This window comes from Panthera onca, chromosome D1 (assembly GCF_046562875.1).
Source record: "Panthera onca isolate mPanOnc1 chromosome D1, mPanOnc1 haplotype 2, whole genome shotgun sequence".
Taxonomy (NCBI): domain Eukaryota; kingdom Metazoa; phylum Chordata; class Mammalia; order Carnivora; family Felidae; genus Panthera; species Panthera onca.
In genome coordinates, this window is record NC_138348.1 from 88,925,049 (window position 1) to 89,069,227 (window position 144,179).

General features: G+C 43.0%; 1 protein-coding gene across 1 annotated transcript; it reads right to left on the bottom strand.

The window, feature by feature from the left end:
* Positions 1–34,616: 34,616 nt before the first annotated feature.
* BARX2 (BARX homeobox 2) lies at positions 34,617–110,989 on the bottom strand. The gene is made up of 4 exons (XM_060605232.3): positions 110,388–110,989; positions 49,748–50,048; positions 45,070–45,154; positions 34,617–35,641 (listed from the first exon to the last, which is right to left on the bottom strand). Exons 1-4 carry the CDS (start codon positions 110,572–110,574, stop codon positions 35,375–35,377), a joined length of 840 nt encoding a protein of 279 aa, XP_060461215.1. The 5' UTR covers positions 110,575–110,989; the 3' UTR covers positions 34,617–35,374.
* Between the last annotated feature and the right edge of the window lie 33,190 nt (positions 110,990–144,179).

Below are 144,179 nucleotides of genomic sequence, written 5' to 3' on the forward strand. Positions count from 1 at the left end.
TTGACAACACTTGTTAGCTCTTGTCTTTTTGATGACAGCCATTCTAACAGGTGTGAGGTGATATCTCATTGTGGTTTTGATTTGCATTTCCCTGATGTTTAGTGATATCAAGCACCTTTTTGTATAGCTGTTGGCCATCTGTATATCTTTGAGAAAATGTCTGTTCAGATCCTCTGCCTGTTTTTAACGGATTGTTTGCTTGCTATTGAGTTGTAGGAGTTCTTTATATATTTTAGATGCTAACCCCCTATCAGATATATGATTTGCAAATATCTTCTCCCATTTAGTAAGTTGCCTATTCATTTTGTTGATGTTGACTTACTACTAATATCGTACTTCATAGTGAAATGTTGAACACTTTGCCCTTAAGATCAAACAAGGGGAGGATGTCCACTTTCATCACTTCTATTTGACATTGTACTGGAAAGCCTAACCAAGGTAGTAATAAGAGAAAAAATAAGCATAAGATTAGAAAATAAGAAATAGAATCATCTCTATTTGCAAATCATAATTGTTTACATAGAAAATTCGAACAAATCTAGCAAAAAAAAAAAAAACCCTACTAGAAACAGTAAGTGAATTTCCTAAAATTGCAGGATACAAGAAAAACATACAAAAAGCGGTTGTGTTTTTATATATTACTAGCAAAAACTAGAGCAATTAATTTTTTAAAATACCATTTATAATAACGTAAAAATCATAAATATTTAAGAATAGATTTAAACAAAGGGTATTCAAAACCAATTAATGAAAATTATATAGTGCTGATGAGAGAAATGTTAAAAGGCCCATATAAATGGAGAGATATACCATGTTTACAAACTGGAAGACTCAGTATTGTTGAAATAACAATTCTCGGGGTGCCTGAGTGGCTCAGTTGGTTGAGCACCCGACTTCTGCTCAGGTCATGATCTCACCGTTCATGGGTTCAAGCCTGCGTCAGGCTCTGTGCTGACAGATCAGAGCCTGGAGTCTGCTTCAGACTCTGTGTCTCCCTCTCTCTCTGCTCCTCCCCTGCTCACAGTCTGTCTCTCTCCCTCTCTCTCTCAAAAATAAAATAAACATTAAAAAATTTAAAAAAAGAAATATCAGTTCTCTCTAGATTAATCTGTAGTTTCAATGCAATCTCAGCCAAAATTGATGCAGACTTGTGTATAAACTGAAAAGCCACTTCTAAAATTAATGTGATAATGCAGTAGACCAAGAATATCCAAAAGAATCCTATAAAAGGATGACCCTAGAAAAACAAAAATGTGCTCACACCATAACCTTTACTGTTCTAGCTGCTATATTTATAATTTTCCCCAAATGTTTGTTCTTTAATGAATGAATGGATAAACAAACTGCAATGTATCTGTAAGATGGAATATTGCTTGACAAATAAAAGGAATGTTATTGATACATGCAACAACTTGGTTGAATTTCAAAGGCATTTTACTGAGTGAAAAGAGCCAGTCTCAAACATGTACACATACTGTATGATTCCATTTATATGATATTTTCTAAAAGACAAAGCTATAATGACAAAGAACAGATTAGTGATCGCCAGGGTTTAGGAGCAGGGAAATGGTGCCAGGGTTCTGTATTCTGAGTGTGATGATGGTTACATAAATTTATTTATGTGTTCAAATTAATGGAACTATACAGTTTCAAAAATTGGCTTTTACTATGTGTTCATGTTAAAATCAAATTTTATTTGTTTTTGTTGTTGTTTATTTATTTTTGAGGGAGCACAAGCTAGGGAGGAGTGGAGAGAAAGGGGTACAGAGGATCTGAGGCCGGCTTCGTAGCCCGATGTGGAGCTAGAACTCACAAACCACAAGATCATGACCTGAGCCAAAGTCTGATATTCAACCGACTTGAGACACCTGCCCCTAAAAATAAAATTTAAAAAGACGAACAAAGTTAAAAGACAAAATATCTGACTTCAGAACATATGATAAGTTATAGTAATCAAGATAATGTGCTACTGGCATGAGGATAAACAAATAGCTCGATAAACTTATATCGAGAATGCTGCTGGAACCCGTATTTATATGGCAATTTGATTCTCAAAAAGATGCTAAATCAAGCCAGTGAGAAAGGAAAGTCTTTTCAATAAATGATACTCAAACAGCTGCTTATCCATATGGGAAATAATGAACTCCTGCTGTATTTCATACACAGTGATTAATTCAAAATGAATTAGAGTTCCAAACATAAAAAGCTCAAACTATAGGGGCACTTGGGTGGCTCAGTCGGTTGAGGGTCCGACTTCAGCACAGGTCATGATCTTGTGGTTCATGGGTTTGAGTCCTGTATCGGGATCTGTGCTGACAGCTCAGAGCCTGGAACCTACTTCAGATTCTGTGTCTCCCTCTCTCTCTGCCCCTCCCCCACTTACACGCTCTCTCAAAGTAAATAAACACTTTTTTTTTAAAGCTCCAACTATAAAGCTACTAGAAGAAAACTTAAGAGAATATTTTTATGAACCAAAGGTAGGCGAGGATTTTTTCAGCAAGGTTCACAAAGAATAACCATCAAAGAAATACTTGATAAATTAGACTTCACCAAAATTTAAAAATTCCCTCAACAAATGACACCATAGTAGAAAATGAATAATCAAGCCACAGGATAGGAGAAGATGTTAGTAAAGCACATGTATCTAAAAAATTATACCCACAGGGGTGCCTGTGGGTTATTCAATGGGTTATTCGTCTGATTCTCCATCTTAGCTCAGGTCTTGACCTCAGGGTTGTGAGTGCAAGCCCTGCATTGGGCATGGAGCCTACTTTAAACAAACAAACAAACAAACAAATAAATAAATAAATAAAATTAGCAAGACATTAGTAGGATAATAAAAAATGTTGGCTCCCAGGATAATCTTCTCTACACCCATCAAACAGATGAGTTAAATGTTAAATGGGGGACATGGATAGGAATCACTCCACCTGCATCTTCTAAGTCTTTAAAGTTACACAAATCCCTGTAATTTCCTTGGGCTTGTAGAATTGCTTGTAGGATTTTGAACTGTGAGGACTGGGAATTTAGTGAGCACCCATGATGCTCTGTTGTAGTTACTAGAGACACATCTCCGTTCACCAGACCTAGGATTTTTTTTTTCTCTTTTCTAGAGTTCAAATAAAACACTAATGGACTGACCATCTATTTCAGTCCTTGAGCACCTATGAGCAGTTAGTAATGCTAATGATCAGTCTAGTTACCACTTTAGCCCTGCTAAATCACGATAGTTATTACAGTGGCCATCCATTTCACCCTCATCCTTGCACGACAGAGGCAGGAAAACTGAAAGTCACCTTTCTTGGACCTTTGCAGCTATGACTCTGGATGTGAGTTAGGCTCCACCAACCTGATGTTTTTCCATAAGATCTGGAAGGTAGAAATCATGTTTTTGCTGCTTCTGTTGATTCGCCCAGTAAGCGTAGTTATGGCTGTATTGAGTTTTTCTTTGTCAGGTTGGCTGGATTCCCAGTATCCAATCCTTACATTTATGGTCGTTACAAGGCAGGATTGGGGGAGCATTTATGTTTTGCTAGTATGAATCTAGCAGGCATCGTCTGACTTTTTTTTTTATGTTTATTTATGTATTTTAAGAAAGAGAGCATGCACACACAAGCAGGGGAGGGGGAGAGAGAGAGGGAGACAGAAAGAATCCCAGGCAGTCTCTGCACCATCAGCACAGAGCCCAATGCGGGGCTCAAATCCAGGAACCATGAGATCATGACCTGAGTCGAAACCAAGAGTCAGACGTTTAACTGACTGAGCCACCCAGGGGCCCCTGCTTCATAGATTTTAAAGCCATGTTATTAGGTGCATGAACCTTGAGGATTGTCACAACCTCTGATAAAATGACTCCTTTATCACTATGAACATACTTTCTTTTTATTCTTTTTTTCTGACATCTGCTTTGTCTGATATTAAAATACCCACTGTAGCTTTTTTTAAACTAGTGTTAGAATGGTATATTTTTATCCACCTTTTTACTTTTAACCAGTTGTGTCTTTGTATTTGAAGTGGGTTTCTTGAAGTCAGCATCTAGTTGGATCTTGCTATTTTATCCAGTCTCACAATCTCTGCTTTCTTTTGTTTGTTTTATTATTTTTTTTCTTTAAATCCAAGTTAGTTAACATATAGTGTAATCACGGCTTCAGGAGTAGAATTTAGTGATTCATCACGTACATACAATACCCAGCGCTCATCCCAACAAGTGACCTTCTTAATGCTCATCACCCATTTGGCCCATTCTCCTGCCGGCCATCCAGGAACTCTCAGTTTGTTCTCTATATTTAAGAGTCTCTTATGGTTTGCCTATCTCTGTTTTTATCTTATTTTTCCTTCCCTGCTCTTATGTTCATCTGTTTTATTTCTTAAATTCTACATATGAGTGAAATCAGGTTATTTATCTTTCTCTGATTGACTTATTCCACTGAGCTTAATACATTCTAGTTCCATTCATGTTGTGGCAAATGGCAAGATTTCATTCTTTTTGATTGTCAAGTAATATTCCGATATATATATATATATATATATATATATATATATATATACACCACATCTTTATCCATTCATCAGTGGATGGACATTTGGGCTCTTTCCATACTTTGGCTATTGTTGATAGTACTGCTAGAAACATTGGGGTGCATGTGCCCCTTTGAAATAGCACTCCTGTATCCTTTGGATAAATACCTAGTAGTGTAATTGCTGAGTCATAGGGTAGTTCTATTTTTAATTTTTTGAGGAACCTCCATACTGTTTTTCAGAGTGGCTGCACCAGTTTGCATTCCCACCAGCAGTGCAAAAGAGTTCCCCTTTCTCTGCATCATCACCAACATCTGTTGTTGTCTGAGTTGTTAATTTTAGCCATTTTGACAGGTGTGAGGCGGTAGCTCATTGTGGTTTTGATTTGTCTTCCCCTGATGATGAATGATGTTGAACTTTTCATGTGTCTGTTAGCCATTTGGATGTCTTCTTTAGAAAAGTGTCTGTTCATGTCTTTTGCCCATTTCTTCACTGGATTATTTGTTCTTTGGGTGTTGAGTTTGATAAGTTCTTTATAGATTTTGGATACTAACCCTTTATTAGATATGACATTTGCAAATATCTTCTCCCATTCTGTCGTTTGCCTTATAGTTTTGTTGATTGTTTCCTTCACCATGTAGAAGCTTTTTATCTTGATGAGATGCCAATAGTTCATTTTTGCTTTTGTTTCCCTTGCCTTAGGAGACATGTCTAGTAAGAAATTGCTGTGGCCGAGGTCAAAGAGGTTGTTGCCTATTTTCTCCTCTAGGATTTTGATAGTTTCCTATTTTACATTTAAGTCTTTCATCCATTTTGAATTTATTTTTGTGTATAGTGTAAGAAAGTGGTCCAGATTCTTTTGCACGTCGCTGTCCAATTTCCCCAACACCATTTGCTGAAGAGACTGTCTTTTTTCCATTAGATATTCTTTCCTGCTTTGTCAAAGATGAGTTGGGTCCATATATGGGTCCATTTCTGGGTTCTCTTTTCTGTTCCATTGATCTATGTGTCTGTTCTTGTGCCAGTACCATACTCTCTTGATGATTACAGCTTTGTAACACAGCTTGAAGTCCGGAATTGTGATGCCTCCAGCTTTGGTTCTCTTTTTCAACATTACTTTGGCTACTTGGGGTCTTTTCTGGTTCCATACAAATTTTAGAATTGTTTGTTCTAGCTTTGTGAAGAATGCTGGTGTTATTTTGATAGGGATTGCATTGAATATGTAGATTTCTTTGGGTAGTATCAACATTTTAACAATATTTTTTCTTCCAATTCATGAGTATGAAATATTTTTCCATTTCTTTGTATCTTCTTCAATTTCATTCATAAGCTTTCTATAGTTTTCAGTGTACACATCTTTTACTTCTTTGGTTAGTTTTATTCCTAGGTATTTTATGGTTTTTGGTGCAATTGTAAGTGGCATCAATTCCTTGATTTCTCTTTCTGTTGTTCATTATTGGTGTATAGAAATGCAACTGATTTTATACATTGATTTTATATCCTGCAATTTTTGCTAAATTCATGTGTCAGTTCTGACAGTATTTTGGTGGAGTCTTTCAGGTTTTCCACATATCATGTTGTCTATGAAGAGTGAAAGTTTGACTTCTTCCTTGCCAACAATCTCTGCTTTCTTAAAAAAAATTTTTTTAACATTTATTCATTTTTGAGAGAGAGAGAGACAGAGCACGAGAAGGGGAGGGGCAGAGAGAGAGGGAGATGAGACAAAGAATCTGAAGCAGCGTCCAGGCTCTGAGCTGTCAGCACAGAGCCTGACATGGGGCTCGAACCCACGAACTGCCAGATCATGACCTGAGCCAAAGTCAGATGCTTAACTGACTGAGCCACCCAGGCGCCCCAATCTCTGCTTTCTAATTGGAATGCTGAGACCATTTACATTTAATTGAGTCTTTTATCCTCCTATATGTTTTCTATTTGTTCCACTTGTTCTTTGGTTCATTTTTCCTCTTTTGATGCCAATTTTAGATTCAGTATCTTTATAATTTCATTTGAGAGTCATCTCATAGTGATAAAAATGTCAGTTCATCAGAGGACATGACAATCCCATATGTTCACGTACCTAGTAACATAGCTGGTCTCTCTCTCTCCCTCAATCTCTCTCTCTCTCTCTATCTATATTTATATCTATCTATCTATAGATATATATATGTAATTCTTTAATGTACACAACATGTAGATAGATATAGATATCTAGATAGATATATGTGTGTGTGTATATATATAACTCATATATGTACATATAAAACAATTGTTATGTACAACAATTTATTAACATTTTAAAGGTTGCTTTAAGGCTTATAGTATACATCTTTAAGTTATCACAATCTATCTTCAAATAATATTACAGTACTTTACGTGAAGTATAGCAGCCTTACTATAATATACTTCTTTTTCTTTCCTCTTGGCCTTTGTACTATTGTTGTCATATACTTTCCCTCTACATATGTTGTAAATTCCACAATGCACTGTTATTATTTTTGTTTAATCGGTTACTTTTAAAAAGGTTTTTACAAAGAGAAATCAGGTCTTTTATATTTACCCACCTAGTTACCATTTTCAGTCCTCTTTAATCATTTGTATAGATTCAGTTTTTCACCCATATTTTTATTTATACACATATTTTAAGCTCCATAGTACACTGTTATTCATTTTGTGTGCACTGTCAATGATCTTTTCAGGAGGTTTAAATAATAGACAAAAATATTTGTTATTGATCCGTATAGTTGCCATTTCCGGTGTCCTTCATTCTTTTGTGTAGGTCCTAATTTCCAACAAGTTTCATGTTCCTTTTGCCTATAGGAGTTTCTTTAACATTTATTGCAAGATAGGTCTCCTGGTGATAAATTCTTTCAGCTTTTGAATGTCTGAAAAAGTCTCTTTCACTTTCATTTGTGGAAAACTGCTGACTATGGATTTCTAGGTTGAATTTTTCCCCCTTTCGGTATTTCAATGATGTTACTCCACTGTCTTTGGCTTGTGTTGTTTACAACAAGAAATTTGCAGGCATTGTTATTTTTGTTCTTCGGTACATGATTTTTTTTTTCTGGTTACTTTTAAGACTTTCCCTTTATCACATATTTTAAGCAAGTGATTATGATATGCCTTGGTGTAGTTTCCTTCATGTATTTTGTGTTTAAGATTTATTGAACTTGTGGGATCTGTGAACGTAAAGTTTTCATCAAATTTGGAGAATGTTCAGTCATTATTTCTTCAAATATTTTTTCTGCCACCCACTCCTTCTTTCCTTCTGGGGCTCTAATTACATGTATATTGCACTGCTTGAAATTTCTCTACAGCTCACTGATGCTCAATGGGTTTGTTTAATCTTTTTCTTCCAAATGTTTCATTTTGGAAATGAAATTTTGTTTCTAGTCTAAGAATTCACTAATATTTTCTTCTGTAATATCTAATCTGCTGTTAATCTGGTCCAGCAAATTTTTCATCTCAGACATCATAACTGTTAGGACAACTGTTTTGATAACTTTGTTTCCTAATTCCATCATCTGTGTCATTTCTGAGTCAGTTTCATTTCATTAGTTTTGCTTCCCTCATTACAAGTTATATTTTCCTGCTTCTCTGCATGTTTGATAAGTTTTGATTGGATGCTAGCCACTGTATATTTTACTATGTTTGGTTGCTAAATATTTTATAGTTCTTTTTTTTTTTAAAGTAAGTTCCATGCCCAACATGGAGTACAACGTGGGGTTTGAACTCATGACCCTGAGATCAAGACCTGAGCTGAGAGTGAGAGTCAGATATTTAACCAACTGAGTCATGCAGGTACCCCTGAAAATTTTATATTTCTATTAAGTAGTTGGTAGCTTTGTTTTTCAATCCAGTTCAATCGCTTGGAAATACTCTGATCCTCTCACATCTTGTGTTTATGTTTAGTGTGTTGGTGTTAGAACAGCATTAAGGACTAATACTTTCCCACTACTCAAGACTCTATCTGATGCTTCATGAATTATGAAGTTTTGTACTCTTGACAGGTGAGAACAGGAACTATTCTCAGCCCTGTGTGAATTCTAAACATTCTTCATCCTAATTCTTTAATGTGGTTCTTTCCTGGCCTTGGGGAGTTTCCTCACATGCGTTCGTTAATCTTTACTCATATTTAGACTCAAGAGGGATCTTCTGCAGCTCTGCAGAGCTCTCTCTCTATTCAAGTGTTTCCTCTTGGTCCTTCGCTCTGCAAATGCTAATCATTTTTGTTCTTTCTACACTCCCAGATTTGTCTCCTCAATTCAGGGACAGTACCAAATTCTGCCTGGGTCTCCTTCCCTGTGCACCAAAGGAGAGTTATCAAGAAACTGTCTCCAGAATGTAAATTGATGCTATCATAGGAGTTCTTTTATTGGTTTCTCACTTCTCAGAAATAATTTCCCTTATCTGATTTTTAATTTTTTAAACCATTGTTTTTTATATTTTCTGTCTCTCTCTCTCTCTTTTTTTTTTTTTTTTTTTTTTTATATTTCACGTGGAAGGGAAAATCTGGTTCTGGCTCTTTTATCTGGGCCAGCAACCAAAGTCCTTGTCATCTACCATTGAACCTTGACTAATACATACATCAACCTTGCCTTGCCTCTCATTGGATAAATCCTGCTACCTCTGCTACCTTACTACCCCATAATCCTCATTCAAAGAGATGATTTCAACAGAAACATCTTCCATATGTATCCCCAGCCTGCAGAAAACAGTATCTACAATACACCAATCCATTGGTGCTCTCTTCACTAATGTTATATTTCAGGGTCTTAGAGAATGAATTGTCTTCTGGGAACTTTCAAGGACATAGTTGAGTGTTAGTGAGTGGGTCACATGATAAATCCACTCTAACATTCTTTTTCTTTCTGAAGTCTTGGGATTTCTTTCTTCCTATATTTCCCCTAATGATGTCTAGCATCTCAAGTTTTATTTGGCATCGATCCTCACTGAGACTAAATTTTAACCAGCCAGATGAGAAACCATTAAAATTACTCTCAATTATTTGAGCTAACATATTCAGTTCAAAATCTCCACTAAGTGAACCCATATTAATCAGCTTGGCCTTATCTAAAATTATATTTCTACTCCTATCCCACGCAGCCTCTTATCATTTATTACCAAGTATATTTCCCAGTTTTTAACCATATAAATTAGCAAAATCTTGTCATTATTTTTGTCACTTCCACGGATTGAGTTTGTAATTGCCTCCCTGCCATACCCAAGGATTTGACTTTAATTACAGATCTGAAGACAATACAAGGCGGTTAGTATAGCCCATGAAGACAAAATGTTACCTCTAAGGTAACATCATGCAGGAACAGACTCAATGAAGAAGGGAAAAAGTCCCTCCTGCTGCTGAAACTTTGGGAATTGAGATGCTCTCAAATGTCCCCATACCAATTCATGCCTCACTCTTTCCCAGTCAGTGTCCTAACTTCCACATAAGAATCCACTTAAAGCAATGAATTCAACCTATTTTAGAATTCGGTGTTCCATTGTGAATTTTATTTTCAGCTACTTCAACGCTGTGGCTGCAAGAGATAGCATAGAAACTGATTACAGGATAGTCTCATATGCTAAAACTTTTCACTTTTGACTTAACACTTTCTTTGTTTAAAACATCCAACAGAGTTAGAAGCATCAGGCTCAGTCCACAGTACTTACATTTCTCAGGCCCTCCAACATGAAGGCCACCAAAGCCTTGGGTTGGTAGGTTATGGGACAGTTTACATAATTGTTTCATCACTGTTCCTCCTAGGCTACCAGAATCCCCTCCTCTAACACCAACTAAACAATCATTGCCTTGCATTCAAATCCAACCACTTCAGATAACCAACCGTCAAGTCCCCATTTCCTTGAACGTTTATTGCTGGTAACCATTCCAAGTACCAATCAGTGCATCTGTCAGGGTCTTTATTTTTTTTTATTTTTTATTTTTTCAATATATGAAGTTTATTGTCAAATTGGTTTCCATACAACACCCAGTGCTCATCCCAAAAGGTGCCCTCCTCAATACCCATCACCCACCCTCCCCTCCCTCCCACCCCCCATCAACCCTCAGTTTGTTCTCAGTTTTTAAGAGTCTCTTATGCTTTGGCTCTCTTCCACTCTAACCTCTTTTTTTTTTTCCTTCCCCTCCCCCATGGGTTTCTGTTAAGTTTCTCAGGATCCACATAAGAGTGAAACCATATGGTATCTGTCTTTGTATGGCTTATTTCACCTAGCATAACACTCTCCAGTTCCATCTGTGTTGCTACAAACGGCCATATTTCATTCTTTCTCATTGCCATGTAGTACTCCATTGTGTATAGAAACCACAATTTCTTTATCCATTCATCAGTTGATGGACATTTAGGCTCTTTCCATAATTTGGCTATTGTTGAGAGTGCTGCTATAAACGTTGGGGTATAAGTGCCCCTATGCATCAGTATTCCTGTATCCCTTGGGTAAATTCCTAGCAGTGCTATTGCTGGGTCATAGGGTAGGTCTATTTTTAATTTTCTGAGGAAACTCCACACTGTTTTCCAGAGTGGCTGCACCAATTTGCATTCCCACCAACAGTGCAAGAGGGTTCCCGTTTCTCCACATCCTCTCCAGCATCTATAGTCTCCTGATTTGTTCGTTTGGCCACTCTGACTGGCGTGAGGTGATATCTGAGTGTGGTTTTGATTTGTAGTTCCCTGATGAGGAGCGACGCTGAGCATCTTTTCATGTGCCTGTTGGCCATCCGGGTGTCTTCTTTAGAGAAGTGTCTATTCATGTTTTCTGCCCATTTCTTCACTGGGTTGTTTTTCGGGTGTGGAGTTCGGTGAGCTCTTTATACATTTTGGATACTAGCCCTTTCTGTCAGCGTCTTTAAATGCAAACAGTAGAAGTAATTCTGGAACTTTAAGCTAAAAAAAAGAAAGTTTTAAGAATACCAGGTAGCTCATCAAATCTCCTGGAGGTCAAGAGATCTAGATCCTGAAGGTAAGCAGCCAAAACAATGTTCATCTGCTTAGTCTCCCAACAGTTTACAGCCAGAAATTCCACGATTGCCACTCTGAAGATCTGGAGACTTCTGCTATCATGCCTGCTTGAGGATTGATCACTCATGTATAGCTCTCTCCTCATATTTGTTACTTCTGAATCAAAGTCTCATGAGGGTGTGTCTGATTGCCAGAATCTAGACCATATGATTGCACCATAGCTGGGTGAGGTCTGCAGTTGTGAATTTTCTAGCTTCTACCTTGGGGAGAGAGGATTCAGAATACAGTAAGTTACCAAAATGTAAGAAGCAATTGAGAGTTATAGGATGACCACAAATAATTAATGTTCACTACACAAGATTGTAATTCATAGCCATTTATATCCAGAGTGCACAATTATGAGTTAATGCACACAGATACACAATTTCAGTTGCCCAGAGATCTCTGAGATTTAGGGATCAGTAAAAACCTCAATCTAGATCTTGTATCCATATAGGACTTTCTGCCACTAAAATGGAAGTTCGCGTGATCTAGAAAGAAGCCAAATTAGCCCACAATGCAATCTTGCCTAAGACAAGAAGGCTAGATCTAGTGCCAAGAATGCCCCTCCCTCCTGGAAATTCCAACGCTCTATCACCGTGCAACATGCTTCAGTGACCCTTGCTGCAATCTTGCATACTGGTCCCTCTATTTATAAAGTAGAATTTCTGGGTAGAAGAGCCTTGGCGAATGTCAGGTTCCCTCTGTGCCAGGATAGGATTAGGGTTCTCTGCATCTTGGTCACACCAATCACTCCCAGAAGAGACATAGGCAGGCTGTGGCTAAAATTAAGTGTTCAGCCCCACCTGACCCCCAGTAGACAGCCCATCATGCCCACTTTTGGAATAGCTAATGTTCCCTGCCTCTTCTGGGGATCAGGTGGCTGAGGACTGCAGCCAAGGTTCTTCTGTATGGTGATGTGGACTCCACAGTTCGCAGCGGAAGCGATATCACCTGGGATTAAAGGATTGCCGCCTCTTTAAATCTGATCTCTCTCAGAATTATTAGTAGGCTGTTCTCTGGCCCCATTTCTCTGTCGTCGTTCATTCAGGACAATAATTTGATCCAGAGGAATAGATGTCTGGGTTCAGGGGGATCTTTCCAAGCCAGGAGAGCTATGTGGGAAGATCATCATTAAGTAGACACATTCATCAAAAACCTGATTACCAGCTGCTCTGCCTGGATTCTGCCGAAAAAGGGGGCACATCCCCTGCTTCGAGGGCATATAACTCAGCACAGACATGGGGGCTCAGATGGGTCTGTAAAGGACAGACACATGGCAAAAAGAGCAAGGAGCAGCTGACTCACAGCCAGACCACAAAATATGGTGCTGACATCAAACCCACTGCTGTCTACCTCCATGCAGGTCCTCATTACCTCACCCTGGAGCTATGTGAGCAGCCTCCTCCCTGCTCTCTCTGCCTTCCAAGGCTCCCTTCCTCCACCCACTCTGAGCACCTGTAACTCTTCTCAAAAACCTCCAGGGGCTCCCCTTGTTCCCATAAGCCCTTCTCAATCTTTTTGTAAAAAAAAAAAAAATTTACAGCTTTCTACAACATGGAAGTCATACTGTGCAATCTGCTTAAAATAGCCAAAAGCTACTTATGTAATAGTCAGGAAATCTTGTGTATTAAGTTATATTTGAGTAATCCAAACAGCATCCACATCGATTCAAAATAAAGGTGAGACATTATTTTTTCTGCCCAAAGACAATGATTACTGCATATTAGGATTTCAGTAATTCTCCTTGTCCTGCTCCGTGCTTCCTTGAAAGTTCTACTGTTTTCAGTAGAAGGTTCAAGTTTGTCACAATGTAGCCACCACCTATCTTTCTGAGCAGAAAACCCATTACTCCATTTTATGGCCCATTTATCCCATTTCATCCACCTGTCATTCCAAACACTTGCTTCTCTACTTCCACACCGTTGCTCACACTTTTCTTGCCCTGAAGGCCGTTTCCTATCCCTCTCCTTCCATCATCATCTGCCCAAACCCTCTCAATTGTTTGAGGTATAATTTAAATGCCACCTACTATCAGAATAACCTGCAGGTCTTTTTTTCAAAAAACATGGATTCCCTGGGGCATCTGGATGGGTAAGTTGGTTAAGTATCTGACTTCAGCTCAGGTCACCATCTCACGATTCATGAGTCTGAGCCCCACATCGAGCTCACTGCTGTCAGCACAGAGCCCCTTCGGATCCTCTGTCCCCCTTTCTCTCTGCCCCTCACCTGCTCACACTCTCTTAAAAGTAAATAAAACATTTAAAAAATAATTTTAAAAAATGAAAACATGGATTCCCCAGGCCCTCATTTTCTAGTTCCTCAGTTCTGGGACAAAGCCCAGGAATCTATTTTTTATTGTCCCAAATGATCCTTACATCCCACAGATTTAGGGAACCACCCACTAGGGCTATGGATCCTAAACTCTTAGATTTCACAGACCAACAAGATTTGCACATGCATGTGTGCACGCACACACAAACGCAACAAAGGACTCAGACTAGGCTGCCAACTTTATATTTTGTTTAATAAGATATTATAAAACATCGGGAGAAAAGCACATCGCTTTTCATGTCTCCTGAATAAAGCCGTCAGCCCATAAGCATTACCTGGTGGGACCTGAGCATGGGCTCAGCCCTTGCCCAGGTACTTGGGGGTGTGGGAAATTATAGGATGGTCCCTACCTGAGGGGCCTATAGCCTGGGAGGGTTGCGGGGGGAGGAAGAGGGTAAGAGTCATCAAACTGAAGAACAATTTAAGTCCATTTCCATCAGTGCTAGAGAAGGTCGGAGCTGGAGCTGGCTCCGTGAAGCCAGGGCCACAGGGGAGGACTTCACAGCAAGGGTGGAACGCAGCCGAAGGAACCGAAGGGAGGAAGGAGAAGGATGTGATGGTGAGGCGGCAGCCTGCATGAGAACCTCCAGCCCAGAAGAATTTTGTCTCCTCAAGAGAGAACTTCACTAGCCTTGCCCCCCATCCAAATAAACCAATTAGAAGGGAAATGAAGGCAAACATCAGTGTGATTAGCTGAGCTTTAAAAAACTGGGCTCGATAACTCTGCTGCATCTATAATTTAGTAACCCATGTATAGTCTGCATAAGTGTAGCAGAGCAGAAAGAGCAGGGGCCTGGATTCACCTCCCAACTCTTCTTGCACAGATGACATGACTACACGGAGCCTCAGTTTTTTCATCTGAATGATGGGAATAACATCTGCCTGCCTGGGTGTTGTTCTAATTAGGTAGGATGAGTGATTCAGCTCCACCATTATCCTTTCTATGAAACTTCTCCGTTCTCAGTCTCCTGATCCCATAGTTGGAAACAATCGCTTCATGTTTTATGCCCTATTGTGCTTTATAGAGATTTACAACACATTTTTCCCAAGCTTATATCCCTCTACCAGACTAAGAGCTCCTTGAGAAAAGAACTATATCTTACTCATGTTAAGTTCCAGTGCCTACTGCACTCTCAGCACAGCTAAAAACTCAATATATTTCTGAGAGAGTGAGAGAGCGTGCATGAGAGGGGGAGGGGCAGAGAGAGAGGGGGACAGAGGATCCCAAGTGGGCTCTTCACTGACAGCAGACAGCCTGATGCAGGGCTCGAACTCAGGAGCCATGAGATCATGACCTGAGCTGAAGTCGGACACTTAACCAACTGAGCCACCCCTGTGAACATATTAATTAATAATTATTAATTATGTGAATTAATTAATTAATTAATTTGTTGCTGTGGTTATTAGTTGACTCTTAGTCTTCTCTGACCACAACGCTGGTAGAGACCTCCCAGAGAATCTAGTCCAACTTGTTCCCAACACGTAATTATCTCTGCTCTCAGATAGATGGTTATCTGCCACGGAGAAATGTCGGCGACAGCGTGCTCTCATTTCCAAATCGTTGTAATAATTATGAAAATTGTTCTTGATTTGGCAGATTCTAGCTAGATGTGCAGAAAACCCATTTCTTCCTCTTCCTGGGAACACAGCAAGACTATATATCCTGGGTTTCTTTCAATGCGATGAAGAACGTGACTAAGTTCTAGCCACTCTTGGCAGAAGCTTATATCCGACTTCTGGGTCTGGGCCACTGAAACCTCTATTCTGTTCTCTGCCCCTCTTCTGCCAGCTGGATGTAGAGGATGGAGAGAAGCATTAAGAGATGGGAGAGCCCTAGGAGACATGAGCATACACTTCTTCAAAGAAGACATCCAGAGGGCCAACAGACAGCTGGAAAGATGCTCAACATCACTCATCATCAGGGAGATACAAATCAAAACTATAGTCAGATAGCACCTCACACCTGTCAAAATAGCTAAAATCAACAACACAAGAAACAACAGGTGTTGGCCAGGATGTGGAGAAAAAGAAACCCTCATGCACTATTGGTGCGAATGCAAACTCGTGTAGCCACTACAGAAAATGGTTATGGAAGATTCTCAAAAAGTTAAAAATAGAAGTACCCCTAGGATTCAGTAATTGCACTACTGGGTATTTACCACCAAAATATAAAAACACTAATTCAAAAGAATACATGGGGCGCCTGGGTGGCTCAGTCGGTTAAGCGTCCGACTTCGGCTCAGGTCATGATCTCACGGTTTGTGGGTTCGAGCCCCGCGTCGGGCTCTGTGCTGGCAGAGCCTGGAGCCTGTTTCAGATTCTGTGTCTCCCTCTCTCTCTGCCCCTCCCCAACTTGCACTCTGTCTCTCTCTGTCTCAAAAATAAATAAACATTAAAAAAAGAACTTAAAAAAAAGAATACATGCACCACTATGTTTATTGCAACATTATTTACAATAGCTAAATTATAGAAGCAGCCCAAGTGTCCACTGATAGATGAATGGATAAAAAAGATGTGGTACATATACATAATGGAATATTACTCAGCCATAAAAAGAATGAAATCTTGCCACTTGCAACAACATGGATAGAGGTAGGGAGTATAATGCTAAGTGAAATAAGTCAGTCAATAAATAAGTCAGAGAAAGACAAATGCCATGATTTCACTCGTGTGGAATTTAAGAAACATAACAAAAGGGCAAAGGAAAAATAGAAACAAATCAAGAAATAGACTTGGAAGTATAGACAACAAACTGATGGTTACCAGAGCGGGGAGGGATGGGGGGATGGGTGAAATAGGTGATGGGGACTAAAGAGTATGCTTATCATGATGAAAAGAAAATTTTTAAAAATCTATTTGGGGGCACCTGGGTGGCTCAGTCAGTTAAGCTTTTGATTTCAGCTCAGGTCATGATCTCGCGGTCCATGAGTTCGAGCCCTGTGTCAGGCTCTGTGCTGACAGCTCAGAGCCTGGAGCTTATTTCAGATTCTCTGTCTCCCTCTCTCTCTGAACCTCCCCCGTTCAGCTCTGTCTCTCTCTGTCTCAAAAATAAACGTTAAAAAAAAATAAAAAAAAGATTTAAAAAAATCTGTTTGAATAAGACAATAAAACCAAGCAAAAATTTTTTAAAAAGAGGGGGAGAAATGGCAGAGCCCCTAAAATGAGGTCCCTGATGCTCAGTTTGGAGGAAAGCTTCCCAGGAGAAACACCTGACTAGGAATATGCACATTGGACCACTGTCAGAGCAAGAAGTGAATTTCACTGTGCTATGGAATAGAAATTTGGGGACTGCCTTGTAGAGCAACTAGCATAACTTAACTTGCATAAAACTTTGTACCTTGAAATAGAGTGCTGCCATTTCTTCCCCCCAAAAACCACTATGATATGTGACATTGGCTTAGCAGTGAGGTGACCAGAGAACTAGTAATAAAGGCTGGGAAAGGTATTTACAATGGCAAAATATTTGGTATAAACTGGCCTGTGCTAACTCAGAAAGCAGGCCTGTAGGTTCTAAGGGCACAGCTCCAGGGGTGATGGCCCAAAACAATCCATGCAAGCGTTAGTCTGCATTGGCTACTATGGGCTGCCTTCAATAAATATTGTAAGAAAGAGATAAGTTCAGGAAAGAAATGGACCTTTAGTAAAGGCGAGATTGAGGGCCATGGGGCTTCTCACCCAAGCCTATTAGCACAGCTAGCTTCAAAGAAACAAATAAACTTGGTGAGGATGTAAAGTAACTAATCAAGGTTGAGCATTAAGCTTGGGGAAGAAATTTAGGTACAGTTACTGGCACATAGCACTGACTAGAAGCAAATAGAAAGGAATCCCAATAACGTTTTAAGGCTATTGTATTACCAAAGAGGCCACAAAACATACTAAAAAATCTTTGACTGTATTCTGACTCAAAACAGTCCTTGAGCCTCAAAACTTACACAAGAATGAATGTACATGAAGGCTGTACAGCCCCAAGGAAGCATCCTCCAAAATATCCACTTCAGATGTACTTAAGCAGACACAGAAGAACCTTACCGGGGGTGGATTCAGAGGCTATAGAAAACAATGGACAAAAGAGACCCTCTCAAAGTAGATCAAGTCTAACCTAAGGAACATTTCTCCCTCTCCAAATCCCCTGCCTTAGTAGGGGGACTTCATAATGGCTCCCCAGCGTGCTTTTACCATTCTTGTAGATCGGTGATTATTGTGTCTCCTACTCTCCCTTCTGTAAATAGGGTAACTTACTGAGACTACCCAGTCACCATTCCATCATAGTCTGTTAGGGATACATGGATGCTTGGAGACTGAGGGCAGGCAGACAACTCATCTATTTAGTTCATAGATGTCCACACCACAAGAAACCTCAACTGGATCTGCCAGAGAGATCTATGCAATATTTGGGAACAGTGGATTGGAGCAGAATGCAATAGCTGAGTTAGATTTGCGGTTGTTTTCTTTGAGGAGATAGGAGAAAATCTGTATATGGGAAGAAGAATGAAAGAGTATTTGGTGACTATAAGGGCAGTCCATGGCAGAGATGGGGTCAATAATGAACAAACATATTTCCTCTTATTACTGAAATAGACTGTATTCTGCCATCTTCCTTACAATCAGTTTTGGCCTTATGGTTAAGTTCTAGCCCATAAAATGTGGTTAGAACTGATACATGCCATTTTCAAGGCTGGTCCATTAAACTTGCAATCTCCCGCAGCCGTCCCTCTTCCTGGTTTTGCTGCCCAAGCACGGGGCGTGCAGGAGAGGGCTGTGGAGCCCTAAGGGATGCAGTCCACTTAGGAGCCTGGGTCCCTGCACCACCACTGGACGAGAGCTACAATGGTGGTCCAACCAGGAACACCCCATTGAATTGTTGCCATACCAAGAAATCACAGTTTTTATTTACAATTAAGCTATCAAAATTTAGGAGTTTGTTATATAAGTTGACCTACTTCTTTTTTTTTTTTTTAAGTTTATTTATTCTGACAGAGAGAGAGAGAGAGGAGAGAGAGAGCATGGGCAGGAGAGATGCAGAGAGGGGGGCAGAGAGAGAATCCCAGGCAAGCTCTGAACTGCCCCACGGAGCCCAATGTGGGGCTTGAACTCACAACTGCGAGAGCATGACCTGAGCTGAAACCAAGAGTCGGACGCTTAACTGACCAAGCCATCCAGGTGCCCCTTGATTAACTCACTCCTGTCATACTAGCATCCCTTTTCCTTCCATGCACCAAGCCTTACTGAGTTACACAGAAAACAATAAATCTTCCAAGCTGGCAACTCACAGAAGACAACTGTCATAGCCCCACCCATTGACTTTCCTTTTCCAGGTTTAATATAAAATATTCTTTCATCTTTTTTTTTTTTTCATTCTTCGTGTTTTAAATATTCCTTCCCCTATGAATTTGAGAACAGATTATTTGGGTCCGGCTAAAATGTTTTTAAATGGCTCCATGAAATTTCGGTTACATAAAACCTCCTCTCAAAAGATCATTTTATGATTTTACCCTCTTTATTTCCATTTGGAAAAATACCTGTAGGTTAATTGCCATCCTCCTAGTCAAATTGAAACAAAAACTGAGACACTGTTTGGACAAAACAGCATACAAGCTTTGGACGAATAATATAATTATGTTAGCTCTCGAAGATGCCCTGAAGAAGCTTGGGTTGATTCTTTTGCAAGTACATCACATCCCCCAACCAACAGATATGATTCTTAAGTTATTCAGTGCTCTGAGTAGTCAAGAAACTGTAGTATACACAGGTAAAGAGCAAAGCGGTTGGTAGCAGGAATATCAGAGGGTTAGCTGTCTTCCAAAATCTCTTTTCCACTTATACCATAATTTAATACACTTTTAGTTGAGCACAAAGCTTATCAGACAGTGGCCACAGTTCCCAGCCTCCCTTACAGCTAGGAATGGCCATATGGCTACATTCCCACCAGTGAAAAATGCAAGTGAAGTGATGTCACCACTTCTATGTCACTTGAATAAAAGGAATTATTTGTCTTCTACTTATTTCCTTCCCTTTCCCCCTTTCCCGGGAATATATAAAATTTGAGTTCTGGGGCCCCTGAGTGGCTCAGTCAGTTAAGCGTCCAGCTCTTGATTTTGGTTCAGGTCAGGATCTGGCTGTTCATAACATCAAGCCCTGTGTCAGGCTCTGCCCTGAGAGTGCAGAGCCTCTTTGGATTCTCTCTCTCTTTCTTTCTCTGCCTCTACCCCATTTGCATGTGCTCTCTCTCTCTCTCTCTCAAAATAAATAAACATTTTTCAAAAATAAATAAGTAAATAAAATTTGAGTTCTGTACAGTAGTTCCCCCTTTCCTGCAGGAGATATATTTCAAAACTTCTGGTGGCTTCCTGAAACCCCAAATAGAACCAAATCCGTTATACACTATGTTTTTTCTTATGTGTAATACCTATGGTAAATTTTAACTTACGAATTAGGCACAGAAAGAGATTAACAATAAGTAATAAAAATAATTCTAATATACTGAAATAAAAGTTATGTAATGGGTTTTCTTTCTTTCCCTCAAAATATCTTATTGTACTGTTGTTATATTATTTTCAAGCCACATCAAATCAAACACTCTCATGAGAGATAGCAAAATTAACCCCCTCAGTAATGGGTGAGTACAATTAGCTAATAAGAAATGGTGCTTGCCACAAAGTGATAGGATAGAGGTAATATATGAAATAAGAAGCATGAGGGGCACCTGGGTGGCTCAGTCGGTTGAGCATCCGACTTCGGCTCAGGTCATGATCTCGCGGTCCGTGAGTTCGAGCCCCGCGTCGGGCTCTGTGCTGACAGCTCAGAGCCTGGAGCCTGTTTCAGATTCTGTGTCTCCCTCTCTCTGACCCTCCCCCGTTCATGCTCTGTCTCTCTCTGTCTCAAAAATAAATAAACGTTAAAAAAAAATTTTTTTTTAATTAAAAAAAAAAAAAAAAGAAATAAGAAGCATGAGGGGTAGAAAGGCTCCAGAATGCTCTCTGGGTTTCTGACCTGTATGACTGGTGGATGATAACGCCACTCACAGAGACACAGCATAATCTACTCTTTACTGTTTTTTTTGTTTGTTTGTTTGTTTGTTTGTTTGTTTTGGTTTTGGTTTTTCAAGAAGAAGGGAAGACCAAGTTTGGGAGAATCCCATGAGTTTAATTTTAATATGTTGAGTTTACGATGCATTTTGCAGCAACTAAGTGTAGATGTTAAGTAGACAACTGAATTATATTTGAAGTTGTGGATTTTTATGAGATGGACTTTAGCCAGGACACAGGTTGCCAGAGCACCTGGAGAGGGTGTCCCAGACAAGTTCCAGGGCTCACCACTGACAAAATCCAAAGGCAGAGAGAGGAGTGGTGGGGAAACAAGAAAGGAAGTTATGTCAGCGAGGCCAATACTGGGAAGACATCAGACAGGTGTCTCAAAGACTGCCTCCAAAGTGCTGAGAATACTTCCAGGTTTATATAAGGAAAATGTGGGGCAAAGGTGGGTGGGCACGTGCATGTGGGCAGGAAAGGTCAGGTCGACCATTGTCTTGGGGTCAGTCACAGGAGGTCTTGCCATGTCAGGACAGTTGTCAGAGGAGGCGATTTTGGTTCCCATCAGGGGATGTTGTGCCCTCAGGATCTTCCACCTGAGCCAAGAGATCCCCTGGAAAGAAGAACCCAACTAGAAAGCTTAAGGTCAAAATGGAAGCAGCCAGAGTCTTCTCTTTAAGGATCAAGGAGGCAATACAGATTACAGAGAAAATAGGGGGTCTATGTAGAACCTAAAGATGCAAGAATGTAATGGCTTTGATAGATGAGGATGAGTCTAAAAGGAACTCATGAAAGGCATGTCAAAAGAGGGAGAGTGGGAGAGCATGGTGTCATCAAATTCAGAGAGAGAGGATCCAAGAATGAGGGAATGGTCAAATATGTGGAAAGGCCAAGTAAGATGAATGCTTAGAATTGTCCACTGGCTTTAGAAACATAAAGGTCTTAGCTATTCTTTTTTTTATGTTTATTTATTTATTTGGGGGGGGGCAGAGAGGGAGAGAGAGAATTCCAAGCAGTCAGCTCAGAGCCTGATGCAGGGCTCGAACTCACGAACCAACATTGAAGCTTAGCCAACTGAGCCACCAGGCACCCCAAGTCTTAGCTATTCTTAATTAAAAAACTGTTTGGGGGCACCCAGATGGTTCAGTAGATAGAGTGTGCGGTTCTTGATCTCTGGGCTGTGAGTTCGAGCCTCAAGTTGGGCATAGAGATTACTTAAATAAACTTAAAAAACAAACAAACAAACCCAAAAATGTCTTCAGTGTAGTGAGAGAACAGAAGCCGGATTGGAGTCAACTGAGTAGTGGGGGGCGGGGAGAGTAAGCACAGGAACTGTGGCTGGAAGAGGAAAAAGGTCAGGAGCTGGAGACAATGGTATATTGAAAAATGGAAACAACCCAATTCAAACGGGCAAAACGTTTACACAGACATTCCACAAAAGGAGATACACAGATCACAGATAAGCTCAGGAAAAGATGCACAGCATCATTAGTCATTAGTGAAATGAATATGAAAACCACCGTGAAAAACCACAACACATCTATCAGAGTCACTAAAAGTAGGGGGCACCTGGGTGGCTCAGTGGGTTAAGCATCCAACTCTTGATCTCGGCTCAGGTCTTGATCTCCTCAGGATCTTGAGTTCAAGCTCCACATTATGTGTGAAGTCTATTCAAAAAAGAAAAAAAAAAAAAAGAGAATCACTAGAATTAACAAGAATGAACAATTAAGAAAGAATTCTTGAGATGTCTTCAGTGCAAAAAGAGTGACTTTTTAAAGCACAGGGACAAGACTTGTGGGCAGCAAGAGCTGCATTGGGGTTACGAGGAGCGGTGGATTATATACTTTCAAAGCCGGGGGGGGGGGGGGGCGGTAGGGATAGTGTAAGTCTCTAAAGAATTTGGAGGCAAGGTTTCCAGGACCTTGAGGGGCTAGCTGTTGTTGGGGAAAGGTCATCCACCACCGTCTGGTAAAACCTTAGTCACAAGATCCTTCAGATGTATATCAGTGATCCATACGCTTGGAGGATGATTGCTAACATGTATCTTGCCAAGGTAGAGATAAAGGAAGTTTCCAAAGGGATTTTTATGGGATCTTGGACGTCAGGCTAATGTCAAGCTAAGGTTGCCTTTTGCCTCTAACATAGTATTAACATGGGGGCAGTTGAGCTCCTTGGAAGAAGGTCACCCTGCCTGTCCCAAGTCCTTGCCAATGGGCTAACTTATAAGGAAGTTTAATTTTTTTTTCTTTTGACTTTGTTCTCCACATCAGTGACCATCCTAAGTGTTGGTGAGGATGTGGAGGAATTGGAACTCTCACTCGTTGCTGGTGGGAATGTAAAATGGTACAACCACTTTGGAAAACAGTCTGACAGTTTCTTAAAAAATTAAACATAAGCCTTCCTTACGATCGAGCCTTTCCTAGGTACTTACTCATGAGAAAAGGGAGCAGACATCCACACAAAGACTTGTACATTAATGTTCTTTTCAGCTGTATTTATAACGGCCGAAACCTCAAAACAACCCAAATGTCTAGCAATTAGTGAACGGATAAACAAATTTTGGTTTTGAATCACATTGGAATACTGCTCGGCAATTAAAAAGAATGAATTATTTATATACGACATGAATGAATCGCAAAATAAGTATGCAGAATGAAAGCCAGACAAAAGCATCTGAGTATTTGTTGGTTGATACCATCTATATAAATCTTTAGAAAACACAGACTAATCTCAAGTGACACAAGGCAGATCAGTGGTTGCCTGGGGAAGTGGGGCAGGAGCAGAGGATTAGCAAGGGGCGTGTGGAAATCTTTTGGGTGGTGGATATGGTTACTATCTTGATTGTGCTAATGGTTTTACATGTATATGCATATGTCAAACTTGTCAAATTATACACTTTATGCGAAACTTATTATTTGTCAATTGTGCCTCAGTAAAACTATTTAATAATAGATGCACAGTTGGAAGAGCTGAGAATGAGAAGGTATAAGCCACAGGAAAAGTTTCCAGAAGTGTGAGGTGGGCATCCGAAACACAGGTCAAAGAAGTAATTGTGCATAAGGGTAGGGACACTTCTTCAGTAACAAGAGGAAGAAAGGAGAGGCTGGGGACAGAGACAGAGGTTTGTGCCTTTGGGAGCAGGGTGTTGAGGGAGTCCCATCTAATAGCCTTTTTAAAAAATTTTTTTACTGTTTATTTATTTTTGAGTGAGAGAGAGACAGAGAGAGAGAGAGAGAGAGAGAGAGAGGAGGAGGGGCAGAGAGAGAGGGAGACCCAGAATCCGTAGCAGGCTCAAGGCTCTGAGCTGTCAGCATAGAGCCTGACATGGGGCTCGAACCCATGAACAGTGACATCATGACCTGAGATGAAGTCAGAGGCTTAACCGACTGAGCCACCCAGGCATCCCTAAATGGTTTCTTTTTTTAGTGGAAAGTTGCATCATTGCAGATGCAACACAGTGTGTCTAATAAAAAGGAGAATGGATTCTGGAAAGTGTTGAGAGCACTGCCGAGGTTGCTCAGCACAAGTGAATAGTAGCACCCCTCTCCCCTTCCACAGGATTTCTTCCTACAGCATCTGAGGTTCTCATGCAGACATCAGGGAAGTAGAGAGAGCTTAGTCACACGGGGTTGCAGATTTTGCTAAACAGTGATGATAAAAAGATAAGGGGGTTCAGGATATTCAGGAAATGCAGCACGAAACTTATGGTGAATAAGGAGTAAAAGGAGGAAAGAAGAAAGCTAATAGTTTGTGAGAAAATAAGCCTACAGAATGGAAGTCTGCTGGCATCTGAGAATAGTTGTAGGGGAAACAGTCGAAACAAGAATGGGAAGCATGGAAAGTCGTGACCAGAAAGTGCAGAGTAAAATGTTTGAATTAGTTACTTTCAAGGTAGGTAAGCTTGGGATGGTGACAAGGTTCATGATGTGACTGGAGTTTTTTTTTTAAGTTTTATTTATTTATTTTGAGAGACAGAAAAAAAGAGAGAGAGCAAGCATGGGAGCACAAACAGGAGATGGGCAGAAAGAGAGGGAGAGAGAGAATCCCAAGAAGGCTCCTCACAGAGCCAGAGGTGGGGCTTGAACTCATGAACTGTGAGATCCTGATGTGAGCCGAAATCAGGAGTCGAATGCTTAACCTACTGAGCCCCCGGGTGCCCCACAATGTGACTGCTGAGGTAGGACAGTGAGGATGCTTGGTGGGGGGAGTTAAGAAAGTCCATTTGGATGTGTTATTGGGGAAATTTTCTGGATTTTGCTGATTGCCTTACTGGAGCATCATTTCTCTGTCCCTTGATTTCCTATAAATTAATGTTTTGAAGTAGGAGCTCGATCGGGTTCAGATTCGATTTTTTTTTTTTTTTTTGTCTTTTGCAAGATTCCCTCGTAGATAGTGGCTTTTATCAGGATACACATAATATCTGCTTGTGTCTCATTCTGCAATACTAGCATACTTTGGTGAACTTCACCCAGATTCATTCATTCCAGGGGGTTCTGAATATGGTGAGTATGGTGACATTCAAAATCAGTCATTCCTTGTTTACTTACTATTTTCTCTAAAGAGAAACTTCCCTCACCAATTATTTCATTACCTAGAGGCACAGTTCATATAGGGTAAATGCTCGATGCTTTCCCTTTATTTACCAGTTTTCTTTTTTAAAAAAAATTTTTTTTAATTTTTTTTTTTTTAATTTTTTTTTGAGACAGAGAGAGACAGAGCATGAGTGGGGGTGGGGCAGAGAGAGAGGGAGACACAGAATCCGAAGCAGGCTCCAGGCTCTGAGCTGTCAGCACAGAGCCCGACGTGGGGCTCGAACTCACGAACCGTGAGATCATGACCTGAGCCTAAGTCGGACGCTTAACCGACTGAGCCACCCAGGCGCCCCTATTTACCAGTTTTCAAAAGCATGAGTTGGTTTCCTGGCAGCCCTTCAAAGGTGATGAAGTGGTTTTATTTTTTAACTTCTGAACACATGGATTTATACATATCTGATGTACTTCAATCCCTTGCAGTTATTATTCTTACTGACACTCGCATGGCCCCACTTGGAGTCAGTGGAAGTCTCAAGTTAGCCCCCATATCCTTTTTCCTTTTTAATGTTTATTTATTTATTTAGAGAGAGAGCACGAGTACAAGTGGGAGAGGGGCAGAGAGAGAGGGAGAGAGAATCCCAAGCAGGCTCCGCACTGTCAGCACAGATCCCGACGTGGGGCTGGATCTCAGGAACCCTGAGATCATGACCTGAGCCATGATCAAGAGTTGGACGCTGAATCAACTGTGTCACCCAGGCGCCCCGCCCCCTAGATCCTTTTGACATGACCCAGTGATGTTTGAAAGCTTCACTGCCTTCTAGTACAAGACATTCTAAACCAACCTTATGTCATTTCTGCCCCAGACCTAGAATGAGTCATTTCCAGGGATTCCTAGTTCCTTTTAGTGGAAAATAAAATTTTGAGATCATCATTTGGTGCCAGGAGTTTCCACTGCTACTGAGCTAAACCATTGTTCTCGGTCTTTCCCCAAAAGCAGCTAGGAAACACTTCTTTTTTTTAAGTTAATATACATCATGAGTTCACTCTGATGTCAATACATTCCTAGCAACAATATATCCAATTTGCAAATAAATTGCAGGTGAGGGAAAAAGAAATGGAAGAGAAATCTACAGACCAAAAAAGAGCTTAAGGGACACACCAGCTCTTAAACTCAGACCCCTATTTATATGCTAAAAAGGTTAAAAGCTGGGCATTTCTCTTCATATACTCCTATTCCCCAAAAGAGAGTCAGATTCTTTTAGCTCCAAGAATATGGCCCCAAATAACTTTAAACTAGTACTTTTTTTTCCAGCATACGTAAAATAATATGTAAAAATTTTAAAGACCCTTTTTGAGCACATATTTATAAATTTCAAAAGATGCAAAATACAAGGTAAATTGAACACTGGAGACTCATGTGAGTTAAACTCACAAAAATTCTCTTATGCTATTTCTGTAAATACTGTAAATGTTTATGAGAGAGAGAGAGAGAGAGAGAGAGAGAGAGAGAGAGAGAATGAGTGGGGGAAGGGTAGAGATAGAGGGAGACACAAAATCTGAAGTAGGCTCTAGGCTCTGAGCTGTCAGCACAGAGCCCAACACGGGGCTCGAACCGACAAAACACAAGATCAACCTGAACTGAAGTTGGATGCCCACTCAACAGAGTGACCCAGGCGCCCTATGTATCAGCCTGTGTTTTGAATAATTACAACTTACTGGTGTAAAACCAGCTGGATTCTGGAAAGGAAATCTTGTACAGCACCTTCAGTATGCAGAAGCCTTTTTTAGAAATATACACTCACTGAATTCTTTGACGGTCATGACCACACACACGTGTTCCAGGGTGCAAATAGGCAGAGCAGCCTTGATAATAAAAGGAAATGTTTGCCATCCTTAGAAAGGGATACAAAACAACCAGCTCCAACACATCTCAAGCTTTTGTATGTGTAAATGAACACAGCCTCTTCATGTTTGCATGCTGAACATCTGCTTTGATTGTACATTGTATCTGTGTAACTATGTGGAGGGTCATAGTGACTTTCTCATACGGAACTGATTTACATTGAACACAAACTTCAAATTAAAAAACAATAATTGGCTGAAAGAGAAAGCAAGAAGAAGAAGAAGAGGAGGAGGGTGGCAGGAAACAGGAAAAGGAAGACTGGTTCTAGGGTCTCGGAGGGGCAGGAGCGTGATGATCTGGGTCCATGGCCGAGGCTCCAAGGCTGGCTTTGACCTCAGAGGTCACTCCAAGAGCTGCTGAGAAAGAGCGGCAGCCGCATTCAGAGCTAGAACAGAGGACTCAGTCTTCTAAGCAGCTTCTACCAAGCATCTTCAAGCTTCTACTCGTAAGGCTCCCATTCTGGGTTGGAAGCCAATGTCAGCTAGCACTCCTTGGCATTCCAGAGTGAGGATGCTGCCCGGTTATTGTGCCTCAGACGTGACCCCTTCCTCCGAGCCTCCTCCTGGTGCCAGCGTCCCTTTCCCAGGTCACTGCAAATGACAACGTAGTACAACGACTATTCCCAAGCCTGTGGATACGTAACAGAAAAGGTGGGAGGGGGGCTGGACTTATTGCTGGTGTGAGTGGGTAGATGGAGGGCTTGACCATTCACAGTTAAGATCTGTTGTCTGCACCCCAAACGCGAGGCCATGCTGTGAAAGATACCCCAGGTTACAGCAGGATGAGAACAGGGCCAAGGCACCTGTAGGGGAAGCTGGGAGACAAAGGAGTCTGCCTACCTCCCTGCTTTGCCCTGAGATCAGGCTCAGGCAACTCAGCCTTGGTCTAAGTAAGGCAGGCCCGGTTCAGGGCTGAGAAGTACACTCCCAGGGGTGTCAGGCAGCTGCCTGAAGAGTTCCCCACGTTGTCTCGGCTTTCCCATCTCTGAAGTGGAGCTGGTAATAGTGCCGGCTTCACGGGGCTACTGAGATGATCCAATGTGATGATGCAAATGTCCTGGTGACAGGGCCTGGCGAATAGTCAGGGTGCATAAAGACGCCAGGCCAGAGCCTCGCTACGTTCAGCAAAGCTACGCGTGTTTCAGGAGCCAGGTGCTAGGGAAGAAACCCTGGCAGAACCAGGAGGGCTTGGATCAAGGACATTGTCGAAGAATCCCCAAACGGCAGGGACTCAGCCCAACATGCCTGGAGGTTCCTGGCAACCATTTTGAGCAGGTGCACAGCCACCATGCAGCCGCCCCAAGCGGTCTGCTCCTGGGCAGCGAGGACAAAGAATGAACTCTAGACCCCTGAGTCCCGCAGGAGAGACGACACACATCTTGACGGACGGGGTGAACTCAAGGCAACTCTGAGGGCCCTTGTTACATTCTTGAGCTCCAGGAGAGGCCGCGGCTTGGGTTTCGGTTGTTCTTGGCCTCCTCACTGACCTGGGGCACTATTTCCTCCTCCTCTCCTCGGCCCCATTCCTCCCCACCTTCTTTTAAAAAAAGGTTTAAAGGGTTTTGTCAGTGAATGATCTTATTCATAAAGCAGGCGTGATGACAGTTTGCAGAGCTAAATGGGCACTTAACTGCGTGTCTAATAAATCTGCAACAAAAATAAACAGAAGGGAAGCGGGTTTGGGAAAGAAAGGAGGTCAGGTATGAAAGGAGCCTGTCACAGTGATTTACCACCACCCCCTCAGCAGTCAGTGGTGGCCTCGTCCCCACCCAGCCACTGTGGACTTGGAGATATGAGAGGCTGACTGGGAGCCCTGGGTAGAGTCCAGTCCAGGGCACGGCCGGGTGGGCACAGCCAGGTGGGTGGGAGAAGACACAGGAAAGGCCCCTGGCATCCACTGCCCACTGGGGAGGCAAGTGTGGAAGGCAAGGAGACAAAGGCAGGCTGGAGTCAAGCGCCTTCTTTTCAGCATCTGCGCCCGGATTACAGATGGAATGACCAGCCCCAAACCACCCAGGATTTGGGTGACAATCCGGGATTAGAGGCACATTCAGGTGAATCTAGCAAACACCTGTTGTTCCAGTGTTAATCACACTTCCAGGTGAACAAGGGGCCTACTTAAAATATTAACACCCCCCCACCCCCCATCACCCTTAGTGGAACTAGCCTGGTGAGGACACTAAATCACCTTTCTTGTCCTGGAAGAATGCCATCTCGCAGGGAAGGGCAGGTGTAAATACCTCAAAACCCTTTTTGGAATCCCTGCTGCTTTTCCAAACCCAGTAAAGTAGGAGTTTCTCCAACAGGATTTTAACTTACTTGAGGGCAGGGCCCTGTTCCTTTGTACCCTGTCCCCCACTCCCCCACCCCCCCACCCCCCCGCCGACCCCACATTAGCACGGTATTAGGCACAGAATAGATGCTGAGCAAGCATCTGAACTGTGGCTAGTGCTACTTAAGGAGACAGAAGCCCAGAGCACTCTGCTTCCAGAGGGCGGAGGACCCCAGCACTGGCCTCCCACCCGGCTGGCTCGGGGCCCTCTCTCAAGTGACTGCTTGACTCAGTTTCTCCCTCTGTGGGCAGAAAGGATGTCTCTGGCTACTGCCCATCCCAAAGTTTTAGATTTGGCTGCAGTCCTCAAAGCTGAGCCCCTGGGTACACTGCAACCTTCCCACCATAGCCCTCCCAGGCGTACTTTAGGATGCACTCACCTCCCTTTAGCCATTTCTCCATATTACCTTGTGAATGAATCATCAGGTCGACTTCACCAACCCACCACCAGCTACCAGATTTGATTTTGGTATAGACAGGATTTTAATTTTTGTTTTAGACCAATGTCTCAGTAGGCATTCTCTTCCTCTCAGACTGCCCCCTGCAACACTGCCTGTGATCTCCTTGAGGAAAATTCTTCTGAGGGTATTTTCCTCAGAGCCCTGTCAATACTTCTTCTAAAAGAACTAGCAAAATGGGGGAGGGGGGGATAGATTGACCTTTGACCATGAGCCAAGTATGGGCTCCTGATCATTCTTTGCCCTCTTTGGTCCTGGGGAAATGGGCCAAGCATTGCTTCCCTTGGGTGATGGGAATGTTTCCGTGGACACCAAAGATCTTTTCCTCTGCCTTCTCTCTTGTGTCGGAAAAGTGCTGGCATCCCTCAGCCCTAAAGCCAATGAGTGTGGCTCTAAAAATGGCCAATGACCAGGAGAGTTGCTTCATGATTTGGGACCACAATGTGACAGCAAGTTGTGCCCACCAGACCACTAAAAACCCAAAGCCTCTGGACATCCAAGGAAGATGTCGACAGGATACCAGGAGCCTCCAGATCCTCTCATTACGTACCCATGGGCCTTGGGACCCTCAGCACAGGAAAAGGAACTCAGAACAAGGAATTTAGGCTAATCCATGTCCTCTTTGGAAATATGGCAGGACTATGGTGTTGATGACAACAGGTGCATGAAGAGGAAGAGGTGGAAAGGAATGAACAGGTTAGACTGGAGAAGAGGTGAGGTAAATAAGGAGCAAGAAGACATGACTGAGAAGGGTAAGGGAGAGGGGAGCCAAGGCAGGTCAGAGAGAGGATGTTGTCTCCTGGGCACAGAGCAGCTTGGGTACAGTCCCTCAGAGTGGGACTGAAAGAGAGAGAGAGGAGGGTGGCCTCTCTCTGGAAGATGCAACGGAGAGAGAGGAGTGAAGGGGTACCTACCCAAAGAGCCACAGCAGCCCCTCAGGGCTTTAGGCAAACATAAGAGCAATTCAGTGCACAGAAATCCTGAGAAACAAGTTTGCCTTTTTTTTTTTTTTTTTTTTTTTTTGGTGCAAGGCAAATTTCAGCCCTCTAACCCAATAGCTCCTGCCCTTCAAAGATGGGCATGACATGATAGGGGTTAAGAGTTAGGCGGCATCTACAGAAATTGGTGGGAAGATCAGGCAGTCACCTAACCTAAGTGGCTGGCCCAGGCAGGAGAGAGATGGGGGAGGACCCCTTTGGACAGTCTTTACTCTGGTCCTGCAAAGTCCCTGTTCATTTTCTGCTGAGTGGACAGCATGTGACCCGGCTGACAAAGCACAACCTGTTGAGGAAAGAACTTCATACCCTGTAAGTCCAGCCCAGCCCAGCCCAGCCCAGGGCGTGGGGCAAGGCCGGGTGGAACCAAGTTGAAAGGTCATGAAAGGGACAGGGAACTTGAACCACCTGAGGAAGGGAAGAGGAGGTCACAGAGGTCCCCAGACCCCATCTCTAAGACAGCTCTAGACCGGACTAGTCTCTGAGGAAAACTTAAAACCAGCCTAGTGAGGGCTGGTTTCTGATATATCTCTTTGGACTAATTTAAGGACTACAGGCTCACAGCATGGAACCCATTTGGTTACTGTTTGAGTCAGGCCAGGTCTGAGCCTTATGTCTCAGCCAGCCTTTGTAGACTACATAGAAGCGAATCAGAGGGTACGGTGACCCAGAACCCCAACCCATTGTTAGGTACACACACTTGGGACACTTACTGAGAGTCTAGAACCTGCTCCAGGAATCCTTGCTCTCTAACATAAAAGATGCAAGGGTTTGGGAGCAGAGGCGGTGGCTTCTGGCAGCCTCACCTTAGGTAGCCAGGAAAGCCCCCAGCCCCTCCCTGCCTAGGACGAGGCTGACTTGTGGGGCACACTGCTGCTGAACCCCCCCCCACCCCCTCCCCCCTGACAGCCCCTTGTGGCCTTGGGAGGGAGTGCTAACCTCTAAGGTCCCAGCAGGGAATCTGGCCCCTGGGCTGGTTCTCAGCATGGCTCTTGACCAGCTCTGTGACCCAGGGACAGAGATACAAGGTAACCTCTCTCTGGTTAATAGGCTTCCTATAAAACTGGAAGAAATAGCCCATTTCACAGCCTGAGGGGGCGGCATCAGCTACAAGTGCTTGTGAAAGCATTCTCCGATGCTCAGAGACACTGAGAAGTAAGAGCCAAGGTCTCTGTGGTCTGCTTCCTTGTGTGGGCAGTTGGCCTCGGCTCTCTCCCTTCCTCTGGAAACTCTCAAAAAGCATCAGGTGGCCAGACCCTAGAATAAGACCCTGAACCCTCATGGTGTCACCATCCTGCACACCAGACAAGGGAGAGAATGCTTTCGTTTAGCAAAGGCCACACGGCCTCCTAGTCACCACACCTCAGACAACTTACGGAGTTGGTTTCTGGGTACCATCACATATCTTGGGAAGTAGAGGTAATATGGAAAAGACTAGAAGGAAAAGGGAAAGATGGAGGGAGAGCAGGGCTTGGTGTGGAATCAATGCCCACTCTTCTCAAGGCCCAGCCCTGACCCATCTTGGAGTCACAGGGCAAGAGTACACAGAGCTGAGGCCAGAGGACGAACCCAGGGCTCCCAAGTGGAGGTGACACTGGGCTCAAGGCTTCCAAAATACCAGGAAGATCATCAGAGGTCTTAAGCCCTCCACTGAAATACCTCCAACCCCTAGAAACAATACAGATGACAGGCCAAGGACTAAGGGCCTCAAGTCAGAAACAGTGCCTGTGTGGGGCATCTGGGTGGCTCGGTTAAGCTTCCAACCTCGATTCAGGTCATGATCTCGTGGTTCATGAGTTCAAGCCCCATGTCAGGAGCGCTGTGCTGACAGCTCAGAGCCTGGAGCCTGCTTTAGAGTCTGTGTCTCCCTCTCTCTCTGACCCTCCCCGCTCGTGCTCTGTCTCTCTCTCTCAAAAATAAACATTAACAAGAAAAAAAAATTAAAGAAACAGTGCCTCTGTGTGTGTGTGTGTGTGTACACACATATCTGGTGTGATGACAGTCACTACCAGACACCTCAGAAAAGGACAATATGAGGGGCACCTGGGTGGCTCAGTCGGTTGAGCTTCCGACTTCGGCTTGGGTCACGATCTCATGGTCCGCGAGTTCGAGCCCTGCGTCCGGCTCTGTGCTGACAGCTCGGAGCCTGGAGCCTGGAGCCTGCTTCGGACTCTGTGTCTCCCTCTCTCTCTGACCCTCCCCCATTCATGCTCTGTCTCTGTCTCAAAAATAAATAAACATTAAAAAAAAGAAAAAAAAAGAAAAGGACAGTATGAGAGCCCTGGACAAGAGCCCGAAAACAACCACAGGAAAACAGCATCCAAATGAAAAGTTTTCCGGGATGGGGCTGAACAGGACAGTGCAGTTCCTTAGGAGTGAGACCAGACTGGCACAGGCCCACCCGCTTACTGTGTCCACGTGTATCCTCCAGCTCTCTGGGTCACCGCACGGTAGGCAGATCATAAAGCTGTACCTCGGGGTGGACTAGAGGTGCAGGAGGCAGCTTTCTGCATGCACAGGGCGAGCAACCTCACACACGGCTGGGTGTGGTCTGCACAAACTGGTTCTCGGAGGCCAAATCCTTACCTCCTTTGTTCACAAGACGTAAGAAAAAGACTGCTTTCTTTTTGCTGATCTCAATAGCGAAGGGGATGAAGGCATTGCCTCGCCAAATCAAAGTCGCAGTCTCTCTCGTTGTCGGTGTTAATGGAGGGAAGCAGGCAGCCGGATTAGCGAAAACAAGCAGATCGTTCCCACGTACCTTTGAAAAGAATTACGTGATTTGTTTCACAGAACAAGCAACATGTTTTGCTCCCTAGTGGAGGCCATGACTAGAAGCTGGTTTACGTTTCCCGAGCCCAGAGTAACTGTGGGATGGTGAGCTGCCAGCGTGCAGGGTGGGCGCTCTGCCCAGCAGGACATCAGCAGGGAGCGTGCAGGGAAATGCAGATCAAGGGGACCCCTGTGAGGTCAGGCCTCTGGGCCAGCAGGCACGACAAAGAGATGGTCACAGTTCTTCAGCGAGTCTGGAGTCCCCTCTTTCCTGGTCTTACTGAAAGCTGGGGAATCATTTTAAATTTCGAATCGCAGAGCACATCTAGCAAGGAGCTCTCAAATCTCCTTTTGTGGCGGAGCCCATCATCCAAATGATCCAATTTTAAACATCCATGTTTAAAGAAAGATAAACAAGAAACCAATAAAAATGGTTACCTATGCAGGGTGGAGGTGGGGAGCAAGTCTTTTTGGATTTTTGAAACAAATACATTTATCATCTCTTCAAAAAAGTAAAGGAATGTTTACAGTTGGAAGGCTACAGTGTAAAGTGGCTGATGGCAGAGCGACTCTGGCAGAAGGCGGTGGGAGGGGTGGTGGGCAGAGCCCAATCTTTTATTTGACAGCGGGGGAAATTAAAGCCCAGGGAGCCGGGCTAGCTCTCTGGGTCTTTCTTTCCAGAAGACATATTCAGAAAGGGCTAAATATACTCCCCCGAAGAAACCAAACACCCAATCCTTTTGAAAGATTTATTTTTCATTAAAAAATAAAAGTTTTCTTAACATATCTGCGTTGCAGCTTCAGGGATGGCAACTCAAAAAAGCAAGAAAAACAAGGCGTATCCGTTCTCAGGTCACCTGACCATCTTGTAATGGGTACAAAGGCACACGAGTCTTCAAACAAACTTTATTCAGAAACAAGTCTAATAATTCAGAACTCCCTTCCCCCAACTTTTCTTTGTCCGCCCTCACCGGCCCCACCCACCCCCCCCAAAAAAACAACCAAAACCATTAAATTCTCTTTCAAAACTACAGAAGTTAAGTGCTGAGTCAGCAAGGAAGCCAGGCGTGCTGCCCAAGCTTCTCCATCTCTCTCTGCTTGGACGCCGGGCTGCCCAGAGGCTGGCAGGGAGAGAGCCAGAGCAGTCCTCCACCACGCCAGGGTGGGGCTCGCAACATGGGCAGGCCTCTTGCACCCAGCCCCGAAGCCACCACCCCAGTGGGGGCAGGCAGTTCCAAGGCACTGTTTCCCTTCGTCAAGGGCATCCCATGGCTAAAGCAGCCTTTCAGGAACAGAAAGGCCTAAGGCAAGCCAAGTCTTCATCAAATGCTTGTGATGAAAACCACTGAGACCCATGGGGGAGAGGGGGACGAGGATCTCTTGTCCCCCTCCCCCCCACCGAGTTTACCAGGCTTTGGGAAGCGGTTCCCTATTCTCCCTGCCTTCTCTTTCCATTCCTCCCCATCTCCCCCTTCCCCCCAAAGAGTTTTATTTTAGCTTGATGGTGGGGGTTCCGAAGAGGCTACTGGCAACTCTTGGGGCTGGCCTGGGGGCTCTGGCATCTCTAAGGGGACATCGCATGCTTTTGCTTCCTGTGTGTCACAGAGCTCCTCCTGTCTCTGGGAGGGTGCAAGGCGCTCCTGGCTCTGGGCCTGGCTGTTCATCTTCTCTTCAGCTTCAATCTCTTCTGAGGTGGGGATGGAGTTCTTCTTGGGACGACCTTTGGGTTTTGTGGGTGCTTCCTGTCCACCTTTAAGAACCTATATGGGAAAAAAGGATGGTCATTAAATCTAATAAAGAACTTCCTCCCTCCTCTTTCCCAGTCAAGAGCATCTATACCATCCATTCCCAGCAGTGATGGCCTGGCAAAAAGGATTTTCAACTCATCACTTCTAGGGTATAAAGACATTTTCATTCGTTAAATGTTCATTACTCATTTTCCGTCAATATTACATATTTTGGCATTAAATAAAATGATCACAAACACATTTAAAAAATCCAACTTCAACGGTAAGGAAAGAAATAAAAAAATTAAAATATTACTGTGATTTCTATCAAGTTGACAAGTTAAAAGAAAAAGACAGTATTTATAGCAAGCAGGAAGAGAAATACTCATACTCCAGTATGGAAGTGTAAAGGGTGCAACCATCTCAAAAGGCAATCTGAGAATTCAAATCAAAAGTCTTAAAATGTGTACACTCTGACATAGAAATTCCACTTCTAGTAATTAAGCCTAAGGAAGTCATCAAAGACTGATGTAAAGATTGATCTACAAAAAATGTTCATCAAAGAATTGGTTTTAACAGCAAAAACTGGGGGAGATATACTCTAAATTTCTGCAATATGATTGGGTAGATAAATACAGTATATCCCAAACAGAGAATACTTGATAACCATTACAGTTATTATGTAGGAGAATGTTTAGTGATACAGGAAATATTATTAATATACTTTTGTGGAAAACAGGTTATACCAGCATAATCCAAACTAGAGGACAGACAACTATATACCACCTTGGTTGCAGTATGAAGATCATCAATAATTTTTAAATTTTTTTTGTATTTTCTAATTTTTTTAAACAATGATCATATATTTCTGCAATCAGAAAAAAATGTAAGAAATATAGAATTGTATCTATAAAGAACTTACCAAACTCAACACCCAAAAGACATAATCCAGTGAAGAAATGGGCAAAAGACATGAACAGACACTTTTCCAAAGAAGATATCCAGATGGCTAACAGACACATGAAAACGTGCTCAGCATCACTCATCATCAGGCAAATCCATATCAAAACCACAATGAGATACTACCTCACATCTGTCAGAATGGATAAAATGAGTAAATCAGGCAACAACAGGTGTTGGCGAGGATGCGAACAAAGAGGAACCCTTTTGCACTGCTGGTGGGAATGCAAACTGGTGTGGCCGCTCTGGAAGACAGTATGGAGGTTCCCCGAAAACTTAAAAATAGAGCTACCCTACGGCCCAGCAATTGCACTAGGTATTTATCCAAAGGATACAGGTGCGCTGTTTCAAAGGGGCACATGCACCCCAATGTTTATAGCAGCACTATCGACAATAGCCAAAGTGTGGAAAGACAACAAATGTCCATCGACTAATGAACAGATAAAGAAGATGTGGTATATATATACAATGGAATATCACTCAGTGATCAAAAAGAATGAGATCTTGCCATTTGCAACAAATGGATGGAACTAGAATGTATTATGCTAAGCAAAGTCAGCCAGAGAAAGACAAATATCATATGATTTCATTCATATGTGGAATTTAAGATACAAAACAGATGAACATAAGGGAAGGGAAGCAAAAATAATATAAAAACAGAGAGGGAGACAAACCATAAGAGACTCTTTAAAAAAATTTTAATATTTATTCATTTTTGAGAGAGAAAGACAGAGTGTGAGTGGGGGAGGGGCAGAGAGGGAGACACAGAATCCAAAGCAGGCTCCAGGCTCTGAGATGTCAGCACAGAGCCCAATGCAGGGCTCAAACCCATGAGCAGCAAGATCATGACCTGAGCCAAAGTTGGACGCTTAAGACTGAGCCACCCAGGTGCCCCATGAGATTCTTAAATACAGAGAACAAATTGAGGGTTGCTGGAAGGGTGTTGGGTGGGGGGATGGGCTAAATGGGCAATGGGCTTTAAGGAGGGCACTTGTTGGGATGAGCACTGGGTGTTATATGTAAATGATGAATCACTAAATTCTATTCCTGAATCATTATCACCCTATTATATATGTTAACTAACTTGGATGTAAATTTCAAAAAACATGTTTAAAAACTGAAAAAAAAAAAAAAGAAATATAGAATTATAGTGTTCAAGGATGTAGTAGAGAATAGAAAGTTCTAGCTAGCTTTGAAAGCAGAATAACTAGATTAAATGTTAACTCTGTTACTTTTCTGTTTTGTCCTTGGGAGAGTTCAGAGTTCTTTAAAGACTCTGAGCCTCAGTTTCCTTATCTGCAAAACAGAGATAATAATACCTTATCTCACAGGGTGACCAACAGATAGTGTACTGGAAAGAGCAAGAACTTTTTCTGAATGGCAGATTTCCTCGGTCCAGAATGGGCCTCCCACCCTCCTCATCTGGTTAACTCAGGTTAGGTAGTGTTTCTCCTGGGAGCCTTCTGTGATCTCCCAAGTGGAAGTCCAACACCCTCCACCATGTGCCCTATGAGCTCTTATACTCCCTCCATGCGAGCACTTTTCATAAACCACTGTCACTGCATGTTTACTTGCCTGTCCCACCCACTCAGCCCTTGCACATAGCAGGCATTCAATAACTGGTATTGAACAACAAGCCTTTTCCTAGAGGTGAAGAAAGATATAAAGCAAGCAAAATAACAGTATCCCAAATGGCCTTTGCTGGTCTCATACATTATTATCCCAGTGTGTGATGTTCACAAGGGTACCATGACTTACAAAGGGGTAACTCTAAAAATATTTATGTGTTACTTTAGAACATAACAGATAGTCCTTCCACTGGCTCTGTACTCTGGTGTGGTTTAGTTGTTGATTTTCTCAGCAGCTAGTGAGAAGGGCTTCAGGAGTACCTGGATTAGCACAGATAATTAGGAGCGAACTATATTTTTGCTGCTTACATAACTAGCTTAATCTTATCTTCCGTAGTTGAACAGAGGCTCCTTGAAGGTGAGTCCTACATCTATCCCTTGCGTCAGGCTCTAGGCAAGCAACTTCTAACTATATCTCTGCAGTCACTAAATACTTACTCTTTCCTTTGAGAGGAGCACAGGATCTCCAGTGCCAAATTGTAAGAATGAATGAATTCAATAAACCATAGGTTCTTTTTTGAAAACAGCTTTACTGAGATATAATTCACATACCATACACTTCATCCATTCATATCGACAATTCTGTGATTTTTAGTACAGTCAGAATTGTACAACTATCACCAGAATCCAATTTTAGAACATTTTCATTGCCCCCCAAAAGAAACCCCACACTCGTTAACAGTCATTCTGTATTTCTCCCCAGCCCCTGCTCCCCAACCCTAGGCAACTGCTGATCTTGATTCTGTTTCCACAAATTTGCCTACTCTGGACATTTCGTATGAATTAGGTTATACAATATGTCATCCTTTGTGACTGGCTTCTTTTCAGTCAGTATAATGTTTTCAAGGGTCATCCATGTTGTAGCATATATCGATATTTCAATTCCGTTTTATGGCCAACTAACATAGACTGTATGGATATGCCACATTCCATCTGCCCATGTGTCAGTTGATGGGCACCTGGGTTGCTTCTACCTTTTGGCTGCTGTGAACAGTGCTGCCATGAAGATGGGTATAGAAGTATCTGTTCAGTTCTTTTGGGTACCTACCTACAAATGGAATTGCTGGTCATAGGGTCACTACATTTTTTTGACGAGCTTCCAGACCTGTTTTCTAAAGCAGTGGCACCATGCCAATCAGCAGTATATGAAGGTTCCAGTTCTCCATATGCTCACCTATACTTGATATTCTATCTTTGTGGTTATAGCCATGCCGGTGGGTAGGAAGTGGTCTCCCGTGTAAGTTGCACTTCCCTGATGACTAACGAAGTTTGACATCTTTTCCTGTGCTTATGGGCCAGCTCTGTGTCTTCTTTAGAAGAAGAATCCTTTGCCCATTTGAAAATCTGGTTGTCTTTTTATTACCGAGTTGTAATAGCTTTTTATACATTCTGGATATAGGTCCATTATCAGATACAAGATTTGCAAATGCATTCTCCCATTCTGTGTATTGTCTTTTTGCTTCCTTGAGGATGTCCTTTACAGCACAAAGGTTTTTAATGTTGATGAAGCCCAGTTTATTTTCTCTTTTGTTGCTTGTGCTTTTAGTGTGCTAAGCAGGTTTTGCCAAGTCCAGGGCTGTGCATACTTACTCTTAAATTTTCTTCTAAGAGTTTTACAGTTTTAGCTTTTACATTTAGGTCTGGGGTTCACTTTATTTTTTGTATATGGCACGAGGAAACCCATTAGCTCTCAGTAAACACCTCCTTCTAGCCAGGAATCTGCTTGGCCACTGTACTTTCCATGCAAACAGCAAACACAGAGATATGAAGGGGACCTCTAACAAGGGATACATGCTGACAGAATCCACCTCTGGGGAGAAGGCGTCCCTATATATTCCTTTTCACATAAGTCAGCATCTGATTTTTAATTCAGTCTGAGTGCAGGCTGTTGAAAGCACCCAGATGTGCCAAGATGGAACTGACATGTTGAAAGCAGCTCCACTTGGTATAAAAGAGGTTATACAAAATTAAGTTGCCCCATATAGTAATCAAGTTATAAAAGGGCAGGTCTAAGGAAGCCACCTAATTGGCAAAAGAAAGTCCAGCCCAGCAATTAGAGAACACCACCCACACAGCTTGGATAGACCCCACCTGGCTGTTTTCCTACCGCATGAAAAAAAATAATAATAAAAACAACCAGACCATTTTCTAAATGGAATAAAACATTCCAGCACAAGCAGTAATTAGGAGATAACTACCCTCTTGGCTGCTTCCCGCATTCAACCTCTGGCCCCCTGCCTCCCAGCACACCTGAGATGTGCCATTATCTCACAACCGCCCCACTCCAGGAGCTGCACATTCTCATGCACCCTGTGGCCCTCCTCCCCAGATCCCTCCTTCCCAATGACTCCTAAAGCCAGTTTAGTTCCCTCGGTTGGGAGAGTCAGACAACCCACTGCTCTCGAGGTCACATGCCTCTTGGAAAAACAGCTTGCACACCATCTACGTCTATTAGCTGTGCCTGCTGCCAGTCTGCCTCAGAACTCTAAAACTAGAGTTTTACAACTGTTTTTCAAATGTTCTGTTGCTGAAGATGTCAGGACAGGCCTCTCTTTCCTTCCTGAGGCGCTTGGGTCAGGGACAGGCAGTTTGACAGCACAGCTGTAATGTCAATGCAGGGAGGAACCCTCTACCTCCTCCATTACTCAGACAGGAAACCGAGCAGGCAGAAGTGGTTTGTCGTGGTCAAAGAGCAAGCCGAGGGCAGGGCTGGGATTTGAACACAAAACCCTGCCCATTTGAATCTAACGCTCATTGTGCATAATGTACAAAGGATACCTAAAATGTGCCGCTGTTATTTCTTTTCTTTCCTTTTTTTTTTTTTTTAAGGTTTATTTATTTTTGAGAGAGAGCAAGAGCACAAGCAGGGGAGGGGCAGAGAGAGAGAAGACTGGACCGAAGGGGGCTTTGCACTGACAGCAGCGAACCAACGCGGGGCTTGACCTCACGAATTGCAGGATCACAACCTGAGCCAAAGTCGGACGCCCAACCAACTGAGCCAACCACTGAGCAGCCCTGTGCTCCTGTTATTTCTAATATTTATCTGCAGTTATGCAGTCTCCCAGCAGACCCTCGGCCACGGACTCATTAACCGGGGTGCTTTTTGCTCCTTTTTCTCTGTCTTCATTTGCAGCTCTCTGGAGCAGTGAGAGTCTGCTAAACTGATGAGTGTTCCCAAGCAGTGAGAGGCAAGTTCAGATTCTCCAGCATGAATCTCTTCCCAGCACCCTGTTCAGCAGCCTTTCTGTCCTAAAGGCCCAGTGGTGCCTCAAGCAGGGCCCCAAACACGAAGACACTGACTGGGAGACAACCCAGCAAGTGCTCAGTGAGAAAGAACAAATAGCCAGGATCGCTCTCATCCAAAAGAAACATTCAGAGCCCCTGGAAATTTCAGCTTGTGTCTCCTGGCCTCAGAAAGCATGGATAGGTAAATGAGGAGGAGGAGGAGGAGGAGGAGGAGGAGAAGGAGGGTGGCAGCTAAATTTCTCAGCTGCATACTATGCAGCAGGCATGGTGGTAAGAGCTTTACAGGGATTAGCTCAGTCAACACCACAACCCTATAAGGTACATGTATATTAGGCATTGTACTAACGAGGAAACAGGCGCACAGAGGTTAAGTAACCTGCTCAAGATTACATAGACAGTAACTGGTAGCATTGTGTGGAATTGTTGCCTATTCTGGAGACTTGCTGATGATGGTACATGGTCTGTGGCCCACCCAATTCTGTGACCGGGGCAGGAAGGTGGTGAATACATTTGGATCCTCTCACAGAACAGAACTGCGTGTTAGAGCTGAAAGAGATCACTGAATAATGAGGCACTTTCAGCCTGTTGCAAAACATTCTGGGTCCTCCTGGAACTAAAGCCAAAGAGAAATGGAGTGGAGGGTGAGCGTCCCATCTAATGTGCAAGATTAAATTTACCCAACCTGCTATAGCTTACAAATGCTGACCGGTAAAAACTAGTCAGAGATGCTATCTGGCCTCTGGCAGCACTATCGTTGGCCGCCGTGTGAATAACTCAGAATCAAGTGCTAATCTTTTTCCAGTTCCAATTAGGTTACTAGCCTTGAGACATCTTTATTACCCAATTAGCTTTTTCTTTCTCTCCCAGTACTTGAAGAGATAGCCTTGAAAGAGTTTTACCAGGAAAACATGAGGCAATCAGGCTCAGGCCCCCAACAATGGCTCGCTGTTCTGGGAGAGTCGGAACTCAGACCCACAAACTGAGCAACGACCCTCTCTCTCCTTTTAGCTCTGGCCATTCTGAAGTAGTTCAAGTGCTCCAAGGATTTCTGCCCATGACGCTCTTCCCACCTTCGCCTGGCCCACTTCTATTCACCCACTAAAACCAACGTGAAGCCCTCCCTTCTCTATCCTGATTCTGAACCCAGTAAATCCCCCTGTTGCCCTGATCACTCTGAATGATTACTAGTTTTACAGGTCGGTCTCCTCCTCCTTGACTGAGTATCTAGCTCTAATTTTATTTTGGAACGGACGGGTTCATGACCTACCTTTGCATCTCCATTGCCTGGTGCTCCAATATATGCTCAATAAATAACTGGTGAATGGAGAGCCTGGCGCTCTTGCTTCCTAAAGGGACCTGAATGTGGTTGGCCTGTGGCACGCTGAGGTTCAATCTGCTCACTTACTTCCATCTTGCCTTATATGACATGGATAACCAGCTCACACTGTGCCTGTAGCACCGTGGCGGGTGACCAGCAAGTGACGTCGGAGGCAAAGGCACATGCTCGTCCCACGGGCATCGGGCAGTGCTGGCAGGGATGGCGAGCTGTCAATTCATTAATCGTCTGACTCACGAAGAGATTGCTGATAACCGATTTCAACAATGCCTCTGCCGCTCAGGAGACATTGATGTCGATGATGATGATTGACGGAGGAAGGAGGTGGGTGGCAGACTTGCCCAAAATCAGTCAGGGAGGGACAGGCATGGGAACTTGGCCCAGGGTTTCTAACTCCCAGATCTGGTTCTTTCTGAGATCAGTCCCCCAGGAGGTTTCCGCCATCGTTTTCACGTGTGTGTTAGCGTTCTCGAGGTGTTGCGATGAACACTATTTAACTGAATCCCATTTATCCGGCACCTTCTCCCGGCACCCTTCTCACATACCTGTCCTCTGAACTCTTGTGGGCTTATACACCGCCCAGTAATTATAACTCATCATCATGTGCTCCCTGGCTGCTTCCTGGACCTCGATTCCCCAGCTAGATCACAAATGCCATGAAGGCAGGCTTACATCTTATTTCGTTACTTCCCATAATGCCTAGGACAAGGCATGGCTCACAAGAGAGGCTAACACACGCGCTGATTCACCCAGCGTATGTGTGTTTTGTACACGCAAGTGACATCTAGGCCTCGCCTCGCAAGCACTCCGCGAGCCACACGGCCTCCACCTTCATGAACCTCCCTTCCGCTCAGGCTCAGGCCTTCCCAGAGGAAATGATGAGATTTGCCTAGGAATTTCCTTCCGGGAAGATAAATGCTGCCTTGTTGGCTTTTTTTTTTTTTAATGTTTCCCATTAATATTAATTTACAATGTATTTATTTTTTTCATTGTTAGCAGTCAACAGCAAGAACTAAAGTTTTCAGAAAAAATTACTGGACAAAAACACAAAAAATGAGACAATGTCTCACTATCTATTAGCTATTAAAAATATCTATTAGCTTACTTGTTTTCCTGAAAACCAGGGGATGGATAATTACCTTAGCTATTCTCCAATAGCTAAGGTAATATTCTCCAGTGATTGTATAAAAAAAAAAAATCAGATTCTAGCCTTTGAAATGCCAGAGAAGATGGCGCATGACCAGATGGGTTAGCAAATTAGAATGTCAACCAAGCAGGCCTGGACCCCCTGGTCCATGCGAGACGAGAAAGGACCAGTAGGATTCAGTGAGGACTGACAAAGGACCGGGTCCCAGGTTTCTGAGGATTACAATTCTGAGGTTTCTGAGTATTCCTGGTCCCTAAAGAAAATAGGCTGCTTCCCAGCCTCTTTTCCCAGCTCACCTCTGTTCTCTGGGCTTTGACCTTTTCCCCTTGCAGTTTACAAAACTGGAAATGAAATACTCAACTACTTGGGAAGTTTGGGTTTAACACATCTTTCAAACTGTTTGTTTTTTTTTTTTTTTAAAGGAAGTTGAGTTCCTCAAAATATAAGAGATGTAGATTTGTTTTTTTTGGGGGGGGGGTTTGTTTAGAGAGATGTTTCTGTTCATCGGTCCACTGAAAAACCAAAGATGGAATGAGGCATTAGCTAGGTGGTAGAGTAGTATTAGGGACCCCGTAGTCCTTATATCAAGTGCATCAGAGGAAGCTGGGAGCTTGTTAGCACATGCATTCCCAGCCCTGTCACAGATCTCTGCAGTCAGGGTGTTGGGAGGCTCCTGGAGTTCTACGTTTTTGCCTGCAACCCAGGTTACTCTGATACCCACTAAAGTTTGAGAATCACTGCATTACAGGACACAGAGCTACAGGAACAACAGATGGGTCCTATATGTCATTATAAACAAAGAGTACTGACTTCTATTCTAAGCTACTGGTGGGAGGGGGAAGGAAGTTCTTTGAAAAGGCTAGCAGGTGGGGTTAAAACTAGCAACTGAGAAGCTTGTGGGCTTTCTTTTATTTCTAAGGAAACTGTGAAAAAGAATATCCTTCTGGTCAGGAAATCCAGGTCAGGAGGAATGACTTATCTGACTGTTCAAACTGCCTCCCCCCACAGCCAGCATCATGATAGGAATCACACTCTCTGGAACCCAAACCACCAAATGGTCCTTCCTGCCTCCTTACCAGCCCTGTAGTAAGACTTTTTCCCATCATGATGGGCACATGGTGAGACTCACTCTCTTCTTTCTTACCATTTTCTTCCACTTCATCCTGCGGTTCTGATACCAAGTCTTCACCTGCAGTTGAGTGAGTCCCAGAGACTGGGCCAAGTCCAACCTAGAAGGCATGAGATACAGAGGAAGGATGAGGAAGGAGGGGAAGGGCAGTAGAGATGGGGTCCTTTGACCAACTCTGGCACTGCTATCAATGCGTGAACGTCCTCCATTAAACCAGTTCTTCCCCCCAAAACTATACTTTCCAAGAATCTCATGGATGAAACTCTGGGAACCTAGGAAACAGTTGCCCACACCCACAGATACCTAGGGCAATCATCCTGGAAACATTCAGTGTCTACACTGGACCCAAAGAGGATTTCTCAGCCTTGACTGCAAAGTCCTCTTTCTGACCTGACAGAGTCTTTACTGGGATCCTACACAAAATAAGGGCTCTGACCCCCAAATCCATACTGGAAAGGAAAAGTTAAGACCTATCATCCTTGTCAAAATCCTGCTCATCATCCCAGATCTGGCTCAAGCCACTCCCCCCCCCCCCCACCAGGTGAGCCTCCCCACACCCATGACACCTCCCATGGATTATCTGCTCTGTACCTTCCCAACTGTCAGCCCTCACCGAGGTGGCTCCACATTCTCAAGTGTTCTCTAACTGTTTCACATGAATAATTTGTGTCTCCCTGACTCAACTGCAAGGGCAGAGTCCACAAATGTGCCTATCACATTCTAAAGCCAGACCAAGGACTCAAAAATACCTTCTGATGGATTGATTCATTCCTTGTAGCTGCCCTAAACTGTTATAATGGTAGACTCCAAATGAAATTAAATCAGTAGCCCCTCCTGTTTCCCATTCTGCTTTTAACCACGGTTCTGCATTTCTCTGTAGCCTTCTGAAAAGTCCTGAATGTCAAAGCCATTCCTGGGAGGTGTGAGGTTGGAGTTACTTCTGACAACAGAGCAACTATTTCTTGAGTACCCAGGCCCCCGTGCTAAGCCCCTGACATACGCTGTCTTATTTCTTCCATTCACAGTGCTGTGAAGTAGGTATAATTATTCCCCATCTTATGGATGAGAGATTTGAAGCTTGGAGAGACTAGAATCTCTTGTTAACCATGGCTAAATCCTGTCTGCTACCTGCTTTCGTAAATAAAGTTTTGTTACGTACTGTCCGTGGCGACTTTCATGCTACAGCCTGAGAGTTGAATGGTGGAGACAAAGACTATATGGCCCACAAAACTGAAAATATTTTCTCGCTGACCCTGTACAAGAAAAACTTTGCTGACCCTTGGTAGATGATCCTAGAGTGAGAAGTGGAGCCAGAATTCAAACTTGCTTACGTCTGTCTTATAGTCCTCCTCCTGTATAGGGGCTCCCCTCCACCCACCATATTTTTGTACAAGTTAGATCTGTCAAAGGGAAGTCCTTGCTCAAGCTTTTGTGGAGAAGAATGCAGGGGTGGGTGCCACATCATAAGGTGTAGCAAACAACCCAATTGGAGCATATTAAAGGTGAAAAAGAACCAGGCTTCCAAACCCAGTCCTCAAGATTACAACTACTTTGTTGACCTACTTTGTTCAGAACCCCAGGTCTACCTGAGCATCAACTGGTTGGACCACCTCCTTGAGCCAACCCTAGCTGTCTCCCTGTGGCTCCAACCTGGGTCACTGCAGAAGTATGGACAGCTAGAGCAGTAATTTGGGATGAGCACCCTTGATATAATGAGCAGGGGTCACCACTTTCAAGGGTCCCAGGATCCTAAGGATTACAATTCTGAGGTTTCTAAGGATCATAATTTGTGGATCTAAGGTCCCTTATCTCACACAAACCTTCAGAGCCAAGAACCTGAGCCTCAGGGACTCCCAGGTGTGAGTTCTCAGCTCCAACTATCTTCCCCGTGAGAGTGAGAAGCAACATATCACCATCAGGAAGGCCAATGGGTATCGGCAATGAAGGTTCCAGGTGCTAATTCCTGGTACTGCCGGGTGCACTGCCCAGCCCCCCTGCTCCGACTAGAGTGCGCAATTTAAACCTCCAATACTAAACACAGTCTTTCTCCGAGGAACTTCAGAGCCTGTCTTAAATCTGCATTCATGTATGTCTGGCCGTCCCAGGAAAAGGGCTACTGGAAGCTAACAGTTTTATTGAAAGTGATTAACAGACTGAAGCTAATAAAGCCCCGCTGCCAATAGCACTTAGGTCTCCCCCGCTAACAGAGAGCTGTTTCCCAGGCAGTCATTCATGAAGAACCAAGGACCCAGGGGGCCATGCCACAGGCTTCTGGTCTCCCAGGCTCCCACCGCGCCTTCCAGCCCGGTTCACCTGAGGCCATCAGGTGCATTAGTCAATGGAAGGCTCAGTTCGCAGCTCTGTGCGTTGTGTTAGCACATGGCGTTAGCTCACTTGGGAAAAATGCACCCCTGACTCACTCTGGCTACAGAAACAGCTTCACTGTCATCAGCTTTCTCTCATTACCTGCCACCGTTACAAATTCTCACTTCCCTGCATATTCACTTAAATGGGGTCACCTAGGAAACTGGAGAAACAAACAAAGGGGAAGAGGGAGAAAGCTGTGGGAGGAGGGAGTGCTCATGGCCCTGGTCACGTACATAGGGAGGTGAGGAACACGGGAGAGGGCGGGTTAAGGCGGCAGCTTCCATGCCAACCAGATGGTGTCCTTCTCCCCAGGCAAGTGAATCAATCCTACGTAGGTCACCTGAGAGGTGCCTGGGCAGGTATCCGGAAGTCCCAGGAGCTTTATTAGGAACTAACATTTCTGTTAAAGAATCCTCTGGCTTCTAGAAAATAAGCCTTAAGTTTTACCCTGTTGAAGCCCTTCTGGTAAACCACCACACAAGTGGTAAATAATGTGCTCACCTCACCTGGTTGCCCACATCCCCGAGGCTCTCCATCACATGCGGGGGGTACCGAAATTGCTGCTGATGCCTAGAGATCCCTTCTGTTAATCCCCAGTTCACAGCCACGTCTCCACTGTCCACCCAAAGGCTCCTCAGATGCTCAAGTTCAAACAGAACTCACTCTTTCCCCACCAAACCCAGTCTGTCCTCTGCCTTGCACACCTGCAGTTACGGTGGCCCGATCCTGGAAGTGCAGAATTCCCACTCTCTCTCCTCTCTTCTTCACACCAGTGTCAGTTCTGTCCATTCCACCTTCAAAACTGTTCTCCAATCTCTTCTCCCCTCTGTGTTCCCACTGTCACCACCTTAAGTCAGGTGTTCAGTGACTATCCCTGGACTCCCTCCCATTCTCCTGCTCCATTGCTTCCCTCTCAAATCAGTCACTTATGGTGCCACCAAAGTGAGGAGTCTAAAATGTCAACCTGGCCATGTCATTTGCAGTGCTTGGTGGCTGCTGATGGACAGCTTAGACAAAGTGTGCATTCTTGGGCCAGGCCCACGAGCCTTCCCATCCCCACGGCCTCATCTCTGGCCACGCCCACACATGCACCTTCATCTGGAGATGTCCCTACCACTTGCATTTCCCTCAGCAGGGAGACGTGCCTCTCTGCCTCTGAGTGCCATTCCCTCTGGAATCAAAGCTCTTCGTAAATGCTGCCTCCTCTGAGAAACCTTCCCGATCCCCACCGACACACTCAGCAATATCTCTGTGCTCCTCCAGCCCTTGGTAACACACCGGCACCAGTACCCACGCACTGTGTTGTAGTCATTTGTCATTTCCTTCCCCTTGATCCGGACTTTCTAGACTCATAACCCCTGCCACAGTGCCCGGCATACGGCAAACCCCTGATGTGTGCCCTTTGGTTAGTGGTTTATAGACTCCTCTCTCACTTAAATTTGTATCAAACAGCTACTAATAGCTTAAGAGATGCATTGGGGTTTCCTTCCCTTTCTCTTTGCTAGGACTAAGGGCCAAACCTAGCACGGACCAGGAAGTGAGCAGAAAGGACCTGGAAAATCCTCCCCCAAAATAGATCGCTCATTAGCTCAGCCACTTCCACATCTCCAGAGTGAGTTTGAAGAAACAAGACATACATTCTTGCACAGTCTGCAGTTTAGATACTAAATTAAAGAAATAAGGTGAGAATCTGAGTAAAGCAGATTCTCTGAGTAAAGTCATAGCTCAATGATCTGGATCTCAAAAGGGTTTAAAGAAGGGCCTCCCATCCAAGTCCTCCTCCTCTCAGCCACGTGGTTCTGACTTAGTATCTCTCACATGTATCAGGACATCTAACAGCTCCTCAACTGAATTAATCCAGGCCTTTCCATGCAAGAGCCAGGCCAGCACACTGAGCCAGCTGGGAGTCACGGGGTAGGGAGAAGCCCCAGAAGGTCCCGGGTCCCAATCCCACATCTAGCCCCACTGCACCTGAGCCTGTGTGCAAAGTGGCTTTTCAAAACCAAACCGTTTTCCAGCTCAGAACCTGGGCAACCATTTCCTAAACATGACCTTGCTTATTATACTTGAGCAGTTAAGCTAAATACAGCAAGGAGCATAAATTCAGCAACACGCAGGCTTCCGGGGCTTAAGTGTGAGGAGTGCACGTGGGCTGGGTTCTGTTGAACGAGCAGGAACTACAGAAGCCAAGGACGAGACTCCTGCCGTGGTGTGGAACCTCTCTAAAACAGTCTTTGTGGCCATCCATCCCACACACACAGCCAAAGGGGTCTTCTTCCCTGCCCAAGGGCCTTCCCTGTGGACAGTCCTCTCCCTGGTTTCTCACCTGTCTGGGGTGGACAAGTACTTCTGCTTCTGGAATTTCTTCTCCAGGCCCATGAGCTGCAGCTCAGTGAAGATAGTGCGACTCCGACGGGGCTTCTTCTGCCGGGGCGTGGGCTGCTCCGTCTCTGACTCGCTGCTGCCTAGAGCCTCGCCCCCCGGGACCTCAGCAGAGGTGGCCTCAGAGGCCGGGTGGCAGGACAATGCCTGGGCAGCTCCCGGGGTGGCAGGGACCAGGTGGGAGATGACCGCGGGCTGTCGGGTGATCACTGAGAGGAGAGGGTATGCCCGGAGGGAAGCAGGGCCTGGAAGACAAACAGGGAAGCAGGTCACAAGAGGAGCCAGCGGGGGAAGGAAGCCAGAGGCCCCCGGAGGACCGCTTGCAGAGACCTGACTGGTGGGGCCTCTGGATCAGGAGGAGGTATAATGGAAGAAGGGGAAGCAGCAGCAACTCATGACCTAGAACTGCTGGGTGGGCGGGTGAGCTGTGCTCGGCCTGAGGTATGAGAGGTCCCCACGGCCAGGAAGAGGGTCCTGCAATTCCTCTGGTGTTAAGTGGACGTTTCCCCTCTCTCTTTTTTCTTTTTAAAGTTTATTTATTTATTTTAAGGGGGAGGAGAAGAGAGAGAAGGAGAGAACCCCAAGCAGGCTCTGCACTGTCAGCACAGTGCCCGACACAGGACTTGATCCCATGAACTGTGAGATCGTGACCTGAGCCCAAATCTAGAGTCAGATACGTAACTGACTAAGCCACCCAGGAGCACCCACCATCTTTTTTAAACCTCTAAATTCTGGTTTCAGAACTATGGGTCAATAATCTGAGCAGATGAAAAGCAGTTGTCAGAAAAAGCTAGAAACACACACTTGAGAATACAAATAGGTTTGTAATATACAAACTGCCTGAGAATCACCTCTGGTCTTTGTAAAAATACATAGTTCAAACTGTGCATTCCTCCTGAGAGGTCTTTAGACCTTGAATCATAACATTTTTCAGAGCTGGAAGGATGCTTAAAGATTATTTCATCCAGGGGCTCCTGGGTGGCTTAGTCGGCTCAACGTCAACTCTTGGTTTTCGGCTCAGGTCATGATCTCACAGTTTCGTGGATCTGAGCCCCGCTTAGGGCTCTGTGTGTTGCCACTGCAGAGCCTGTTTGGGATTCTCTCTCTCCTCTCTCTCTCTGCCCCTCCCCCACTGTCTCTCTCAAAATAAACAAATAAACTTTAAAAAGAAAACGAGTATTTCATTCAACTTCTTCATTTCAGAGACAAGGCTGAGTGAAAGGCTAAGTGACGTGCCTAACATCACAGAGATTAGAGCTTTGAGCAAGAAGGCCCAGGAGTCAAACCAAGTTCTTCTGGCTTGAAGTCCACTCTTATCACATCATGAACCACATGCATACATCATTTAGGGAAGGAGGAAAACAGAAAGATTTTAATTCACATGGAAACTCGGATCCATTACGGCCGGCTGCCTACAGCACTGTGCTGAGGACGACTGCCAGGCTGGGTCAGAGCTTGGCTGAGAAAAGAGAGCTGACGTTGAGTGATGATGTCTGCCGAAATGCCGTGGGCATCTGCGGGGGCGTAAGGTGGTATATATGCTAGCCATGTGCCACTCCTGCCTTAGGAATTTCAAGGCAGAAGTACTTTTCTGTCCAAGAATCTTACGTCTTTAAAGTTCAAGTAAAAGAGCTCTTCCTTTTCATTATTCAATAGGATTATGTTTCAAATGTCATGATCATTACCTATATGTCATTTTATCTTTCCGGGCCTCAGTCTTGCCATCCACATAGTGAGTAAAAGATAATTTCAAAGAATTCTTCAAATTCTAACTTACTGATGCCAGTAAAATACTTCTCATCCCAAGCCCATTTTGATATCTGATGAATACAGAGGAGACACAGGGACTGCCCTTGGGGACTCGGCCCAGCCCTGACAACTCATTACGAAGGCAAAGGCAGGCATGTGAGCCAGCCAACATTCACACTAGTTCTGGGTTAAAACGAACCAATGTCAAAGAGACATTCAGGGGCTGCTTGTGTTCTGTCTCCCTCCTCTGGGTTGGCTTTTCTCTTCTTATTCATTCCCATGCTTCTGTTTTAGACTCCAGTCACAGTTATTAAAGCAGATAACTTCTCTTGTTCTTCTAGAAAGGCCCAGTACAAACCACAAAGTTGTTAAATAATAAATCACCAACGGCTATGACTTCCATGAACTCTCCAGCCAATGCTAACACTTGAGGTTTTGTGTTGTGGATTCTTTTTGAGGAAAAAAAAAAAAAAATCTGGGAATGAATTATAGCAAGAAAATAAGGACACCTGGGCCTCTGGTTTTGGATCTCCCAGTATACATTACGAAATGTCACTTCTTGAAAAAAAAATTATCTGAAAGCTTCTTTACTGGCATGAGGTATTTCTCATCTCAAATCACTTTATTCCTTTAATTCGGACATTTCTTTTAAAAGGAACAGGCTTTATTAAACAGGCTAACTTATACTCTAGACACTCTGGAGCTTACCAGCATGGCAACTGCCTAGTTACCTACCTGTCAGTAATGCTTTTATCACCTGAGTTTCCGCTTTCTCTTGTGAAGAGAGTTAAACTTTTTTCCCTAACATTAAAAAATATTTTGGAAGTGTGGTAATATCTAGTGTTGGCAAGGATATGGGGAAATGGGCACCCATATATTGTTGGTGATATACCAGTATAGTCTTTTAGAAGGCCAAACTGGGGTGCCTGGGTGGCTCAGTTGGTTAAGTGTCTGACTCTTGATTTCGGCTCAGGTCATGATCCCAGGGTTATAGAATCGAGTCCTATGTCGGGCTCCACAATGGGCATGGAACCTGCCCAAGATTCTCTCCCTCTCTCCTTCTTTCCCTCTCCCCTGCTCTCTCTCTCTCTAAAAAAATTTTTTAATAAAAGGACAAACTAAGCAGTGCCTATCAAGTTACTGACCAGGCAATTCTATAATGAGGCCAATTTGCCCATATGCATAAAGATTTACGTACAAGCGTATTCACTGCAGCCTTGTTTATAAGAGTGAAAAAGGGAAACAACTCACGTATCAACAGGAAAATGATTAGTGGTACATCTACAGTATGGACTACGATGTAACCACTAAACAGAGCTATATAAACAAATAGACAGATAGATACATTGATTGATAGGTTACATGGAAAGATGGATAAAGTAAAGTGAAAAAATTGTAAAATATATTATTGAGAGAAAATAAAGGTATGGAACAATCTGCATTCTATTAAAAAATCCAGATGGGTATCTGTATTTATAAATGCATTTTTTTAAGCCTAGGAAGTTAGTCGTCAAGTTATTAACAGTAATTACCTCTACAGAAGGAGTGGGAGTAGAACATAGTGCACAGTGGTCTCTACGTATTAATCTAATCCTGGATTCAATCCTGCCATAAATGGTTACTGAGCAACTGCTATGGGCTGTACTCTGTTCTAGAGGTTGGGGACATAAAGTCCCACCTTTAGGAAGCTTACATTTCAGTCAGGGAGGTAGACAGAAAACAAATATATAATGCTAAAGGAACACCTGGGTGGCATTAGTCTCTTGGTTTCAGCTCAGGTCATGATCTCACAGTTCGTGGGTTCGAGCCCCACATCGGGCTCTGTGCTGATGGTGCAAAGCCTGCTTGGGATCCTCTCCCTTTGTCTCTGCCCCTCCCCTGCTCTGTCTCTCTCAAATTAAATAAGTAAAAAAATTTTTTTAATTAAAAAAATATATATATCCACTATATATATACATACATACAGATATGCATACATATAATGCTAAGTAGTGATAAATTCTGTGAAGAAAAACACAGCACATTATGAAGATGGGGCAGGTGAGGAGGAGGCAGGTACTTCCGAGAGGGGAGGCAAGGCAAGGAAGAGGTGACAGTTTTGGCAGACAGGTGACTCAGGGGAGAGGAGAACCTTGAGAAGAGCACCTGGGCACAGAACCAGCTTGAGCAAAGCCCTAAAGTGGGAATGGTCTGTGTTCAAAGTCAAGCAAAAAAGGCAGAGTGAGTAAAGTGTGTGTGTGGGGGGGGGGGGGGGGAGTCACAGGAGATAAAAATTTGGAGAAATATGCTGCAGTCAGATCACATAAGGTCTTCAAGCCCAGGCCAAACAGTTAGGATTTTCTTCAGAATGAGATAAAAATATTGGTGAGATCTGAGCTGGAGAAGGATATGATGTGATCTGTGTCCTGAAGATCCCTATGGCTGCCATGTCGGGGACTGAATGTAGGGGCGGAGGGGAAGCAAAGGAGTAAGCCAGGAGGCCAGGCCACATTCCAGACTAGAGACCACAGTGGCATGGGCCAGAGAGGTAGCAACTGTGGTTGTGAGAGGTGGTCAATTCTGCGTGTGCCTTACAGTTAGGGGCGAAAGAGCCTGTGGAAGGGCGGATGTCATGTCTGAGCTACAGAGAGTTGCCATGACACATCTGGGTATCTGGCCTTAGCACCCAGAGGAACAATGGTGCCATTTACTAAGAAAGGAAAGACTGGGTGAGGAGTAGAATTAGGTGGGGAAACGAAGATTTCAGTTTCAGACAAGATGCCATTATACATGGTAGATGTGCTGAAAAGGCAACTACATACACCAGTCGTGAGTTCAGAGAAGAGGTTAGGTTGGAGATACAACCCTGACTCATGGCAATATATGCGGCACTTAGAACCACAGGATTAAATGCCATCACCGAGAGAGTGAGTGGAATAAAGAAGTAAAGAGACCCAAGGATTGAGCCCTGGGGTATGCCAACATCTGAGGTCATAAAAAGGATGAGAAGCCTGCCAAAGGAGCAAGGAAAGGAAACAGAAATGGGAAACCACTGACCCCATAGTTGAAAATCTGTGTACAATATTATGACTCCGCCCAAATGTAATAGCCTACCGTTGATCAGAAGCCTTACTGATAAACAGCTGATTAATACATATCTTGTACATTACATTACACACACACACACACACACACACACACACACACACACCCATGCTTATAATAAAGTAAACTAGGGAAACACGTTAATAAAATAATAAGAAAAAGAAGATACATTTACCATACTGTACTGCATTTGTTGAAAAAAATCTGCATAGAAGTGTACCCATGCGGTTCAAACCTGTACTATTCAAGGGTCAACTGTATTTACATTCTACTATAAGCATGTATTACTTCTGTAATTTAAAAACAAAACTTTCAGTTTTGTTCTCATTGGAAAGTTTTAATATATGTTCAATTTGTCAAAAAAAAGAATTTTCATGTATTGGTGCTCATACCCATAAATCATTAAAACTTCTCAAGAGCTAGGCAAACAATAACCAACTAGAAACTCCAGCAATAGAGTATAAAGTCTTTCTGGTTTTATGACACTGATAGTAAAGCAAATATTGTGGTATTCTGAGCAAAGGGGACTCTCTCTTAGCCACCTCTGAGCCAAAGGGTCTATGGAATTTTCTCTCTTCATGATAGAAGATGTTTGAGTTCTCATGCTAGATAGAATCATATTCTTTCCTTTAAAATAAAAACTATTTAGTGTGGAGAAGTGATAGTCTTTAACAAGTGGTCCTGGGACAATTAGATATCTATATGCCAAAAAAAATGTTAACCTAGAACTCATACCTTATTTAAAAAATCAACTGAAAATGGATTATAGATCCAAAAGTTAACACTATCTTATAAAACTTTTAAAAGAAAACATAGGAGAAAAATCTTTGTGACTTTGGGTTGGGCAAGGGAATTCTTAGCTATGGCACCCAAAGCATGACACATTAAAGAAAAAGGCAAAAAATTGATTTCCATCAAAATTAACAACTTTTATTTGGCAAAAGATAATATTAAGAAAATGGAAATATAAGCTATGGACTGGGAGAAAAATACTTGCAAATCACCTGACAGGGTGTATCCAGAATATATATTTAAAAAAACTCTCAAAGTTCAACAACTTAAAAAAAATCACCCAATAAAAAAAATGAACAAAGGTTTTGGACCCTTCACCAAAGTGGATACACAGACAGTATGTTAAGTACATGAAAAGATGCTTAGCATGATTAGTCATTAAGGAAATGCATATTAAAACAATAAGATACTACTACATATCTGTTAGGATGGTCTAAATATTTTTATAAACTGACAATATCAAGTGCTGACAAGGATGTGGAGCAACTGGAACTCTCTCTCATACATTGCTGATGAGATGCAGAATGGTACAGCATCTTTGAAAAGCGTTTTGGCATCTTCTTATACAGTTAAACTTATAGTTACCATATAACCCAGTAATCCCACCTCTTTTAGGTACTGACCCAAGTGAAAATATAAAAACCTGTATGCAAACGTTTATAGTGGCATTATTAGTAATTACTTACCAAAAATTGGAAATAATCCAAATATCCCTCAACTGGAATGGATAAACAAACTGTGATACATACATAAAGTGGAATAATGGAATACTATTCAGGAATAAAAAGTGAACAACAAATTATTTGATACAGGCAGCACCGTGGATGAATCTCAAATGCATTATCCTAAGTGAAAGAAGCCAGACTCAAAAGCTGTGGAATTTGCTTTACATGACATTCTGGAGAATGCAAAACTAGAGATGGAGAAGACATCTAGAAATCGCTGGTTTTCAGAGATTAAGGGTGAGGGAAGAATTTGACTACAAAGGGGTAACACAAAATAATTGGGGGTGAAGGGATGAAGTGACAGGGCTGGGTTTATTATTATTATTATTACTGAAGTGTAGTTGACATACAGTTGTTTCAGGTATACAACACAGTGCTTGGACCACTCTATACCTTACACTACACTTTACTTCTGGTGATGGGACTGTTTTGTATCTTGATTGCCGCATTTGTCAAAACTCATAACCATACACTAAAATAGTGAATTTTTGCTGAATATAAATTAAAAATAAAATTTAAAGCCCCCAAAACAGTCAATAAATATTTTAGGTACTGTTTTGTTTTTTTAGGGTTAAAAATTTTTTTTTTTTATTTCAGTATAGTTGACACACAATGTTACATTAGTTTCAGGTGTACGACATAGTGATTGGACAAGTTTATACATTGTGCTGTGCTCATCACAAGTGTAGCTATTATCTGTCACCACACATACTACAATTCCACTGACTACATTCCTTCTACTGTGCCTTTTATTCCCATGACTTATTTATTCTGTAACTGGAAGCCTGTATCTCCCACTCCCATTCACCCATTTTGCCCATCCCCCCACACCTCTCCCCTCTGTCAACCAAAGGTTTGTTCTCCATACTTACAGGTCTGATTTTACTTTTTGTTTGTTTCTTCATTTGTTTAGTTTTTTTTTTTTTTTAGATTCAACCTACAAGTGAAATTACATGGTATTTGTCTTTCTCTTTCTGACTTATTTCACTTAGCATAATACACTCTAGGTCCATCCATGTTGTCTCAAATGGTAAGATCTCATCTTGCCATTAAAGCTGAGTAATACTCCAGAGTGTGTGTGTGTGTGTGTGTGTGTGTGTGTGAACACATCTTCTTTCAGCAGGGAAATGCTAGAATCAAAAAGGCAAGAAATAAAAAATGTTGGCAAGGATGTGGAGAAAAAGAAGCCCCCATGCACTGTTGATGGAAATGTAAACTGGTGCAGCCACTGTAGAAAACAGCACGGAGGCTCCTCAAAAATTTAAAAATAGAACTACCCTATTATGCAATAATTCCACTACTAGGTATTTACCCAAAGCAAATGAAAATGCTATTTCATTTTTATTATAAAAGTAACACAATCTGTTACAAAAGAAATTTAAAACAAATCAGAAATATATAAAGTAAAAGTTTCCTCTCATTACTATGAAACCTAAACCTTAGAGAGAAACTTCCATAACTATTCCTATGTATATAGCACAAACATACAGATAGATGCTCCAAATCTAGTAATACCTAGGCTCATCTACTAAGACACGTAGTTACAAAGTGCTTATTTTGTGAAATATAAATATATCACTTAATTTTTTTCGAAATGGGTAGCCAACAATGTCAACGCCATATACTGACCAGTCCAGTGACTTAAAATGCCAGCTTTAAGACACACTAAGTTCCCAAAGAAATGAAATTGGGAATTTTGGTCACCAGAATTCTGAGGATCTCCTGCTGTCCAGAAAAGCAGCACTATCCTTCCCAAGGGCTGCCCTCTGGGGAGGTGGTCACAAACAGAGAACACAACTGTGGTAGTATTACATGAAGGCAGTGGGTATGGGGGAGGTGGTGGGGCGGAGGGGCAGGAAATCAGAGAGACAGGTAAATTTCTAGAGGCTGCCATGAGTCTGCAACTTTGGAGAGAGCAAAGGCTATTTAGAGAAGATTTCTGAAAAACAGGGTATACACTGTGTATAATCCATGAATATACCTGTTAGAAAAACTAAAGATCTTCATGTTCAACGCTTCTGTGGTCAGATTTTCATTGTCTTTGAATGTAATTCTGTACATACACTGGGCCATATGTAGTCCTAAAAACAGGTTGTATTATGTACATGTGTCTGTTTCTAGACTCTTCCGATCTATGGAACTAATCTATGAGCCAACCACTCCACTTTATTATAGTTTTTTAAGGGAGTTTTGTTATCTGGCAGAACAAGTCTTTATTCTTTTAACAAAATTTTCTTTTTCCCATTGAATTTTAGCATCCCACTAAAAATTTGGTTCAAATTACACTAACCTTATAGATTAATTTAGGGAAAAACTGTTATTTGGGTGACCCTATCCTCTGGTAGGTTGATGGCTTTTTAGGGGCACCTGCGTGGCTCAGTAAGTTAAGCATCCATCTGTTGATATCGGCTCAGGTTGTGACCCTGCAGTCATAAGGTCAAGCCCCACATCAGGCTCTGTACTAAGCCCAGAGCCTGTTTAAGATGTTCTCTCTCTCCCTCAGCCCCTCTCCCCGACTCGTGCTCTCTGGTCTCTCAAAATAAATAAACACTTAAAAATGGCTTTTAGAGGAATGCTCATACACTGTTGATGGGAATGTAAATTGGCACAGTCACTGTGGAAAATAGTGTGGAGGTTCCTCAAAAAATTAAAAATAGAAATACATATGATCTAGTAATTCTACTATTGGGCATTTACCCAAAGAGAATAAAAACATCAATTCAAAAAGATATACTCATCCCTATGTTTACTGTAGCAGTATTTATACTAGCCGAGATATGGAAACAACCTAGATGTTCATCAATAGATGAATGGATAAGGAAGATCTGGTGTGTGTGGGTGCGTGTGTTCGTATTATATACATAATGGAATATTATGCAGCCACAAAAAGGATGAGATTGTGTCATTTGAGACAACATGGGTGGATGGAGAGGGGATTATGCTAAGTGAAATAAATCAGACTGAGGAAAACACATACCATGTGATTTCACTCATGAGTAAAATCTAAAAAAAAAATAAACAAAAAGCAGAATCAGACCTATAAATGCAGAGAACAAACTGATGATGGCCAGAGGGGAGAGGGGTGGGGGATAGACAAAATGGGTGAAGGGGAGTGGGAGATAAAGGCTTTCAGTTAGGGAATGAATAGGTCACGGGAATAAAATGCACAACATAAGGAATATGCTCAATGGTACTGTAATAGCGTGTATGGGGACATATGGCAGCTATACTTGCGGTGAGCACGTTCAATGTATGAACTTGTCACATCACTATGCTGTACACCTGACACTAATTGGGAATTGATGTAATTTGGTTCCAAAAGACTTAAATCCAACAACAAAAACACCTTCGTTAAACACAAAACAAACAGGGGCTCCTGGCTGGCTCGGTCAGTAGAGTGTGTAACTGTTGATCCTTGGGGTCATGAGTTCAAGCCCCATGTTGGGCACAGAGCTTACCTAAAAAATAAAAAAAAAAAAAAAGAAAAAATAAAAAACTTCCAGTGAAAGACAGTGACCTAAGGCAACATCCTTCACCAAAGCCTATAGCTGCAGGAATCCTGACCCGAGGTTCTAATGCAAGTTCAGCAAGAAAGCTGCACTCCATTCAATGGCTGAGAGCACCTTATGTTGTTGGAGGTTCACAGACAAGGCCACTGTGATGATGATAAATGTTTGGGGGTTTCAGCAGGACCACCCTTGTAAATAATATAATTGCAGTGAGGCACTGTGCTGAGTTTTTGGTACTTGGGAAGCACAAACTCAGATGCAACGGAAGTCAGGGTGGGTAATGTGTGTGCGCCAGAGCATGGAGTCTCCTGAAAGGCAAACCAACAGGGAGCAGAAAAGTGAGACACAACGTACTTGAGCCACAGCTGTTTGCTGTCTCTTCTTGTTTTAATATATGACCCGATTTCCAACAAAACACCACTGGCCCCAAGCTTTAATTTCACAAAGCACTTGCAACTCCCATTTCATATTCCCACAAAACTACTGTGGGATCATCGGCCCTATTTTTACATTTTGGCTAAAAATCAGATTTAGGTTTTAAAAATAGCAAGGAAACATTTAAAATTAACACACACGTTAGGGGGCACTGCGGTTACTGAGAAGTCAGATGATGTAGAATGCTATGTATTAAGTATGTCTTTCCCTTTCCCTGAGAATTATCACTATGTGAAAATGTTGACTGAAGACAGCTGCCTTGCTATGCTGGACCATTTACATACACTTGTGAAATTCAAGCACGTTATCTGCTACCGAGAGAGTAATGACTAATAAAGCAAAGACACTGTTTAAACAAACACATTTTTAGTTGACAAAAGGGGTGTAAACACGACCACAACGAATGCATTTTCTAATAGTTGTTTTCCTTCCAACAATCCCCCTAACCAATGTTTTGCGGGAGGATGGATATCACATAACTGTGTGTACAGTATACCTAGAAGTCATTCCCTGCCAAAGGGTTGACCACTTTTAGAATCTGTTTTTGGATTAGAAAATCTGAGTGCATTAGTGGTGGGTAGGACATGGGACATCCCAGGATTTGGGGGATGATACAGAACATTCAGCAGGCTAAACAGAACATTTTCTGTTGTGCTGATTCTGAAAACTGTAAACTCATGCATGTGAACACATTTGGGCCAGGCTGCTGACTCCAGGCACATCTCCTCAAAGGAAATCCCCTTTCATGGCAGAAGCCCGTCCCCTCCAACTACAGCTGTACTTGAACTTGATAGCAGAATCTCCAAAGAACAGTTTTTGTTCCTACTCATCTCCTGTGGGCTTCTCTCTTCCATGCTTCCAACATACCAGTCCCCAAATTGACTTTCCACACCCACGCTTCCGGTTGACACAGGCGAGGGCCAAAGGTCTGAGTGGATAAGAATCTCTAAGCTGCCTGCTTGACTGATTTATGTTCCAGGAATGTGTGACCTATATATCCGCTGAAAGCTTCCGAGGGTCGAAAGCAACACACACAAAGACAGGGTGCAGAAATACTCAGATAACCTGACAGACTCAATGGGACAACTGGGTAGCTCTAGCTGAGCTTCCTGGGAAAAGTCATAAAATCACCCACATCAAACTATTCCCATAGGCTCACATTTCTACCAATTGGCAGGTAACCTGGGGTAGTGGAAAAGACTAGGGTCTCTACCATTGACTTGTGGAGTGATCTTGAACAGGTTACCAACCCTTTCTTAGTTTCAATTTCCCCTTCCATGAAGCAGGGCTAATAATAGTTCACCCACGTAGATTACTGTGAGGTTTAAACACATTACCATATGTGAAGTGCCCAGTGGGCATTTAATTGCTGTTCCCTCCTTTTCCTTTCCTACCTTCCCTAGAGTTGCCTGATGCTCTGTGAGTCAGCCAAATGAAAGCAGATAAATGTTCTTACCAAGAAAGCAGACTTCCCTGTGAACTGCGGAAGTGGGTCTTCTCGTCATCTATGGTTTCACATGCAAAGCAAGACCGCAACTCCAGAATCTGCCAAATGGAGGTCTTCAACTGCCCTTACAGCTATGTAGAGAGACAGACAGCAGCAAGGGAGCAAAAGAAATCGGTGGGAGGGCTGACCTGGCTGGACATCCCCTAAACACTATCAAGACTCCAGAAATCATTACTCGGGCTTTGCAGACGTGTATAAAAAAAATTCACAGAACGCTTAAGGGACCTAACGCACAACTCTTCCCAAGGTTAAGAAGGATGGGGTCAGAGATGGGAGACCCAAGATGGGCCAAAGTCAATCTCTAACATCTGCAGAGAAAGCAGATATGGGTGGTGAAAATGAATTTGGCTTCTCTTATGCTGAAAGAGGGCTAAAGAAAGGCTGGGCTGAGGGGAAGTGGTAACCAGACATGAAAATTCAGTCGCTGTGTGTCTAGATGGATAATCTGTAAGCATGGGAAAGGGGGAGAGGGATGAAAGCAAATATAAAGATGCTCTGAGAGGCCTTTTCACTTTGTGACCCACCACGTTTCTGGCCAGCAAGAGCTAATGTGAAACGGATGCACCCCTTTACAGGTTATGGTTTTGTACAACTAAAGAAAAGAGAAAATGTTTTTTTAAGAGGCCAACTCAAAGGCTGACAAATATGTCTTAGCCATGAACTACTTCATTAAAAAAAAGGTGGCGGGGAGAGTGCTTTGATAGGTTAAGTATAAATGAATTAGAAACATATGGGACAAGGGGTGCCTGGGTGGCTCAGTCAATTAAGCATCCAACTCGGGCTCAGGTCGTAATCTCACCACTTTTGAGTTCGAGCCCCGTGTCGGGCTCTGTGCTGACAGCTCAGAGCCTGGAACCTGCTTCGGATTCTGTGTCTCCCTCTCTCTGTGCTCCTCCCCTGCTCAAGCTCTCACTCTCGGTCTCTCGCTCTCTCTCTCAAAAATAAATAAACATTAAAAAAAGAAAGAAACATATAGGATAAATTTATTCCAAAATGTACATGAGACTGCCATGCTGTAGACTCTGGAATAAGCATCTAAATAAAAACTTAAGAAGGAGGTTTGCAAAGGTTGGAAAATACAGGAAGCATGGAGAAAACATTTGGGGGGCTTTAGAGAAATGTAGGAAATTGGGAAAACAAGCAGAGGCCATCACAGCAACCCCGGCAGGCTGATTGCATCATTCCATCTTTTCGGATTCTTGATTTTGCAAAGAGACAGGCTCAGTCTTATCACAGCCAACCTGCAGTGTCATCAAAATTGCAGCCGCCCACAAAAACACTGGGCCACTCTGAGAGCTCAGTGAAATCAACAAAGCCGGTTGGGGCCGATAGCTTTAGGGACCTTCCCCTCCTGCCTAGAATGTCAGACTACCCAAATGTGGTCACCATCCACCCTCTAGCCTCCCCCACCCCCCGTTGCCTTCTGCCAAGGAACACACTGGAGACGGCATTGTCTTTCTCCCCCTGGCCATTCTGTTTTCTACATACACCCACACCTGCTTTCATCCATACCTCATAATCACTCACTGACGGAAAGCTTCCCAGAGCAGCTGTTGTTTAGTACAAAGACTGAATTAATCACTCCTACCTTCATGCGCCCACAGCATTTTGTTTGTGTCCTTATTCACCCTTACTTAATTCAAACCTTGGAGTAAGAATTAATTTGTTTACCCATCTATTTCTCACTAGATTGCAAACTTCTTTAGGACATGATCACAAGTGCATCTTCCTAGTGTTTAACTGCATGCCTTACTTGAACTGATTTCACCTGGAATCAGACAATCAGGGCTGGAGATGTGCTCCTGACACCCTTGGGCTCTAATGGTCTCGGTCAAACCGAATTCCCAAGCTTCTGTTTTCTCTTCCATAAAATGGCAATGATACTTCTCCACAGGCTTGCTGAAGGTTAACATTAGATAATGAGCAGGAAAAGAAATATTTTTAAACAGTGAAGACCATACCAAAAAAGGCACTGATTTTTCCAAACACTCAAAAGGCACTAACGTTCTGTATTTTTGGAGATACTTCTATTGATGAGAAGTCCCAACACTGCTCCCTTGTGCTAATCTAATCCAACCCTTTGCTTCATACCTTGTGCTTTGCAATTTCTACCTAAGGTCCTGGCACCCCATGGACGCGGTCTACACAAAGCCAACCAGGAAGATCCCTCTTGTTCACTGTCACTATCATCAGTGAACTTGACCAAACAGCTATGCAGCTCTACACTAACTGCTAGAGACAGGAAGGGAAACGATTCCTCACCTCTGCCCTCAAGAAGCCAATTATCTCATTGGGAAAATGAGCCACTAAAATGAAAAGGAGACAAGAAAACAAAAGCATGCAGCAAATGCTGGGTGGGATAAAAACCCTAGGAATTCAGGACAGATGGCTGTGTTCTACAGCGTACAGGGCTGATTTGGGAAAGAGGAAGGGCTGGGTTGTGGGGAGAAAGGAAGGAATGGATTCCAGAGGCACCACCAAGGAAAAACCAATAAGATCTGGAAAACTACTAGCCTAGGGTGGGAGACAGGTGCGGACACACAGAAGGCACAGGAAGACTCAGACTCTAGTGGCCCCTGCGGAAACTGTGGCACTTCTGCTGTGGGAGAATGTCCTGGTAGGAAAGATAAGGCTTACAGAGGCTTATTTAGTTTGTGCTGACGATCAGACACCCAAGTGATGATACCTAATAGGCAGTGTTAGCCGCAAACTGTACTCCCAGAAGCGCCTGGAGGTGGGTATGGAGACTGTACAGAGAACCAGAATTGAAGGATGGAAAGTCAAATCCATCTCCCAAAAAGTAACACTTAAGAACAACAGAGGATCAAGGACAGAGCCCTGAGGTGTCTTTATCAATGGGGATGGAAAAGGAAAAAGAAGTAATAAACAAGACAAACTTGCCTAAGAAACAAGCAGCACAATAGAAGTGCATAGGTTCCATGAAAACAGCCAAAGAGAATTGTAAGAATGACTAACTTTCAGTGAGTCTACTCACTAGGAAATCATTTGACCTGGGGCGCCTGGGTGGCTCAGCTGGTTAAGCGTCCGACTCCTGATTTCAGCTCAGGTCATGATCTCACTATTTATGAGTTTGAGCCCTGCATCAGGCTCTGCCCTGACAGCATAGAGCCTGCTTGGGATTCTCTACCTCTTTCTCCCTCTCTCTCTCAAAAATAAATAAATATTTATTTAAAAAAATCATTGCCTTAAGTTCTAAAATTTTCTCCCCTTCTGACACATACAGACCTACCATCATAGTATATGAATCTCCACCAGGCAAGCTGGGAAAATGTGTGTAACGCCAGGGCCCCAGGTGAAGTTTCTAGAAAAAGCCACAGGAGGTTACTTTTCTGCAAGTGGCCCCATGAGTCCACAGGCAAGCTCCTGATTACCCAGAAGGAAAATCACCTGCCAGACTCAGTACCTATCTTATGCCAAAATGTAATTTTCTAAATTCAAGTTAATTTCCTCCTTCTCCCTATGCATTCTAATCCTGGCTTAAATATATTCTCCATAGCTTGCCTTTGGTTGCAAAGAATAGAAGCAAAGTGGGATAAAAGAGAATAAAATTCAATTCAATTTAACAAATTATGGAATACCTCGCGTAGACACTGTGCCAAGAACTGGGGATAAAACGGTACACAAGACAGACCAGGTCCTTGCCCAGCTTATGGTCTGGCCAGATGGCAGACACTTAAGAAAGAAGTAATGCAGGGTGCTATAAAGAACATTCAGCAAGAGGATTTAACCAAATATAGGCGGTCAGCCTGCTCCAAGAAGGCTGTCGTTTAAACGGAGATGTAAGGTTGAGATTAGCTGAGATTCTAATCCGAGACGAGAAATAGGTAAAAGGATGCAAATTCGCCACTTATTGTAAAAGAAAAAATGATTTTTTTTAAGAAAAACAAAAAACACAGGATGAAAAGGCATTGGGCCTTACCAGAGAATACCTAAAGAGATTCGAATGCGGAAACTGGTTCCACTGAGTAGGGCCAGTGGGAAGAGTTCCCTGCTGGAACAACAAGGCAAGTCTCTAAACCAGAGTGCTCTCAAGCCAACTGGGGTCTAGGAAGGCCCCCCAAATATAGTCAGGGGTCAGAATATTTCCCTTTGCCATAATGATCAGCATAATACAGGCATTTTCATCAGGATGTCTTGGGATCATGCAGTCAGTCATACCATTTCTGTGGTCAAGTCTCCTCTCCTTGATATCCCTTTGTTTGCTGATAAAGGGTATCCTTAAAGGCTATACAGTGAATGAAGTCAGGAAACACAGAACTGTGTGGCAGAAAGGATTCAAACTTTGGAGAGATGCACCCTATCAAAGAGAGGACAAAAGAGAAGCAGTGTATTTTGTAGAAGGATCTTGTTGGGTAGGATGGATGAGTTCCTCTCCCTTTCTCTTACTCAAGTCATTAAGAGCAAACAGTAATCAGAATATTATACAGCAGAACATCAATACTTACTCATGTGTGAGTCTTGCTCTTGTAGGCAGTAAAGGATAACAGTAATAAGGGATAATAGTAGGAATAAAAACAGTGAACGTGAATCATGTGGACCGTGGTTACCCAACTGGCCAACCAGGACCAAAGAGTTGTGCCGTACGGCAAGAAGGCCTTCCCCTTTCCTGCACGGAGTCAAGTCCTGCCTATTAAGATCCAACTCTACCCTCAACAAGGCCATTAAGTTTACTTCGTCTTCAGGGCACAATGAGGTCTTTCTCTGAATTGTCCTCATTTGTAAATGGAGGAGTTAGATGGTTTTTAAGGTCCCTTTTTGGTACCAAGATGCAATCATTTTATCAGCAGTTAATGATACTCAGAGGCAGTGTGTCTCTGGGTTTCTCAACCCGACTGTAAAGTCTTTGCCTTCTATCTCTACCTCCCATGTGGTACTTCCCTACTTTGCCAAGATACCAACTGAACAAGTATTAGCTGAATTAAACAAGTACGCTGAGAACAAGACTATTAATGCATGCAGGTAAACCTCTCCAGCACTACTAAATCTTCTCAGTTCACAAGGAAGCGGAGTGATCAACTGTGTAACTCATCTCCTATTTCCCACAGGTGATCCAGATTGCAACTACTACAGGCAGAAGACTATCTTTGCATAAAATCTAACCATGTACAATGAAGACTTTGTGGCCATGTGATTTGTAGCTAATGACACACTGAATAACAGAACACAGGGATTACTTTTTCTAACCTAGTCTTTGATGTGTGAGGCAGATGGAATTAAACAAAGTCATACAGAAGGTCGAGGTCTGAACCAAGCCACACCCCTAGAGGTAAGGACAAATGTTCTGTTCATGTCACCGTATTGCCTGCCTAGACAACAGCTACCAAAATGCTGAGTACTGGTTGGCCTCAAACATGTCTTCCTTCATGTGTTCTTTTTTTTTTTTTTTTCAATCATTAACTCTCTCACTCTGCAACCGAGTGTTACAAACCACTGTGATTTTAATAATCTGAGAGGACATGGTAAATACTACTTTGGAAATTTCTGGGCCTTTGCAATTTCCTTTTTTTTTTTTTTTCCAGCTTTACTGAAACATGATTGTGAAATAAAAATTATATATGTATAAAGTGTGCAACATGATTTATGTACACATTGTGAAATCATTATCACAACCAAGCTAATAAACACAGCCATCACCTCACATAATTGCTTTTTGGTGTGTGGCAAGAACACACTTAGCAAATTTCAAGTATACATTATTTTTAACTGTAGTCATCACATGCTGTATATTAGGTACCCAAAACATATCCATCTCATGAATGAAAGTCTGTCCTCTTTGACCAACATCTTCCCATTGCCCCCAACAACCAGCTCTCTGTAACTATTTTCTACTCTCTGTTTCTAGGAGTTCAACTTTTATAGACTACACATATGAGTGAGATCATGCAGTATTTCTCCTTCTGATTCTGACGTATTTCACTCAGCATAATGTCCTCCAGGTTCACGCATGCTGTCACAAATGGTAGGATTTTCTTCTTTTTTAAGGCTGAATAATATTCCATTGTATGTGTACACCACATTTGCTTTATCCATTCACCTGTCAATAGACATTTGGGTTGTTTCCATGTTATTGCTACTGTGAATAATGATGCAATGAACACGACAGTGCAGATCTCTCTTTGAGATGACTTTATTTCCTTCGGATGTGTACCCAGCTGTGAGACTGCTGGATCATATGGTAGTCCTATTTTTCATTTCTTGAGAAACCTCCATACTGTTTTCCACAGTGGCTGTAATCATGTGGCCTATTTTTAAGGAAGCTTGAGTGTATGTATGTATGTATGTATGTATTCATTCATTCATTCATTCATTCATTCATTCATTGAAAGAGGACTCTATGCCCAACATGGGGCTTGAACTCACAACCCCAACGACAAGAGGTGCATACTCTACCGACTGAACCAGCCAAGCACCCCAAGAAAGCTTGAGTGTTTTAGAGATTAACAGCTAATAATCTGACATGTTACAAAGCCAATTTGAAAGACTTTCCTTGGAAATTTCTCTTAAATTGGGCAAATACACATTTAGGAAGAGAGGAGGAATGTAAAGGTAGACCTTTAATCTGTATATTTCAACTTGATGGCAACATTGACACTGATTTGCTCACTAAGAAAAAAAAAATAGTAGCTCATCTTGTGTCAAGGTCCACAGGAAGGATCAATCTCTCTAAAATAATAGAGGGTCAACAAGCCACTAAATCAGTCTCATGCCTCTTAAATTTTACCCATGTGTAAAAGGCAATGGACAGAAGAGCCAAAAGGAAAGCTTACTGAGCACTACTGTGGGCTAGATTTTGCATATATCTACCTCTTAGTCCCAACAAAAGTCATCAATGACTTAGGCACATATCTGGAATCTGAATGGATATGTGTGATTCACGGTCATGTTCTTTTAATTATATCACACTATCTTCCAAAATTCTAAAATACAGTTTCCCAGGGATTTTCCTTTCTGGTATTCTAGGGGTCCAGGTAATCCATGTACATGCATACACAGTTAAAACCTTCTGCTTCTTCCAAGGGATACTAATGAGTTATGCATTGGTGTTGGCTCATATTGCATAAGAATAGTCAATACTTTCTCAAGGGCCCCCTAATTTTCATGACATGGTGCCCCACTCCCAAAAGAAAAAGGCAAGCAAGGATATATTTTTGTTTCTTCTTCAATCACATTAATTTTTTCCCAGTAGGAAGCAACATGTTTCAATGTATAAAATTTAAATCTACAGAAATACAGACACCAAAAAAAGTATATTCCCACGTACAGAAAAACCAGTGAAGTTCACAGATTTCTGAAATATAAAGGAGATCCTATTTGGAGAGGCTCTGCGTGGAAGAAAGATGGTACCATGGTTTTAGCCCGGGCCAGAAAAGAGAACAAATAGTTGTGTCTCCTGGGGAACAGCTTGGGTTGAAACAACATATGACATTCTGAAATCCATCTAACATAGCAATAATGACCCTATTACCAAGACCAAAGAAGTAAGCCAAGCCATACACTAGGGCAAAGAACTCAGATTTGTAGCCAGATGCCCAGGTATTGTCTCATTTTCCATGAGCTATTTCCCCATTGACCATGTGAGAAGTAGAGAGGCATTTTTCATAGAACTTGAAACCATTATCCCCAGAGATCTGTATCAATATTGCTTTGGGTTCCACTTAATTAATCAAATTTATTTTCTTTGCTGCTAACAAGTTAGCAAATGCTATAGAAAAGTAAGGAGAAAAACAAATGTTCCCTTTCCTCACTAGATTCTGAGTTCAGAATTTTAGGCTCAAAAATTATCATTCCAGGGGTGCCTGGATGTCTGTCTGTTGAGTGTCTGACTTCAGCTCAGGTCATGATCTCACACTTTGTGGGTTACAGCCCGAGTCGGGGTCTGTGCTGACAGCTCAGAGTCTGGAGCGTGCTTTGGATTCTGCATCTCCTGCTCTCTCCCTACTCCTCCCCCTCACTTGTGCATGCTCTCTCTCTCTCTCTCTCTCTCTCTCTCTCTCTCTCAAAAATAAACAAACATTAAAAAACTGTCATTCCATCAACAGAAAAAAAATAAGGTAAAAAAATTGCAGGGTAGAATCGTACCAAGATTACATCAAAGGCACAGTATTTTTTTTTTTTTTTTTTTTTTTTTGAGAGAGGGAGAGAGAGAACGTGAGCAAGGGGAGGGGCAGAGGGATAGGTAAAGACAGAATCTTAAGTAGGCTCCACACCCAGCATGGAACCTAACTTGGGGCTTGATCTCACGACTGTGCGATCATGACCAGAGCCAAACATCAAGAGTAGGATGCTTAACCAACTGAGCAACCCAGGTGACCCAGGCACAGAATTTTATTTTATTTTTTTTATTAAAAAAAAAAAAATTTTTTTTTAATGTTTATTTATTTTTGAGACAGAGAGAGACACAGCATGAACGGGGGAGGGGCAGAGAGAGAGGGAAACACAGAATCGGAAGCAGGCTCCAGGCTCTGAGCCATCAGCCCAGAGCCCGATGCGGGCTCGAACTCGCGGACGGCGAGATCGTGACCTGAGCTGAAGTCGGACGCTTAACCAACTGAGCCACCCAGGCGCCCCCAGGCACAGAATTTTAAAATAAGTATATATTTAAAATTTTAGGATCCCCTTAGCCTACTAAATAAGATGGATACCAGAACAAGGTCTTAAAATGTAATCAGAAAATGGAAAATTATAGAAATGCTAATGTAACAGTCGGTGCTTAATATGTACTATCATTATAAGCCGAAAGGGGCAATACAAATGTAGGCTCTTGTCATCATCTGACAGGGACCTCTGGGCTAGCACAGTCCTTCCCAGAATATCTCCCTTCTTGCTGTCAACATTACAGAACCCAATTCCCACACCAAGTTTAGCTAACAGCACAGACACAGGGTGATTCTGCAAAGGGCCTTCAGCCTTCCGATATCCGCAATGTGTATTCTCCTCTGCTATTTAGATGCCGCTAGAAAAGAGGGTTTTTGACGAAGCAATGTTTGGGCCCCAAAAAGAGAGGAGCTTAAACATGCAATGTGCCCTGCAGGCTCACGCCCCCTTAATGGGGCATTAGCTCTCTTCCAGTGGCCCTCTCCATCCAGCTGCCCATTTAGGACCTTTCAGGCCAGACCCTGCCTTCCCTCTCCCTCCCATCACACAGCCTGAGAGCATGAGATGAGGGCCACTCCAGGGTCTTTCCTGTCCTGGGGGATGGGGCTGAGAGTGAGTCAGAACGTAGCAGTGTATCTCTCTGATCCAGCTGTGTCTATATCATTATCCCACAACTCAGCAAAGGACTGGTGGAAGGCAGGAGTGTTGTAATGTCTTTTACCATATAAATAGATCTATTGGATAGACAGACTCCTAGGACACTCCAAAAGCCTCCAAAAATAGCCTTGGGCAGCAGCCAAATTATGCCATACCAACATCTCAATGGAAGCCATCCACTCACAGAGGAGAGGAAGAACCACAGTTGATCTTCTACGTTTTTTAGGCCTATAATGAAGTTATTAGAGTCAGTTTCAAGCAGTCACTTTTCCAAGGCAGTAATTAAATATAAACTAGTGGTGACAACTTGTTAACCCGCCCACCTACCGATTAAGGCTTCTGGCTGGTCACAGTTCAAGGAGAAATTATCGGCCCCAACATACCAACTCCAAGTATAGGTGACGGACTCCACAATTTCAAGGATCTATAACAATCCTTAGTTTCACAATGCTTTGTGCATTATAGCCAAAGATAATCCATCAGAAACACTGAGTCAATTCGTTTCTCCTGAGCCATTTCTGAGAAAGTTTCTGTAGAAAGAGGATGTCCTGCCAAATGTCTCCATTCCCCAGCAGCGCTCCTCCCACTTCTCAACACACTAACCTTTGCTAGTCTTTCTTAACTGACATTCCCACCGCCACCCTAACCACACCCTACTCTCTCCACAACAACCACTGAACATCACCCATCTGCCAAGGCTGGGTAAACAATCGAGGACCAAGACACTGGCCTGGTTCCCAAACATGGAGCCACGATGTGGCAGAATTCACAGAGTCGGAGTGAGGATTTAAAAAGCACATTCAGCTTTATCTCCTGTACCAACCCCTGACCCTGAACCCACCTGCAGACCATGGGCAAGCCTTGCATTTCAAGTGCCCATGTGGAGAACAGCCAGCCCATGGAATCCAATCCTTCCCATGAAAGAAAAGGATAAAGCAAGGGGCAGGAGATTCTTAGGAAGTCTACAACTCTGAAACTGGATGGGTCTTTCTGGACATGGACTCTGAAAAGCCTAACGAGGGGGCTAAAAACCCAGGTGATGTCAGACCCCATACTAAAAAGTCTCCAGAAACAGTATCATTGGAGATACAGGGAAATCGCTGGGACGTTAAGCCACCCCCACACTTCAAAAACATCTATGGTCACCACTTTTCTTCAGGAGGAGGGGTACAAGGGACAACTGGGGTAAGAGGAGAGAAGTTTGTTAAACCAAGTCTTGATAAACGTCTAAACATATCTTATGCAATGAAGGATACGCTCATTCCTCAGCTTATGACGCTTTGAACAACTTAGCTACAAGAAGGAGTCAAAACTTTCCAGGATCCAATGGTCCATGATCTGGGAAATGGTTTGTAAACATTTGGGCTTTCTTGAGGAAAAGAGAGACGTGCTGAAGGTGACAGTTGATGCATCTAATATACAAATTATAAAAAATGGGCTCAGTAGAGTGACCAATATTGCTTATCTAAACCTCTGGACAGCTGGAGGAAGGAAAGCTTGCTGCCTGGAATAGTTATGTGAAAGACTTTCCCACGACATCCTACAGGTTTTGCTAAAATAATAAATAAATAATAATAAGGTGAACGGCTTTTCCTGATGCTTCTGGGTTTAAAAGGGGAAAAGAGCCATGAAGAGAACAACTGGCCAGCCTGGCCCCACACCATGAAGTCACGGGAAACATCAAAGAGCCTGTCTTAGTAGGCAACGGGAGCACACTTAAAACTCATCATCATCATCATTAATACCATCAAAACATTTATTAAGAGCCTAATTACGGGGCCTATCATAGGGAGTCAACTCAGTGCACCAAAACCATGCTTGCTCATAAGGAGTATAAAGGGGTTGAGGTGGGAGGAATCATCTAATTTTTAAATTAAAAGATTAAATATTAAATTATAAATAATAGTAAAACCATTTAAAATTAACTAACAGTTTTAAACAAAGGTATACAGGAGCAATATTGTACTACTTATCATGACTTAAAACGAAACACTTAATGCCCTAGAGCCAAAGAGAACAATGAGTCCATTCATTAATTGCTATCTCATTATTTGGGAGATTTGTTGACAGCTCTATTGTTCACCCTAATTATTTCTGGCCTAAACTCTTTAGCCCTTATGAAAATCATTAGTAATAATGCACTTGAATTTCTCACACCTAGCTCAGGTAGTATTTTCACATACCTGGGACACTCGTAATCAAGGCACAGGGTCTTTCTTAAGCCAGTGCATGGCAACAATCACAACAGAGCTACAAGCTGACAAGGACTCGTTCTGTCTTCCTACTGCGGCATTCCGGTGTAGTGCTAACATATGACTGAAGATTCAGGTATCGAGAGAGCATTATGGAAGCCTAGGAAAGGATCTATAGAAGTTTCCCATCCCAGACTTGGAGAACATCTCATTCAGTGGAGAAAGGTCTCAAGTTGTTAAAAGAAAGATCTGTACCTAGTAGCCATAATTAAAACTAAAGAGAAGACAGCAGGGGAGTGAGAAATAATTGGCAAGCTGAGAAAGCAGCCAAGCAGAGTCCTACATTAGGATCAAAGATTATACTTCATGTAATTCCTTTGTCTCAGAAGCTCTTAGAGAAGCCTTATAAAGTAGCTTAGGGGGCTCCTGGGTGGCTCAGTCAGTTAAGCATCTGACTCTGGATCACAAGGTGGTGAGTTCAAGCTCAGCACAGAGCTCAGTGCTGGGTGTGAAGCCTGCTGACAGATAAATAGATAGATAAATAAATAGAGAGATAAAAAGTAGCTTAGTCACAGGGCCTAAATTAAGTAATAGCCAGAACTGAACTAGATCAAAGGTCATACTATCCTCACAAAACCTAGCACTAATTTAGACAGACTATAATTCCAGAAAAATCACCATTTGCCTTCCCCTAAATAGTCTCTTGAAAATATGAGCTCTTAACTCCCAAATCTCTCTACTAATATAAGGAAATTCAAACTAACATCAAGCCTAAATTACCCGTGAGGTATTTATTGTCCAGTCCTACATGCTTTGCCAGCTCTGCACAGAAAGGACAGTCCTCCTTCTCTGAAGTGCCTGACACAGTTCCCACCCTTTCCCATCGTAAAGACTTTGTTTAGGTGCTTCATGCCTTGACCACTGAGACATCTATTTAACTGTTGTCTGTGCCTTCAGGCTCAAAGATCTTCCTAAAAACTACTTTTCATCATTGCACTTCCTGCCTCCAAATTCTTCAAGGACTCCCTAGGATCCAGAAGATGGTCCCCAGGTTACTTTCCAGAGAATCATATAGCTACTCAATCCAACCTGCTACTTAGTCAATGTACAAAAACACACTTTGCTCACTCTGGCCTCCCTCCTCTGCTCACTGGTCCTACAGATGGTGGTCACAAGCTCAGCTCAAGAGCCAACACCACATAATAACTTGCGTGGCCTTTGATGAATTTTTTTAACCTCATTAGCCTTGGTTTTTCCACCTGCAATACAGAGAGTAACAACACGTAACTCCGAAGTATACTGAGAAGATAATCCACGTAAAGTGCTTCTCATGGTATCTGGGAAGAGAAGTATGCCCTTGCTGTTTGCTTTATAAATGATAAAACTAAATTAATTCTTTGCAATTCTTTAAGGTGAAACTCAAATTCCACCTACAACTAGAAACTTGTCCCAAATATATCTAAGGATACCTCTTTGAATTCTTAGTGCACTTAAATTTCCAATCATAATTTAGGAGGAAATGACTCTGTTTCTCTTCATCTTTTTTTTTAATGTAATTTTTTTTTTAATTTACATCTAAATTAGTTAGCATATAGTGCAACAATGATTTCAGGAGTAGATTCCTTAATGCCTCTTACCCATTTAGCCCATCCCCCCTCCCACAACCCCTCCAGTAACCCTCTGTTTGTTCTCCATATTTATGAGTCTCTTCTGTTTTGTCCCCCTCCCTGTTTTTATATTATTTTTGTTTCCCTTCCCTTATGTTCATCTGTTTTGTCTCTTAAAGTCCTCATATGAGTGAAGTCATATGATTTTTGTCTTTCTCTGACTAATTTCACTTAGCATAATACCCTCCAGTTCCATCCACGTAGTTGCAAATGGCAAGATTTCATTCTTTTTGATTGCCGACTAATACTCCATTATATATATACACCACACCTTTATCCATTCATCCATCGATGGACATTTGGGCTCTTTCCATACTTAGGCTATTGTTGATAGTGCTTCTATAAACATTGGGGTGCATGTGCCCCTTCGAAACAGCACACCTGTATCCCTTGGATAAACGCCTAGTAGTGCAATTGCTGGGTTGTAGGGTAGTTCTATTTTTAGTGTTTTGAGGAACCTCCATACTGTTTTCCAGAGTGGCTGCACCAGTTTGCATTCCCATCTCTTCGTCTTTGTTATTTTTGTTTTCCCCTAATACAGAAGTTTCTTGTGTGTTAGTCTCCTCTGTGTCTCCTTGAGAACTTCTTTCAGGGCTGAGCACATACTTGGCACTTAATTAAGAGTCCCCAGCTAGCCCAAGCACAGAAATATCTCCCTATTCCAAGCTCATCTTGGAATATTATCTTGTATTTTATAAACTACTTATTTGGCACACCTTATATTATCACTTTAATTTCAGCATTAAATTTCAGGCTCCAATCAAGCACCTTAACGACAGGAGTCGTATTTTGTACTTGGTGGTCTTCCACAGAGACTCCATTCCTATGAGCATCAATTCCCATTACAAATTAAAACAACATTGGGAGCTTTTAAAAAATATTAATTCCCAGGCCCCATCCCCAGAGGTTCTGATTTTTTTTAATGCTTATTTATTTATTTTTGAGAGAAAGAGAACACAAATGGGGAGGCAGAGAGAGAGGGAGACACAGAATCCGAAGCAGGTTTCAGGCTCCGAGCTGTCAGCACAGAGCCCAACGCGGGGCTTGAACCCATGAAGTCTGAGATCATGACCTGAGCCAAAGTCAGACACTCAACCGACTGAACCACCCAGGTGCCCCCACAGGTTCTGATTTAACTGGACCGTGGAAGGGCCTGGGGATTCTACTGTGTGGCCAACGTTGAGAGTTACTCAAAACCAAATAACAAAATACAGGTCAACAAATTCTTGTTGATTTGCTGATGGACATCAACAAATTTGCTGGACTATAATGAGGCCTCCCAGTCTTCCTGTTCCTAGGTTAATAAACCCATGTTCTGTGATCTTTGCCCTACATAAGCCTCATCCCAATTCTCACTGGGTTCTCCTGATTCCACCTAGCCCGTTAGCCCACAATTTAGTTACAGAATTTCCATATGGGCCCAGCTCTCCAAAGATATAAGGGCTATTTACAGAGCATAACTTCATTGTGACCGTATTATTCTCATTTACATCTACTCTCTGCCTTTCTTTATAGACTCTCAGCTTCAGAGGGAGGGTCACCAGAGCACAATCAGAAAGACTGTGAAACCTGCTGTGTTACAGACCTGTTTCAAGCCTGTCCAAGAATGTACTTGAAAGGAATCTTGTTACAATTCAGGCTTGTATATAATGTGACCATTACTCTGGATTCTGGATAGTGTATTAGACTCCCCTTTGATTAGCTGAGGGCGGCAAAGGTCACTACACTTCTCTTACGGTTCATGTTCAACCATATTCAAGTGGTATCACACAGAAACCTTCACATTTACTATTGCCTACCTGAGCTCCTATAGTAGACAAAACAGACGTGGTCTCTCCTCTCGAAGAGCTTACAATGTAGACAGAGACAGAACGTCAATAAATAATAAACAAGGAAACAAATATATAATCATAACTCATGGTAAGTACTATGAGAAAAATAAACAGGTTGAGAGATGGAGAATATATGGGCGTGGTTTGGGGAATGGGGGGCTAAGACCTTTTAGAAGAAATCTGAAGGTTTCAGAACCAGCCACAGAAAATTTTCCAGGTAGTGGAACAGCATATGCAGGGGACCAGGGAAGAGCTTAGTGTGTTTCAGGAACAGCAAAGAAGATGTATGTAGATGAAACACAATAGGAGTTCACGGGGACAGGCAAGGGCCGGGTCAGACAGGGTGCAGCAGGCTTTGTAAGGCCTGCGCACTGCCTGCTGGCCATCCTGTTCAGTGTTATTTAACAGCTACTTTCTAAGGCAGGTTAAGGTGCTCAGACCTTATTTTATTATCCCTTTTTATTATCCAAAATTTGGCTAGAAACAGAAAAGGGGTTCTAACCAAATCCTCTCATGTCACAGAAAAGTAATAATGTTGCGTGACACAACCAGGATTTTTGAAGCTTGGAGGGCGCTAAAATCAACAGGTATTAAATACATCCTTCAGTGGCATTCAGGACAAAATTCAATCTCTTTAGCAAGGCAGGAGAAGCCCTCCCCACCTCTGCAGTTTCCGCCCTCATCAGGGAGCCTATTGTTCAAGCCAGTCCTCCAAATACCCTCAGGCCTCTTTCATGCCCAACAGTCCTGCAAAGTGTGTGCTGTCTGCCTGGTTCTCCTTCACCTGGTTTACTTTTATTTGTGTTTCAAGAGTTCACAGAGGTACCAAATCCTCCAGGAGTCCTTCTCTGGCCCTCTCCCCGCACTCTTTCATTCCCAGAGAGGGTTCAGTGGCCCTCGTCTGTGACTGCGTAGCATCTTGCTTGCATTTCTATCAGTGCACTTTCCCACCATATTGGTTATATCCGTTTATTTATGTGTCTTTCCTACTGGACTGAGCTTGATTCTGAAACTACATCTTGGTCCAGAACTGCATCTGAGAAACAGGATCTAGTAGAGTCCCAAATATTCAGTAGATACTCAACGTTTACGGAATGAATAAATGAATTAAATAAATACAACCTGGAAACCATCCGACTGAACAGTTGTTTGTGGAGTGCAGATGGGTGGAAAGTGGGATTTGAGTTGATCACAGTTCAAAGAGAGCCCATCCAAGGCATCACTAATGAAGTACAAACACAGACTGTGCATAGAGCGTTGGGTCCAATAGTTGAAACCACCCTTTAAATGCAACCTACCTCTCTAGAATAGTGTGATGGAAACAGTATCGCATCAAGAATTTCCAGTTGAACTAGACTATGAGCTCCTACGGGGCAAAAAGCTGTGTCTTATCATCTCTGTATCCCTAGCAAGTATTTTGTGTTATTTATACAAATATTTATACACAACAAATACACAAAATAAATGCTCTGCATATATTAGATGAGGGTGTAGAAAATTGACGCAAATGTGACTTAGCAGGACTAAGAAGCTGCCTACAAATATTTGTGGGGCCTTCACCTGGAAAATGAGATTTCTAATGCATGGCTCCAGAGTGTTAAATGAAGATTCTGAGTAGGTGGCTTTAACTTTATGAACACCAACAAAGAAAGGAGCTGCCGAGGAAGCAGCAGTTGTCTTCCTCCCCACTGGACGTGCAAGCAAAGTTTGTGGCAACCTGTGCAGTCTGCGGAGGAAAGCCCTACAGCACGTCGGGGGGTCAACAAGGTGGCCTCTCTGGTCCCATTCAACAGGCTCTAGGACTCAGAGAGTCTACACTTGAACATGAGAAAGATGTATCTTCTGCCTAGAATATCCCTTTGGTAGACCACTGTCGGTTTTTCTCATGAGATACCCACGCAGTGCTTCCTTGGCTTCTTTCCACAGCATGAAAAAGACAGAAAGTCACAGTTGTTTTTTCTATTTTTTTTTTTACCTGATTTAAAAAAATTCTTTAAACACTTGTTTTATTTTATTTATTTTTGAAATGCAATTAGTATACAATTTTATATTAGCTTCAGGTGTGCAACAGTGATTCAACATTTATATACATTATGAAGTGATAAATCCAGCTACCATCCATCACCAAAGTAGTTACATGCTATTAACTGTAATCCCTATGATATATACATCGTATACCGATGTCTTATTTATTTTATAACTGCAAATCTGTACCTTTTAATCCCTTTCCCCTATTTTTGCCCATTTACCTGATTTTTAAAACAAATTCCTGTAGTCTCTCCAGTGGTCTCTCTGCACCTCTTTCTCTTCATCTATTTTATGCATTTTATAGACTTATCTACTACCTCAGAAGCCATAAAAATCCAAAAACTGAGGGTAAATTTTGTTTACCAGGAAATGCATGCTAACCAGAACTAAAACCTTAAAGAAGAGTTATACATTCAATCCCTGTTGAGACTGGTTATCCCAGCCCAGAGAAAAACTACGTGTCCATCCTTTTCACAAACCCCCCTCTGACACAGTCCACTGATTCTCGTGAAGTGCCCTTACCAGTGTCTGCCCCCCACCCCCCCCACCCCCCCCACCCCCCCCCCGCCACAGTGCCTGATGGCAGGCGCCTCTCCTCCAGCAGCCATCTTGCTGGAATGAGACTGTGGCTTGCACACTCACCTCCCCACCAGCCTGCCAGCCCCCAGGAGGCAGGAACAGGGCTTTATTTGCCTTGTATCTGCATGGGACACCTGATGGACAACATGGCCCCCAAATATAAATGTATGTTTTTGGAGTCAGACCTAAATTTGAGTTCAGACCCTGCCACTACCAAGTTGGGTGGTCCCAATGGAATTCACTAACCTCTTTGAGCCCCATTTTTCTAAACTGTGAAATGAGGACAAAAGTAATAATTATGCCACAGGATTATTGTGGGAGTTCAATGACATTTTTTTCTGAGTTTTATTAATGAAGGGCTCCTTAAACATTTGTTTAAAACAACAGACACAGAAGGGGTGCCTGGGTGGCTCAGTTGGTTAAGTGTTCAACTTTGGCTCAGGTCATGATCTCATGGTTCGTGGGTTTGAGCCCTGCATTCGGCTCTGTGCTAATGGCTCAGAGCCTGGAGCCTGCCTCAGATTCTGTATCTCCCTCTCTCCCTGACCCTCTCCCACTCATGCTCTGTCTGTCTGTCTGTCTCTCTCTCTCAAAAATAAATAATAAACGTTAAAAAACTTTTTTTAAGTAACAGACACAAAGACAGAGAAAGACAAATATTGCCTGGTATCTCACACATGAGATCTAAAAAAAAAAAAGGCCTAACTCATAGAAACAGAGTAGAAAAATGGTTGGTTGCCAGGGTCTGGAAAGTGATGAAAATAAGAGAAGTTGGTAAAAGGCTACCATCATTATGAAATGAATAAGTTTTGAAGATCTAATGGAGAACATGATGACTATAATTGGTAACACCATATCGTATAGTTGAAATTGCTAAAGGAATAGAACTTAAATGTTCTCTCAGAGATGAGAGAGAGAGAGGAAAAGGGGGAGGGAGGGGAGAGACAGAATGGAGGGAGGGAGGAAGGAAGGAAAATATGTGAGGTGATGGATGTGTTAATTAACTCCATGGGGAGGGGAGGAATCCTTTCACTGTGGATACATATATCAAATCATCATGTATACTTGAAAAATCTGAAAACTGTATTCGTCAATTATACCTCAATAAAGCTGGAAGCAACGGGCACTAAGGATATTAGATGAATGTGTGGTTGCCATGGTTTACTATGCTCCATTTATTTTTGTAAAGTATTTAAGAGTTACCTTATGCAACGTACTATGCTTTGCTCTGTAGCAACAAATACATGTCAAGAAAAAAAGAAGCCTTTTGTCAGGAATTTGTAATCTAGTAAGGAGACAGGTAAGTAATACATCGATATCTACAAAGCAAGGCATTTGATTAAATGTGGAATAAAGAATAGAAGGCCTCTAGAAACTTGGTAGAGGGAGTGAAAACTTCTGCCGGAATGTTCACGGAAGGGAGTGGCAGTGCACTCCGAGTTAACAGGATTTTGATCGGCAGACGGAAGGAATGCAAGCATTTAGGCAGAAGGGACAACGTGACTGAGATAAAAAGACAAAAACATGCAGGACAGGTTGTGGGGGGGAAAGTCATGGAGGAGAATTAGAGACTGGCATTCAAATGCGAAACAGAGTTTCTGTACTTTTAACCTCTGTCGTCTTTTGAAAGGCAGTGTTTTTTGGATGTGCTCCTGGAAGCCAACAAAGTATGCCCACCCTATAACATTACCAAAATGGTTTCTATTTACCATGTTTATTTTTTTTTAATTTTTTTTTCTATTTATCATGTTTAAATGTAAATGTATATTATCAGTTAGGGGCCTGGTACATTGGTCTGGGTAATAATGGCCTGAACTAAGAGTATCAGTGAAGAGACAGGCAAATAAGAAAACCTACACACTTTATGGACATGGGTCTGAGGTAGGAGGTAAAGGAGCAATCAGGGAGACTCATGCCAGAGCTTGCTGCCTGTGACCAAATGGTGATCCCATTAAATACGTGATGGATGTCAAAAGGAAGACCTCCCTGTAAGGATGGGGCACAGGAAGGAAGATGAATTTGGTTTCAGACTCACAGACTCTATAGCACAAGCGTAAATTCGTCACCTCCACTAGACAGTCAACTCAAGTCACCTGCCCTCTGGAGGGTGAACAGCCTTGGCATATGAAAGAGGGCTGTTCTATCATACTATTGTTGGAATGTCTCAGAACTGCTTCAGGTCCAGGGGAAAGAAATGCTTCTGCCCAAATGCTCTGAGGCCTCAAACCCCTCAGAGCATTAAGGGACTGGATTTCACTGCATCCGATGGAAATCTCTCTCAGATCGTGCGATGGTCACAAGGAAGCAAAACACGGATCAAGAGGATATATGTATGAATGTATATATAACCCACATATTTTTTGCATACTTCCAAATTGCATTGTTTATACAGCTGTTCACAAACTCAGCTTCTCTGTTTATTTTTGTCCTTAGAGGAAACAGAGAAGAGGGCTCTGCCTATTAGACAAAGGGAGATCAAAGAGTCCCCTTCCCGGCCTGAGAGGGTATTCCACTAAAGCCTTCCATCTAAGCAGAGATCAAAACAAGCCTGCTGCCCTCCGAATGGCTCCTCCACCGACAAGCTTGCCATGGCACCTGTTGGAACCCTCCTTTCCCTGCTCACACCAAATGGACAGGCTTTGGATTTTCCTGGGAATGCAACGTGAAATAACAGCTAGGTTCTCCAAAGAGAAAAGCACTTGCCATCAGGTTTATTAAGACAACATGACTCTCACAGGGCAGGTAGTGTCGTTGTTGTTTTATGAACCAAGGGGGACAAGAGGTAGGAAAGGCCAACCGGCAAATGAAAGGTATCCGGCGTTTATACACAGACTCGGGAAGCAGCAGATGGCAAACACTTGCTTTCTCTCTTGGGCCATGGAGGGGGAGGGGGAGGGGGAGAAAAGTCAACACCCTCTGTGTTTTCTTTCCCCGTCTCCACGATGTGTCACCCTCTTAATTGGGTCTAATCACCTGAAGCAAGACTATAGAGTGACATCTATTCCCGGCACCATTTTGGTTGGCACATGAGACAGGCCTGCCCTTGTAACCTGTGAATAGAGCATTGTTCAGCACGTCAGCCTGTGGCCTCCCGTGAAGTCCTGTCCAATCTGACTGGGGTTTACTTCAGGATGTGGCAATTCCAGTCAAAACTGTAACAAAAATGGCTGTGTGGCAGCATGCACGACTTCAGGTATGGTTTCAATACTTCTTCTGGGAGATTTCAGGGTTAAGTGGACACTAGACTAGCTCTCAGAGAGAACTGTGCTCAAATCGTTATTTAGGATGGGTTCCTGGTTCAGCACCCTAACCCTTGTTCTGGTGCTGTCCTTACCCTTGCTGACATTTCTGTGCCTTCAGGAAAGTGCCAGTTGCCAGTTGACCCAAAATCCACTTGCAGCAGAAGCAATGAAGGAGCATCCCAGCCAGGAACAAGGCGGAGGGACTTAAGTTCTTGCTTTCGTGTCCAGGTGCCTTCAGTTCGACACCAAATCTACAGCAAAAAATGCCACTCAGTTGTATGATAAACGTTAGTTAAGTGGACAGTCATGTGAGGTAGAGGGATACGCCTTGCACAATCACCACTGGCCGGGGAAACACTCACGCTGACTGAGCACTGTGGCCAAAGGCAGTAGGGCACGTGGGGAAATGGGGGCCCAAGAGTGGAGGCTCCCCGTGGGAAGGCCGAAGGTGGAGAAACCCAACAGGAGCCTCATGGATGGACCGGGAATAACACCCAGAGACAGATCCAGATTTCACTCCACTTTGCAGCACAAAGGAGCACGAAATTCACCCAATTTCCGTGATAAAGATTACATCTGCGACACTGCTGTGCTATCCCTGCTTCTAAGCAAGGAGAAATGGAAAGGAAGAAACCATTTGTAAGTACACAGCCGTCAGGGACTTCCCCTCCAGACAGCCAACAGGAATACTAAGAAACCTTGAAGAGGCTCAGAGAACCACAGCGGCTCCGGGCTCTATCTAGAAAGCCGTGGAGCTTCAGGGGAGACCATTTCACCTCAAGCACTGCTACACTTTATTCCAGGGACACCATGGGCATTCCACAGCTGCTCTTGTTATGTGCCAATTTCTCCAAGTACTGCACATGTGCATAAAGAAGTGATTTGCAGGGCGCCCCGGGGGGCTCAGTCAGTTGAATGTCTGACTCTTGATTTCAGCACAGGTCATGATCTCCCGGTTTGTGAGTTTGAGCCCCGAGGTCAGCACGGAGCCTGCTTGGGATTTTCTCTCTCCTTCCCTCTCTTGCTCTCTCTCTCTCTCTCTCTCTCTAAATAAGCATTAAAATAATAATAATAATAATAATAATAAAAGAAGCAGTGATTTGCAAATGCTCTCTTTGTCCTCTGACCATGCACTGTTTGAGCGCCTCACTTTGGCCTGAACCACTTCCCTCTTTTGAATCTCTTTTGAGTCTCTTCTGAGACTTCACACTCCTCCTGGTTTTCACTGTTGTTTGTCTGTCTGTTTTGGATCTCCCTTGGTGTCTAGAATGTTATCTTACATACTTCAGACATTCAGTTAGCAGGTCGTCGCCTGATTGATTAACTGACCAATTTCTCCGTTAGAGGGTCTCCTAGGAACCTGTCACAAAAGGAGTTAACCAACCAGCTAATGCTCTGACCACTAGTCTCAGTATTTACAAACATAGTTTAACGTTTCCTTTAGCTTCTAAAAGTGTTAACATGTCATGACAGTGTTTCATAAATAGCTCATTTTTCTCGTTATAAAATCGTATACAGAAGGCACTATTATTGGCCCTTTTTCACAGATAAGGAAATTGCAATATTCCAGCATGAAAAAGCTTGCCTAGTCATGCACTGATTTTCACATCTACGCACTCAACTCAATCATTCATTCAAACAGTTGTTGGGTGCTTACCTGGTCTACCCTAGTATGTGACACCTAAGAGCTTACACATGCACTTTCTCATGTAATTACCATAACAATACTGTCTAGTGGGTATGGTTATGCCTTTTTTTTTTTTTTAATATAGGCCTCCTTCCACTCAAAGGCCTTACTCTTTTATCATTAGTATTATCATTTGAGATGGGCGGGGGAAAGGGGCAGAGGGAGAAAGAGAATCTTTGCGGGGCTCAATCCCACGATCCTGTGATCATGACCTGAGCCGAAATCAAGAGTCGGACCCTCAACTGATTGAACCACCCAGGCGCCCCTATTACGCCCTTTTTAAAGGTGAGGAAACAAATGCTCAGAGTGTCTAAAATAATTTGCCCAAACTTAATGGTGCTGGGCTGAGAATTCAAACCAAGTCTGTTCCTTAAAAAGCTGTGGGTTCTTATTCACACACAGTGATGCCTCTCAGCGAAACCCCAGAAACACAGAACCGGCACTGAAAGGCAAGCCTCATGAGTTCAGGACAGCAGTCACAGCACTCCATCCCACACACGACAATGCCTTGCATTTGTTCGATTGCTTCTGTGTCAGGGTATTTATGTCTCCTACATATTTTTTTTTACTCTATCCACCTTCCTAATCACAAATCTCAATCTTTCTGCTTTCCCTGAAGCCAAAACACAGGCGCACAGGTCTCTGCCATGCTGAAAACGTGGTTTTTTGACTTATCCCCGTCTCTGGCAATTTCTCCTTTTCCCATCTTCACCAAGTTTCTAGCAAGACTGTATAATCTTCACCTTCTCATTTCACAGTCACCCCCAGATTCACCGCAGTGTTGGTTCTGTCCCCACCATTTGAGTGAAAATGGTATGTCAAGGTCATCAACAACCACTTCCACACCCAGACCCTGTCTCTGAAGTGTGGGTCATGAGTCTGCATTCCCAACCAGCTCCCAGATACCACTGGTGCTGCTGGCCCACGGACCACGATTTGGAGAGTGCTGCTCCTGACATTTCTTAGTCTTGAGTTAAATGGATCCCTCGGCTGCACTTAATACCCCGATCACGTATTCCTTTTGAAATTCTCTTCTTGACACTCTTTTCTGATTCTTCTTCCATCTCTCTGACTGGGGTTCTGCTCAGGCTCCTAGTTCTCTCCTGCCCATTGGGATTCCCCAAGGCTCCCTCCTTAGCCCATTCGTACCACTTCCCTAGTTCATCATCTTTCGCCTGCATGATGACAAAAGCCTCCTAATGGTTCTCCTGCCATTGATCTTGTGCCTGGCAAAGCCATCCTCCAAAATGACTCTTCCCCAGACCAAACCCAAGCGTTAGTCCCTTGCTTGGACCCATGCAGTGATTCTCCGGGGCCTGCAGAATAAAACCTCCGTTGGCATTAGGGCCCTTCCTTTCCAACCTCACCTCCTAGCACCACTTCACATTTTATTAATACTGACCTGCCTGCAGTTCCCAGACACATACCATGTTGTCTCAAGCCACATTTTCCTTGATCACATTTTCCCTCTTCTCAGGATGCCCCCGGCTTCACCCCCAGGAATCTCATTCCCCTGCCTAATTCTCATTCATCCTTTAAGATTCAGCTTGGGCTTTCTCATCCATAAAACTTTCCCCAGCCTTTTCCTGCTGCCTCCTACACAGACTGAGCTAAATCCCTTCCTCTGTGCTCCCACGGTGCCTCTGTGCTTACCTTTCACAGTGCTCTCCCCAGAGTACTTAAATTGACTTATATTTGTATCCCTTCACTACTCAGTAAGCTCTGAGGGGGTAATTCATCTTTGTAGCTGTTCCCTCAACCTGGCAAAGAGCAGGCCTTCAGTGAATGTTTTCTGAGCTGACTTAAATCTGTTTCTCAGCCAAATGAAGGTGCCAAATGAAGGTGCTTAGTTGATGAACAGCTACAAGTACCCTCTGGCTTTAAAGGTCAAGGGTTCTAATCAAAGGACCATCTCCCTAGATTCAAGAGAAGCAGTAGCTGACTTCAAGTCAAATTTGTTCTCTTGGCTCTCCAGGACCACTTGCCCTCCCACTGTGCCCCAATCTGAAGGTCTTCCCAGGAGAACAGTGCAGTAAAATCTTGGATTGCAAGTGACTTGTTCTGTGAGTGTTCCGCAAGGCAGGCCAACATCTCTGATAAATTTTACCGTGCTAAACAAGCAGTGTCTTGCAATACAAGTAGCACGTGACACTGAATATCACACGATCACATGATCACAACTGAGTTTTTGAAATTCGCTTTGATATACAAGTGCTTTGGATTACAAGCATGTTTCCAGAACAAATTATGCTCCCAAACCAAGGTTTCACTGTAATCTGAATGATAAACTGATTATTTACACTCCTGGAGAGATTACAATGCTGATACACCGTGTTACAAATGCAATACTGATGGGCTAATCTAGGGGGCAGACAGGAGCCCCCAGGGACGACCACAGAAGTACACGGACTACATGGACTGTCATATAGGTAGTCTGCCACGATGTTCCTTGAGCAGCTACTGACAAAAGTTGTTATGCTTTTTCTCTTTCTGAAAATATCCCTACAGTGGAACCACAATCCCCAAATGGTAGCTTCACTAGGTACAGGAGTCTGGCGTGATTTTCGCTGAGCCACTGTCACCAAGGGACACAGTTATCCCAACCCTTCTGAGGACAAGGAGACTCAGAACTACACAGGCCCCTTCTCTCACAAACCCTATCATGGGCACTTGGCTGTGTCAAGGTTTTATAAGCCAAGTATTTGGAACTGAGATCAAACACAGCTTCTGCCAGTAGAGTGCCAAACTGTGTTCTGTACGAAGTGAACTAACACGTTTCCTGACCTCCCATGCAGATTTGGACGAACTCAGCCAACCAAATGATGAAGGAGCCAGAATCTGAAATACACATGGAGCGCTGAAATTCCAATGGGAACAGCGAGGACACACTTTATTATTTTTTTTATGAAATTTATTGTCAAATTGGTTTCCATACAACACCCAGTGCTCATCCCAACAGGAAGGACACATTTTTTTAAATTCACCTGTTGCAACTAGGATTCTAACACTTTGCAGTGAACCAGGAATGGTTAAGATCTCAATTAAATTTCCTTTGGCAAACATTTATTGAGCATCTGCTTCAAGCAGGCAAATGTGTATGTACATAACTACAGTTTGCATTTTCCTAAGTTTCCTATTTGGTATTTAAGAACCTCCAAGTACTCCACCAATGAGCATGCTATCTGCATTCAAAAGAAAAGTTCGAAAGAAGTACAACTTACTCTAGGAGTGTAAGTCACTCTAGGAACTCATTACACAATTACAAGTAAACTCAGTATATCAAAGCAGCCTCCATTCTGGTAAAACAAAGACCTAATTTCATCAAGAGACATGGATACTATACTGACCCTACAAGGCAGTAATGATGAAAAAGGGAGGATTTTGGGGGGGGGCGCCTGAGTGGCTCAGTTGGTTAAGCGTCCGACTTTGACTCAGGTCACGATCTTGCGGTTCACGGGTTCTAGCCCCGTGTTGAGTGCTACACTGGCAGTGCAGAGCCTGCTTTGGATTCTCTCTCTCTCTACCCCTCCCCCACTTGTGCTCTCTCTCCCTGTCTCTCAAAAATAAATAAATAAATTTTAAAAAAAGAAAAAGGAGGGATTTTTGAGGCAACAGTGGTCATGATTCAACAACACACAATTTACCCTCCTTCTGCATTGTCCTTCTCCTATGCAAGCATTAGGTTGAGTTTACACGGGTTTATGTTTAAAACACAACTTCCAAAGATGCATTTCAGACAGTAGTATCTTTAATATTCCACTAATATTTTATACAACTATATTTACAACACTGTATAAAGACTGGTGATAAAAATTACTACCCTGAAGGTCACAAGTTCTTCAACCATCAAAATCATGCTCAATCATGTTTGCCATAGCATTCAGGAAAAGGAACTCATTTTAGAAATGAGTTAGAATTCCTCTGAGCCTGCCTATTTATCCTGATGGCCTCAGCTTAGAGGCTGCCTTCCCTGGGCCTTCCCTAACTGCTACCCCATGTCCTTGTCTGGGTTAGGTGCCCCTCAGCACACTGACCTACCCCCATCATGGAATCTGCCATTTGATATTGTACTAGCGACCTCGTATTTACTCCAGTGCATTTCCCACAAGAATGCGGGCAGAAACCTGGATGCTTTGTCACCATCCTATCTCCAGTCCTGTCATAACACCTGGGGGACAAGTGCTTGATAGTTTTTTTATTAATGAACTCTAGTTGAAACAGTAAGGGCTGTTACCTTTTCTTTGTTTCAATCAGAAAGTTTAATGTGGATCTCTCCATCATATAAGAGTTAAATTTTATTCACTAAGGCTGTTTTTTTAATGCCAGTATAATTAATGTACAGTGTCATATCAGTTTCAGGGGTACAATACAGTGATTCAACAATTCTATACATTACTCAGTGCTCCTCATGATACGTGTGCCCTTAATCCCCATCACCTACTTCACCCACCCCCCCCCCGCCCCCTGCTCTCTGGCAACTACCAGTTTGTTCTGTGTATTCTAAGAGTCTTTTTGTTTGTTTGTCTCTTTTATTTGTTCATTTGTTTTTTTTCTTAAATTCCACATATGAGTGAAATAATATGGTATTTTTCGTTCTCTAGCTGACTTATTTTGCTTGGCATTATAAGCTCTAGCTCTATCCATGTTTTTGCAAATGGCAAGGTTTCGTTTTTTTTTTATGGCTGAGTAATATTCCATTTTACACACACACACACACACACACACACACTCCACATCTTCTTTATCCACTGATCTATTGATGGATACTTGGGCTGCTCCCATAATTTGGCTATTGTAAATAATGCTTCAATAAACATAGGGGTGCATGTATCTTTTTGAATTAGTATTTTTTTATACTCTTTGGGTAAATACCCAGTCGTGGAATTACTGGATCATAGGGTACTTCTAGTTTTAATTTTTTGAGGAGCCTCCATATTGTTTTCCAGTGGCCACACCAGTCTGTGGGTGGGTGGTGGGTCAGTGTGGCATTCCCACCAACAGTGCATGAGGGGTCCTTTTCTTCCACATCCTCGCCAACACTTGCTACTTCTTGTGTTTTTGATTTAGGCATTCTGACAGGTGTGAGGTGATATCTTATTGTTAACTCACTAAAGTTTTTAATGTAGACATTGTAAGTTTTGATAAACTTGCTTAGAATCTGATTTGCATAAAATCACAGCCGTCTGTACAATTTCCTGTGCACAAAGAGAGGCACACGAGTTCATTAATAATTTCATCTCCAAATGGGTCACGCTCGGAAGTGAAGCTGTGAACATTTTAGGGCATCTTCCCCAACTGCCAGCATTGGCCAGGTTCTTTCATGCAAAGATGTTTCATACCAGTTTTATATGGTAGGTGACTTATTCTTTCAGTTTCTTAGTGCTTTTCAACCAACCTCTGAAAATTCTAAAAGGTTTTGCAATTACTCTGATCATCAACTTTACATGACACCAAGGTGGCAAGAACTGTATGTCTATTACATGGATGTTTCAAGTAAGGAAGCAAGGAATGGATGCTGCATGCCAACGGAGGGTAAAGCTCCCCGAGCTACACTGAAACCTTGCTGGTGATTCCACCAGGCTTTCTTCTGGGGCATTGCGGGACTAAAGGCTCAGGGGCTCTGGTCTCATGAGGCGTAGTCATTGTCTACAACTGCAAGTTCCAACCCCATGTCCTGTAGCACACGGTGTCCTCATCAAATTCCAGCATATTCTATTACTCCAATTCCCTTTTCATGTTTAAGCTGTTGTGAGGAGTTGCTATGCACTGTTCAACAGCTGCCATTTAGCTCCCATCTCCCCCACCCCAGTAAGTTACACTTTAGTCTTGTAGATTAACTGGAAATGAACCATTATCCCTCATGGGGAAGTACAATCGATATGAACTTAGAGCACCAGACACTTTCATTGAATGACAGGCCTTAAATTTAAGGATTCTCACACCAGAGCAGACAATTCCAGATAATAAAGTCTATTAGCCACGTGTGTGACAAGCTGCATATATCATAAATTCTGAGACCAAAAAAAAAAAAAAAAAAAACTGGGTCCGGGAAGGAGCACCAACATCTGAAAACTGCAGGTGTAGGAACATGCCGCTTCCTAGATGGGTTCCTAGTAGGGAGGAAGCAGGGAGAAGCTAAGCAGAAAAAAGACTACACTGCCTACAGTAAGTTAAGTGCTGGAAGGCGACACCAGGCAGAGACAAATCGCAGCAGGTTTAGCAAGTTTCGGTAAGGTGCAAAACCACACTGTTTTCAGTACCTACTAAGTGCCAAACTATGCTAGGTGCCAGCCGCACAAAGATGAATAAGGCATTTTGCTCGGCTGATGGAAACTCACAGTCCCACAGCAGAGACAGTCAAACAAACAGAAAATTTCAGTGCGGTATAGTAGCTGAGCCAGGTGCTGCTGGAGGGCAGGAGAAGAGGCCAGCTGGTGTGCCCCAGTGCGGGGGCATGCCACACATCTCGCAATCACCGTTCCCTCCGACTTTCTGTAGACGCCTTCTCTGGCTTTCTGATGCAAAAAAATAAGGAAACATGGAGAATATATCTATTTTTAAATATTTATTTCAGAGGTAAATTCCTTTGTCCGCGTAAGATTCAGGAGACGCAGCTCAGTCAATCTCTACAGCAAAACCCGGGAGCACTGGTACATCTGATTACATCTGATTACTGATGTATCTATTTCCCACTCAATAAGGGAGAGGCGGAGAAACACACAGCAGCTTATGTGCACATCTGCACAGTGTGCCTCCAAGTCCTCTCTTGCACTCCTGTTCCGTTCGTAAAACGGATTTTAAGCTTTCAGAGATTGTTCTTAAGGGGAACCAAGTCAAAACCCACCCCCCGCCCCTCCCCTGGCAAATGCAGAGCTCACCAGCTCAGGAAGATTAGAGGAGCAAATTTCTTCCACGCTGAACCATGGCTATTTCAGGATGGGGGCAGAGGGAGAGGGCTGGACAGGGCACTGGAGGGGTGTGATGGGAGGGCCCGGCGAGATTCCAAGAACATTAAAAGCCTCACACCCAACCCTAAATGCATGGAACTCATTGCCCCCTAACCCCCCTCTAATCCAAATGACCTCATTAAGCTCTCTCTTGCAAAGCTGCCGTTTCCTTAAGAGGGAAAGCCCCAGGACAGTTTGTGGACAAGCTGATGAAGAGATGCCTGTGCCAATATTTGTTGACACTACAGCAGGATTCTTCAAGCTTAGTGCTTGTCTTCCAACACCGATGGCGGCCGCTGAGTTGCAAGACAATGGAAATATTGTCAGTGACAGAAACCAGGCTCCGGAAAGTAAATAAAATCTCTCTAAGGTCAGCACAGTTGACAGGGTGGGGAAAAGCAGTTTTAAAAATCAAGCCTTAAACTGTCATGATAGGTTTGATTAATGATTTCATTTTTTAAATGATCCTAAATAAGTTACGATGCACTGAAGCAAAAAATAGGACTGGGAAAAGCGGCTGATGACTTACAAAGGAAACTGTGGGTTCCTGTAGCTCTTTGAGAAAAGCTGCATTTAAAAGGCATGGCAGGCCCCTCTGTGGTCGTGGTTAAGTAGCGTAATTACTCTGGGCTTTGGGTCTCTTTCCAGTCAAAAACAGCGGAGTGGAGTATAGATCCCTACCTGCTTTAAACCTCTGTGCCTTTGTACAACTCCATAGATTATTTCAGAAAGTTTTAACGACTATCTTTTTAGGTTGAAAAATGTCCAAATTAAACATTTCTTTTCTAGTCTATAAGGAAACGGGTGGAGCAAAGACCATGTTACCTATATAATGCAGTATTTGCTCTCTGTTGCTCTGGATGACAAAAAGCTTACTTAATGTTTCATTTAGAGAAGAAAGTACTTCACCTTCTAGTTAAGATTACTTTGTTTTCAACCTTGTTTGTTTTATTAAAAAATAAAAATCTTAAAACCACCTGGGTGGCTCAGTCGGTTAAGTGTCCAACTTCAGCTCAGGTGATGATTGCACTGTTCGTGGGTTCGAGCCCCACATCAAGCTCTGTGCTGACATCTCAGAGCCTGGAGCCTGCTTGGGATTCTGTGTCTCCCTCTCTCTCTACCCCTCCCCCGCTTGATTGCACGCACTCGCTCTCTCTCTGAAAAATAAACATTTAAAAATTATTTTAAAAATATATAAAACCTCTACCAGGGATTTTCTTTTTCCAATAAATGCTTCAATTCATTAGAAAATAAAACATACAAATCATTTTCAATTCTGGAAAAAAGTTAACCAAAAAAGCAATCAAAAATAAATCCATTTAATATGCAACAGGCATCCAAATAAAAACAACACCTGTTTGTTTAAAAAATACATATTACAATTTTCGTTAAACTGTAAGACTATCCTTTTCATAGAAAAACTATTTAAGTGAATACTCCTGATCACTGGTTTAAGAAAAGGAATTTAACAAGAATGTTCAAAACAATGATATCGCTAATAAGAATTGGACACAACCCCAAAGTCCGCCCATATAATGGGTAAATGCGTATTTATACGCTGGATAGTATACAGCCAGGAAAAAACTAAACACACTACAGCCACACAGAACATAGATGAATCTTGGGAATGCAGTGCTACATGCAAACACAAGTCACAAAAAATACACACAGCATACTTACGTTTATATGAAGTTAAAAAACGAGCAAAGTCAAGCAATCTGCAACTTAGAGATACAAACATATGGTAAAACTACAGAGAAAAGCAGGATATGAACAGAGAATGGAAATACTGGTTACCTCTAATGGAGGAGAAGAATGGGGCAGTGTTGGGGAGAGGCACAGGGTAACCTCCGAATAAATGTCCTTTCTTTAAACTGAGTGGAAATCACACACAGGTGTTCACTATATTGTTATTCTTTACACCGTATATATATTGTATAAACAGTTTTATCTATTCACATTTAATTTTTTTAATCTTAACAATAAGGTAAGTTAAATTATACCCATCCTGGAACAGTACCTAAGGCAGTAAAGCATGATGGGTAAAATACTGAACAGCGCCCACCCTTCACTCACTTGGCAAATTTGGACACTAATGGATTCCCTAGGACTTCAGCCAGGACTTCACCATTCCTTGGGGAAAAAGATATCTTAATCATTCCGGGGAGTTTTATAGTCTAGAAATAAAGAACTAGGTAAGGAAAATCAAATGAGTTATAATAAGAGAAAATCAGAAATTTTCTTAAAATACTGCTGCAGATCTACTCTGTACCCAGGCAGCACTACTTTTCAAAAAGAGAAATTTGGGGGCGGGGGGTGCACCTGGGTAGCTCAGCCAGCTGGGCGTCCAACTTTGGCTCAGGTCATGATCTCACGGTGCGTGAGTTTGAGCCCCGTGTCGAGCTCTGTGCTGACAGCTCAGAGCCTGGAGCCTGTTTCGGATTCTGTGTCTCCCTCTCTCTCTCTGCCCTTCCCCCTCTCACACTCTGTCTCTGTCTCAAAAATAAATAGACATTTAAAAAATGTTTAATTTAAATAAATAAATAAATAAAAATAAGAAATCCTTCAGGAGTCTAAGCTCCAAATTAAGCAACAGAGTTCCCTATTTGTGACAAAGTTGGGATTTCTCCTCTACTCCTCCACCCATATATTTTGAGTAGGGCTTTTTTCCCCCCACTTTCTATATTAGCAGTATAGAAATCAGAGATTATCTCCCAATATAATTAATCTCTATACCACCTAAAATGTGATTTCCTCTCCTCTGCCATACTATCCCATCCAAGAAGAGGTCTATTTCTCTGTTTCCTCATTTTTAAGTGCAAGAAATAATAGTATTAAATAAGTGTTTGATGTCATATTTAATTTTGTGTTTATATTTATTTTGTTTATCATTGTTATTACTGTCCTTTAACCAAGTTCGTCTCCATCTGGAGTTAAAAAAATCAGAGGTAGCGTGTGCCTTCTCTTTGAGAAAAAAAAAAATCAGAGGTAGCGTGTATGTTTCTCTTTGAGGTCAAACAGTGAGTGCCTACTGACATCGGTGATTTCTTCTTCTTAAGTTAACCTACCTTCCAGTGTACACACCTCTTTCCAAGTCCATTTTAGTGGTAAGGGCAATGTCTGAAGGATTCTCAGCGCCGTGACTGGATAAATATAGTGGGTAGGAAGTTATCATGAATCAAATTTATTTCATATCTCCCACTTCCGAAAGGGCTCCATTAGCTCAAAGGCTGCCTCAGACACTAGAAGCCTCATCCTAACCCAAGTGCCTAAAACAAAATAAGAGTGCACTGAGGCACCAAGAGAATCATAGTTTGTTCTTCCTGAAAGGTCTGGTGGCCCCCTGACCCTGAGTAATTGAAAGTTCCGAAAGGTGTGAATTTCCAAGGCAGAATGTGTGACCACAATCGAGGGCTATGGTCATGTAAGTGCAGAACTTGTATTATTATTGCTATTATTTCCAGGGACAGACAAGAAGTTAAAGTCAAGTGAGAAGTATGTAAAAGTTTACCCAGGGGTTCCTGGCTGGCTCTATCGGAAGAGCTTTCTACTCTTTTTTTTTTTTTTTTTTAAAGTTTATTTATTTATTTGAGAGACAGAGTAAGCAGGTGGGAGCATGTGAGTGGGGGAGGGGAAAAGAGAGAGGGAGAGAGAGGATCCCAAGCAGGCTCTGCACTGTTAGCACAGAGACCAATGAGGGGCTCAAACTCACAAACTGTGAGATCGTGACCTGAACTGAAACCAAGAGTTGGTCGCTTAACAGACTGAGCCATCCAGGTGTCCTGAGCTGTGCGACTCTTGTTCTTGGACTTGTACGTTCGAGTCCCATGTTTGGGTGTAGACATTACTTAAAAATAAAATATTTTTAAAAAATAAAGAAAATAAAGAAAATGTCACCCAAACCTCAAGCTGAAAAATGTCAGTAATTTTGGTACTCCCAGACTCTAAAAAGTTTTCATCTTCAGATTTCCTTTGGGAAAACCCACTGAGGGTTAGGACAGCAAAGAAAAGTCCCCAGAATTCAACAGAATCCTGACTACTTTATTGTAAATATTGTTAACCCCTCTCTTGGTGCAGAAAAATCTTGCGTTATTTCTAGAAAGGGTCAGAAACTCAACCCTAGTTCCAAGAGCCTTGTCTCAATTTAAAAGCGTCCCTGCAAAATTTCCCAGTAAACTCCCACTTCCAAGGCCGTTCACACATCACAGGATGACAACAGAACCCTGGTCTGTGATGAATCAAAGGAGGTATTTTGTGGCCTGGAATAACTAAGATGACATCATATGTTGTGGATCAGTAATAACCGTTATTACACAACAGAGGAACCCTACTTCCAGTAGTCTAGTTCAAGGGTCTGCAAACTTTTCCTGTAAAGGGCCAGACAGTAAATAGTTTGGGTTTTGTGGGCCATACTGTCTCTGTTGCAACTGCTTCCCTCTGCTGTTAAAGTATGAAAGCCCACCCAACACAATATGGAAACAAGTGGGTGTGGCTTTGCTCCAATCTAACTTTATGGACAGAGATACTGGGACTTCAGGTAATTTCCACATGTCACAAAATAAGTCTTCTTCTTTTGATTTCTCTTCTTCCATTTACAACTGTAAAAACCATGCTGAGCTCATAGCAGTAGGAAAACAGGTGGCCGGCCAAATTTGGCTCGCCTTTGGCCTAGCGGTCTAGAGAAACACAGTAATCATGTACGTTACTACCCTGAGACTGCGTGGCTAATCTTGCATGAAGTCTGTGCATGTTCACCACACCTTTATCTTTGCAAAGCATTAAATTAGTACTCCTTAATCTATCACTCTTCCCCAACACATGGGGGAGTAGGTCTGCTTTATCAATAGCAGAAACTGAGGCAGTGAAGGGCCCGAGAAGGGTTTTCTGACAGGATTTCCACTTTGAACTCTGCTCCCACATGGCCTCTTTATATCAAGTACGTGCGATTTCCTGCCTGGCACTGCATGCATACTGTATTATCATGTAATAATAATGATCGTTTTGTGACCCAGGATGATGAAATTCTTTAATGCATCCTTACTATATATGATAATTAGGCAACATGAGTGGCTGGGCGGGTCACTGCCCGATCAGAAGCCATCAACGGCTGTCAGTGATGAGGAACGCCTCTGGTAATAAGCACGTACTCACAGGGCAATTTCCAAAATGAAATATTCCATTCTCATTTTTAAATCTGTTTTCCTGCTGGGGACAATACATGTTGAGCAGGCATCTAAGGACCCATGCTTCAGTCTTCAGTAGTATAACCCATTTCCTGACCCTTGACTCTTCCTTTCTCCACTTGCCAACATTCCTTCTCATCCCCAACCCATTTCTGCCTATGCCCCTACTACTGTAATAGACATATGTACACACTGCTTTTCTGAATTCATGGCTTTACCAGAAAATTCTCAACAAGCTGCCAAAAATCTCTATCTCCAACTGAGTCCTATTTCAACATTGGTTCTGAGGAATTTAGGGAACCAGTTGAGTCTTCTCTATCTCCAACTGAGTCCTATTTCAACATTGGTTCTGAGGAATTTAGGGAACCAGTTGAGTCTTCTCTATGCCAATCACTACCTCTCCATGGTGGCCTTAATGACATATCAACTCATTCTATTTCACCTGCTTCCACTTGGCCCCCAACCCACCACTGAAACTGAATGATGTCATTAGACACTGTTTGTAGGAATCATCGTGATAAATGGGTGGAGAGAGGTACCACCCTGTTCACTGGGGCTTCCTTCATACCATGGAAGGCGAGAACTCCTCATCAAGAGAATTTTTCTCACACTATGGAGGGGATTCACTGATTAAAGTATTTCATTAGCAGTTACTTATCTCCTAAGATACCAGTGGCTAGCTGAGAAACACAATTCCAGGAGAAGTCCATGTAAAACCCTTGTCCACACAATCCCATCCACACAACAGTCACCATTACCATTCAGAATGCAATCTTCAACTAGCCCCTCTACCAATTTAAAAGCTGTAGAACAGGGGCTTTATTTGGAACTCCCTGTGAATCACAGACCAATATACTAGGACAATGACTTATCTCCCAACCTACCTTTTCCCACATCACCTCAAAAAAGGTCACAACTGAATTATTTTTCTCTCTCAGTACTCTGAAATAAAAGAATATTCATATTCTCTTGTACAAGACTATCCCTAACTGTACTCTTCAAAGAAGAAAAGCATTTAAACTTGAGAAATTCTGCCACTTTTCTAAAACAGTTCTTGAGATACACAGCTGTATGATGAAACGTTTCCTACAGGTAATTAATCCTGAGCAACTCTTGTAAAAAATGACATAACAAAGCACAGTTTGTGACGATGTCGTGTTGACCTGTTTGTGCCACTCATTTAGGAATTTACAAAATTCTGAATTTATATCATAAAACAGAAAGGTGAGGGAATCAAACATGTCTATTCATAAAGACCTGAACTTGGCTCCCAGACCACCCAGGATGCAAGAGGCCTCAAAAGGCAGTTAGTGAAATGACATAATTCACAAGAATGCCCTAGAGTGAAGTGGTTTTTTTAAGGATATTTCGTTTTTCGTGAGTTTAATTCATCAAGGATAGTGATCTTTCTCTAAAGGACTGTGCTTCAGACAACCAAGACATGGTTATGATTATAAGATTATTGTTTTTAATCGAAGCTATCAATTACTGAGCACTTACACTCCAGGAACTATGCTAAAAGCTTTATATGCATTATCTCATTTAACCTACATGACTAACCCTATTAGGCAGTTAATATTATCTTTCCATTATAGATGAAGAAATTGAGAGTCAGAGAGTTTAAATAACTTGCCTAAGGTCAAACAGTGCCATCTGACTCAAAATCCATCCACAAGGATCATTCCATTAAACCGGCTTCCTATATTTGAGTCATAGGGTACAAATTATATCAATCTCACCTTTAAGCTGGTATCTACACTACAATGGCTCCCAAACTTGACTTTTCACTAAAATCATTACAATCTCTTTTTGAAAACAGAGTTTCCCAGAACCTACCCCAGCCCAATTAGATATAATGTGAAAAAAATTAGTCTCTTATTCTTTTTAAAGTGATGCCAAACCAATAGCCAGATTTTTTTCCCCACTAAACTTAATAGTGAATATTTCATGAAAAATATTCCAAGTCTTAACTCACAAGGCAGTCGACTGGCATTTAGTGGTTAAGCATACATATTCTTTCTCTCTGGTTCACAAGAATGAATGAATGAATGAATGAATGAATGAATAGCAATTCCACCTTTGACCCCCACAGAAAAGCTTTATTCAAAGAATCATAGCTCATGGAAACACCTTAAGGAAAGAAGCCTTGGGAATGTCATACTGAGAAGGACACTAGTATCCAGGGGCAAGGAGATGTGTTCAGAATCACACAGCCAGAAGGCAGTAGGTCCACAATCTCACTCCAAAGACCTTATGGCTTCTTAGAATTTGTCTAGAATCATTCAGAGACCCAAATAATCACAGGAAAGGAAAGACTGGAGGGCACACACTAAATGATTGGCAATATGTGTAAAGGAGTTACCAGGTTCAAAGTAAAGTCCTTCACATTCGTTGGGCCTTGCTTTATATAAAGTACAGACTTTCTATGGACTCCATGGAAAGGGACAAATGTGACTTCTAATTTACGCATTTTCATATGATTATATACAGCACGGAGCTTTGTACTGAAAGAAACAGACCTGAGTTCCAATCTCAACTCTGCCACTTACTCATGTGACCTTGTTACTATCTATTTCTTAGTGTCCCTGTGTCTCATCTTTCTCACTGGAAAAGCAGTGATCACAACTATTACAGAGAGGGTCTCCCTTTAAGGTAAATGCCTCAATGCAGGAATGTGTCTGCCACGCGGTTACCATTTATAATTATTTCTATTTCAACTTTGCAGTTACCTGACAAGTGAAACACTCTTCTTATGCAGCTAACTGTTCTAACTGCCAAGGCTCAATGTCCCAGTTTGAAAAAAAACAAAACCGGAGCTCCCACAGAATGCTCCTCTATGCTGTACTCTAAACTGAGGATTGAAAACATGCTTCCAGAACACACAGCTGTCTAACGTGCTAAGAGCAATAATGAGTTGCCATGATATCCAGGGATAACACAATTAACAACGTCCTCCAAAACAATGTCCTCTGGGGCGACTTACCAATTATTTCAGTAAAATGTTCAGTCATGAGAAGAAAAGGAAGCTGGATTGGAACTGGGAGGATTCCTACCTCTCTCTCTCAGTGAAACTTGCTGAAAAGTAACCGTAAATATTCTAAATCCTTGCCTGTCTTTTCCCAAGGAGTTCCAAACAGAAGATCCAAGGTGGACCTGTTGGATTTGTTGCCAACAAACAGACTTCCTCGCGTGGCAAGAACAGGTCCTTCTGCATTTTATCCTACTTAGAGCATCCTGCGGCAGCTCTCTGGAACTTTTTCTTGATAATGTTTTCTCCATTCACTGCCTCCAGCCCAGCTGGTCCATTTTACGAGGAGTAAGATTTCACTGAAAAGATCCAGAAGGTTGACTGAGTAAGACACGGTGAAAATTTCAGCCCGTCTGATCTACTCTGGCCACTGCAAGTGCCTACACGGGTTAAGATAAATTGCAGAACTTGTTCCTGCAACTCGTGGAAGTCTGTTCATGGACAACAAATCTGACAGATCCACCGTCCCTTCAGTCATGTTCAATTTGGCCACAATCCTCTAGATGTGGTCATTAATTCCTGCTGCTGACCGTGGCTGCACTGCTGAGCACCGAAGAAAGCCCTGTGGCACTGTCTACAGATCCTCCGGGTGGGATGTGGGCCCTACAGTACTTAGATTTCTTTGCTTCTCTGTATGTACAGTTGACTCTTGGACAAGAAAGAGTTTGCAGTGTGCCTGAAAATCACCATCTAACTTCTGATTCTCCCCAAAACTTAATTACTAATAGCCTTACCCACAACCTAAGCAGTTAACACATATCTTACATGTTATGTGTATTATGTACTGTATTCCTACAATCAAGGAAGCTGGGGGAAGGAAAATGTTATTAAGAAGATCATAAGAAAAAATACATCCACAGGGCTGTACTGTATTTATATATACAAAAAAATCCATGTGCAAGCGGACCTGTGCAGTTCAAACCCGTGTTGTTCAAGAGTCAGCTGTACTGAGGCAGAGAGGGGTGGTCTAAGAAGGGGAAACGCGTTGGCCAACTCCCGTTTGGGCCACACTGAAGAATATTTTCCCTTTGAGGGATGCAGAGAGATAAAGCCCCCAAAGGCCACATTTTTGTCAAATATCTTAACAGCAGTATTTCTAAATTGGAACTATTTTGCAGAGAAAAGAAAAAAGGTCTTGGATGTTAAGACAGGCTGAGCAAAGCACCTGCCACCACAGTTGTCACTGTAGAGTAATATGGTCTAGGTTAACTTCTCCAAACCACAGGATGGCCATTTATTATTCCTAACACACAGCTATCTATGTGATTTCCATGGTAACAGTTCTCATCCCTTCTTAACAAGACTTGATACCACATACCAAAGTTTTAAAATCAAATCATGGGTCCAGGGTGCTTGGGTGGTTCAGTTGGCTGGGCGTCCAGCTCTTGATTTCAGCTCAGGTCATGATCTCATGGTGCATGGGTTCGAGCCTCACGTTGGGCTCTGTGCTGACAGTGCAGGGCCTGCTTAGGATTCTCTGTCTCCCCTCTTTATCTGCCCCTCCCCATGCTCACTTGCTCTCTCTCTCTCTGTCCAAATAAATAAATAAACTTTAAAAAATAAAAATAAAAAATAAAATCACAGCTCCAAAATATAAGGAGCACTCGGTCATTTCATATGGCAATACCGACATCATTCTTCCCTCTAATAAGCTACATTTTAATTTAGATTCTTTGGTATTCACAGCTATCCCCAGACAATTGTTTTGAAGTTAAATTGTCACTAGCAATGGACAAACCTTGCTCAAAAGCCAAGGGTGGCATATCGTATCAGCAAATACATACAAATGCAAGATACAAAAAAAAAAAAAAAAGTTATTGTGATTTTAAACATCACTAAGAAGAGAAAAAAAACCCTAATGACTCTTGCTTGCATGATTATGGATGTATATCTAAAACAAACACTTCTTGGAGCAATCACCTCCTAGTCCTAGTGCCCAGCTCAGAGAGCGCTTACTCATATGCCAAAGTATTACTTGGGGAAACGGCAGCTATCCTGGTGATAATAGTACCCCCATCCAGCCAGGGGAGGTTAAGTGAGATCCAAAAGCCAATTACAGAAGCTACAGTGGTTGTTTTAGTGAGAGTTGTACACATGTATCTAATTATAAAGTGTTTTTATTTCCCCACTGTGAGACTGCGTACAACAAGGTCTGCATTTAAAAGCTTCCCCTGTTTCAGGGCAGAAAAGCTATTAAGAAAGCTATCAAAAGGTCCACAAGATTAAGAGTTTCATGGACATCTAGGGTCTCCCATACTATCATTTTTCAATGTTTATATTACGAAAAATTTCAAACACACAGAAAAGAATAATGTAATGAACATCTGTATACCCACGACCAAGCTGTGTTAAATCTCGATGTTTGGCCATATTTTACATTAGGCCTTTTCTTTTCCTTAATAAACTATGACATAGGACAATAAAAACCTGTGGGTGGCCTTCCTAATCCCATACCTTTGCCTCCCTCAACAATATGTATCAGTCTGCATGTTTTCAAGCAGCATATAAATGGTATCAGGCTGTAGGTATCAATCTACAATTTGTTTTTTTCTCAACACTGTATTTCTAAAACTTATCCATATTCATACAAATAGATCTGGTCCATTCATTTTCGTTGTATAGAATTTCACTGCTTAAAGGGAGCACACGTACTTTTATCCTTTTTCCTTCTGAAGGGCAGTTTGATTTAGATTTGTCACTATCACAAACAACACAAAAATGACCAGTCTTAAACAGGTGTCCCTCTGCACACATACAAGGCATCAGCCCAGAGGGGGAGCGGGGGCTGGAAGGTACATGTGTATCTGTAGCTTTACGGGTATTGCTACACTGCTCTCCGAAGGAATCGTACAGAAAAAACATTCCCACCACCACCAGTGTATGAGAATGTCTATCGCTGTCATTGATCAATAGAGTCAGATTCTTTGATTTCCACCTATCTGATGGGTGTGAAATGGTATCTCATTTTAATGTGTGTTCTCCTGATTAACAGTGAGGCAGAACATCCTTTCATCTTTACCATGTGGATACTCATTTCTATGAACGGCGAATTTTTCTACCTGCCCTTTTTCTCATTGCTTTGTAAGAGATCTTTCTGTGTCCTGTGACTTTGGGAAAATTACTTCTCGGCTTTCCATTGGTAAAGTGGCGATAGTAACACCTACGTCTTAGAGATGATCTGAAGCTGATCATAGAGCACTCAGTCCCATGCTTATTACACGTTAGGCATTCAAAAAAACCAGTCACTCTTTCTATGACTGTTATGAATGTGAATAAGAAGGTTCAGTGTATTTCTAACATATCTCAAGTTTATAGCTGCCTTTGGGATAAATAAAGCAGGATTCCGGAAGAGGAGTCTGGGCAACTCTCTGTGCCCAAGCTATTTCCCCACCACAGAAGAGATAAAATGAGGACTCTGTTCTTTGTAAGTTACCATGAGTTAAATGTACAAAGTCGCTTCCTATAGATATTGCTTAAACTAAACATCTACCTTGAACTTCCTTCAGTCTATAAGCAGCTGTGCTCCGGTCTGTGAAATGACCATAATCCTGAATTTCAACAAAGGTTATGTTACAGAATGAAAAGAACTCTGAGGAGAGGGAAGTGGGTGGTGGAGGCTGGCAGGTTCATCAGTATCAGGAACTCGCCGGGTATTCCTGGGGTGGAAATACAGCCACGACTTCATGAGACTGCACCAAGCCCAAGACCATTCCATTTTCCCACACTTCATAAGCGATCCTTGAATAAGAAAAGCCAAAGGACCGTCATCATATCACTGATCGCACCTAAGGGTTTTTGTTGTTGTTTTTTTTAAATAGTGACACCGACATCGCCGAGGCGGCAGGCAATCCTTTTCAATGCACATTGTGAAAATGTTTATCTATCCCCAATATCAAGAGGAACATGCTGCTAAGGACGTGCTGGTAAGCTAGAAGGATGCAGTAAAAAGGAATCACGTAAGCCTGTCTGCTTGAACTCTTAATGTATTTAGTTTCATGGTGAGATCCTCCCAGATTGGCTTCTATTCAGTCGTATCTTGACCTTTCCTTGGAGAAAGGCCATGTTCATCTTTATGAACTCTGCCAGTGGAGTCAGAAAGCATATATAGCTGTTCTCCAGGCCTATCAAGTAGTCCTGACATCAGCTTCAGCTGGTGACTGGCAGGGTCCCTTTTCAGATGTACTTGCACATCATCTAACGTTCAGAATTATCTCCCTCCGTATTCAGTTTCAACTGGCACTAAAGAAACCAGAGACTTTCTTTTGCGACTAAAGTGAGGCCCTCTACCCACCCCCCCGCCCCCACCCCCCCGCATCTCCTCCAGGGCAGTCATGTGTAAGAGTCAACTCTAGCCCAAACATAATTAGACCATCTTCTGATACCTATCTAGGAGCACTGCTTTCTTCCTTAAACGTATGCCAAGTTTCCACTTTCGAGAAGTTAAATTGCCATATAAAAATGCCCTGGTGATGATGAGTAATTAGACACTGTAATGGAAAATTAACTGTGTTTTTATTTAGAGCATTCATTTTCACAAGACTTTTTTTTTTCTAACTGCTATTAAGCTAAAATAAATTAAATCCTGAGAGTTTGCAAAGGTTTTCTGGTTAAAAACAAACAAACAAACAAACAAACAAACAAACAAAAACTTCTCATTCTGGAACCGTTTGTTTTGTTAATATCACCAAGTTTATACAAGGTTCTGAATTGAACCCCATTATTAATACATTCTGATGTCAATTTTAATCCCGTCAACTGTGCTGTAGAGGAAGAAATAACCACTCCAATCTCACAGGCAGCTAACGCAGAGACAGGCACCAGAGAGGCAGCCGAGAAGGGCTTGTCACATGCGTCAAGGGCCTTCACCCGAATAGCCACAGTCCCTCTCTTTTTCCCACTTTGTCATGCTGCTTCCGAGGGAAGTGGGCCACTTACAGGCATGGTTCCTGACAGTTCGGAACACCCGTAGGCTCTGGGCAGCCCTCGGTGAAGAGGCTGATCCAGCTGTGAACGTGGGGTTCATCTCTGGTGCCACACTGAAAGCACCAGCTCCATGAGCCGCGGTGTAAACCAGCATTCCCCAAAGAATGATGTCAAAGGAGGTTTAAATCTGTACATCTCAACCCAATCCCTACAGCCCCTCTGTTCCAATCCTCTGGTCCCACATTCCACTGAAAAGTTCATCAGCGGGTTCGGCCACAGGCCCTGGGTTAACTTCAATTTGGAGCTGGATTCACGCAGCCCGCACACTGGCGGGGCAGGTTCTGGGACACCCACCAAAGTTCACAGGATTAGTACAGATGAGGGAGACTCAGATCGAATGGCCTACCTAAGCTTTTCATCTCTGTTCCTCCCAGACTGCAAAACAACATGCACATGACACCTAAAAATGCTTTTGGCTTGACATTTTTTCAGTCTCCCCTCAGTGAATGCTGAATGCTGGGCAGGGCCCAGACTCCGGGTGGCTCGTTTTAAGGGGTCCGGCACGTATGGAAGCAAAATCAACTTTAGCCATTTACTATCCATGCACCGACAGGTATCTCAGAAGCCCCATGAGTTCTGCTGGGGGGTGGGGGGGAGGTCATGCTGAAGGACAGGGGCTTCGTGCAAGGCTGAATGGAGAAGTGTCAGGAGTTCTAGGGAAACCCGCTCTTTTACTTTTTCCCTACTCCTTCCCTTTTCTTTTTTTTTTTTTTTTCATTTTAATCTCTCCTTACAATTTAAACAAGCTTTTATAATCCTTACTGCTTTCCTATAGATTCTTGGGATAGATATATTCAAGCTAACAATCTTTTCACTTAGATTCCCTAGGTAGGTTAAATAAAACTAGCAACTTTATGCAGTCCACGCTTGTATCCAAATGCAGTTTTAGTCGAGAGAGGTACAACCAACAAGAACTTGAGTAGACTGGCTTCATTAAGGAGTTACTGTCTACACCATTTCATTTTGGTTGTATTTAACGGGATTAATATGATAGTTCGGTTGGTGATAACACCCTTTAGGTGGAGTTCAAAGACAAAATTCTACATGGTAAGCAAAAATATTAAATTGTCATAATGTTCCCCTATCCCAATTCCAAACTGCCCATCATATGTTCTAGAGAAGAACAAAGAAGGGCTCAGTAGTGGGTCTACAGGTAGTTTAGAGGAATGTTTAAAGTATCCCAACTGTGAGTCAAGATTTACAATAAACTTAAACACAAGGACTCAATAACAGGGCCATCACCAAGCAAGTATAAATATCTGTAGAATGAAATTATTAAATTAAATGATACAAAAGACTGTAGACATTTGGAGAGGCATTTTAACATGTGAACTATACATTCTCCCATGGGTTATTAGGAAAATCAGAACTGGAGAAGAAGCTGCTAATAAACTCTATTCACTAGTTCAAACTGACTCCGAAGGGTCCCCTGAGCCTCCCTGTTTAACAAAGGAGTTACAAAATTTAAGGAGTAAATGAGACAACAGCTGAGGATCCCAGAAGAGCGCAGCTCCAAATATATTCTGACCCTGGATGAGTCCTATATCCTGTGCACCCCTCATTTTATTTACCCTTAGAATGGGAACAGGAGAAGCAGTTATAAGTAATTGCTAATAAAAGCCTATTTGCCTCTGGCAGAAATGCAAATGCTTGGTGATAATGATCATTCTCCCAAACCCCAGTTTACATTTTTCCATTAACATTTCAGTCCTCAATGCTCAGGTTCCCAAGATCCTGTGGGTTTTAGTCTTAGACTAACAGACCAAGCTGAGATTTGGGGAATCACGGGAGCCAACTCCACAAAGCAATAGCTGGCTGTCCAACTCCCAAAGAAGTCATTACACATGTCCCCACCTCATTTCATTTTTCACTGGGATGACACCGAATCTTTGTGATCAAAATGAACCCAAGGACACCACCCGAAAGAACTTGTTTCTCTTGGACCCACCAAAGGATAAAATGTTCTCAATGCCATCTCTTAAGATAAACACCCTCCCCAAATGCCCCTTTTAATTGGCTGGTTGACTGTCCCTTGGGTGTGAGGACACGGATTTATCCCGGGTGTGAAACCAAATTGGAAAAGTCTTCTCGATTTCTGAGTCCCCTAACAAGAAGGGCAGCAGTGCCCAGTGTGGACTGAAAGTGTCTAAGCACTGATGTGACCCCAGCACTTCACAAAAAAAAACTATATTCTAACTGGGGAGATTAGATTAGATTCTAACTGTGACCTCTGTGATCCCTTCCAGCTCTGTAACCGCAACAGTCAGCTCGACACGACTGGCCACCGAAGGTCACCGGGAAATCCAACAGAACCATTCCACCGGAGAAGGAGAAAGGAATTAGCCTATAGGTTTTGGTGGATTATTTAAAAAAGCCCTGTGCTGGTCACAGGCTGAAAATGTCCCAAATATCTACAATTCACCTTTCCCCCAAAATGTGCATGTGCAAGTCTAGGGCAATTCTAGGTTATAAGCATAAGCAATTATAATAAAACTCTAAGTAATTAGCACAGTAGGTTGGTTTCTCGGCATCCCCATGAAAACCCGTAGGATAAATTGTATCCTCGTTTTTGTGAAGCAGGCTATTCATCGTTTCCAAACAATCCTCAAATTTAGAAACCGCCTGTTTCTAAAGGTCAAACTGAAAGAGCCTTCAAAAACGACTCTGCCAGTATCTTTGCAATGGATTCCAGCCTGAGGAACCAGATTTCTCCAAGCTACTCTTCCCCCCAAGAAACGTTAATCACAACCAAAAAGGTGAAATAATGTACTCAAGAGTTAATAGTATTTATGACATCCTCAACTGCACCTCAGTTTTGGTTTTTAATCTGTCAATGTTCTAACACGTATGAGAGAATGTTAACGGATTTCTAAACGGCAGTATATTCCCATTCTAATTGGGGATTGCTGTTACCAGATTTAAACAAAACAACACAAAACAAACAAAACACGTTACACACTAAATAAATTCCAAACATATTTCACCCCTCATAGATGGTCTGAATAACAAACTTTTTTTTTTTTTTTTTCAAATGGAGGCTCTCTTTGGGCTTAGTTGGTTTTTTCTTTTTTTTTTTAATTTTATTTTAAATTTAATGACAAATGTTCCTTTAGCTTGGCCTCAAAGGACAGGATTCCCGTCCTCCCTGCCTATTTTGTGATGTAGAACATCTCTTGGGAAACTTCAGTAAATTTAGAGACAGCCTCCTAAGCCTAAAATTACTGCATTTGTAATAAGAAAAGGCCTGTTAAAACAAACAACAATTTTTTTGGAGGTGAGTATTCCATCAAGGTTAGAGTGTCGAATAATAAATGACTGTCAGGTGATGATCTGCCTGATGAAAAATGTTTCCATTTCTCAGTTTACTTGAATACATGTTCCTCTGCCTGAGGAGATTCAGTACCATAAATTGGCATCTGGATTACTAAATCTAAACAACAAGGACTACTTAATTATGTAGAGGCTTTTTAAATGCTGTGACTTTTGTTCCACCCCAATTTTATATACTTATTGTGCAGGGTGGTAACTTTTTTTTATTCTTACTTCATTATCTTACCAGGCAAGGTTCACTTCTGGTAGTTATTTAAATCTTAAGAACAGCAAACCAAACGATGAGAAAGTTCAGTAATTTTAATTCCAATTTGTGCCTTTCACTTGATTTGAACTTTTTATACATCAGTTCTATGAAAAGTGCTAAATAATTATCTTTATCCAGCAAATGTATATTTACATATATAGTTGTATGATGAATGCCAGCAACTTATTGCCAGTTTTTTAATTAATAAAAAAAGATTAAGTTTATCCAGTCTAAGATTTTTGATCTTGAACATAACTGTTAAAAACAACAAAAATGCTTTGAAAGTGTGGTATTTGCAAAACCCTTGAGAAGTCACTAATGGGATTCCCATGATCTAATACACGTAAGGCTTTAACTGTAATTGTAAACCCACTAAAGGCTTATGATCCGAAAGTATGGACTATTGTAGCCAGTTTTTATGGGCTTAATTCCACTGGCAAATCCCAGTTTCTATATTTTAAATCTCAACGAGAGCAAAATCATGACCTTTTCAAAAGAACAATCTAAAGAAAGTAAACACTGAAATGATAGGGCAAGAAAACCATTACCAACAACCATCCTTTCATACAAACCATCAATGAACTTCAAAAGCACAAGGCTAAGCAAAACTTTCAGCTCGTGATATATGTACAATTCACCCTTAACAGTCTCAAAACTACATATGAATCAACTTACTTCCTTCCGACTGATTTCCCATACAAGGTTTAGTGAAATACAGAACTTACTCAGCCCGTATTAATGACTGGACCTCTGTTTTCTGAGCAATTTATTCTTTTTTTTCTTTTTTTTTTTTTTTTTAGCATGTTATTACTATGATCCAATTCTGTGACTGCTAAAAGCCAGGAAAACTGCCTTCAGGACAATACACAGCAGAAAGTTGCTAAAAATTGTGCCGGCCCTGTGTCACACCTAGGTGTTCAGATTTGTTCTGTTTTGTCCTAGGGTCCTGCAGGAGGGCAATGTCTTAGCAGGGTGCATTGAAATTTGTGATTAAATCTTATTTTTCCTCAAAGGTGTCTGAGTTATTATAGCAAATGATAATTTATGCTCATTACAAGATTCAGCCTACCTCCCCTACCCAATATATATGTAGTCTATTCATTCGAGGGTTTGTACATGGCAGACGCATAAATGTAAAAATATACACATCAAGGATATCTACCTTGTTCCTAAAGTGTCTTAGTTGTTTCTTGTCTCATATGCTTCTTGGTTCTTAAAATTCAGGATTGCAAGTCTTGTGATGGCCTATCAGGCCTAATCCCACCTTACAGATAAAATTTATTTTACGAAGGTATAACTGAATATAGTATTCATCTTAGAACCAAATACATGTAGGAACAACTTGCTTTTGAAATAACTTTGCTGTATGTATTTACACACATACTGACTGTCCTAAAGGGACAATCCAAGAAACTAAGGATTCCAAGAACTATGTACTAGAAGCTTCAGGCCTGAAAGTTAAAAAAAAAAAAAAAAAAAAAAAAGTCTTTTGAAAACACTGCCAGCAATAATAATAATAATAATTAAATAAAAACGCTGCTAGCTCTTCGCTTTACTTTTTCAATATAACTAAATTATTTCATGGCACCCATGCCACAAACATAAACTCAAAGTTCCTTTTCGTTGGGAAATACTAAATTTTTACCTTCAGTTGAAACCACAGCTGATAACTTATTTTTTTATAAAAGTTGCTTCAACTTTTTTTTTTTTTTCTATGCCTGCATTTCGACAGCCTAAATCCTTCGAATGCCAGGGTGCACTTTGAAACTTGGAGCTTCTCTTAATGCACTCAAAGCTTCAAAAATGCCTTTCGACTTACTTTCCACACAAACCTACGACTTTTTCAATGTATTTATTAAATGTTATCTTTCCTATTGGCCTGAGTTAGCTCTTGTGGATAGAGGAAACCAGACGTGAAGAATGTTTTTATTTTTATGCCTGTTGTTTTCTTAGTCACTTAAAACAAAAAGAGGTGACCTCCTCAGCTTGCATGCACCACAACGCGACGTCTTCCAGAACTACCGCCACAGAGGGAGATCCTTTTAAGTGAAGTTCAAGGATTTCTGGATCTTGTGGAGAACCTCAGGATACTGATTAACTTGTAAAACTCCCAGGGGAGACAAGAGGAGATTGGACAAGTTAACTCGAGGCGAGCCGCAACACCACGTCCTGAAACAACGATTCAGGCGTTGAACCGGGTCAAGTGTTTGAACTTTCCGGCCGAAAACCACAGCGGCGCTGGAAAGGGGGTAGCTTTTCTCCCGCGGGCAGGATCGCCCGCGCTGCAGTAGCGGCCGCTCCTAGGGGGCCGCTACCTCCACTCCACTTCCAAGCTCGCGATCGACACCTTGCCCGGCCCTTCCCAGGTCGCGGACGCCTGTGCGATGCCCGCCGCTGCCTAGTCTAGCCCCCCACCCCGGGCCGGCGCACAACAGAAGAATCCCCGCGACCCTTCCTTTCGCCCTCCCGCGGGAGATCGGAAGCGGGAAAGCTCCCGACAACGGCGCGAAAGCTACCGCACCCCACTAACCACCACCATCCCCGCTCTGCGGCGGCGCGTCTTACCGGTACAGGAATGCAGGGGCTTGGGTCGCACGACCAGCGACGGGCACACGGAGTAGAGGGAAAGTTTCTCAAAGTAGTCGCAGGTCTCCTTGGAAAGGATCTCGTCGATCATGAAAGTCTTGTAGCGCCGCCTGGCTGCTTTGAGTTGGCCGGGCGAGCTCAGCCTCAGCTCCGCGTGGCAGTGCATGGTGAGCCGGGGAGAGCGCCGGCCGGCCGGGGCCGCGGGGGCTGGCGCGCCGGCGGGGACCTCAGCCCGGCTCCTCGGCCGCCGGGGAGGCGGCGGGCTCGGGAGGCGCGCGGAGGGGAGCGGGCACCGGGCGCGCCGGCCGCGCGTCTAGATCAGCATCTTCGCCGAGCCTTTTTGGGACAGCGCATCTGTCAATCAGCGCGCGCTTCCTGCGGGGCCTGGTGCGGAGCCGCGCCGAGGGCCGGCCGCCGAGGGGCGTCGGCGCCCACCCCACCCAGTCCGCCCGTGCGAGCCGGCCGCGGACCTGCACGCCTCGAGCCCGCCTCTCTCGCTCGCCTCCTCCCGCCTCGCGGCGTCTCGCGCTCCTCTGCCAGCCTCTCTATTTTAAGACACTCGCTTTGGCTCTCCACCCCGCCCCCCTCCTGGGACGAGCTCCAGGTGTGTGTGCCGAGGGTGCGCGCGCGGGTGTGCGCGCCGTGCGGGGAGCGCGCGCCGCCCCCGCCCGCGGGCCGGGCCTCGGCCGCTCCTCCGGGACGCGACCCCGCGCGCCTCCTTGGAGGTCCGGTACTCTCCACCCGCCACCCGGGGCGGGGGGCGGGCAGGCGCGCCTAGTTCTCCCGCTAGGAAGAAGTCGAGTCCTTGCTGAGGCTCCCGAGGCTGCGGGCCCCAGGGCCGGCGCCCCGACGACCCGCGGGTCCTTATACCCGGTTTCCCAAGGACCCTCGGCGCTCCCTCGAGTTCCCTCCACGCGCTTGCCCCCAGCGGAGCCGCAAACCTGACCGCCCCCCACGAGATCCCAAACCGTAAATGACCCTTGCCCCGACCGTTATCCCAATAATGAATTGTAAAAATAAAAAGTAATCCCCCAAAGGCGTGCGTTCTTTTTTTTTTTTTTTTTTTTTTTAAGTTTTAGCAAAAGGTTTTAAACCGTTTTCGCCGCCGGAAGAGCCAGCGCAGCACGATCCCGCGGTGCCTGCGGGCCCTCGTGCCGTCAGCCCCACTCGCGGCGGCTCATCGCCGGCCGCTCCCGGCCGCGCGGCTTTGGTTCCCGGTTCCCTCGAGGCGCTGAGCGTTCGGAGAGCCGCGAGGACACGTGCTTACTGGGGGGCTTGCCTTCTTCCTGCTGGGCTCCTAACCTCCGAGTCTGTTCCAACCAATCAATATCTGTAGGAACTTATGCGTTCTATTGGAATTGGTGGGCGAGGGGGGCCCCGCCTGGTCTCCGCGCCCGGGACGGCTCCCGCTGCCTGCGTCCTAGCACCCCGCCCGGCGGCCGGCCGAAACCGCCCGGTGGCACCGGTTTCCCACGATTTTGTCTCCGAACTGGTGTGCGTGGGGCCAAAAGGAAAACGCACGAGAGGGAGATGTCGAATGGCAGAGGCGGACGGCCTTCTCCCAGACCGAGTTTGGGGCTGGGGACATCCCGCTCGGAACCTGCAAGCGGCCCGGAGTCGCGGCGGGCTCGCTGCGGAGCTGCTCGCCTAGGAGTCCGAGTCGCCGCGGAAGCAAGCGGACGCGAGCCCCTGGGCGGGTGGTTCAGGTTGAACGGAAGGGACACACCTGGAGGACTAATAAGTAGGCACTTAGAGAACATAAGAGAGCAATAAACCGGATCAGAGCCTAGTATCTGACAGGGCCGGCAGGGAGACTTTGGGGAGCTTCATTCCCGAAGTGTTCACGTGTGCCAGCGTCCCCACTCGTCCCCTCCTCTCCATTTAGAATGGTTTTCGTTCGTTCTCCTTCTCCACGCACAGGCGGCTCGAGGGCCCGCGAAGACTGCGGCTAGGTGTCCCGGCGGCGGCGCGCCTCCCGCCACAGGGACTGTAGGTCGTCGCGCTGGGCCCAGGAGCGCCCCGGGCCCCGGTGGCCAGTAGTCCCCGCCGCCTGTCCTCTGTCCGGCGCCTGGCAGAGGACCGCTCCCGGCTCGGCTCGGGCCCCGTCGCACGATGCCAGCCCAGAGGGGTTCTCCAGGGCTTGGGCGGAGCGGGGACCAGCTGCTCCACGAGCTGTGGACGGGTCCCAGGGGCGCGGCGCTCGCGCCGAGGACAATTTGGGGTAGGGGGTTATATTTTCTCCCTGGCGAGCGCGGAGCTGTTGGCAGGCGCCGAGAAACCGAGTGTTTGGTGGGATTCGAGAGCGCGCGGCGTGGGGAGGACCCCACGGGCAGCGCACACCTCCGGGAGTGCTCCAGCGCCTGGGGCGCCGCACCTGAGTGACAGCCTCTCCTTTTACCGGGCGACCCAGGAGAGGGACTCAGCGTTACCCGTGTGGACTGTCCGGTCCTGCCGGGCGCTTTGGGGACGCGCTTACTCCGAGTTACTCTTCCCGGGCCAGTCTTTGCATGGCTCTTTTTCCCCTGCACCTCTTGTCTCCTTTTCCAGACTTATTCCCCCTCCTCCTCCCCGTCTGGCTCTCTCCGCCCCTTTAACCGCCTTAACTCCTCTCCTCTTCTTCCTTCCCATTCATCCCTTTGCCCCCCCCCCCCCTTCCCAGCACTTCGGCCTCCCCTCCCCTGTGTAACGTCTCCCTTCTCTTTTCGACCCTCCTTCTCTTCTTCACCCCATCTTCCATCCTGGTTTCTCTCTTTCTTTCTCCCCTTCTCTTCCTTCCCTTGCTCCTTCTCCTCTTCCTCTCTTCCTTCCCTCTCTTCAAACCCGGATCTGCAGCCGCGCTCCTGTGTCCCTGCGTCGCGGCGCTGCCACATGGGGGGCTGCAGGCAGCGCGTGGAGGGGACAGCGAGAAAGTCCTCACCGCCTTGCGGGAGGCAATCGCCCTGGCCTCTCTTGGCCTCGCCCCACCCCCGGACCTCCGCTGCCCGCTTGGCCTCTGGACCACGGCTCAAAATTTGCTCACACTCTCCCGCACACTGCCCTTCGATTTGAAATCTAACGCGTTTTAAATAGCTAAAGAATTTCTACTCAACTCCTTGGATTTTCCACTTTTTCCACCTCGCAGAGGGGGTCTGAGGGCACAAGACTCAGATGTAGGGGGGAGAGAGAGATTCCAGATCCCGGGAGTCTGGAGCCTCGAGCTGTCTGTCGCTTATAATCAAAGCTGAGCCTCCATTTTTTCATTATAAATGGTAATCGTAATACCTACCTACTTCACAAGGTTGGCCTTTCATAATCCATGCCTTTACACAAGCTTTTCCCTTTATGGGAACGCCCTCCACAGCCTACCCCCTCCCTCCATCCCTGCCTGAAAAACTTGTTCAAGACCCATCTCAAATGTCACCTCCTCTGTGAAACGGTTCCCCACTCCCCAAGGCTGTTGATTCCTACCTCGGTGGTAGTGGTTCCTTTGCTGCATTATCTTTTACATGTTTATTTCACTCACTGGACAATGAGCTCCTGGTGTGTTACTCATCTTGTATAACCAATACTAGCATGACACCTGGCACATAGTAGGTTCTCCGTAAGCGTGTCATGAATAAATGAATGCACGAAAGCTGAGATGATTCCATAACGTGTGTGTGAAAGACCCAAGCATATAATGGGACTTGAAATCTTGTACTGAATTGGTCTCTCCTCAAATGAGTCTTTGCCTCTCTCTTTTCTCGATATTTTTGGTTTTTTAGCAATGGCATCTAGCCCAATTCCCATTTTGCTCCCATCTCTCTCTTTTCCCTCCCTCTCTCCTTCTCTCAGACTGTAAAGGGCTTCTGTGGGAGGAAGCACACCCCAGCTGTCAATCATGAAGTGGGGCTTTGGTCAGGAATAGTCAGGGGTTTAGTTTCCAACATTAATGAAGTGGCTGGAACAGCAAACATCTGCCAAAGAGACTCAAACCTTTTCCAGCTGCTGGAGACGCACAGACACTTCCCAGCCTCCTGTGACTCTGCCCAGGCAGTGTCTGCCCTGGTGCCCAGGGAGGGGAACACACACAGAGAGGAACAGAACCGTCTGCAGTGAGCCACGCTTAGGCAGGCATGGAAGGGGATAAAAATTCAGGAAATCAGCCCCCCATTCCATCTGGCACCTGATTCCTGGGGACAGAGCCCAGCCAGAAAGAAGGGGACAAGGACATCTTTGCAACGTTAGGAGGCTCAGACAAACACCAAGAAATCCCTCTTTCCTACTTCAGTTCACACCTGGTATCTCCACTCAACTAGAACTCATAAAATTTAATAAAACAAAGTGGTTTTTAAAAATTCTAGGGCAGCATTGAAATTGCATGCAGGCTTTCACCCTAGATGAACTCAGCTTGGTTTTTAGTTTATCCTTTTATAACCTTGGGCTATGTGTCAACGTAGATCTTCAGAAGCAGCCACACCAAAGGTCTTATAAATATATTTCCAATCTCTTTTCTCCAAAGAAGGGAAGGGGGACAAAAGAACTTTTTATATTCTAGTAAAGTGTATTTAATAACTTGTATTTCAGTTGCTGAGTTTTGAAATCATTTCAGACACGTAAAAGCAAAATAGGGAAAGCCTTGTAAGTTAATATTCCCCTGGGCCCCAGGGCAATGCCCACACTGCTGTCTGTGGAGCCCAGCACGGCAGCCTTGCACAACAGAAAGTTAGAGGTGGTATACAAGGAGGCTAGCTTATTTGTAATGATGATATTCATTTACAAGAACTGCTCTCATACACGGTAAAGCATCGTTTCAAGAGAGGGCACAAATGTAATCCACTTGACAAATGAGTCTGGGAAGGTCTGAGTAAGTCTTTCTGTCTTTTCTCAAAATAGTTTTCTGGAGGAAAAGTTTAAACTGAAAAAATAACCCGCAAAAACCTAAGACAATTAACTATATCTGCAGAGCACTAAAATGTTATGAAGACTGGAAATGCAGTTAATCGTGCAAATGTTTCCAAACTTTTAATAGTTTGGTATACAGATTAAAATAATTTGTTTTGTGGGGTGCCTGGACGGCTCAGTCGGTTAAGCGTCTGACTCTTGGTTTCGGCTCAGGTCACAATCTTATGGCTTTGTGGGTATGAGCCCCTAGTAGGGCTCTGTGCTGGCAGCTCAGAGCCTGTTTGGGACTCTCTCTCTCCTCTCTCTCTCTCTCTCTCTCTCTCTCTCCCTCTGTACCTCCCCCATTTGTACTATTTCTGTCTCTCTCAAGATAAATAAACTTTAAAAACATTTTTTTAATCAAATAATATCATTAGTTTTGCGAATCCTTTCCCTTTCTTACTGGTGTTATCGTGACCTGAGACAGCCCCATTGCTGCCAATGGCCTGTGTGCTTTGATTATCTCAACTGACATAGCCAGGCAAATAAAATTTGATCTCTCCTATCTTTGTCATAATGTGGTGAAAATAAATATGAGTGTTTGGAGCATCCCTGGCCTCGACATCATTTTTCTCCACCGGATAACCCTTCACCAAGGAGAGAACTACAAACAGAAAAGGCACATCTCAACGTGCAGTGGGGCAGAGCCCTGGGGTAAGTGGAAAGAACCTTTGAGCCAGGCAAATCTGGGTTCCATCCTGGCCAATCACTTAGTAACTCCCCTGACCTCTGGTCTCCAACCGTAACATGTGGGCGATGGCAGCCAATTGGAGGTTTGCTGAAAGAGTCCATGCAAGATCGCATGCACGGCACTCCCACCACCTTTCCCCTGAGTTCAATTGGCGACCAAAAACCATCACCCCAAAAACCTGCTTTTTAAAAAGCATTAGAGCCTTTGCTATTTTGCCTGTGTTTGGGTTTGGGTTTTGCTCCATGTTCAAAACCCAGGATCCACTGAGAAATAAAAAGCGGGGGAAGGAGGAAGCAGAGGAGTATGTGACTGTTGTTCACTAAAAGGAAATGGCCTGGCCACCAAGAGTCCCCAAGTGCTACTTAACATCTGGCACCTACAGCCACAGACTCAGCACATCTGCAGGCGTCAATCATTCTAACGAGCACTTCGCAAGAGACTGACTCATTTATAGTTGTTACATTTTCTTGTCTGCAAAAAAAAAAAAAAAAAAAAACACAAAAAACACAAAAACAAAACCAAACCAAAAAGCAACAAACAAACAAACAAAGCAAACCATGATCCTGCACCCACTGGGTGACATCCCATTCAAATCATCTCATAAAATATTTTTATTCTCTCCTTTGCCTCAAGCAGGCCAGGTTGGGTTTCTCATGAACTCTTTGTCATGTTCCCTAACACAGGGCTAGTCAGCAACCCAACAAGGCAGGATCTCAGAGAACAGGCACTTAGCAGTGGGACATTCACATGGCCCGTAATCGAGGACAAGCAGGCTCCTGTGTCAGCCAGCGCAGGGAAAGACTCGTGGGGCCAGTCGGCCTTCCGAACCCATGAAGGTAAAACAACACTCATGAGAGCTTTGAATGATTAAAGAAATTTGCTGGTATGATTGTCGTTTGCGAATACAGAAGAACATTTACCAAGGACACCGGGTGCAGTGTGCCAGTCACAGAATGTAATGGTTTCTGCGTTCCAGGTTCCGCAGAAAGAAGGAGCTTGTACTAACTAGTGGACATAGGTGCTAATCACCCACTTAGGTCTACGCAGAGAGGGTGTGCCTTTGTGTGCATGCCTGCCTGGGCTCATGGTCTGTAGACTTTTTTTTTTTTTTTTAGGAGGGATGAAAAACTGGGTAAGAAAGAGGAATTTTTAAAAAGGGGGAAGGAGGTGCGGCACCTGGGTGGCTCAGTCGGTTAAGCGTCCGACTTTGGCTCAGGTCATGATCTCACGGTGAGTCCAAGCCCCTTGTCTGGCTCTGTGCTGACAGCTCAAAGCCCAGAGTCTGCTTCAGGTTCTGTGTCTCCCTCTGTCTCTGCCCCTCCCCTGCTCTCTCTCTCTCTCTCTCAAAAATAAATAAACATCAAAAAAAAAAATGTTTTTAAGGGGGAAAGGAGAGACATTTGAAAATCTTGTTGGCTAAACAAATTCAAGACAAATCCATAATCTGCGGAGAAAAAAGAAAAAGGAGCCGAGTTGCCCAGCCAAAATTTTACATTTTTAGTACCCTTCTGTCCTGGGTTCGGCCTAGGTTACAATGCAGGCCTTCATACATGGAACAGCATGTAGACCGTTTCCTTTTTGAAGAAATAAACCCCAATTTGAAATATTTCTCACGAAGATGGCCTCGTAAGAGAAAATTGACCTCTGTGAGCTATTTAGAGCGAATGTTTTTATTATCAGGAGAGATTACAATGCGGCAGATACGCTCAAGCAAAATGGTCCTTGCTTACTTTCAAAAGTTACAGGGGTGCTCAGATCTAAATCAGCTATAAATTACCGAAGTAAATGAATGGGGTGATGCCAATCTCTGTGCATTGCCATTACACAAGCAGCCTGCCCTTTTAAAAGGGATTTGAAGTCATCACAGAACAGAGAATCCCCGATATTATTGCCAATCTACATCCTGATACATTTACTTAAGTCAATTATTGAGTCTCTTAGATTATGTCTACATAAGCTGCCAAAACATCTGGTCATTTCAATCAGTTCGATAAAAGGTTCTGCCAAGCCAGGGGAAAAAATTAGTCAAATTAGTTCTTTGTATAGGCAGAACAATGGATTATTCTCTCAGGGAAGTCAGTAAATGGATACAGCTCAAAAGGTTTTGGTTTTCGCTTCTGAAACCAGAATACAGTCCAGAGTTCCTGAAGGAGGTTGTGATTTTTATCAAGTAAATGTTTGGGAGGTATTCTGACAGAATTTCTGTCCAAAATGTCATGGGTATGAAGATGACTTAGCCACATTTCTGAGACAGTTCTGTGCTCATTTGAATTCTATGCTCTCAAGGTTGGGACTATGCCAGAACTAGGCCAGACTGGTGTTTCCTAAATGTTGAAAAATAAAAGCGGCAATACTAGAAATCACAGAAAAGTGTGTGTTCCCCCTGGAACTTACTAGCGTTTCTATGAGCATGTGACCTCACTTCGGGATCCCAGCCCAACATTCTGCCCATATTACTCCATTTTCCTTTCACATTACGGTTCTCACTTATGGACTAAAAATTCTCTGATCTGAAACGTTTTATGGAATGATTTAGTTCAGAAATCTGTATTAGAATGCAAGGTCCTGCTTGAATAAATGCATTGGAAGAACATTTTTTATGTTCATTTCAGGCAACATTAAGTACAGATAACCTACCCATGTCCAGTTTTATATGGCTTTGTTTTCTGTGCATTTATTTGGAGTCTTTTTAAAGCCACAATTAGAAATAATTATTGTTATAATTGAATAATGTAAACTTTATATTGTCTGAGATGACTCACCCTCCCACTGAATATTCCAGAGTGCATGATCTCTTAGGCTGATGTCTGTGTATAACTTGTTAAATGTCTATAGCTTAATTGTTAAGGGTTAATTGTCAATGAATTAGTAAAAACAAAAACAAACAAACAAATAAACAAACAAAAGGCTTTCTGTCTCCTTTAGGAGAGAAACTAGATCTTTACTTCAAGGACAAAGAAATTAAAAGAAATCCAATTTCCCAGGTAGGAGGAAGATAATTTTTGAAAGAGAGAAAAAGACTTGAATTTAGAACTTTAATCTGAAGTTGTATTTAGAAGTTCAACCTGAATCTTGCTTAATAAAATCTGGGGTCCAGTGAAGGAATGATGTTCATGTGGCCAAGGCTGAGGTTGGTAGTATCAAAACTTTTTGGAGAATTAGGCGGCAAGACTCTGGAACTAAGAATGGGATGAACGAGGAAGTTCAAACAGGGAAAGGAGGGTAGATTATAGTTGACTTCTTATGGAAAGAACCAGAATTTGTTTTCCATCTGTAAGGACTAATTATGCAGAGTTTATGCCTTCATCTATCTAGTATAATTTTGGAAAAGTAGGTTTTACTGCCTTGGAGACCAGAAAAGGGGGAGGACAGAAGGGAGGGTGCTGAAGAGAGGAGACACGCAGATTGGGTATCGTGAACACAGAATGTGCAGATACATTCCTGAGGACCACAAAATGATTAACGTGCTTGAAGAGTAGGGCTGGACCTTGAATTCAAACTTTAGAATACACACGTGTGTGCGCACGCGCATGGACACACACACACACACACACACACACACACAGTAGCCTACAAGTAGGTTACTGTCCTGATGACAAACTAAGAAGTAATCTACAAGGTAATATTGTGGAATACAGAGAGATCCAAACAAAAGCGGCCAAATTAGTCACACGCTGTTTGTGGGAACATAAACTGGTATGACATTTCTGGAAGGCAGTTTGGCATTATGTCTCAAATTCAGAATCAATCCAGTAAAGCCCAACCTAGGAATGTAAACCAAGGTTGTGGTTCTCAGACATGACTGCACACAACAACCTGGTTGGAGTGCTATGTCTTTTTCCCCAGACGGGAATCTGGAGGTGTGAGAACTGATATTTTTAAACAAGCAGCCTTCTTAATTTTGTTACCGTCTAACAAACAGATGTGAAAGAGATAATAATAAAGGCGGGAGAAGCTATAAGCAGAAGCAAATGTGTTAATTGTAAAAATCTTAAAATTGCAAGAATGGGAAAATCTCTTTCACATCTCTGAACCTCAGTTCTCTGTCTTTGCAGTAAAAACACTCAATGCCATTCCTGTGAGATTAGATAAAGATTCCACATAAAAGCCCCAGACAATGGTTGACACATTGTTAAGGATCAATAAATTCTAGGGCGCTTGGGTGGCTCAGTCGGTTAAGAGAATGACTGAATTTTGGCTCAGGTCTTGATCTCCCAGTTGGTGGGCTCCAGCCTCACATCGGGATCTGTGCTGACACTGTCAGATCCTTTGGGTTTCTCTGTCTCCCTCTCTCCTCCCCTCCCCTGTGCGTGCACTCTCTCTCTGTCTCTAAAGGTGCCCAAAGGCCTGTTCAAACATTAACAACGATTCCTTGATAATGGAATTTCAGGGGAGTTACTTTCCTTTCTGTAGTTTTGAGTACTGCTCGATTTTACAATTAACACTTATCATTTTCCCCCCAAAACGTTACATTAAGTTCAAAAAAATAAACTGTACTTAAATAACATCTTACATTTGTATAACACTTCCATTTACAGAAAATTTCCAATTGTGTTACTTGGCGTGAACCTCACACAGTCCTGTGAATGAAAAAGGACATGTCTCATTTCCTTTTTACAGATAAGGAAACCAAAGGTAAGTGGTTTACTTACACCCACACTGCTATCTTTACAAATCCTAGTGTCAAACCCAGGTGTTTTTTGTTTTTGTTTTTGTTTTTGTTTTAGAGATAGAGAAAGAGAGAGAGAGAATCTTAAGCAAGCTCTATGCCCAGCGCGGAGCCCAATGGGGTTTAATCTCAGGACCCTGGGTTCATGACCTGAACCAAAACCAAGAATGCCACACTCAACCAACTGAGCCACCCGGGCGGCCCTCAAACCCAGGTCTTTTGAGCCCAACAGCATACTTTCTATGGGACAATACTCCCTCACTGATCCCAGTTAATATTTAAAAAGAGGGGGGCACCTAGGCGGCTCACTCATTGAGCATCCAATTTCGGCTCAGGTCGTGGACTTCAGCTCAGGTCATGGTCTCCCCGTTAGTGGGTTGGAGCCCTGCATGGGGCTCTTTGCTCTCAGCACACAGCCCGCTTCAGATCTTCCATTGCCTTCTCTCTCTGCCCCTCCCTGGCTCGCACTCTCTTTCAAAACTAAATTAATTAAAAATAATAATAATAAAACATTTTTAATGGATTTCTGTTTTATGAATATGTATTTTTTCTTATCCTCTGCATTAAGAAGAATACTAAGCACTTGATAAAACTGAGAAAAGTTGAATACCAATATGCCTGATATGGCAACAGTAAAGTCAAAAAATATCAAAGTCAGGTGTTTGATACAAACCTTCACCTTTCCATGTGCCCTGCGGGTTTCGGAGGACACGAGAAATCCTCTAGAGACAGTCCCAGTCACCTGTTACAAGTTAACAGAAATTTCATGAGCCAAGAAAGTAAGTTGGCAGTTATGTAGAATGGAGACCGCTGTTGGGGTTCCTCTGAGTTCTCACTGGTTTTTCAGCTCCTAGTTATCCGGCCAGAGGCATCCGACGGAGCTTTAGGGCCAAGCAAGTTTGGCTTTCCACCGCGCCTGAAATCAGGGGACTATTCTAAGGGAGCAGCCTCGATCAAGGGCCGCGGAGTGGCTGACACTGCCCTCTCCTGGATGAAGAGGAAGAGCAGCGTCTGTGCTGTGGAATCCCGTCTCCCCCTACCGGCAGAAAAAATTACTACACCGAAGACCCGCGCTAGGGAGGTGATGAATCAGCGCCCATCGCGGTCCCACGGTTTCCGAACATTATCTCGGCGCGGACAAGCTCGGGTGGAATTTAGCAGCTATCATTCGATGGGTGTTCAGTGCAGACATTTAAGTAACTCTGCGGCCGCACAGAGTTCGGTTCTCTGCTCTGGGGGCTCCTCAACCCCAGTTCTGTGACAGAAGTGTCAGAAGTTGCTATTCTTTCCTAAAATAGTGAAGCGGATCAAGAGACACTCTTTATCTTTGCTGGCCCTAAACCCTAGTCTTAGTCCTGATAGTCTCACTATCAAAGATTTAAATTGTCGGGGCGCCTGGGTGGCTCAGTCGGTTGGGCATGCGACTTTGGCTCAAGTCGTGATCTCACAGTCCGTGGGTTCGAGCCCCACGTCGGGCTCTGTGCTGTCGGTTCAAGAGCCTGGAGCCTGCTTCGGATTCTGTGTCTTCCTCTCGCTCTCTTTGCCCCTCCCCCACTCACGCTCCGTCTGTCTCTCAAAAAATGAATAAAGGTTAAAAAAATTTTTAAAAAGTCTTATACAACTTAATTCTACTTCTATTTAATAAGGGCATTTAACAAGGGAGGATACGACAAAAGCACGTAGTACAAGTAGAAAGGCTGGAGCATGCAGTTACAAGATCCCGGACTGTGCCCGCAATACCACCGTGTAAGAGATGCAGCTCTCCTCTGGCGTAGGTTTGGAGGCCTCAACCATAAGGAAAGGCTCACTCTCTCAAGTTAGTCTCAAGATGTAATTAGCTGATGTTGGTAGATCTCTCGTGTATTCAGCAATGTGTACCTACTTTTACATTTTAATTATGGGTCGGGTGCACCGACAGGACTCAGAATTCATAGATGACACCTGGTCTCCCTTAACTCAGGTTATAGACCCTCTTTGAAGAAAGAGAGTTGAAGGTCTGGTGGAGGAAAAATGTCAAAAGTAAAATATTAACAACAAGATGAATATGAAAGAAGGGACATAGAAAGAACTCAACATTTCCTGCCAGGAGGGAAAGCCCTGACCCCATACACCGTAAATTCAAAGCTGACTTTGCTATGTTCTCATTAACAAACACCCGTATTTCCTTATCCTCTCTCTTCTTGGAATGGATCTTCCTGAGCAAATCAGTGTTGCCTGGCATGAAAAACGAGTATGTACATACCTACAGCAACTCCCCCTGTCCTCAACAAAATTTTCAAAACAAAACGTCAATTCATGTGACTTGCTTAAATTACCATGACACCATGGAGAGTGATTAAGAAGCTGGCTGAGGTGCTGTGCTCCTAATGACTGTTCAGCCAATCAGATAACTGAGTTAAGGACAGGATATTGTTATATTTCAATATATTTAATAACACATTCTTAAATGGCAGCATTTCCTTCTTTGCATTGCACTGCATTGTCTTAATTGTGGCAGTGCACTGTGGTTTTGTGATATATCTAATGTGTGCAAATTGAACATAGAGATCATCTATCCTATGGATATTCATTAAGCACCCACTTTGCCCCAGGCACCATGTTTGTTCAAAGAAATACACGTTTCTTGTGCTCGCGTCAGCGGCACATATACTAAAATTGGAAGAAGTACACGTTCCTGGTCCTCAGAATAATATACCCATAACAGAGACAGACTGATACCCAAGATTATGTACTGGGAACTATGGGAGCACAAAAGAGAGGTACCTAGGGGCGCCTGGGTGGCTCAGTCGGTTGAGCATCTGACTTCGGCTCAGGTCATGATCTCACAGTTCGTGGGTTCGAGCCCTGCGTCGGGCTCTGTGCTGACAGCTCTGAGCCTGGAGCCTGCTTCAGATTCTGTGTCCCATCCCCACTCATGCTCTCTCTCTGTCTTAAAAAAATAAATAAAACATTTTAAAAAATTAAAAAAGAGAGAGAGAGAGTTACCTAGCTCAGTGTCCAGAGGGATCAGGGAAGGATTTCAAGAGGAACTGTCATCTTAGCTAAGACTTGAAGGTAGAGTATGACTTAGCTGGGAAGAAAGGAATTGGGGAGAGCATGCAAGGCACGTGGGGAAAAACATCTAAGACCGAGGGACAAGAGAAAGTGTCTTGTTGGGATTTGCAGCACTGAGTGTGGTTGAAGCATAGGTTGAGAGGGGAGACTGTTAAGAGGAAGTGAGAGAAGAAAAGTAGGGCCAGATCCTAAAGCATCTCTTAAGCTAGGTTATTGATTTACATTTTATTCTGAAAACAATGAGGCACGGAAGGGTTTATGGCAGGAGAATGACATAACCACATTAGTGCTTCTGATAGCCCTGGCCACAACGTTTGCAGAGTGCAGACCACAGCAGAGCAGGAACATTCAACCAGAGGCAGGGAAATCAGGTCAGAAGTTACTATATTAACCCAAGTGAGAGAAACCCAAGTGTTTCTCCTTGCTTGAGAGAAACAAGGAGAGATTGAAGTGGTTTTCAGAAAATAGACTCTATGAAACTCAAGGATTATTTAGATGGGCAAAAATAAGGAAGTCAAAGTAAAGAGTGAGATCCATTTAATATCCAGAATAAAAAGAACTCCTACAACAACAAAAACACAAATGACCCGGTTAAAGAGTAGGGAAGGGACATTAATAGATATTTCTCCAAAGACAATGTACAAGTGGCTAAGAAGCACACGAGAAAATGTTCAACATCAGTCACTAGAAAAATGCAAATCAAAACCACCACGAGTTATCACTTCACACCTACTAGGATGGCAATAATCAAAGAAAATGGAAAATAACAAGTGTTGGCAGGGAGGTGGAGAAATTAGACCCTTGTACATTGCTGGTGCAAATTTACAATAGTACAGCTGCTGTGGAAAACAGTTCCTCAGAAAGCTAAACATAGCATTCCCATATGGCCCAGCAGTTCAGATCCTCGATATATACCATAAATAATTCAAAACAGGGGTTTAAACAGAGTATATACCTAAGAGAATTGAAAATACTCAATCAAACCAAATCGTATGTACAAATGTTCATAGCAGCATTCTTCATAACGGTAACAGCCCAAATGTTCATCAGCCAGAGAGGGGATAAATGGTGTTACACCCATACAATGAAATGCTACCACAGCAATTACAAATAAATTACAACCGCTAGACACACAGCGTGCATGAATTCCATAGACAAAAACTTTGAGGGCTAGAAGCTGGACACAATAGATTCATGAAATATGATCCCATGTCTATTATTTTTAAGAACAGGCCAAACTAATCCACGGTGACGTAAGTCAGAATGGGGTCTACCTTTGGTGGAAGGTAGTGACTGGGCAGTGTCTGAGGGGGCCTTCTGAGGTGCTGGAAATGTTCTAGGCCCTGACCCACATGGGAGGTACACGGAGCTATACTTTTATAAAAATTCCTGAAGCTGTCAACATAAGAAGTGTGTACTTTATGTGTGTTTTATCTCAATTTTTAAAAATGTTTTTAAATGCCCTTTAAAGTTAATGACTGGATTATTTAGACAAATATAGAATGAGCAGAATATCCTAGAAAGGGAATGCAGCACCAATTGTATCTACAGTTGACATTTGCTGATGCTCGCTGTAAATTGTTGTCTTAGGCAGCTCAGGCTGGAGGCAGGGTAACTTAAACAACAGGAATTTATTCTCACAATTCTAGAGACTGGAAGTTCAACATCATGGTACCAGCAGGGTCTGTGTTAGCAGGTGAGAGCTGTCTCCTTTCTTCTTCTTCTTCTTTTTTTTTTTCAATGTTTATTTATTTTTGAGAGATAGAGCATGAGTGGAGGAGGGGCAGAGAGAGAGGGAGACATGGAATCCAAGGCAAGCTCCAGGCTCTGAGCTGTCAGCACAGAGCCTGACGTGGGGCTCGAACCCATGACCCATGAACCCATGACCTGAGCTGAAGTCAGATACTTAACTGACTGAGCCACGCAGGCGCCCCGGTTGTCTCTTCTTATAAGGACACTAATTCACCCTAAGGGCCTGCCCTTATGACCCCATCTAAAACTAATTACCTTCTGAAGGCCCCATCTCCAAATACCAGCTCATTGGGTGTTAGGGCTTCACCAGATGAATTTGAGAGGGAATACAGTTTAGTCCTTGGCAGTGGTGGTAGGTTCCCAATTTAGAGAAATCTAAAAACAGCGTGAGGAAAAACGAAAGAACCCAATGATCCATTTCATATAAATTCAGGAATATTTACTAGATGACACAAAAAGTAAAATAATCTTTGGCAGATGTGGGAGAATTCTGAGATGTCCCAAGATCCCTGTCCCTTGGTATACATGTTCTGTATAGTGATATAGTTCATGTTCTGCACTGTGATTATGATGGAATATCATTCCTGGGATGATATGGCAAAAGGGATTTTGCAGATGAAATTAAGATTCAAAGCAGCTGACCTTAAGGAGATAATGTGAGTGGGTCTGGCTTAATCACACGAGCCTTTAAATTGGGGCATAGAGGTCAGAGACAGATGTAAAACAAGAAAAGGGTTCAGTGCACCATTGCTGGCTGGAAGATTGAAAGGACCAAGTGGTAAGGAACGTGGGCAGCCTCTGCAGGCGGAAAGCGGCTCCTGTCTGATAGCCAGCAGGGAGTCTGGGGCCCTCAGCACTAAAACTGCAAGGAGCTCAATTCTGGCATTGATGAGATTAAGCTTGGAAGCAAAACTTCATCAGAACTTTCAGATAAGAATTCAGGTCTGGGGCACTTGGGTGGCTCAGTCAGTTCAGCATCCAATTCTTGGTTTCAGCTCAGGTCATGATCTCACGGTTCATGAAATGGAGCCCTGCGTCGAGCTCTGTGCTGACAGTGCGGAGCCTGCTTGGGATTTTCTCTCTCCCTCTCTCTCTGCCCCTCCCTGACTTGCTCGGTCGCTCTGAAAATAAATAAATAAAGACTTTTAAAAAGAAGGAAAAAAGAATCGTCTGACTCTCAGACTTTGGCTCAGGTCATGATCTCACAGTTTGTGAGTTCGAGCCCTGCATCGGGCTCTGCGCACTGATGGTGCAAAGCCTGCTTAGGATTCTCTCTCTCCCTCTCTCTGCCCCTCCCCCACTTATGGAATGCATGCTCTCTATCTTTCTCTCTCAAAATATATAAAAAAGCTTAAAAAAAAAAAGAATTCAGTTGCCACCTTGATTTTAGCCTTGAGTAGATGATCTATCCTTGGCACACCAGACTTCTGACCTACAGAACTGTGAGCTGCTAACACATGAATGCTGTTTGTTGTAATTTGTTGCACAGCCAAAGAAAACTAATTAGCAAAGCTGTCATAGGTTTAGAAATTATATACACAGAACACCAATACAGTGAAGGTACTCAACCAATGGTGGCTATTACTACCGCATAAACTAACAATTACAAGATAATGACTATAATGAAGATGTTTCTACCAGGTGCACTGGGAGAAAGCAATCCTAAATCTTTCTGAGGGATTCATGAAAAGTTCCTCTGAGAGAGTAGACTCTGAGTTGCGACCGATGAATGAGTTTGTAAGTTACCTCAGCCTGAGTCATGAGAAGCAGAGAACTATGAGCTCTGCGTTCATAAAGCATCGAGTGAAAAGTGTTGTCAACGAAGAGCAAGTAGGAGATAGAGATGATCAGGTTTTCGGGGTCCAGTTCTTTCCTGCTTAAAACCTTCCATATGGGGGGTGCCTGGCTGGCTCAGTCAGTAGAGCATGCGACTCTTGTTCTTTGGGTTGTGAGTTCCAGCCCCACGATTGGTACAGAGATTACTTTAAAAGAAATGTTTTTACAGATAAACTGAGGCAGGGATGCCTGGATGTTTCAGTCGGTTGAGCGTCTGACTTTGGCTCAGTTCACGACTTCACAGTTCATGAATTCAAACCCCACATTGGGCTCACTGCTGTCAGCACTGAGCCTGCTTCAGATCCTCTGTCCCCCCCCCCCGCCCCTCCCCTACTCGTGCTCTCTCTGTCTCTCTCTGTCTCTGTCTCTCTCTCAAAAGTAAAAATAAACATTAAAAAAAGATAAACTGAGGCATATAAAAAATGTAAACCCCCTATACGGAGTAAAATTCAAACTCCTTTGGAACTACAAGAACTGGTTTGTACCTACATCTTGCACCTCACATTCTATTACCGTTCTCTTCAAGTGCTGTCATAAATTGTATTATTTACCCAAATTCTCCACCATTCCCTGTATCCATCCATTTGTCATTTTCAGCACCTTTTCACTCAACAACGTGACTCGTTTGGCCAATAGAACGAAGCAGAAGTGATGTGTCTGTTCTGTGTCTGTCTGGACTTGAGACCTCTTCTGTGTCTACTCATACTCTTTCACTGCTGAAGTCACCATGAGAACAACATACCCGGTGGGTCACTTCCCCCAGAAGGAAGATGGGAGACATGCAGAGGAGGACCAAATCACCCCAGCCAGGGTCAGCCCAAATCAGTCAACCCTCAGCCAACCTGCCAATAAACCATTGCTGCTTTCAGCTTCAGACTTTTCTGAAGCTACTTGAGGCAATGGCTGACGATAAAAAAACAAAACAAAACATGGGAATCTGAGACACCTGTTCATAGAATGTACTAGCTATAGTGGCCACAATTCTATGTTGTTTCTCTCATCAAGAAGTAGAGTCAAAATACACCTGGGTGGCTGAGTCGGTTAAGCGTCTAGCTCTTGATTTTGGCTTGGGCCATGATCTCGAGGTTCTGAGATAGAGCCCCATGTCAGGCTCCCCCCCTGCTCCCCTCTCAAAAAGAGAGAGAGAGAGAGAGAGAGAGAGAGAGAGAGAGAGAGAGAGATTCTGACTTGGCCTTCTAACTGACTTCAACCAATAAAATGCAGCATCGGTGACACCAGAACGGTCCTGGGCCTGCTACTCAGGAGAACCTTCAGTTCCACTTTTCCTTCTTGGGAGTCAGCTGTCATATAAAAAGTCTAGCTGCCCTGAGAGACCACACCAGGTCTCTTTGTGAGGAAAGCCAAACCAGCCATGTGGGAAGACAGTCACCAGGAGGAGGAGTCCCAAGGAGCCGGGTATTGTGAGGCAACGATCCAGTCCAGCCAAATTGGTGACCTCACAACATGGAGATGCCACAGGGGGCAGATGAACTGCCTATCCAAGTCCTTCCCAAATTCCTGAGCCACAGAATTAGAAACTATGAGTCCTTGTTCTGAACCACTAAGGTCTGGGATGGTTTGTTCCACAGCAATGAATAACGGAAGCACTTGTGCCTTCTGGACATGTTCAGACCTGGCGTCGGACATATTTCCATCCTACAATGACATACTGCTCTGTAGTCCCAATGTTATAGCTTAGTCAAGCAGTTAAGATTCAGTTCAGGGAGAACAATTCAGGTTGCATAATTACTTGGTGTCCCGTAGTCAGACATTCCATCTCTGCTAAGGCCCAGTAGCAAGCAGGCAAATACAGAATAGCTGTCCACAGAAGGGGGCATGGCCATGCCCTGGGGTGTCCTACTGGAGCCTTCCAGAAGTTTCATAGCATCTCTGTCTGCCAGAGACACTTATAATAGTTTTAGGTCTGCTGGGTTTTATAAGTAAAATTGGTGGGGCAGTTTGAAATGAAGCCTGGACCCCTGCCAAGACTTCTCGTACTGGGCCCCACCCAAAATATGCAACGTTATGGCTTACCCAATGAGTCAGTCAGACCAGCACAGCCAAACATCATACGCAATCTTCCAAAATCCAAAGAGGCCCATAGCCTGTGCCCTTCCCTTGTGGTGAGCAGTGCAAGGTGCAGAAACTTGTGCCTCACCTAGAGGTGGGTATCCTGACATGCCTCAGACCACAGCACCCTAGTGATTTCATCGATGTAGCAAGCAAGTTTCAGCTCCCACTCTCTAGCATATATGGGTCATACTAAGGTACCTGGAGTGCTTTCTAATGCCTTCTTCCAGATACAAACAGAAAAACAGCATCAATGTCAAGTGTGATATTCTGTGGGATATCTTGGCCAATGGTTGCGGAGCAGGAGCCAAAAGCCCTGTTACTGTGCTCCAGTGAGGATGCTCTTTCCAGAAATGCAGCCGTGATAAGCATCACCACCTGATTAAGTTTACCCTACTCTGTAATCTTTGGCAGCTATTCATCTGGTTCCTGCACAAACTAAATAGGAACATTTGAAAACAATTCAGAAATAAGAAAAAGAGTATGTAATGATCATATAATTTCTTACTCTTTCTAATAGAATAAAATAACTAATAGAAGAACCAAAGATCCATGGATGATATTTACAGGGAAAACCAAATGACAAGGTGTCCCCATGAACTGTAAAATGCAAGCAGTGAGGGCAACTACCAACAGTACAAGACCAGCAGGGCATTGGTATATGTGTGAGAGAATGCAAATGGAAGTAATGGCTTATCTGACAAGCCAACAACAGGTGAACCCCAAAATAGCAGCCGGTATCCCCTGGAAACTGTGGTGATCTAACTTGAGAACAGCAGCTGAAACTGAGCAGTTTGGCCTAACCCCATGGTAAGTGAGCGCAAGGAGGCCGAGGTAAAGACAGAAAGGTCTGGAGAGCCTGGTCTCTGTAACTCAAAACTGACCCTCCAAGACTCCCTTCCAGAATAGGACCCATACTGAGGAGAAAGTCCTAAGAGTGAAATCAAAATTTCATAGGGCAGGGATAACAAAGACAAAGGAAGAAAAGACCTAGATGAAGATAAAGAAAGGAAATCTTAGAAAGAAAGCCACTATATTTTTCAACACTGCCGTGAAGTTACAAGAACCACTGTGAACTATGCTGCCTTCTAAACATTCAGGAAAACCAATTTCAATAAAAATTAGCAATAAAAACGAACATCAAAGTCAAATCCCATGGAAATTCTCACAAGAAATAAAAGAACAAGAAACAAAATAACATCTTTACTGGGTAATGAAACATGTCAACATCTAATTCACAGAAGAGAACGGAAATTCTACTTCAAAATAAGTTAAAAGACATTTTTAAAATAACACAAGCTTTCTTCCTTCTTAAATAATTCAGCCACAGAGCCATTAAGCAACAAAGAGGAAGACTGAGCAGAAAGGTAGCTTGGCAGGAGATTGTAGACAGAGCAAGAGGTGGCCAAGTGAGATCCAGTGGAATCAAAAGATGGGTTATATAGGGTAATTGAGTTACATAAAAGTATCAAAGACATCAGGAACCAGGGTTTTCACTGTCAGAGAGAAGGGAATCATAAATTTGAAAAGAGGGAAAGCTATAGGGAACACTCTTGTTGGAAAGGAATTGGAGATGTTGGTATAAACTTATGGTCTTCCATATGGGAAGAATAATTAAATATAGGGGTGTGTGTGTGTGTGTGTGTACTAGTCTGCTCAAGATGCTATAACAAAATACCATAGGGGCGCCTGGGTGGCTCAGTCAGTTAAGCATCTGACTCTTGATTTCAGCTCAGGTAATGATCTCATGGTTTATGAGATCAAGCACCAGCATTGGACTCTGCACTAACAGCACATGGAGCCTGCTTGGAATTCTCTCTCTCTCTCTCTCTCTCTCTCTCTCTCTCTCTCCCTCTCTCTCTCTCTGTCTCTCTCTGCCCCGCCCCCCCACTCGTGCTCCCTCTCTTTCTCTCTCTCTCAAAATAAATAAATAAACATTAAAAAGAAAAAAAAAACAAAATACCATAGGCTAGGTGTCTTAATAAGCACATATTTTTCACAGTTCTGGAGCTGGGAAGTCTAAGATCAAAGCTGGCCAATTCATTTCCTGGTGAAAGCCCTCTTCTTGGCTTGCAAACATCTAACTGTCTTCTTAGTGGACAAAGAGATCCTCTCTCTCCTTCTCTTCTTATAAAACTGCTGATCTCATAATGCAGGCCCAACCCTCATGACTTCATCTAACCCTAATTACCTCCCAAAGCCTCCATCTTTAAATACTGACTTCTTGGGGCACCTGGGTGGCTCAGTCGGTTGGGCGTCCGACTTCGGCTCAGGTCATGATCTCGTGGTCCGTGAGTTCGAGCCCTGCGTCAGGCTCTGTGCTGACAGCTCAGAGCCTGGAGCCTGTTTCAGATTCTGTGTCTCCCTCTCTCTCTGACCCTCCCCCGTTCATGCTCTGTCTCTCTCTGTCTCAAAAATAAATAAATGTTAAAAAAAAAAATTTAAATACTGACTTCTTGGGGAGTAGGGCTTCAACATGTGAATTTGGGATGGATACAATTCAGCCCACAGCAGTGTGTGTGCATAGGTGTGCGTATAATTCCTAGACCCAAGTCTGCTTTGGAGCAGCAATGTCTCAATAGCAATGAGCGTAACTTGTACACCCAGACTTTGGTTTCCAAATACCATTCTCCAGTAAAAGGAGAAATAGTCAATTCTAGGATTGGAGCAGAAAAATTCAAGATGAGCCTGAAACAGCTTATTGTGACCAAAAGTAAGGGAGTTAAAGGACCAATGGGGACATGTCAAAAGGGCAAAGAGGATAGTGTGAAGTGGCTTCCACTGGACAAACCTGGGGCAAATTAAGAACCAAAATAATGAAGATAAACAATTATATTTCACTGAGTAAAAAAAAAAAAAAAGGATTCTATGAGCCAATACTGAAGTTAACAGAAATGAATAAATAAATGAGGAGAGAGGAAAAAAACCTTTCCTTATAGCCCATGCTAAGCAGTAAATGTATAAGAAATGGTGAAATAAGAAAAATCGCTATTTAGAAAACATCATAGTAATAATTCAAGCAAGAAATATGAATATATCCTAAACTACTGGAATAAAGTTGGATAAGTAATGGAATATTCACAGCGTTTCAAAAGACCTACCCACAAAATAAGTATTAATTATAAAGGGGGAAAGTGTAATTTTACAGTGGAGAAACCTGGTAGATAGCACTTTAGTTAAGTGACCAAAGTAACATCACCAATGATAGAACAAATCAACCCCTGATGGAATTACGGTAGGACTAGCACAGCATCGATGACGTGTGTGATATTTCTGTCCTCAACATTCAAGGACACACAGAATATTGGTGCCACCACTGTGTAAAATAGTATGGAGTTTCTTCAAAAAATTAGAAATAGGGGCACCTGGGTGGCTCAATTGTTAAGCATCAGACTTCGGCTCAGGTCATGATCTTTTCTTTTCTTTTTTTTTAATTTTTGAAAGAGAGAGACAGAGCACAAGTAGGGGAGGGGCAGAGAGAGAGGGAAACACAGAATCCGAAGAAGGCTGCAGGCTCTAAGCTGTCAGCACAGAGCCCAATGCGGGGCTTGAACCCACAAACTGTGAGATCATGACCCGAGCCAAAGTCGGACGCTTAACCGACTGAGCCACCCAGGCGCCCCACGTCGTACATAATCTTACAGTTGGTGTTCGAACCCTGCATCCAGCTCTGTGCTGACAGTTCAGAGCCTGGGGACTGCTTCAGAGTCTGTGTCTCCCTCTATCTCTGCCCCTCCCCTGCTTGCGCTCTCTCTCTCAAGAAAAAAAAGATAAACATTAAAAATGTTTTTCTTTTAATAGGACTATTGGGCACCTAGGTGGCTTAGTTGGTTGAGCATCTGACTTCGGCTCAGGTAATGATCTCGCAGTTCAAGAGTTTGAGCCCAGCGTGGAGCTCTGTGCTGACAGCTCAGAGCCTGGAGCCTTCTTCGGATTCTGCGTCTCCCTCTCTCTCTGTCCCTCCCCAGCTTGCACTCTGTCTCTCTCTCTCAAAAATAAACGTTAAAAAATTCTTTTAATTAAAAAATTAAAATAAAATAGAAATATCACATGATCCATTAATTCCACTACTGTGTATTCACCCAAAGAAAATAAAAACATTAATTTGAAAAGATACATACAGGCCTGTGTTTATTGCAACTTTGTTTACAGTAGCGAACATAGGTGAATGAATAAAGATGTGGTTTATCTATACAATGTACTGTTATTCAGCCATAAAAGAGAATGAGCTCTTGCCATTTGCAACACAGATGGACCTACAAGGTATTATACTAAGTGAAACAAGTCAGACAAAGAAAGACAAACACCATACCGGTTTACTTATATGTGGAATCTAAAAAAACAAAACAAGCAAAGAAACCAAAAGAGCAGAAACAGACCCATAACTACAGAGAACAAACTGGAAGTTGCCAAAGGGGAGGGGGGTGGGACACATCTAAAAGCTGTCTGGGATCTTCCCCGAGGTCAGTAGGTACCGTCACCACATTCTCCCTGTGTCCGGCTCCAGGATGCTGGTGCCTCCCTGGAAAGAGCTTGTGCACACATCTGGTCCCTGGGCTGGGCTTGGGGGCTCCTGCCCAGGGTAGCACTCCTTGATCACCTGGCTCCCGCAGGGCCTTGGTCAGTGGCAGTTTGTGTTTGCAAGTTCCACAGGACTTTAGCAAACAAACAAAGGGTTCTTAACTGGCTCTCCTCCCCTCCAGGGATTAGCACTGAAAGAGCAGACAGAAATGCCCATCTCTTAGCCTTTCCTTGAAAAAGGCCTATTTGCATACTTTAAAAGCTGTTGCCTAAATGTCTGGCTTCAATCAGCTAGCATCCAGGTGCTGACTGAGACCCCTCCCCACTGTGGGAGGCTGACAGGTGTTGACACACCCTCAACTATTAGAAGCCCCAGCTGAGGGGCGCCTGGGTGGCTCAGTCGGTTGAGCGTCCGACTTCAGCTTAGGTCATGATCTCCCAGCTCGTGGGTTGGAGCCCCTTGTCGGGCTCTGTGCTGACAGCTCAGAGCCTGGAGCCTGTTTCGGATTCTGTGTCTCCCTCTCTCTCTGTCCCAACCCACTCACATTCTGTCTCTGTCTCTCTCAAAAATAAATAAACATTAAGAAGCCTCAGCTGAGAACAAAGAGAGCAGTCTGGACAATCACAAGGGTTTGAGAGAAAACAAAGAGCCCTCCCTCCACCTGCCCCAGGCCAACCTAAATAATGTTTATCTCCTATTCCAGACCATTCCATCAGACTGAGCGTTAGTATTATCTGATGTACAAAAGCCAACACAGGGTATCTATCAGCAGACGTTTCATCAGAAGTTTTGGAGGACCTGTGGCTCCTGGGTAGCTCAGTCGGTTTAAGCGTCCAACTTCAGCTCCGGTCATGATCTCGTGGTTCATGGGTTCAAGCCCCGGGTTGGACTCTTTTGACAGCTCAGAACCTGGAACCTACTTTAGATTCTGTCTCCCTCTCTCTTTGCCCCTCCCCTGCTCATGCTTTGTCTCTGTCTCTTGAAAATAAACGTTAAAAAAAAAATTCTTTTTTAAAAGAAGAAATTTTGGAGGTCTGAAGGGAGTGTCATGATATATTCAAAGTGCTGAAAGAGAAAAATATCTATCCAGAATTCTACATGGCAAGATTGCCCTTCAGGACTAAAAGAGAAATGAAGAGTTTTCTAGACAAGCAAAAAACCAAAGGAGTTCAGTATTGGTAATATAAGAAATGTTAAAGAGACTCCTTCTAGCTGAAACAAAAGGACACTAATTAGTAAGAGGAAAACATCTGAAAGTATAAATTTCACTGATAAAGGTAAAGACACAGTTAAGTTCAGAATACTCTAAGTGTACTCATCTTGGGTACATCATTTGTAAATCTAGTATGAAGGTTAAAAGACAGAAGTATTAAAAATAACTATGTCACCAATAATTTGTTAATGAATGCAAGGTAAAAAGATGTAAATAGTGGCATCAAAACCGCAAAATATCAGAGGAGAGAGTAAAAATGGAGAGTTATAGTATGCATTCAATGTTAAGTTGTTGGGACGCCCAGGGTGGCTAAGTCGGTTAAGTGACTCTTGATTTCGGCTCAGGTCATGATCTCACAGTTGTGAGATCAAGCCCCACATCAACCTCTGCACTCACTGGATGTATAGCCTGCTCAAGATTCTCTCTCTCCCTGTCCCTTTGCCTTTACCCCACTCATGCACATGCACATTCTCTCTCTCTCTCTCTCAAAAAAAAAGCAAAAACAAAAAATAAGTTGTTATAAACTGTTATAAATATAATATATAAATATATAAATATAAGATGTTTTATGTAAGCCTCATAATAGCCACAGACCAAAAACCCTTGGTAGATACACAAAAGGTAGAAAGGAATCTAAACATGCCTCTGTGGAGAATCATCAATTCACAAAGCAACAGAGCAACAGTAGAAAAAAGGAATAAAAGAATTCCAAAACAGCCAGAAAACATGTAACAAAATGGCAACAGTTAATTCCATACTTATCAAATAATTACCTCAAATGTAAAGGGACTAAGTTCTCCAATAAAAACACATAGAGTGCCTGAATGGATAAAAAAATGAAACCATCTGTATACTGCCAGAGACTCGTTTCAGCTTTAAGGACACACACAGATTAAAAGTGAAGGGATGGAAAAAGACATTTCATGCACATGGAAGCCACAAGAAAGCAGAGGTAGCTATGTTTATATCAGACAAAACAGAATTTAAAACATACACCATAGGGGCTCTGGCTGGCTCAGTTGGTAGAGCATGTAACTCTTGATCTCGGGGTTGTAAGTTTGAGCTCCACATTGGATGTAGAGATTACTTAAAAATAAAATCTTAAAAATAAATAAATAAATAAAATAAAATAAAATAAAATAAATAAAATCTTAAAAAACAAAAAATAATAAAACACTGTAATAAGATACAAAGGTCATTGCAAAATGGTAAAGCGGTCGATCCAACAAGAGGATATGATATTTGTAAACGCTTTTGCACCCAGCATAAGAGCACATAATTAAATAAACCAAATATTAGCAGGCCTGAAAGGAGAAATTCACAGCACCACAATAATGGTAGGGGACTTCAATATCCCATTTTCAACAATAGATAGATAATCCAGACACAAAATTAACAAGGATGCAGTGGACTTAAATGACATGTTAGACTAGATGGGCTTAGATACTTCCAGAGCATTCCATCCAAAAGCAGCAGAATCACACTCTTCTTAAGTGCCCATGGAACATTTTCAAGGACAGATTATATGTTAGGTCACAAAATAAGTCTTAATAAATTTAAGAATATTGATATTATATTAAACATCTCTTCCAGCACAGTGATATAAAACTAGAACTCAGTTACAGTAAGAAAACTAGAAGAAGAAAAAAACACCGATATGTGGTGAAGAAACAACATGCTACTAAATAACCAATGAGTCGAAGAAGAAATCAAGAGAGAAATTAAAAAATACCTTGAGACAAATGAAAATGGAAATACAACATACCAACATAACAAATGTATTAGATGCAGAAAAAGTTCTAAAAGGGAAGTTCATAGCAATAAATATCCCATTAATTAAAAAGAAAGAATCAGTCAGCCATTCAGTCAGTGGCATCTTAATTTCAGCTCAGGTCACGATCCCAGGGTTGTGTGATCAAGTCCCATGTCAGGCTCCATGTTCAGTGTGGAGCTTAAGATCCTCTTTCTCTCTCCCTCTGCTCCTTTCCCCCACTCATACACACTCTCTCTCCCTCTCTAAAAGATAAAAAATTTTGAAAAAGAAACAAAGAGCTCAATAAACAACCTAACTTTACATTTCAAAGAATTAAAAAAAAACAAAAAACTAAGCCCAAAGTTAGTAAAAGGAAAGAAATAACAAAGATAAGAGAGGAAATAAATTAAATGAAAATTTACAAGATAATAGAAAAGATCAATGAAAGTAAGAGCTGGTTTTTATTTTTTTTTATTAATAATTTATTTTTAAGTAAGCTCTACATCCAACATGGGGCTTGAACTCACAATCCTGAGATCAAGTTGTATGCTCTACCAACTGAGCCAACCAGGCACCCCTAAAACCTGGCTTCCAAAAGATAAAATAAACAAGCCTTTAGCTAGACTTACCAAGAAAAAAAGAAAAAGAGCTCAAAAAACAATATTAGAAATGAAAGAGGAGACATAACTACGGGTACAACACAAATACAAAGGATTATAAGAGACTATGCCAACATATTAGACAGTTTAGAAAAAAATGGATAAACTCCAAGAAACACACAAGCTACCAAGACTGAATTAGGAAGAAATAGAAAATCTGAACAGACCAGTTACTAGTAAGGAGATTGAATAAGTAATCAAAAACCTCCCAACAAACACAAGTCCAGCACCAATGGCTTCACTTATGAATTCTAGCAAATGCTTAAAGAAGAATTAATACCAATCTTTCTTAAACTCTTTCAAAAAAACAGAACAAGGGAGACTATTACCTAATTCATTTTACAAAACCAGATTTACCATAACACCAAAACCAGACAAGGACACTACAAGAAAATTACAGGCCAATATCCCTGATGAATATAGATGCAAAAATCCTTAACAAAATATTAGCAAACCAATTACAACAGCACATTAAAATGATTGTACAACACAATCAAGTGAAATGAATTGCAGGGATGCAAGGATGGTTCAACACCTTCAAATCAATTGACACCATATTAACAAATTGAAGGATAAAAATGATCGTATGATCATCTCAATAGATGTAGAAAAAACATTTGACAAAATTCAAAACACATTCATGATAAAACTCTCAAAAAACTAGGTATAAGGCAAACATAACCTCAACATGATAAAGGGCAAATATAATAAGCCCACAGGTAACATCTTACTCAATGGTAAAAAGCTGAAAGCTTTTCCTTCAAGGTCAGGAATAAGACAAGGATACCTATTCTTGCCTCTTTGTTTAACATAGTACTAGAAGTCCTAGCCAGACCAATTAAAAAAAAAAGAAAAAGAAAAAAAAAATGTAAGGCATCTAAATCAGAAAGGAAAAAGTAAAATTGTCCCTGTTGCAGATGACATGATCTTACATATAGAAAACTATAAAAACCCCACCAAAAAATCCTTAGGACTATTAAATGAGTTCAGTAATGTTACAGAATATAAAGGCAATACAGAAAAATCAGTTGCATTTCTAAACACTTGTTGGTTTGCAAACTGGTCCCCCTACATGGAGGGCAAGGAGAGACCCAAGAAAGACAGACCACTCCAGGTTGGTAGGTAGTAGGTTTAATAAGCAAGGGAACTTAATTAAATATGAGACTTATCTTAGCCACCAGATGAGTAGATCCCCACCCCCACCCACCAGAATCTTAAAAGTTTATATAGAATCTTTAACTGGGTTCATTCATGTATACTGTCCATATGACCTCAACAACACAATACTATCTCAAGGCTGTATCTCTGAGGCAACTTCTAGTGTGGGGAAGGCCAGCAGAACACACATTCCAAGGACAGGGAAGGGAGTGAGGATCCTCTGTTTGCATGGATCCAACTCATGGGTCAGCGGATGGTCACGTCCCTTCAAAGACCTCCTCTAACAACACTAGCAAGGAGCTATCAGAAAGAGAAATTAAGGCAATGATTTCTGGATTTGGCATCAAAAGCAAAAATAAATAAATGGGACTGTATCGAACTGAAAACTTTCTGCGCGGCAAGGGAAACCATCTGCAAAATGACAAGGCAATTCACAGGGTATTAGAAAATATTTGTCAATGATATATCTGATAAGGAGTTAATATCCAAAATATATAAAAATACAATGCAGTAACAAACAATCTGATTTTAAAATGAGCAGAGGAGGAATGCCTGGAGGCTCAGTCAGTTAACCATCCAACTCTTGATCTCAGCTCAGGTCTTGATCTCAGGGTTGTGACCGAGCCTACTTTATGTATGTATGTATGTATGTATGTATGTAAAAAAATTTTTTTAATGTTTATTTATTTTTGAGAAAGAGAGAGACAGAGCTTGAGTGGAGGAGAGGCAGAGAGAGAGAGAGAGAAAGAGCGAGCGTGAGTATGGGTGGAGGAGGGGCAAAGCAAGAGGGAGATAGAATCCAAAGCAGGCTCCAGGCTCTGAGCTGTCAGCACAGAGCTGGATGCGGGGCTTGAACTCACAAACTGCAAGACCACGACCTGAGCCAAAGTTGGCTGTTCGACTGACTGAGCCACCTAGGCACCCAAAAACCTGCCATTTGTGCCAACATAGATGGACATTGAGAACATTCTGGTAAGTGAAATAAGCCAGACAGAAAAAGGCAAATACTGCGTAGTACCACTTACATATGGAATCTGAAAAGAAAAACTAAAAAAAAAAAAAAAAAAAAAAAAAAAAAAAAAATTCAAACTCATAGAAACAGAGAGAAGGAAAGTGGTTTCCAGGGACTGGGGAGGGAAAGTGGTAGAGAATAGGGAGACTGGTAAAGGATACAAACTTTTAGCTAGAAGATGAGAATGTTGTGAGAATCTAACGTAAAACATGGTAACTACAATTGATAAGACTGTATTGTAAAATCAACATTTGCTAGTGGAACTTAAATGTCTTTACACACACAACAGCAACAACAAAAACAATAAATATTTGAAGGGCACCTGGATGGCTCAGTTGGTTAAGCGTCGACTTCGGCTCAGGGCATGATCTCCCGGTTCATGAGTTCAAGCCCCACGTTGGGCTCATTGCTGTCAGCACAGAATCCACATTGGATTCTCTGTCCCCCTCTCTCTGCCCCTCCCCTGCTTGTCCTCTCTCAAAAATAAATAAACCTTTTTTTAAAAAAAGAATAAGTATTTGAGTTCATGGATGTGTTAATTAACTAAGATGGGGGGATCTTTTCACAATGTATGTGGACATCAAATTACCACAATATACACTTTAAATAGCTTTGAGCTGTTTACATCAGTTATACTTCAGTAAAGCTGAAATAAAAATTAAAAATAAAAAAAAACACAGGGGTGCCTGGGTTACTCTGGTTAAGCATTGACTTTGGCTGAGGTCACGATCTCACGGTTTGTGAGTTCGAGCCCCCCATTGGGCTCTCTGCTGTCAGTGCAGAGCCTGCTTTGGACGCCCCCCCCCCACCCCTCCCCTGCTGGTTCTCTTGCTCTCTCAAAATCAATAAATAACCCTAAATTAAAAAAAAAAATAGGGAACGGTTTGGACTAGACATTTCACCAAGAAAGATACACAAATGACAACCATGTGAAAAGATGCTCAGCATCATTAGTCATCAGGGAAATGGAAATTAAAATCACAGTGAGGGGCACTTGCTGGGTCAGTTGGTTAAGCATCTGACTCTTGTTTTTGGCTTAGGTCATGATCTCACAGACATGGGATCAAGCTCCTCATCGGGCTCTGTACTGGGCATGGAACCTGCTTGGGATTCCCTCTCCCTCTCTCTCTACCCGTCCCCAGCTTGCAGTCACTCTCTCTCAAAAAAAAAAAAAAAAAAAAAAAAGAAAGAAAAAAGAAAAAAAAATTGGGGGCAGGGTGCCTGGGTGGCTCAGTCGGTTAAGTGTCCAACTTCAGCTCTAGTCATGATCTCGTGGCCACTGGGTTTGAGCCCCATGTCCAGCTCTGAGATGTCAGCACAGCTGACAGAGCCTGCTTCAGATTCTGTGTCTCCTTCACTCTCTCGCACTCGCGCTCTGTCGTTCTTTCTTTCAAAAACAAATAAACATTAAATTTTTTTTTTTGAATCAGTGAGATATTACATCACACCCACCAGGAGGGCAGCCCTGCTCTACGAGGTCTCCCCATCCAAAGTGCTTCTGAGAGCTCTAACAGGGTCTCACAGGTGCTCACCAATAAACCGGTCACCTTTAATTCTCCCCATAGAACTGGGCAAGCAAGAAATCCAAGTGATGGGCATCCTTTCAATCATTTCTCCCTTCAGGAGGGTGAGTGAGACTTTCTTGTGGGGCCAGGAACATTGTGGCTGTTGTCTTGTCTCAGGATGACTTCTTTTCCAGAACTCCTCATAATTCCCTTGCATGTTATCCCTGGAATAATGAATCTCCTGGGCGCCTGGATGGCTCAGTCGGTTGAGCGTCTGACTTCGGCTCAGGTCGTGATCTCGCAGTTGGTGGGTTCGAGCCCCGCGTCCGGCTCTGTGCAGACAGCTCAGAGCCTGGAGCCTCCTTCAAATTCTGTGTCTCCTCCTCTGTCTGCCCCTCCCATACTCATGCTCTGTCTTGCTCTGTCTCTCAATAATAAATAAACATTAAAATAATAATAATAATAATAAATAAAAACAATGAATCTCCGCTGGGCCTTACAACCTGTTCACCAGCTACCCTCAGCATTTATGAACCCCACCATAGCTCTGGTTCCCTCCCCGGCATTTTGTAAACTCACATACAAATTACTTTCTGGCTTTCTTATTGTGTTCAGTCAAACACACTTCAATCCTGTTTCCACAAAAACTAAAATCTCCCTACTCATATTACTTTTGTTTGTGTCACTGACTAATTTTATTCCTGTCTTTTCTAGGACTGCATTATGGTCCTATGGTCATATAGTCATAGGGGGTCATTGGCAATTTTGCCTTCTTGGACTTCTTCCTCCAGAAAAATGCTAAAAATTTTATTTTACAAGTAGTGAAATCATATTTAAAATTTGCATTGGCATAATGATAAATATATTAATACTACTGAGTAACACATTTTCTTCCATCTAAAAGTATTTTTTCTTCTGACATTACAATAAATTAAAACATTTTCGTGGGTCCCTAAAAATTTTGTGGGTCCCATAAAAAATATGGACTCTAAACCTGGGCCTTCCCTTACCCAGTGGATTGAGTTGGCCCTAGTCTTTCCATTTTCGTATCCCTAGTTCTCTAGTATGAGCACAACCAATATTCAATAAATTTTTGTTGAATGTGGTTAATATTCTAGATGGGCCTACTCCAAAAGTTGTTTGAGAATCAAATGAGAGAGTAGTTTCTGAAGCAATTTCTAAAGTGTGAATTCTATGCAAATGAAAGAGATTTGGACGAGGAAGAGAGATTTTAATTTGGTGACTGGAATTCAAGAAGTCATCCAGAAAGGGGGGAAATACCAGGCTACTAGCACCATTAGAAGGCAAAGCAGGAGAAAAATCAAAGGCAATCTGTGCCTCCTGCGATAGTTTGCAAAGACCTGGGCCTGAGTAGTTCTCGCCCCTGAATTTGGACAGCCGTCAAGAACACCAGCAGGACATGGGAACAAACATATGTCAAGACACAGGCAACATCAGACTGTGAAAGCCAAGCCACAGGCCTCACTCCACCAGATGGCAGTATGTCAACAGGGAGCCGGCAGGAGCGCTTCTCAGAGGCCCCAATTGAATGAACTTGTGTTGATGCCAAAGCAGGGGCACTGTTTGTTTGGATTATTGCTGATAATTTTTCTACTCATCTAATGAGGATTTTTGTCATCCACAGCAAAGAACACAAAATGAGGACATTACTATTGTCTTCGCCCACAGTAAGACTACAGTCAAGAGAGTTAAGACATGCAAATAAACCAGCCATATTTATTGTCACTGCATACAAAAATTGTCATCATCGTTATTATCAATTACAAAATACCATTGGTCTCGACTCTTCTTTGAGCTCACACTGGTGAAAGACTTCTGAGTCTTGTGAATGGAAATTAATTCACTGGGTGAGGCTGTGCATTGTGTAGGCGCAGCCTGGGATAACATCCATTCAAGAGTAAGGAGAGGGCTGGGGAAGTGCCCTGGTGACAGAGGCCTCTGTCCGCACCAAGCGCAAACCCCAGCCTCCCATCAGCAGCTGAGAACTTGCAGGGAACTCCTGCCTGACATCACAGCCTCCTCTTACTAGCCTGTGGAGGCAGTTACAAGAGCATGGGTCTTGCAGTCAGGACATCTGTAGTCGTTTTCTGGAGTTGCTATTAACAACCTACCACAGGCCGGGTGACTTAAACAACAGAATTTAGTTTTCTCACAATCCTGGAGACTGAAAGTCCAAGATCTGGATGTCACCAGGTTGATTTCTTCTGAGATCTCTCTGCTTGGTTTTATAGATGGCTATCCTCTCCTTGCATCTTCACATGGTCTTCCCTCTGCAGATATCAGTATCTAGTGCCCCCTTCTTATAAGGACATCAGTCAGATTGGATTAGGGCCCACCCTAGAGACCTCATTTTAATCTAATTATCTCTTTAATGACTCTCTTTCCAAATATGGTCACATTCTGAGGTACCGGGGGTTAAAGCTTCAATATGTGAATTTGGGGGGGCATAAAACTCAGCCTGTAACATACCCAAATTCTTATACTGGTTTTCCCACTAACTCAGTGATGTGGTAACATTAAGCAAGCCGCTCTCTGGACCTCAGGCTTATCGGCTATAAAATGCGGTTGTTGGATTATGTCATCTCTGTGGTCTAAACGTCTATGATTACTATGACCAATACAAGTTTGAATTTTGCAAGACTAGAAACAGGATGAGTTCCAAACCAGCCACAAAGGACAATCATGTCTACACAGGGAAATGAACATGTATATGCACACAGGTGTTTCTGTATACTCTTGTAAATATAAAAACAGTTTTCATTAACTTATAGAGGCCACCTTCCACATCTGCACATGTACTCGGTGTTTTCAAGACATCTTGGAACAAAACACAATAAGAAGATATTTCTTCCAGGGCGTCTGGGTGGTTCAGTTGGTTAAGCATCCGACTCTTGATTTCAGCAGACATGTCATGATCTCACAGTTGGTGAGATAGAGACCCAAGATCTGAGCTG

Excerpts from the sequence above, each read along its gene's own strand:
- BARX2 (XM_060605232.3), bottom strand. The coding sequence starts at position 110,574 with ATGCACTGCCACGCGGAGCTGAGGCTGAGCTCGCCCGGCCAACTCAAA. Across the intron at positions 45,155-49,747 it reads TACTTGTCCACCCCAGACAG|GTTGGACTTGGCCCAGTCTC; the intron begins GTGAGAAACCAG and ends CATGCCTTCTAG. Across the intron at positions 35,642-45,069 it reads GGATGAAGTGGAAGAAAATG|GTTCTTAAAGGTGGACAGGA; the intron begins GTAAGAAAGAAG and ends TTTCCCATATAG.